Genomic DNA, 142,067 nt, shown 5'->3' with positions numbered 1-142,067 from the left:
GGTCTAGTTTCAACCCTCTGCATATTGCTGTCCAGTTCTCCCAGCACCATTTATTAGAGTGTCTTTTTTTCCATTGGATATTCTTTCCTGCTTTGTCAAAGATTAGTTGGCCATACTTTTGTGGGTCCAGTTCTGGGGTTTCTATTCTATTCCATTGGTCTATGTGTCTGTTTTTGTGCCAGTACCATGTTGTCTTGATGATTACAGCTTTGTAGTAGAGGCTAAAGTCTGGGATTGTGATGCCTCCTGCATTGGTCTTCTTCTTCAAAATTACTTTGGCTATTCGGGGCCTTTTGTGGTTCCATATGAATTTTTGAATTGCTTGTTCTAGCTTTGAGAAGAATGCTGGTGCAATTTTGATTGGGATTGCATTGAATGTGTAGATAGTTTTGGGTAGTATTGACATTTTGACAGTATTTATTCTTCCAACCCATGAGCACGGAATGTTTTTTCCATTTCTTTATATCTTTTTCAATTTCCTTCATAAGCTTTCTATAGTTTTCAGCATACAGATCTTTTACATCTTTGGTTTGGTTTATCCCTACGTATTTTATGCTTCTTGGTGCAATTGTGAATGGGATCAGTTTCTTTATTTGTCTTTCTATTGCTTCATTATCAATGTATAAGAATGCAACTGATTTCTGTACATTGATTTTGTATCCTGCGACTTTGCTGAATTCATGTATCAGTTCTAGCAGACTTTTGGTGGAGTCTGTCGGATTTTCCATGTATAATATCATGTCATCTGCAAAAAGTGAAAGTTTAGCTTCATCTTTGCCAATTTTGATGCCTTTGATTTCCTTTGGTTGTCTGATTGCTGATGCTAGAACTTCCAACACTATGTTAAACAACAGCGGTGAGAATGGACATCCCTGTCTTGTTCCTGATCTCGGGGAAAAAGCTCTCAGTTTTTCCCCATTGAGGATGATGTTAGCTGTGGGCTTTTCATAAATGGCTTTTATGATGTTTAAGTATGTTCCTTCTATCCTGACTTTCTCGAGGGTTTTATTAAGAAAGGATGCTGAATTTTGTCAAATGCTTCTTCTGCATTGATTGACAGGATCATATGGTTCTTATCTTTTCTTTTATTAATGTGATGTATCACGTTGATTGATTTGCAAATGTTGAACCAGCCGTGCATCCCAGGAATGAATCCCACTTGATCATGGTGTATAATTCTTTTTATATGCTGATGAATTCAATTTGTTAGTATCTTATTGAGAATTTTTGCATCCATATTCATCAGGGATATTGGCCTGTAGTTCTCTCTTTTTTTTTTTTTTTTGGCTGGGTCTATGTCTGGTTTAGAAATCAAAGTAATTCTAGCTTCATAGAATGAGTCTGGAAGTTTTCCTTCCCTTTCTATTTTTTGGAATAGCTTAAGAAGGATAGGTATTATCTCTGGTTTAAACATCTGGTAGAACTCCCCTGGGAAGCCATCTGGTCCTGGACTCTTATTTGTTGGGAGATTTTTGATAACTGATTCAATTTCTTCGCTGGTTATGGGTCCGTTCAAGCTTTCTATTTCCTCCTGATTGAGTTTTAGAAATGTGTGGGTGTTTAGGAATTTGTCCATTTCTTCCAGGTTGTCCAGTTTGTTAGCATATAATTTTTCATAGTATTCCCTGATAATTGCTTGTATTTCTGAGGGATTGGTTGTAATAATTCCATTTTCATTCATGATTTTATCTATTTGGGTCATCTCCCTTTTCTTTTTGAGAAGCCTGGCTAGAAGTTTATCAATTTTGTTTATTTTTTCAAAAAACCAACTCTTGGTTTCATTGATCTGCTCTACAGTTTTTTTAGATTCTATATTGTTTATTTCTGCTCTGATCTTTATTATTTCTCTTCTTCTGCAGGGTTTGGGGTGTCTTTGCTGTTCTGCTTCTATTTCCTTTAAGTGTGCTGTTAGATTTTGTAGTTGGGATTTTTCTTGTTTCTTGAGATAGGCCTGGATTGCAATGTATTTTCCTCTCAGGACTGCCTTCGCTGCATCCCAAAGCATTTGGATTGTTGTATTTTCATTTTCGTTTGTTTCCATATATTTTTAAATTTCTTCTCTAATAGCCTGGTTGACCCATTCATTCTGCAGTAGGGTGTTCTTTAACCTCCATGCTTTTAGAGGTTTTCCAGACTTTTTCCTGTGGTTGATTTCAAGCTTCATAGCATTGTCGTCTGAAAGTATGCATGGTATGATCTCAATTCTTTTATACTTATGAAGGGCTGTTTTGTGACCCAGTATGTGATCTATCTTGGAGAATGTTCCATGTGCACTCGAGAAGAAAGTATATTCTGTTGCTTTGGGATGCAGAGTTCTAAATATATCTGTCAAGTCCATCTGGTCCAATGTATCATTCAGGGCCCTTGTTTCTTTATTGACCATGTGTCTAGATGATCTATCCGTTGTTGTAAGTGGGGTATTAAAGTCCCCTGCAATTACCACATTCTTATCAATAAGGTTGCTTATGTTTGTGAATAATTGTTTTATATATTTGGGGGTTCCCATATTCGGCGCATAGATATTTATAATTGTTAGCTCTTCCTGATGGATAGACCCTGTAATTATTATATAATGCCCTTCTTCATTTCTTGTTACAGCCTTTAATTTAAAGTCTAGTTTGTCTGATATAAGTATGGCTACTCCAGCTTTCTTTTGACTTCCAGTAGCATGATAGATAGTTCCTCATCCCCTCACTTTCAATCTGAAGGCGTCCTCAGGTCTAAAATGAGTCTCTTGTAGACAGCAAATAGATGGGTCTTGTTTTTTTATCCATTCTGATACCCTATGTCTTTTGGTTGGCGCATTTAGTCCATTTACGTTCGGTGTTATTATAGAAAGATATGGGTTTAGAATCATTGTGATGTCTATAGGTTTCATGCTTGTAGCCATGTCCCTGGTACTTTGCCACAGGATCCCCCTTAGGATCTCTTGTAGGGCTGGTTTAATGGTGAAGAATTCCTTCAGTTTTTGTTTGTTTGGGAAGACCTTTATCTCTCCTTCTATTCTAAATGACACATTTTCTGGATAAAGGATTCTCAGCTGCATATTTTTCTGTTCATCACATTGAAGATTTCCTGCCATTCCTTTCTGGCCTGCCAAGTTTCAGTAAGAGATCCGTCACGAGTCTTATCGGTCTCCCTTTATATGTTAGAGCATGTTTATCCCTAGCTGCTTTCAGAATTTTCTCTTTATCCGTGTATTTTGCCAGTTTCACTATGATATGTCATGCAGAAGATCGATTCAAGTTACGTCTGAAGGGAGTTCTCTATGCCTCTTGGATTTAATGCTTTTTTCCTTCCCCAGATCAGGGAAGTTCTCAGCTATTATTTCTTCAAGTACACCTTCAGCACCTTTCCCTCTTTCTTCCTCCTCTGGAATACCAATTATGCGTAGATTATTTCTCTTTAGTGCATCACTTAGTTCTCTAATTTTCCCCTCATACTCCTGGATTTTTTTTATCTCTTTTTTTCTCAGCTTCTTCTTTTTCCATAATTTTATCTTCTAGTTTACCTGTTCTCTCCTCTGCCTCTTCAATCTGAGCTGTGGTCACCTCCATTTTATTTTGCAGCTCATTAATAGCATTTTTAGCTCCTCCTGGCTGTTCCTTAGTCCCTTGATCTCTGTAGCAATAGATTCTCTGCTGTCCGCTATACTGTTTTCAAGCCCAGTGATTAATTTTATGACTATTATTCTAAGTTCACTTTCTGTTATATTGTTTAAATCGTTTTTGATCAGTTTGGTGGCTGTTGCTATTTCCTGGAGATTATTTTGAGGGGAATTCTTCCGTGTTGTCATTTTGGATAGTTCCTGGAGTGGTGTGGAACTGCAGGGCACTTCCACTGTGCTGTCTTGAATAACTTGCGTTGATGGGCGGGGCCGCAGTCAAACCTGATGTCTGCCCCCAGCCCACCATTGGGGCCGCAGTCAGACTGGTGTGTACCTTCTCTTCCCCTCTCCTAGGGGCGGGATTCACTGTGGGGTGGCGTGGCCCGTCTGGGCTACTTGCACACTGCCAGGCTTGTGGTGCTGGGGATCTGGTGTATTAGCTGGGGTGGATCAGCAAAGTGCACAGGGGCAGGAGAGGCAAGCTCAGCTCACTTTTCCTTCAGTGATCCGCTTCGGGAGGGGCCCTGTGGCACCGGGAGGGAGTCAGACCCACTGCCAGAGGGATGGATCCACAGAAGCACAGTGTTGGGTGTTTGCGCAGTGCAAGCAAGTTCCCTGGCAGGAACTGGTTCCCTTTGGGATTTTGGCTGGGGGATGGGCGAGGGAGATGGCGCTGGCGAGCACCTTTGTTCCCCGCCAAGCTGAGCTCTGTCGTCCGGGGCTCAACAACTCTCCCTCCCGTTGTCCTCCAACCCGCCTGCTCTCCTAGCAGAGCTGTTAACTTATAACCTTCCAGATGTTAAGTCCCACTTGCTGTTTGAACATACTCTGTCCGGCCCCTCCACTTTTGCAAGCCAGACTCAGGGGCTCTGCTTTGACGGCAGGCTGCCCCTCCACCCCGGCTCCCTCCCGCCAGTCCGTGTAGCGCGCACCGCCTCACCGACCTTCCTACCTTCTTCTGTGGGCCTCTTGACTACGCTTGGCTCCAGAGAATCCATTCTGCTCTAAAAAAATTTTTAATAAAAATATTTTTAATAAAAATTGAAAATAAAACTGAATTTTTTCTTTCTGTATTCAAGAAAAAAGAAGTGAAAAAGAGAAAAAAACAAAAAAGAAAATTTAATAGATGGATCTGCTAACAGATTGAAATACGACTGAAATTACTTCACTTTCCCCTAGAAGTCAGACTATGAAGTACTTTATAGTCCATAAACTAAGCAGGCAGTGAGACTTGTGTTCTTGAAGAGCAAGATTGGCCCAGTTGGGCGGGGCTTAAGTGTAACGGCTCCGTTCTCCACTAGATGGCGCTGCTTAGCTTACTGGGATGGGCATGCGCGTGAGCGGTGAAAATGGCGTCACCCAGCTACCCAGTCTCTAGTATCGGAACTCTGTTCTCCCTGATCAGCAATCGTGCACCCGTCCTATCTTCAGCTTTCATCCACTCCCTGCTTTTTCACTATCCGTGACCAAGCCCCAGGCAGCACCTCCCTCACGAGTTTTGTCTCTGATACGGCGGGTTTTCCTGACCCCTTACTTCTGAAGGACTGCGGCTTTGACCCATCCCGCCCCTCTGTGGGAGGGTCTCACCAAGCAATGGCCGAATGCCAGCTGCCCCCAGGAATGATTGCTGGACTCTGCTGCTGCCGGTGCCCCGAGACTGTGGCCAGGTGCCAGCCCGCCCCAGAAAAAGTTTGTAAGATAGTGTAGCAGTAGCATTTCAGGGATTATGGAAAATCACAACACACATCTGGCACCAGGCTTCACTCTTAATGACCTTGTTCCAGCACCAGCGAATGTGGCCGTTCTCTGGGTTCTGCTGGGACCAGAGGGCCTCAACAGTCTCTACCAAATGTCCTTCCAGCAGTGGAACCTCTTCTCCCCGTGTGGCCCAAGAACCTCCTGGACCCCACTCTGCTCCTGGGAATTCGCCCTTCCCACCAGAGCACCGCCAGGTATGGAGCTACGGAGTTGCAGACTTTGTGCTCCCCTTGTTTACAGTCTTAATGGAATTTAAACCCTCTCCTTTCTCCTTTCTCCCTTTTTAGTTTAGTCCCTATGGCTGTCTCCTATTCTCCACTTTCTCTCCAGCTGCTTTTGGGGAGGGGTGCTTTTCCCATATTCTCCACCCCCCCCATCTCTGTCCTGTTTCTGTCCTCTCTCCGTCCACAAAAGTGGCTCCCTGCCCACCGCAGCTTCTTGCTCCCCAAGTTCACCTCTCTGCACCACGTACCTGCTGAATTCTGTGGTTCAGATTGTGCAGATGGTTGTGTTAATCCTCACATCAGTTTTCTAGGTGTGCAGGATGGTTTAGTGTTGGTCTGGCTGTATTTCATGGACACGAGACACACAAAAAACTCCCATGCTATTCTGCCATCTTGGCTCCCCCCTTGATTTTCTTTATTTTTTTTTTAATATTTATTTATTTATTTTGACAGAGAGAAAGAGAGGGAGAGAGAGAATCCCAAGCAGGCTCTGTGCTTTCAGTGCAGAACCCAATGCGGGGCTGATCTCACAAACCATGAGAACATGATCTGAACCAAAATCAACAGCCTATCGCTTAACTGACTGAGCCACCCAGATGCCCTGAGATTTTCTATTTCTTCTTGAGCCAGTTTTGGTATCTGTGTTTTAGAAACTGGTCCATGTCATCTAGATCTAATTTGTTGGCATATAACAGTTCATAGTATTCTTTTGTAATCCTTTTTATTTCTGCAAAGTAGGTAGTAATATTCTCATTTTCATTTCTGATTTTAGTTATTTTAAGAAGCTTCTCATTCTCTTTTTTTGTGATTCTAGCTAAAGATTGTCAATTTTATTGATCTTTTCAAAAAACCAATTTAGTTTTCATTGATTCTCTCTTTTGTTTTCCTATTCTTTATTTTATTTATCTCCACTCTGATATTTATTATTTCCTTCCTTCTGCTAGGTTTCAGGTTAATGTGCTCTTCTTTTTCTAGCTCCTTAAGGAGTGAAGTGGGTTATTTATTTAAGATATATATATATATATATATATATATATATATATATATATATATTTAGTTTTATTTATTTATTTTGAAAGAGAGAGTGAGAAAGAGCACATGCATGCATGAACAGGGGAGGGGCAGAAAGAAAGGGAGAGAGAATCCCAATCAGGTTCCACACTCAGTGTGGAGCTCAACATGGGAGCTGATTCCCACAAACCATGAGATCACGACCTGAATCAAAATCAAGATCCAGATGCTTAACTGACTGAGCCACCCAGGCACCCCAAGATAATTCCCTTTTTCTTTTTAATGTAGGCATTTACTGCTATAAATTTCCCTCTGAGCACTCTGAAATTCACTGCTATAAATTTCCCTTTTACTGCACCCAATAGTTTTGATATCTTGTGTTTCATTTTCACTCACCTCTAAGTATTTTCTAATTTCCTTTGTGATTTTTGATTTGGCCCATGGTTGTTTTAGAGAGTATTGTTTAATTTCCACGTATTTCTTACTTTTCTAGTTTTTGTTCTGTTATTGATTTCTACTTTTTTCCATTGCGTCTGGAGAGAATATTTTGAACCATTTCAATTTTTAAAAATTTATTGAGACTTTCTTGTAGCCTAACATATGATTTATGTTTTATGTACCCTTGAGAAGACTATTTTCTTGTTGTTGGGTACAATGTCCAATATGTCTGCTAGGTCTAGTTTGCTTACAGTGTTGTTCAATTGTCTAAATATTTAAAATACAAAAACATTTATAAATCAAGTTTTGAAAAGTTAAATTTGTCCTCCTACCTCAAAAAATATATATAGAAGGTTAAGATTTAGAATTTTCTAAGACTCCTTGGAATCCACTCTGGAGTATGGTGGCCCTGCTCTATGGGTAAGGGCCTGGAAGAAGAGTAGGTCTAAGGACAGTACTGGCCACTGTTGAGGTCAGGCCTCATTTAGATAATCTAGCAGACTATTAATGCTACCCCCCACACCCCCTCCAGGGCTTAAGCCATCATATTAAGTCCTGAATCTTGGGTGAGTGCACTGAAGTCAATAAACTCAGTTGCTTCTAGGGATATGTTAGGACCAATGGGGTTCTCTGGTCATGTGCCCATTGTCCTACTTCCTTCACCATAAAATGGGTACCTTAGTCCAAGGCGATGTAACATGGGATCCCATGAGCAGGCATTCTGTAAGCCCTCAGATGGCAGTGTTGGCATAAGTGCTGTGGGCAGAAAAGAAAATCCCCATATATAAAGAAGAGGAAGAATAAATAACTTCCCCCTCCATGATGGAGGGGTTCGATGTAGTTAGCTGCTTGTTCTTTTCAAGAGATGGTACCACATTGACTGCTCAGGTTCAGTCTATGTTGTTGTACAGTCAGGCAGTCAGCAGTAGCAGTAACTAGATCAGCCTTAGTGAAAAGGAGGTTATGCTGTTGGGCCAACATATGGCCTTACTCCTTCCACTATGGCTGTTCCATTCATGGGATCATTTTGCAAGCACTGAGATAGCCAAAGACAGAGACTAGCTTACCTGCACTTGATGAATCATTGTTTTCACTGGGTTTCACACTGCTCCTCTGAAGAGATACTCTCAGGTAGGCATTGATTGAGAGTCAAAGTTCCACACACTCATGCCCACCCATATGGATCATCTACCTGTCTCTTTCCCAGAGCCGCTAATCTCCATTCTTTCTCCCTTCAAGCCATTTGTCACTATGCAGACACCCCCGTATATCTTTAAGTCATTTCTCCCTCCCCAAACTATTGTGTTCTCAAAGCTGTACTCACTGAGAGGATTCCCCACCACCTACACTTTCTTTGGGTACACTCCTAACGGGGGATGTGCTGCAGCAGGCAGTCCTTCCTGCTTTATACCAACATACCAAGCTAACCCATCTATGAATCAGATCCGAGTTATTTCTCCTTCCTTTATCTGATTGTAGGGAACCCCTCCCCAAGGTTCAAGGTGAAGTGTTGCTGCAGGAATCTTGAATGTTTGGGTCTCCTGTTCATGTATTGTTGCTGCGGGAATCTTGGATGTTTGGGTCTCCTGTTCATGTGAATTATCTGTGCCTTCCACGCCCACGTGAGCCCAATCCTGATTATGCCATTTCCGTGAGACAATGGATTACCGCTATATCTATCCATCTTTTGAGGTGGTAGATATGATGATAAACACCTTATGATGGGTGTTTCACAGTCACTTGATATGCTATGGTTATGTGCTCAGTCTCTACTAAGATTCACCTCAGGACCTCTTTTCCAAGCAGAAAGAGTTTTTTTGTTTATTTTGGTTTGTTTTGTTTTTCTGCAGAAGGCCTGGCTTTGCTCCAAACCCTATAGGTCAGAATCATAGGTTTCCTATCAGGGCTTGCCAGAGACTCCTCATTGTGTATTTATCTACTCTGTTTATCTCTAGTGCCTTGGATAGGCTGGGTCATAGGGCCCAAATGTCAGTGCTGTTCACATCCTAGAGCCAACAGAGCCCTCTCTTATTCTGGGCCTCACTCAAAATTGATAACCTGCTGAGTTACCCGATGAATGAATGGAAGCAATACCAAATGAAGTATATATTGTCTCCAAAATCCAGAGACCCATCACGTGCTGTGTCTCTTTCTTAAAGATACGGGGGAAAGAGGTACAAAAAATTGATATTATGAAAGGATGAACTGGCATGGCCAGACTATTCACTGATATGACAGGCTTCCAAATTTTGGTAGGGTTCACCTCCTACCCTCTGGCACATTTCCCTAGAACTTCCTACTTCTTGTTTACTGAAACGGATTAACATGATGTTTTATCAATGCAGTGGACCAGCACGATATTCTGTGAAATGCTAAAATTATCAAAATCCCTGAGGACTGTCTCGTGACAGAGAACAGGAGTGTTTAATATAGCTCTGGGTCAAGACAATGAATGCGTACATCTGACTTTTTCATGTAAATATTATCCTCATTTGCTCTTCTTTATTGATGGAGATTGAAAATACTGTATTTGCCAAAACATTAGTCACATACTAAGTATTAGGTCTGTTGTAGCAGACCTATAACACCTGGCCCAGCAGCTGTAATTAGAGCTACCACTTGGCTTAATTTTTGGTTGTACATCACGTGATGCCACAGTCTGTCTGGTTTTTGCAGGGGTCATAAAAGTGGATTGAATGGGGGATGTGATGGGGATTACCACCCAGCATCCTTTAAATTTTTGAGAGTGACACTCAGCAAATGCATAAGGATTCATTATTTCTACTGATTTGCCATCTTGGTTGTTGGGGGGGCACTGAATTAGGAGCTTTCACTTGCCCTTCCTATATAATGACCCAAATGCTACAGGTCAGGAAGACAACGCAAGGACTAGTTGCTGCTAAGAAACTCTGCCTCAATATACTCAGGGACAGTGAAATAACCAGAGGGTGGTGTATGGAGCCTTTGGAAGCAGTGTGAAACAAATATGAGCAAAGAATCAATTGACCACCTGGGGTCCTAAATCCCCACTCTAACCAGGAGCCAGGATGCCAGGCCAGGATGAGGGTGACCAAGTGGAGGCACCTAAAGTGCAGATTTCAAGGAAACACTCTTTTTTTTTTCCAATATATGAAATTTATTGTCAAATTGGTTTCCATACAACACCCAGTGCTCATCCCAAAAGGTGCCCTCCTCACTACCCACCACCCACCCTCCCGTCCCTCCCATCCCCCATCAACCCTCAGTTTGTTCTCAGTTTTTAACAGTCTCTTATGCTTTGGCTCTCTCCCACTCTAACCTAACCTCCTTTTTTTTTTTTCCTTCCCCTCCCCCATGGGTTTCTGTCAAGTTTCTCAGGATCCACATAAGAGTGAAAACATATGGTATCTGTCTTTCTCTGTATGGCTTATTTCACTTAGCATCACACTCTCCAGTTCCATCCACGTTGCTACAAAGGGCCATATTTCGTTCTTTCTCATTGCCACGTAGTACTCCATTGTGTATATAAACCACAATTTCTTTATCCATTCATCAGTTGATGGACATTTAGGCTCTTTCCATAATTTGGCTATTGTTGAGAGTGCTGCTATAAGCATTGGGGTACAAGTGCCCCTATGCATCAGTACTCCTGTATCCCTTGGGTAAATTCCTAGCAGTGCTATTGCTGGGTCATAGGGTAGGCCTATTTTTAATTTTTTGAGGAATCTCCACACTGCTTTCCAGAGTGGCTGCACCAATTTGCATTCCCACCAACAGTGCAAGAGGGAAGGAAACACTCTTTTTTTTTTTTTTAAATTTTTTTTTTTCAACGTTTATTTATTTTTGGGACAGAGAGAGACAGAGCATGAACGGGGGAGGGGCAGAGAGAGAGGGAGACACAGAATCGGAAACAGGCTCCAGGCTCCGAGCCATCAGCCCAGAGCCCGACGCGGGGCTCGAACTCACGGACCGCGGGATCGTGACCTGGCTGAAGTCGGACGCTTAACCGACTGCGCCACCCAGGCGCCCCAAGGAAACACTCTTAAATGCCAACCCCGCACTTGCACAACCCTGAGAATATGTACCTCCTTGGATGCTGTGCCCAGACATCTTACTTGCTTCACCTTAGTCTTGGCCCTCTGTGATGGCCTCACACCGAGTGTAGAGCTTTTGCGTGTAGTACTTCCCCTCCCTCTTTTAACCACCTGCCAACTCACCGCATGGGATACTCTTAGTAATTATGAAGCTTCAACATACCAGGGGGCGCAACTGCCCCACTTACTACCGGCAATGAGAAGTGTGCTGCCATCTGAGTTAATGACCCAGTTCCAGAATCTCATCCCAAGGGGACTCCTTTCTAGGGCCATTCCTGGCACCCATTACGTTCCTTTGGCTCCTCCCAGATAGCAGAGTTTAGGACAAAGATGTGGACACAGGAAGTTTATTTGCCAGATGATCCAAGAGAGCAGGGATAAAGGCGTTTGAAGAGAAAGACAGCAAATGCAAAGAGTATTTTTGAGCTGGTGTTTCTGCGAGCAACCAGGGTTTAATCACTCTGGGGACCCTCTAACAAATCATGACGTATATACCTCAGGCGTGTCCCCCCAGAGGAAGTGTGGCCGTCTTTTAACTCTTACACGGCTGTCTCCCAAGTGTGGAGGGCAGCTCTCCGACAGGTCCAAGCTGGGTGTTGCTTCCATGCAGGCTGAGCACGTTCTTCTGGCGCAGGGGAAATGCCTGAGGCAAAAGGGTGGTGAGAACAAGGGAGGTATCTGAGGCTGAAATCAGAGATGGGCCCAGAGAAGGTAGCCAGAGAGCACTTCTGATTTCCACCACAGCACTCAGGTGATAATTTGAGCATTTATGATACCACTATACTCTGTGGATTGTCTACTTCGCCCCTTCTCCCAAGCAAGGAGTAAATATCCTTGTGCTCCACAAATATGTGAGCACTCTCACCCTGGAATCCCATTCTGAGGGGCTTTCTGGGGGCCACATTCCATACCACTCAGGGAATCAGATGGCCCTCTCAAATTAGGTGATTTTAGGAGAGTTAGTAAAGAAACTTTTGCAAAGGTACGGGCAGGGATACCACGAAGAAGAGTGAAGCGTCCCAGGGCAAGTGACAGCGGGGACACGATTATTTCCCTCAGCCCAGAATGGGGAGGAGAAGGAGACTTACCAGAACCCGGGGACGGAGCGTGCTGTGTGAGAGAGCTCCTAATAGGAGCTGTGACCTTAGATAGTAATACCTGTGACCTTAGAAGTAAAAGGTGGTCCGCTTTTCGTTATCATCATGCATGAGCAATTCCAAACAACACCAGTGATAAGATACAGCCGTGCTCCACCATGACGGCCTGGCAGCCTTGCATGTATCCACATAGGCCGTGCAGCCATGGCTTGAGCCGCTAATCTGAGCCTTGAAAGAGTGTAACGCTGTGTACCAGGGAAAGGCCTGGGTTAGGTTTGGTTCTCAGTAAATGAGTCGTGAGTCGCCCCCCAGCCCCGTGGGGACCTCCTCTCCCAGGACTCAGGGCTTTGCCTTCTCTGTGTTCTCTGTTCCTTCTCCTCTGTTCGCCTCAGCTCAAGCCAGGCTGGGCATTCCTCGCTTGCTCCTGACTCCCTTCCAGACCCACCTCCCTTATCCTTGTCCTCTTGCTTGCAAAACCTTAGCTGCGGTTTTAACTTCTCTTTTGCTTTCTTTTTAATTTTTTTAAATGTTTATTCATTTTTTGAGAGACAGAGACAGAGTGCGAGCAGGGGAGGGGCAGAGAGCAAGGCAGACACAGAATCCGAAGCAGGCTCCAGGCTCCGAGCTGTCAGCACAGAGCCAGATGCGGGGCTCGAACTCACAAACTGAGAGATCATGACCTGAGCCGAAGTCGGCCACTTAACCAACTGGCACCCTGCTTTTAACCTTTCTACTGGAGTCTTTCTGGTGCTCTCATTCTAGCAGTGTCCCTATCTGCTGGTAAGTCTTCTTTGGCAGTCCTGGGCGGGGACCCCTGCCTGAACACACAAGCTGTCTGCTAATCTTAGCTGCCATCTGAGGGTGGGAGTCTATATATCTGTCTTCCTTTATTAAAAGCATGCAGTTTCCCACCTCCCAGGGTATCCTGTCATATTTCTTGTCTCAAGTCAAAATCACACCCTTCGAAACAACCTCTTTCAATTTGACTTCCTTCCTGACCTCACGGCATTCTATCAGCATGATCTTGGTTGGTAGGCTCTAATCCAAACTGCTGAAGGATTGAACCTATTACTGGAGCCAAAAGCTAACGCTCAGGGAGCTATGGCAGGGCTTGTGCCTGGAACACCTTGGAAAGGTCTCCAGCAGGTCTGCTCTGGGAAAGAGCTTGAGGGGCAGGAACCAACAGTGTCCAAGCAGGGAGACAAACTGTCCCGGTGTGCCTGGAGCCAGAGGTTTTGCAGGACACAGGACTTTTAGTGCTAAACTGAAAAAGCCCTGATCACTCTAGTCTGGGACACCTCAAGAGGCCAGAAGGGGGGTCGTTTCAGTTTCTATGTAGCACCAAGTCTCCTCCATTGATTTTGCTCAACAGATGCAAGTGTGAGCAGGGGTTTTGCCCGAGCCCAAGTGCTCTGTCCCTATCCAGGTAAGTGGTGACAAGAGACGGGCCCAGGCAAGCCCATGCTGGCCCTCAGCATCCCACCTGAGCACGTGGGGTAGGGAGACTCATATACAGGGAGAATGGAAAAAGTGCCATGTTGGTTTTAGCTATAGTGGCAAGGCCCCACCAAGACAAAAGAAACCCTAGTAAATAATGATATAGCCCATTATCAGGTCAGTTTGCTGTTGCCCAATGACGCCCGTGTAGGAGGTCCAGAAGAAGGTACAAAACAGACCTTGTGTTTTCTTTTGTAAAAGTGAGGTTTGTTTTTTTTTTTTAAAGTTTATTTATTTAGTTTTGAGAGAGACAGAGAATGAGCAGGGGAGGGGCAGAGCCGAATACAGGGCTCAAACTCATGAACTGTGAGATCATGACCAAGAGTCAGATGTTTAACCAACTAGGCCCTGCAGGCGCTCCCAAAACAGACCTTTTCCTCAGGTGGATACAGTGGGGAAAGGATCTGGAAATGCATCCTGGAGTGGACCCGCCACCACTCAATGCGCCTACGGCCCCTCCCACCTCCCCCCCTACATATCCTCATCTCCGTGACCTTCGCCGCTCCTCTGTTTCAAACCGCAGCCTTCTTCTGGGCTTCCAGATGCACAAAGGGGCACTGAGACTCTTGGGTGATGGCTTCCCATCCTGATAGCCTCCCCAGTCTCACAGATGTCTTGATGTCACCCTTTTATGACTGGGGGGGTGCATCTCCCACTGCATCTCCCACTGAAGGGGTGGACTGAAGCATCGGTGTGATTCGTGTGTGCAGGCTGGAGGCCAGTTCAGATGAAAGTTAAAGCCTCCTTAAACGGTGAGGCCTGACAGAAAGCCAATGACAAAGCCACTCTTCTGTGCCGACCAAAGAGGCCCTCTGGGTGCCCACCAGGGGAAGGGGGCTCACTCAAGGACCTGCACGCAACATAGCATGGAGCTCTGGGGTCGAACGGTTTCCGGTCCTGGCTGTGTCCCTTACCGATCTGTGGCCTGGATAAATTGCTTGATGTCTCAGGGCTGTTTGGAAAGGCACAGGATAATGTCTACAGGCCTGTGGCACATGGCCTAGCAGTGTGATAAAAACGTATTAGGCATGCATCAGTGCATTACCCATGCCTTCTTCTTTTCCTTTTTTTCTTAATGTTTGTTTATTTTTAAAGGAGAGAGAGACAGAGTGTGAGCGGGTGAGGGGTGGGCGAGGAGACACAGAATCTGAACCGGGCTCCAGGCTCTGAGCTGTCAGCACAGAGCCTGACACGGGGCTCGAACTCATGAACCGTGAGATCATGACCTGAGCTGAAGTCCGACCCTTAACCGACTGAGCCACCCGGGTGCCTCTACGTCTCCTTATTTTCTAAATTTAATCTTTGACATCTGGGGCCTTGCTGCCCCTAAAGGAACTGCCCCTCCCTGGGTGAGCTAATTCCTAGAGACAGCAAATAACTCACATATATGAGTATACATTTCAGACAGATTGGGCACATTCAGGTGGTGTGGCCGTAGTGTGAGAGCACTTTTCAGTGCAAACCAGCCACTCTGGAGCCCCCACCCCCCCAACCCCCTCCTCTTCGGGCTCTTGCACTTTGGGAAACTACTCACCTCAGGGCCAGGTGCCAGACAACTAGGGACAGACAGCCCCTATGTCCCAGAGCCTGCTAAAAGTATTCAAACTAGCCAATCCTGAGCCTGCCTACCCTGCCTCACCCACCCTTCCCATGGAAATGACCACAAGTCTCCTGCCCACCGCTTCCCCTCTTCCCTCCACCTCCCCACGGATGCGGTGCTTACCTATGTGGCCCTGAGAGGCATGGCATGGCTCCTGTTTCTGGGAATCTGCAGGTACAGGTACACTTCACTTGATTGCACTCCACTTTATTATGCTTTGCAAATATTGCTTCTTTTTTTTTTTTTTTTTTTTTTCACATTAAAGGTTTGTGACAACTCTGCATCGAGCAAGCGTAGGGGCACCATTTTCCCAGTGGCATTCACTCACTTTGTGTCTCTGTGTCACATTTTGGTAATCCTTGCAATACTTGGAACTTTTTCCTTGTTATTGTTATATCTCCTATGGTGACCTGTGATCAGAGATCTTTGAGGTTACCGTTGTAATTGTTGAGGCTCCACAAACCACACCCATATGAGATGGCAAACTTAATTGATACATATCTCATGTGTCTCTGCTGCTCCTCAGACCAGCCATTTCTCTGTGTCTCTCCCTCTCCGGCCTCCCTGTTTCTTGGGACACAGCAATATCACAATTGGGCCAATTAATGACCTGCAATGGCGTCTATGTGTTCAAGTGAAACCAAGAGTCACACATCTCTCATTTTAAATCAGAAGTTAGAAGGGACTAAGCTAGTAAGGAAGACATGTTGAAGGCAGAGATAAGCCAGAAGCTTGGCCTCTCGCGCCAAACAGTTAGCCAAGTTGCGAATGCAAAGGAAAAGCTCTTGAAGGAAATTAAAAGCACCACTCCAGTGAACACATGAGTGATAAGAAAGCAAAACGACCTTATTGCTGATACGGAGAAAGCTTTAGTGATCTGAAAGAAAGATAGGGGCGCCTGGGTGGCTCAGTCGGTTGAGCGGCTGACTTCAGCTCAGGTCATGATCTCGCGGTCCGTGAGTTCGAGCCCCGCGTCGGGCTCTGTGCTGACAGCTCAGAGCCTGGAGCCTGTTTCGGATTCTGTGTCTCCCTCTCTCTGATCCTCCCCCGTTCATGCTCTGTCTCTCTCTGTCTCAAAAATAAATAAACGTTAAAAAAAAAAATTTAAAAAAAAAAAAAAAAAAGAAAGATAAACCAGCCACATTTCCTTAAGCCAAAGCCTAATCCAGAGCAAGGCCCTAACCCTCTTCAATTCTACATAGGCTGAGAGGTGAGGAGGCTGCCGAAGAAAATTGGGAAGTTAGCAGATATTGGCTCATGAGGTTTAAGGAGAGAAACCGATGGATTTGAAGGTCCCTGGGTCAACCCCCGCCTAGAAATCTCTGTCCAGAAATTCCCCACCCTTCATCCATTCCCCACCCTTCATCTGTCAGTTGAGGTTTTATGTTATAAGTAACTTCCACAGTACTTGATTAGGCTATCAGGGTGTTCACAGATTGATGGAGAAGTTGAAAAGCCAGGGTCAGAGTGTTCACACACCTAAAGGAAGCTGGTAGACAGAAACACAGCCAAGTCACCTTCAGGAACAGTGCGATCTGGACACCACTTGGCACCCTTGTCCCTGGATTCTCGCTGTTTCCACCACCGTGTTGCTATGTCCTTCTGACACTGATTGAGGATCGCAAGTCACTTTGGGGGACGATGAGTATACTTGCTGTTCACTGTGATGATGGTGTTATGGGTTATATGCATGTGCCAAAACCTCAAATTGCACATCTGAAATAGTTGTGGCTTATTGCGTGCAATCATACCTCAGTAGTGCTATTTAAATAATACAGTCTGGAGAGTTTGTGCCTGGAGCTGGGGGCCTACAGGGAGGGAAGTGGAGAATATAAGGGAGAATGGAGGGCAAACATAGCCCAGCTTCGTGTTTGGTACCGGCTGCACTGGCCCAGAGGCAGACTGCAACTTTTCTTCCTGGGCCTCTCGCTAGGCTGCAGTTATCAACAGCAAGTTACGTGATGTTAGTTTTTGCTACAGCCACCTTTCCCCCTTCCCTCTGCAGCCAGTCCCTGCTCTCAGCTCCTTTTCTTTTTCTTTTTCTAAAGATTTTATTTAAATTCCAGTTGGTTAACATACACTGTGATATTAGTTTCAGGTGTACAATATAGCGATTCAGCACTTCCATACATCAGCCAGTGCCCATCCCAACAAATGCACGCCTTGATCCCCATCACCTATTTCACCCCTCCCCCAAAAACCTCCCCTCTGGTAACTGTTTGTTCTCTATGGTTAAGAGTCTGTTTCTTGGTTTGCCTCTCTCTCTCCCTCCCCTATGATTATTTGCTTTGTTTCTTTTTAAAATTAAATTAAATTTTAATTTAATGTTTATTTTTGAGAGAGAGGGAGAGAGAGAGAGCAGGGGAGGGGCAAACAGAGAGGGAGACATAGAATCTGAAGTAGTCTCCAGGCTCTGAGCTGTCCGCCCAGAGCCCAACAGGGGGCTTGAATTCATGAACCTCGAGATCATGACTTGAGCCAAAGTCAGACGCTTAACCGACTTAAGCCACCCAGGTGCCTTTGTTTTGTTTCTTAAATTCCACATCTGAGTGAAATCATGTGGTATTTGTCTTTCTCTGTCTTATTTCACTTAGCATAATATTCTCTAGCTCCACCCATAATCGTTGCAAATGGCAAAGTTTCATTCCTTTTTATGGCTGAGTAATATTCCATTGTCTGCATCTACCACATCTTCTTTATCCATTCATCAGTCAATGGACACTTGGGCTCTTTCCATAGTTTGACTATTGTTTATAATGCCTTTATAAACATTGGGATGCATGTATTCCTTTGAATTAGTATTTTTGTTTAGTTTATTTTTGCTTTTGTTTCTCTTGCCTCAGGAGACATATCTAGAAAAAAGTTGCTATGGCCAATGTCAGAGAAATTATTGCCTGTGCTTTCTTTAAGGATTTTTGTCTTTTCAGATCTAATATTTAGGTCTTTAATCCATTTCAAGTTTATTTTTGTGTATGGTGAAAAAGAATGGTGTAGTTTCATTCTTTTGCATGTGGCTGTCCAGTTTTCCCAACTCCATTTTGTTGAAGAGATGGTCTTTTTCCCATTGGATAGTCTTTATTTCTTTGTTGAAGATTAATTAACCATATAATTGTAGGTTTCTTTCTGGGCTTCCTATTCTGTTTTATTGATGTATGTGTCTATTTTTGTGCCAGTACCATACTGTTTTAATCACTATAACTTTGAAATATAAGTTGAAGTCTGAAATTGTGATGCCTGTAGGTTTACTTTTCTTTTTCAGCATTGCTTTGGCTATTCTGGATCTTTTGTGGTTTCATAAAAATTTTAGGATTGTTTGTTTAGCTGTGTGAAAAATGCTGCTGGTATTTTGATAGGGATTGCATTGAATGTGTAGATTGCTTTGGGTTATATGGACATTTTAACAATATTTGTTCTTGCAATCCTTGAGCATGGAATATCTTTTCATTTCTTTGTGTCATTTTTAATTTCTTTCATTAGTGTTTTATAGTTTTCAGTGTACAGGTCTTTTACCTCTTGGGGCAGATCTATTCCTAGGTATCTTATTGGCTTTGGTGCAATTGTAAATGGGATTGATTCCTGAATTTCACTTTCTGCTGCTTCATTATTGGTGTATATAAATGCAACAGATTTCTATATGTTGATTTTATATCCTGTGACTTTACTGAATTTGTGTATCAGCTCTAGCAATTTTTTGGTGGAATCCTTTGGGTTTTCTATATATAGTATCATGTCATCTGTGAATAAGGAAAGTTTGACTTCTTCCTTGCTAATTAGGATGCCTTTTATTTCTTTTCTGGTCTGATTGCTGAGGCTCGGACTTCCAGTACTATGTTCAATAACAATGATGAGAGTGGACATCCCTGTCTTCTTCCCGACAGTAGAGGGAAACATCTCAGTTTTTCCCCATTGAGGATGATATTATCTGTATGTTTTCCATATATGGCCTTTCTTGTGTTGAGTTATGTCCCCTCTATTCCTACTTTGTTGAGCGTTTTTATCATGAATGCATGTTGTACTTTGTTAAATGCTTTTTCTGCATCTACTGAGAGGATCATATGCTTCTTATCCTCTCTTTTATTAATGTGGTGTATAATGTGGTGTATCACATTGATTGACTTGTGAATATTGAACCAAGCAATAAATCCCACTTGATCGTGGTAAATTATTTTTTTAATGTATTGTTGGATTTGGTTTGGCAGTATTTTGTGTAGGATTTCTGCATTCATGTTCATCAGAACATGGCCTTTTTTGTGTTGTGTCTTTATCTGGTTTTGATATCAGTGTAATGCTGGCTCCATACAATAACTTTGGAAATTTTCCTTCCTTTTCTATTTAGTTTGAGGAGAACAGGTATTAACTCTACTTTAAATGTTTGATAGAATTTACCTGTGAAGCCATCCAGCCGTGGACTTTTGTTTGTTGGAAGATTTTGATTACTCATTCAGTTGCGTTGCTGGTCATCAGCCTGTTCAAATTTTCTATTTCTTCCTCCTCAGCTTTGGTAATGTATCTATTTCTAGGAACCTATTCATTTCTTCTGGGTTGTCCAGTTTATTGGCATATAATTTTTCTTATATTCTCTTATAATTGTATTTCTGTGGTGTTAGTTGTTAATTCTTCTCTCTCATTAATGATTTTGTTTATTTGGGTCCTTTCTCTCCTCATTTTGAAGAGTCTGGCTAGGAGGTTATCAATCTTAGTTTTTCAAAGAACCAGCTCCTAGTTCCATCCATCTGTTCTACTATTTTGTGGTTTTTCTTTTGTTTTGTTTGTTTTTTGTTTGTTGTTGTTGTTTTTAGTTTCTATGTCATTTATTCCTGGTATAATCTATATTATTTCCTTCCTTCTGCTGGTTTTAGGCTTAATTTTTGCTCTTTTTTTTTTTTTATCTCCTTTAGGTATAATTTTAGGCATTTTTTTTTTTTTTTGAGAGTTTTCTTACTTCTTGAGGAGGACCGGTATTGCTATATACTCCCTTCTCATGACTGCTTTTGCAGCATCCCAATGGTTTTGGACCATTGTGTTTTCATTTTCCTTTGTTTACATGTACTTTTAAATTTCTTCTTGGAGTTCCTGGTTGACCCATTCACTGTTTAATAGTAGTATGTTATTTAACCTCTATGTATTTTGTCTTTCCAGATTTCTTCTTGTGATTGACTTCTAGTTTCATAGCGTTGTGGTCAGAAAAGGTGCATGGTATGACTTCAATCTTCTGAATTTGTTGAGGCCTGTTTTGTGGCCTAATATGTGATCTATTCTGGAGAATGATCCACGTACACTTGAAAAGAATATGTATTCTGTTGTATTAGGATGGAATGTTCTGAATTTATCTGTTGAGTCCATCTGATTCAGTGTGTTATTCAAAGCTCCTGTTCCCTTGTTGATTTTCTCTCAACTCCTTTTCTAACCATCTTGCCTGATTGCACCCTTGGAGGAACTCACCAAGCCTCAGTCTGAGAGGGGGGCCCTCCATGATGACACCCACCCTTTAGGAGTGGCATTGAGACAAATCTCAATGGCTAGAACTTGTTTGAGGACACCATTGCTCAAATGAATTCCCCAGAAGCGGGTACTGAGATGTGAATTTGTAAGCAAATCATTTAATAAGCTCCCAGGGAACACTTGTAAGGGGATTGATTGGGAAGCAGAACAGGGAAGGGGAAATCCAAGCCAGTGCAGCCTCAGACAAAAGGCCTCACCTATCTCTTGAGTGCCACCCAATCCCACAGGGAGAGTCCAGAGTGTAAGTGACACTCACATGTCCCAAGCTGGGGCCAGGGAGCTGGGCTCTCATGCTGCCCTGCCCATCACCCAGTGGGAGAGGAGGAAGATTTTGGCTCCCAGGCCAAGCCCAGCATTCTTGGCCTCAGCCGTTTTCTCAGAAGAGGTGAGGGTGCCTGTGGAATGTGAACAGGGGCACAGAAATGATGAAAAGGGGTCTGTGTGGAGCAGCAACACTATCCACTATAAGCCAGTATCTCCTCAAATCCTAGCAAGCCCGAGGCTTGGTCTACAGAGACTGTGGCAGCCTCATTTGAAGGAAGGTTGGAGCTTGGAACCCTGTCTTCACTATTACATTATTCTTTCACTTGGTTGCATACTTTCAGTCCATCGAGCACACCAGGCCACCCTAAGACATAGCTGGCAAATTTCTGTTGCTCTTCACATCAGAGACTTTAAGAAAGATCATTCTTCAAGAAGTGCTACATCTTCCATTTTAATTTGGCTGGTGAGTTCATCACACTACTATTATGTTCTGCTGGGAAACTTAGTGGGTATCAGCCTATGGGGCCGGCAAGTGAGAAGAACAGGGGTGACGGTACGGGAGATCAGCAGTTAGGAGGAGAGTCAGCTGACTGGTTCCACAGGCAGGAGCACGTGCTGACCAAACAGAATGGAATGTGGGGACTGGAAACGTGTGGGATGTGTGGCCACTGGAGATCATTCAGTCCATGGCCTCATTTCCCAGATGGGGACACTGAGGCCTAGAAATGAGACACCCCTTGCTTCTTCCACTTATATTTACTGAGCACATCTCTGTGCCAGGGTTTGCACCAGAGCCAGGAATGGAATACTTGGATGCGGGAGACTCCAACCTTGTTGTCATGTTCACTTTTTTTGGAAAGAATTCTAGATCCCCAGGGAGTGGCCAATACGGCACAGAAAGGTCCCAGGTACCCTTCACCCAGTTTCCCCCAATAGTAAAAACATAAGTAAAACTACCATGTAATATTAAAACCAAGAAGTTGATATTGGTACAATCCCACAGAGCTTTGTGTGTATGTGTGTGTGCGTACTTCTGTGTATTGTTGTCACATGTATAGATTTGTGTGCTCATCACCATGATCCAGGTACAGAGCTGTTCAGTCGCCACAAAGGAGCTCCCTGTGCCTCCCTTCCGTCGTTGTGCCCTACCTTCCATTCCTAACCCTTGGCCACTGCTTTCCCTTCCAGACGTCGCCTTTGGGGGGGTCAGCCTAGGAGGGAGGGAGATGCAGATTACAAATCCTGGCAATATGTGGAATATTAGGCATAAATATATGTCGACAGAAATGCCTAGATAAATGTAGAAATGAAATCATTCCAGGTGCAGCTAATGTAACATTCCTGAGAGTGTCTAAATCGAGGAAGTCCATTGAAACGGGACTGGAAATGGGATGCCTGCAGCCACTGAAAAGAACGAGGTGGTGCGTGCAGGTGGCTCTGTGATCATCCATTGTGTGCAAGTCCACAAACATAACACCACGAATGCTCTCACCCCTGGAAACTGAGACCAGGGGCTGAGGAGGGAGGGGGGCTCCTTTTCCCTTGTCTACTCTCTTGTGCTGTTCCAGTTTTCATTATGTGCATGCATGCATGCCTCGTTTATTTATTTTTTTTCCTTCATGCCTGGCTTTTGTTAAAAGGAAGTTAAATCCCATTTGGACCCTCCTTAAGCAAGGTTGAACAGAAGTTCCGTATTGTCATATCCTTGCTTTCTCCTCTCCCCGGGGTTTGCAAAAGCTCCCCCTCAGGATTTAGCAATCTGAAAAGGGGGTCTGTAGCCTCTAGTTTCCATGGCAGCCATTGCTCCTGGTGACACAACATATAGGCCTGGCCTGTGTGCAGGGGGCTTGGACACCCCCTCCCCACTGGGACAGCAGCATCCTCACACCAATCTGGGTCCCAAGTGTTCAAAAGATGCCTCTAGTAGCACTAGTGTGTGAGTGAGTCAGCAGTGTTATTTTAGGAGGACTCTGTATTCTGTGCTCTGTGCTGCACGGTGTACCTTCTCTGAAGACAAATGTTTCTCATCTAAAAGCACCTTTACGGGAACCTGGGTGGCTTAGTTGGTGAAGCGTCCGACTTCGGCTCAGGTCATGATCTCGCAGTTCATGGGTTCGAGCCCCGCGTCAGGCTCTGTGCTGACAGCTCAGAGCCTGGAGCCTGCTTCCGATTCTGTGTCTCCCTCTCCCTGTCCCTCCCGACTCACACTCTGTCTCTGTCTCTCTCTCAAAAATAAACATTAAAAAAAAAAAAAAAAAGAGTTTACCAGGTAAAGAAATGAGGAGGAGAGCTATCATATGTTTGGTGCTTAAACCAAGGGCCTGACTCTATCTAGAGCCTTCCCGAACTATCCTATGCTGCCACGACCCCAACCCTTCCACATCTCCAGGATTTAAGGAGCAGGTTCAGGTGAACTCTGAGTCTGGAGAGAGGCAATGCCCTCTTGTCATTGGCTAGGACGTGTTTGGTCAACACGGAGCCTGTAATATGCCAATATACCCCGAATCACCAGACGCTCCATTGCTTCTCTTGTGGAACCAGCATTCTGGGCACAGGCTGGGCCATTGCCTTAGAGTAAGGCCTTGCCATTCACGCTGTGGTTCCTATGGATGCAAATTAAAGGGTTAAAGGAACACAAGAGAAGGGACAAAAGGAAGGACAAGGCAAGGTAGAGAAATGAGGCAGGGGGGAAGCGGGGGGCAGAGGGGAAGTCAAGGCAAGTCAGCTTTGGTGAAGATCACAGGCCACAACTCACGGTGGGAACCAGGGATAGGCATTCTCCAAAGTCTAACATCTGAGCCCACGCTTCCTTCCTCTGGCCTTCCCAAAGCCTGGTGGCTCTTAACAAAACCTCTGAACGACAAAAGGCAAGAATAATATTTTTATTTCTTCCGATAAAAAGTCTGAGTTTACAGCTGCTAGCCTTATTCCAAGAACCAATTCTTAGGGAACCGGGTTAAGATACACATCTGCAGAGTTCCTGGATTAGCTGAAGATTCTTTTCTCATGTAAGCTGCAAGTACCCCATCCTGTCTCCCTCCTCCTTCTCAATGCTGAGACGAACTTCAGTTTTGCAGGCACCTCCTCAGTGTTAAGGCTACTGGAAAGAATGCTGTGTTAGGGGACCAGGGATCTAGTCCCAGCCACATCAACTCCCGAGTTACCTCTAGGAAGCCACACCCACTCCTCGGGCTGGGCCTCACCTTCCCCTTCTAGAAAGGAAACGTTGTACTAGATCTTTCATAGAAAAAAAATCTGTATGCATTTTTTTTTTTTTACTGAGGTCAGTTAAAACATGACCCAAGGAGCTAAAAATTAATGTGAAGTGTTTGGAAGCCACTGGAATACGTCATCTCCAAGGCTGTATGCAGACATAATTTCTGTAAGTCTCTAGACTTCTCCAAGCTCATAAAGCGGGGAGGAAGGAGGGGGAAGGGGTCCACACAAAAACCCCTGCCCGCCCATTGCCTTCTTTTACCGATGGGAGTGTGCCTCACACTTGTCACCTGAGCTGAACAGTGGGGGCAGCAGCTGTTGGCTCTGGCCGCATGTGTTTCTGAAGGCGGCTGGGAGGGGGTGGTGGGGGTGGCCAAGGAGAAGAGGCCCTCACCCAGCCTTGGAACCCTGCCCCACTCTCTCTAGAAAACAGACTCCTCCAGGAGGAGAAGCAACGGGGGACAGGAGCCAGCATGATCCAGTGCCACCTGCAGGGAAGTGTATTCGTGGTGGCATCTCAGCAGAGTCCGACAACCTCACGGCGGCAGGGCTGAGCAGCCCCTTTTTAACAGGCAAAGAAAACAAGGAATAGGGAAAAGAGCATGTTGGCCTCAGACATCAAGGGGTGGACCCAAAGCGCCCATTGTGTGGGTGGTAGGGTGAGCTGGAGCATCAGGACCAAGACCCCTGGGGCGGCAGTTGAGGTCACGTGCACTCAGCTCTTTCTGCTTCAAGAAGACCAACAAGGGTTCTTTTTCAGGAACTTGGTTGAAAATAATCAAAATGGTCTTCTGAATGAGTGAAAACGAATTGAGTGTCTGTTCTGGGCCAGGCGTTTGATCTAATCCTCCCAAGCACGGAGAACGGTGGGCAGAGCGGACAGAGCCCCACTACCGAGAGCTCAGCCTTCGGGGGTCTCTTTCCACCCACACACTCCTGTGCACCAGAATTGCTCTCAACTGCCAGGCAGCAAAACGAGTCCTTCCCTTCGGCAGGAAATCCTACCTCAGTGGGATCCTCGGAGAAGAGCACTGGGCTAGGAGAGTGACTACAGACCTCTAGGTGCCTCGGTTTCCCCCTCTATGCCAAGAAATGTTCCCTTGGTGAGCCTTAAGGCCTCTTCAGGGCCTGAGGGCTTTGACCCTTTTATGGGTGGGCCCCCAAAGTATCCCCGGAGCAGGACCCAGAAGGAATTCCTTTCTGGGGTTGTCACCTAGAAGGTGCCCTACACAGACCCTGTCTCTGTGGTCCTTCCTGCTTGGCTTTGACCAGACCAAAGGGACACACGGTGCTGGAACTCGCCGGCTAGAGGCTGTCCCCATGAACTCTTGCCTGCTGGTTATATAGCTGGATTATATTGAGTTGTGTGGGGATATAAGGAATAAATAGGGAATAAAAGCTCTGTGAGGGCAGGAACTGTGTCTCCCTTGATCACCAGTTTATCTCTTAAAGGAATGGGTGAATGAAATAAACAATGAATGGAGATGGTTTCCGCCTGTCTAGAGCTGATGGGCTAGTGGGGAAGAGAAGAGGTACACACACACACACAAAGGGAAATTATGACCCAAGGACTAAATTACCATACAAAGCAATGGTATGAGATGTTGCAAGACAGCACGTGTTCAGGCCAAGTTTGTGGTGCAGCCAGTAAGGGCTGCAGGAACACAGGACACTCAGGGCTAGGGACAGCAGTCAGGGTCTCCAGGAGGCCAAAGTTGGGCCGGGCCTTGACAGATGAGCCTGGTTTGCAGTTTGCGGGGCGGAGAGCTCCCAGGGGCTTGCCCAGAAGAGAGGCAGTTCCTGTAAGGGCTCCGCGTTGCAAGCGAGCAAGGCACACTCAGCACCCAGCCGAGGATACATCTCTGCCAAGAGGGAAGGAAGCCCGGGCGGGACTGGCGGGGCTCAGAGCATCCTGGTCCGGGCTCTGCCCCTTAGTTTGTCTGTCTGCAAACAGAGGCTGAGAGTGTCTATGCCACTGGGGTCTTATTGGGACTTCCTGGGAAATGTTTGCACAAGCATGTTGCAGTCTGAGACGTGGACTGCTAATGCTAATGCCCCCCACGATCCCGGGGGTCCCTGCAAAAGGTGCCGGTCCAGGGGCAGTATTTGCTCTTTCCACGTTTTCCTCAAACTGCGGGACAGCAAGTCAGGGGCCCAACAGACCGACAGGGACCAAATCAGCAACCCCTGGTGGAGCTGCTCCTGCGGGCCGAGCCCTGCAGGGGATAAAGAGAAGGAAGACCTGTCCCAGCCTTCCAGGTTCTACAAAGGAGCTAAGAAAAGCTGGTGAAATCATACCCTCTGAAATACCCTCTGAAATTGTATATATCAGTCAAAATCATAACAGAACTTTCTGGAATGGTGTTAGGTGACCTTAACTGCCCTGTTTTTCCATGGAAAGATCAAGGGGAGGAGTTGGGAAGGATACACCATATATATTTCACGTCACAGTGGAATGAACCCTACTTACAGCAGCAGGAAATGAACTTCTGCATATATTTTTTTTGACCCCGGGGTGGCAATCTGAGGGACAGGCTTCCAGGAGGAGCATTATCCTCAGCAAATGGTCTTGTAAACAGAGCCTTGTGAGCCTTTCTCCCAGATGTGAGTTGCATAATGAGGTCAACTTGTTTTGGCTTTAAAATACGCATTTCCGTACCCACTCTTACACTATGTCCTGATTTAGGGAGGACAGGAAAAAAAAGGTCTCCATTGAGCAGATGAGAGACCGAGTCCTGGAGAGGAGGTGGCTCTTCCAGGCCATGCAGAGAGTTAGCAGGCTGGGTGGAGGGGCCACTTCTCCTTACTAATGCCTGGAGCTGGGTGACCCTCAGTTCCTGCTGACCCTCCTTAGAACCAGAGTGGGGCACTGGGAACGGTCGGCTGGAGTGGGGAGATTCCTCTACGGGGTACTCACAGCCCAGGTACTGTGCTAGTCTCTAGATTCATTTGCTAATAAAACAGACAAGTCCTCACCCTCCTGGAGCTTACATTCTAGTCAGGGGGAAGGCAGACAAAAAACAAACATAAGGAAGTATATTTTTGTATAGTATGTTAGAAAATAATACATGCTGTGGAAAGAAGAGAGCAGAGCGATGAGAATTAGCAGTTTGGGGTAAGGTGACACCCAATTTTAAAATAGGGTGCTCTGGGTAGACTTCCACTGAGAAGGTGTGAGGGAAGCAAAAGCTTGAAGGATGTGAGGCAGTTAGCCAGGTAGATGTCTGGGAGAAGAGTGTTCCAGGTAGAGGGAATTGTCAGTGCAAAGGCCCTGGGGCAGAAGTGTGCCTGGTATGATCAAGAAATACTGAGGGGGTGTCTGGGTGGCTCAGTCAGGTAAGTACCTGACTCTTGATTTCAGCTCAGGTTATGATCTCAGGTTTGTGAGATAGAACCTTGTATCAGGCTCTGTGCTGAACATGGAGCCTGCTTGGGATTCTCTCTACCCCCACCTCCTCAAAATCTCTCAAAATAAATAAATAAACATTACAAAAAAAGAAAGAAATACTGAGGAGGCCAGTGTAGCTGGAGTTGAGTGAGTGAGGGGGAGAGCCCAAGATGAGGGCTCCAGGTCATGAGGCCATGTCATGGAGGGACTACGGGGGGGCCTTGCAGGACGAGAAACCACGCGAAGTCTTTAAACAAGGGAGTGGTTTCATCTAACTTACATTTGAACAGAATCTCCAGGGCGGCTGAGTAGAAAACAGGGGTGGAACAGGGAGGTGAATGAGGCTGTTAGAGTCGTCCAGGTGAGTGGTCATGGTGGCTTTGGCTGGGGTGATGGCCACAGAGAGGCAGTCAGATTCTGGATCTATTTCCAATGTAGAAGCAATTTGCTTGTGGGTTGGATGTCAGGTGTGTGGAAGAAAAGAGTAGATGAATACTCCGTTGTTTATCGTCAGAAAAGCTAGGTAAAATGGAGAGGGGATCATTCACTGAGATCATTCACACCAGGTGACTCAGAGTTAAGGACACCGCGAGTCCAATTTGGGAGGCATTCGGTCTGAGATGCACGTTGACATCTAAGTGGAGACACGGAGCAGGCACTTAAAAACCATACAGCTAGATGCGCTTAGCAGGAAGCTAACCTATAGAGAAAAGAAAAGAGGTCTGAGGACTGAGCCCAACTTTCAAAGTCAGATGAAAGGACAGTATGTACCAATAAGGCAGGAGGCCGAGAAGGAGACAGTGAGTTAGAAAGGACACCAGGAGAGGACGAGATCCTGGAAGTCAAATGAAGAGCGAGGTTCAAAAAGGAAAGGGCGCCCTCACCTTCACTGAAGGCTGCAAAGGACTGAGAATAACCCCTGGGCATAGCCATGGGGAGCTTATTGGTAATCTCATTAAGAAAGGCTTCTTTTGGGATAGAAGTCTGATTGGAGTGGGTTCCCACCCTCTCCAAAAAAAAAGGAAATGGGAAAGTAGAGACTGAGTATAGGCAACTCGTTCAGGAAGTTTTGCTATTAAGGAGAAATTGGGCAATAGCCGGAGACCTCGAGGGGGTAAGGAGATTCGGGCTCCAGGACACAGGTGGCAGACTAGCCACCCAGAGGAGCACAGGCCAGTGACCCACGGTCTCCCCTGCCCTCTGTCCACATCTCAGCGGCCTTCCCTGACTTTCCCTGGCAGAGGAAATGCCATAGCAGTGTCTCCCTCCTCCAGCAAGCAGGGAAGTATCTATGGGCTACAGACTCGAGACTCAAAATCAGGCCCAAAAATCAGCCATCTGCCATAGGGATAGAATGAAAACATGTCATGCCTTCGAAAAAAAAAAAAAAAAAAAAAAAGTAGGGAGAAAAAGGTACTTTATTCCCCCCAAAAAACCCAAAAAAACAAAAAAAAAACCACCAGTTGGGAACATGACTATAAAAAAGAAGCTCATGTCCCTTCTATGGTAAAATACGTGCCAATTCATCTGAGAAAAAAGAAAAAGATAAGAAAAAGAGCATTTTACAACTTTTCCTTCCATGATGACGTTTCACTTCTTCAGTAATCAGACAAAGGCAAACAAAACCTGTAAGGTATCATTTTTTTGCCTGATTGACAAGTATTTTATTTTATTTTTAAGTTTATTTATTTTTGAGAGACAGAAAGAGACAGAGCATGAGTGGAGGAGGGGCAGAAAGAGACAGAGACACAGAATCTGAAACTGACTCCAGGCTCTGAGCTGTCAGCACAGATCCCCACGCGGGGCTCAAACTCATGAACCCTGAGATCATGACCTGAGCCAAAGTCAGACGCTTAACCGACTGAGCCACCCAAGCGCCCCAGTGGTTGACGAGTATTTTAAAGAATAATCCCTATTATTCACAAGTATCTGGTGAAGTAGGCATTCTCTTAAAACATGGGTGGGAGGGGTGTCTGGGTGGCTCAGTCAACTAAGCATCCGACTTCAGCTCAGGTCATGATCTTGAGGTCTGTGAGCTCGAGCCGTGCTGACAGCTCAGAGCCTGGAACCTGCTTCCGATTCTGTGTCTCCCTCTCTCTCTGCCCCTCTCTCCTGCCCCTCCCCCACCCACAGTCTGTCTCTCTCTCAAAAATAAACATTAAAAAAAATTTTTTAATAATAAAAAAATAAAACATAGGTGGGAGAGAAAACTGGCCCAAGGTTTGGGGGAAGCAATTTGGCTCTTTGGCTTTATCAAAAGGCTTTGTAAAGTTTATTCCTTTTACCCTCAGCAATCCCTTTTTGGGGAATGGAGAGAAACCACTGAAAACTTGGGCAAAGATTAATCACAAGATTTCTCAGAAACTTGTTTACAGTGATGGAATATATATGGAGAAATCAAATGTCTAGACATTGAACACTAGCTTACAATATTTGGACACTTTCATATCTGCCAATAATGAGAAATGCTTAGAATATGTTGGTAAGTGAAAAAAAAAGCTATAGAAATATGACAAATGAATGATTCCATGCTATCTTAGGGATTGTATATTCCCTCTTCAACTAGGTCTAGTTTAAAAACGTTATCCTGGGGCACCTGGGTGGCGCAGTCGGTTAAGCGTCCGACTTCAGCCAGGTCACGATCTCGCGGTCCGTGAGTTCGAGCCCCGCGTCGGGCTCTGGGCTGATGGCTCAGAGCCTGGAGCCTGTTTCCGATTCTGTGTCTCCCTCTCTCTCTGCCCCTCCCCCGTTCATGCTCTGTCTCTCTCTGTCCCCAAAATAAATAAACGTTGAAAAAAAAATTTAAAAAAAAATAAAATAAAAAATAAATAAATAAAAACGTTATCCTATTTATTGAATTGTAATACCCATGTCATTCTCCCTATGTCTAGCTGGGTTTTCTTCACACCGGCTGAAACTGGTTTCCCTTCTGTCCATTTTTTATTTCTTTATTTCTTTTTTCTAATGGGTGTTTTTCTTTCTTTTCCCTCTTCAAGGAATCTACATAGGCTTAAAGTCTATGATTTTCACAACTTACAGAATGAATTCTCCCTGTTATTGGTTTGATTGGCTGTCTTCTTAGCATTCATTCTTTTGGGGACTTTTGGAATCCTAGCTTGTTGGCTCATCTTGAATGGTGTGTGTGTGTGTGTGTGTGTGTGTGTGTGTGTGTGTGTGTTCATGCTCAGTCTTCCTCTAGACGTTTCACTGTTGCTTCCATCCAGCTTTCTACCTTCCCCTCCTCCCCAATTCAATACTGGTTTTACGTTGGTGGCCCAGAGCTCCCATCCATGGAGATGCGAGGACACTGGGAGTGCAGTCACCAAACAGGCATTGGCCTGTCCAGGTCTGGGTGAGGAGACAATGTCAACTCCTCTTTTTCTCCCAAGTACAAAATAAGTGAATCCCCGGCAATGGTTGGTCACAGCTGTTTTCAGCCCTGATCCATCAGTCGGGAGACTCGCATCCTACCCCAGGAGCAGAGTTCTTAGAAGCCTCTGCTCCCAGAGGCGAGCGAGACGAGAGATTCCATTTTACAGCCATTGTGTGTTTCTGTTTCATCTCTGGCCGACAGGGATATTTATCCTATTTTTGAGAGCAGCCTGTCTTTTACATTTTTTAAAGTATTTTATCTGTCATTGCTTTGTGTGTGGTATAGACGAGGGGTCCTCCAGGGGCGGACTTCGGGCCACCTTAACCAGAAGCCCCAAGTTGCATCTTCTGACTTTTCTGACCCCAGCTTGCGGGTGTGAAGGAAGTCACATTAGCTTTCATGCCCACCTTTTTCTCACTGTGGATCTTGGCCTCCCTTCTCGACTTCCAACTTCCCCCGGGGGTTTCTCCCGTGGGCCTTTGCTGTCGCTTGTGCTCACAAGCCAGCCTGCTCAAATCCCTGCCACCCTGGTGCTCCCGGAGCTGTCCACCACCAGCCAGCCATTTGAGGACATCTCCTCCACTACTCAGCCACTGATGTCCTCTGAAACTTCAAGACTCCCTGAGCCCACACCGTACCCGGGCCACCTGCATTCCCTGCAAAAGCAGGAAGAGCATCTCTGCTTTTCGAGAGCTCAGACCAGAGGTCAAGGGTAGAACAGACCCATGCTTTCCTCCTCCTCTTCCCAGGTGCCACCCCAAGCCTTTCCCACAAGGTTGTCGGCTCAGAAAAGAGGCTGCGCTAAAATAAAATATCAAACAAAATATTTGAGCCAACTCGCTAAAGTAAATAATAAAATAAAACAAAAGCATATATTTGTGCTCTCAGAATTGCAATTCAGGGAAACAGAGGTAAGCAGTGACCCAAAGGGTACCCTCCCAGGGAACACAAGTCAAGGGCTTTTCAAGACAAAAGGGAATGCTTGTATAGGTTGTTTACAAAGAATTTCTGTTGGTGGCAGAAAACCAGTGTTGGCTGGATCTAATTGGTTGCTAGGGCTATGGCTAAGCAAAGTCTCTTTGTGTAGCAAGTTGCAGGTGTTCAGGCTGGATCCTTAGAATATTTGTGGTTTGGCCCGGTTCAGAAGTTCACCGTCTACCTGGTGAAGTGTGCAGGCCCACCTCCTTAATGGCCTCCCAGCTCCATTGTAAAACCCCATGGGGTAAAACCCCATGTCCTAAGCCATCCCATTCCATTTCACCTTTCAAAAGGCAAACCAGCTCATACAAATGGGTTCCTCAGAAACTATCCCACTCTGAATCCCATGTTGGGCTATCTTCTGAATGTGACTAGAAAGGAACCCTTCATTGTAGCAGAGACTTTACCTGGGTGGGTGGGTTTACAGTGATTTTTTTAAATCTGTGTGTGTGTGCTCGCTTTTATGTATTTTTTTCTATAATTAATGTTTATCATTTTGGTGATCATGCAAAAACGTAACCAGGGAAAAAAGTCTATCCTCCCCAAATGTTTGTGAAAAGGAAGGCATGTTTAAAAATACATTTCACAATGTTTATTATCATCCCTTTAAAAATTTGCATTTTGCCCAGATACTAGGATATAAGTTAGACTTTTATGTGTCAGAACGTTGGCAAGTATCGGATCACATTGCTCCATTGCGTTATATTTTTTACTGGCACCCCACATCCCGGGGTAGGGTCCTAGCTCTTTAGCTTGCCTCGTACAAGACCCTTCATGATCTGACTCCTGCTCCTGGCTCTGGGTCTGTTTTCAGGCTCATCCTTCCCCATGTCGCTGTTTAGTTATACCTGCACTGCCTCTGGCTTCCTGAACACAGTATGCATTTCCGTCTTCGTGCCTCTGTGTTCGATCTTCCAGCTGCTCGGAATGTCCTTTTTGTTCTCCAGCTGGCAAACTCCTATTCATACTTTAAAACCCATCTCAGGTCAGTCACTTCCACTGGGGAGTCCTCCTGATACTCTCTTCTTGGCACTTCTGTATCTGCCTTTACTGTGCTGGATTCTTTTACTCATCTCTGTAGACCCAGACGGTGCATGGCACATGGTATTTCATAAATACTTGTCAAATTGAGGCAGGTTTATTCATTCCACAAATACACCTGGAGTGCCCACCATGTGTTGGGCACTGTGCTAGTTTCCTGGGATTCAAAATTAATGAGCCAAAGTTAACCCAGTCGGTTAAGCATCTGACTTCGGCTCAGGTCATGATCTCACGGTTTGTGGGTTCGAGCCCCGTGTCAGGCTCCGTGCTGACAGCTCAGAGCCCGGAGCCTGCTTTGGATTCTGTGTCTCCTTCTCTCTCGGTCCCTCCCCCGTTCATGCTCTGTCTCTGTCTCACAAATAAATAAACATTAAAAAAATTCAAAATTAATGAGCCAGAGTCCTTGCCTTTAGGAGCTCACAGTGCAGTGAGAGTAGACAGAGAATCATCCACGGGTAACCACAGTGACGCCAGGACAGGGGCAGTTCTGTCTCACCTCTTCTTAGTCCTCCTTTTCTTCCCTAACTGGTTACCACCTGAAAGCATAATTCATACTAACTGCTTTGCCTATTTCTTCAAAAGAATTTTCCATTTCCTACACATAGTTTCTAAAGTCACTTAATGGAAGTTTCTATTTCTCTCTTCACTCTAGAACAGAAGAACACTATTTGAATACTCAGAATAGCCCCCCATTTGCTGCTTCCCAAGCAAGTGATCCCCCTGTGACTGGGGGTGTGCAAAGTCAGGGCTGACGACCACCAAGTGTGGTTGGGGAAGGACGGAAGAGAGACTTAAGCTAAAAAAAGGTTGGTTAAGCTCTACGACCTTGAAGGTCTTTCTGATCCTGAGTCGAAGGAAAGCACATGAAGCCTAAACCAAGATCATGGTGATGAAATTATGAAATTTGGAAGTTTGGGGTTCATGAAAGAATGGCTAAGAAAGAATTCTTGAGATGTTTTTGGTGCAAAAAGGTGATTTTATTATGGCACGGGGACAGGACCTGTGGGCAGAAGGAGCCGTGCTGGGATTGTGAGGAGTGACTGATTATATACTTTTTAATTGGGGGGGGTTAGAGAGAGCATAAGTCTCTAAGGAATTTGGAAGCAGGGCTTTCAGGATCTTGAGAAGCTAGCTGCTGTTAAGTAACTAAAGTTACTTTTAGTCTTTAATAATATCAAACATAAATATTAAGGCACTAAGGCAGCCATGAGTTCCTGGAGGAAGGTCACGTTCTGTATGTTTCAGGTGTCTATCAATGGGCTGCAAACTGTAAGGAGATTTAACTTAAACTACACGTTCCTTGGGGCACCTAGGTGGCTCAGTTGGTTAAGTGTCTGCCTCTTGATTTCCCCCTCATGATCTCCTAGTTCGTGAGTTCTAGCCGAGCGTCCACTGCCAACGCGGAGCCTGATGGGGATTCTCCCTCCCCTTTCTCTCTCTGCCCCTCTCCTGCTCTCTGTCTCTCACAATAAATAAACTAAACAATTATTATTGCCCTCATTTTGGAAATTAACCAGAGACCTCTAAAATCACCAGTCGGGGGTCCTAATCTGCCACAGATGTTCAGCCTCAGCTAATCTCTTGCCAGGCAGGACAAAAAGTAAAAAGCACTTCAAATTTTAGTTGCAGCATGGCTTTGTGTTTGTATAATCTCTCTTAGGTTTTTAGCAAATAGAGCTCACAGACCTCCCTCCCTCCCCAGGTCCCTTGAACTGGCAACCTCTTCACAGTACTGTTCCAATATGTTTTTACTCAGTACTTTGGGACTGAGCTTTGCTCCCTGGGTAGTTAAATACAGTCTCCACGGGCGCCTGGGGGGCTCAGAAGGTTCAGCTTCCGACCTCGGCTCAGGTCCACGATCTCACAGCTTGAGAGTTGGAGCCCTGTGTTGGGCTCTGTGCTGACTGCTCAGAGCCTGGAGCCTGGTTCGGATTCTGTGTCTCTGTCTCTCTGCCCCTCTTCCCCTCCCCTCCCTCAAAAATAAATAAACATTAAAATAAAAACACAGTCTCCGGAGTTAGCCTACCATGGTTGAATGCCTGCCTGCCACGCCATCTGGACATGTTATTTCACATCTCAGAGCCCCACTTTCCTCTTCAGTGGCTTAATGATGATAATGACCACCAGACAGGACTGTGTTATATATTTACCTGAATGCTGTGTATATAGTCCTTAGCACACTGCATGGCTCAGAGTGAGTACTTCAACATTTCTGTTGGTAATCAATGCTATTGGGTTCAATGAAGTCTCAGTTGGCTCATTAGGTGTTGAGCAGAGCCTACTCTGACTTATTGGTGATTTATTATTATTATTATTGCATGGTGCATTTCTAGATCTCCTACCTACTGATCTCCTTGAGGGAGGGGAAATGCAAGATATCGGGCCAGATGGAAGACAGCCAACATCTTTCCAGATAAATCCTTGCCCCACCCTCGCAATAGGCTCCTTGTTGGAATTTCTCAGGAGCAAGTTGGCCAGTGGCCAGCACGTGGGTGACCGAGGGGCTGTGGGTGTGAGCAGGACTTTAGAAGACTCAGGAAGAGGAGGAGCTGGAGAGAAGTGAACTGTGGGTTCCTCGATGCAGGCTGCCATACAGACCACAGCCTCTGTGGGACCTGTGGTCTAGAAAACAGGAGAAAGGATGAGCACACCGGGAGACCCAGCCCAACCAGACCTTGAAAGTTGCAGAGGGTAAGTGGCTCATTTGTCTAGCTTTCCATGCCAGCAACAAGGGAAAGGCAAGGGTTCTTTTGCCTTTGGAGATGGGGTGAGCTACAAAGGATGACCGTCTGCCCGGGACAGAAGTGAGGAGACCCGAGCCTGGTCTTGCCTGGTCACTAGCAAGCTGTGCAATCTTGGGCAAGTCACCAGACCTCTCTGGGCCTGTTTTCACATCTGTAAAATCAGGCATCGACATCGTCAGACTAACGACGATATCTGGCATTTGTACAGTGTTTGCCAGTTGCACTTTCCCAAATGGCACCTCGTGTGATCCCCGTGGGAGCTCCTGTTGGAAGAATGCTTGTCACATTTTACAGATGAGGAAACTAGAGTGCATGGGGCCAGTTATTATTCAGTTAGGGCCAAGCAAGCCCGGACCCAAAATCCTGGTCTCCTGAGGAAAATTCTGGCCTCTGGTGAGCATACTGTTCCCCTGGAGCTGTGAAATCTGGATTCCTCGCTCGTTGTCGAGGACTTCTGTCTCCTTCTTTTCTCCCCCATGTCCTCCCTCCTTCCTTCCTGCCAGCTGTTCCAGCCTCTTCTCCACCAGCCTCCCAGAATTTCTTCTCATTCTGCAGGCCTGAAACACTCATATTTCTGAGAAGGGGGTGGTGAACATCAGAAACCCATCCCCACCCTCCCTGGGTTAGCACCTGCATGCAATGCAGCCTGTTTTCCAGAATTCTCTCTGCTTTGTGGAATGCCTTCCTCTAGGTCCCGAGGGGTGAAGTAAGTGGGGCTTTAACCTTCGGGGCAGCAGTTCTCCCAGTGTGAGCCTAGACCACTCACTGTGGGTCGCAAACTTCCAGGGTGCTTGGTTACATGTGCGGATTCCCAGCCCCTCCGCACCAAAGTTGGTGAGTCAGAATGGGCATCTTAGCAAAGCCTTCCCTGTTTCTGACAGGCATGTATCACAGTTTGGGAATCACTACTCCTCCCATACTGCACTACTGGCCAGCAGAGGGCACTTCATAGATTACTTAACAGTGAACTATCCTTGTATTTCTGGGAAAAGTCCTTCGTGATAAAGGTGGATTATTTTTAAAAAAATTTTTTTAATGTTAATTTTTTTGAGAGAGAGATTGACAGAGTGTGAGAAGGGGAGGGGCAGAGAGAGAGAGAGGAAGATATAGAAACTGAATCAGGCTCCAGGCTCTGAGCTGTCAGCACAGAGCCTGAAATGGGGCTCGAACCTACGAACTGTGAGGTCATGACCTGAGCTGAAGTTGGATGCTCAATGGACTGAGCCACCCAGGCGCCCCTATTATTTTTTAAGTAAACCCCAGGGTTTAGCTTGGTTGTATTTTAGTTGGAGTTTTGCATCTCTCCAAGTTACATTTGTCTAGAATTTTCTATCTATCCATCTATCTTGCTTGCTTGCTTGCTTGCTTTTTTGTATGCTATCTTCATCGGGATTGGGTAATGGTGGCTTTGTAAAGTAAACTGGGAGTCTTACCATTATTTTTTACCGTCTGAGATGACTTGGCATTGGACTTATTCTTTGAAGATTGGATAGGACTCAGCTGTAACAACAAGCTGGGCCTGATATTATTGTAAAGGGTTAACATGTCACTGCCTTTCTCCTTTCTTGAATGATTTTTGGTCTGTTCAGGTTGTTACTTCTTCTTGAAACCGATTCATTTCCTTGAATTCACCAAAAATCTACACACAATACTCTTCCATTTCTGTAGCACCTCCATTTTTATTGCCCTTCTCAATATTAATGTATTTCTTTCACTTTTTTTTCTTTAATCGTGTTTTTCTATTCAGGCTTTTCCAAGACCCAACTTCCTTTTTCACTGAGTTGAAGCGTAATTGACAAAAAACTAAGCACATAGTTAAAGCGAACAGTTTGATGAGCTTTTAGCATAGGGATACATCTGTGAAATCATTGCCCTAATCAAAATAAATTTATTATTTTGACTTTATTCAGTTTTCTAGTTCCTGAATTTCAGACTTTCTACTTAATAGTCAATCCTTCTATTTATTGTGTGTGTGTATTTTATTTTTTTCCCAGTTCCTTAAGTGAAAGTTAGCTTGTTTATTTTTAAATTTAATATATAAATACAGTTGATTCTCATTATTCATGGCAGTTGTGTCCTATAAAGTCATTGAAAACAATGAATTAGGGAATTCTGAGCCATTGCTTCTAGGGAAAATACAGGGTTAAGTCCTTGCTAACATCTGGGTGCAACGTTTTTGTCAAAAAAATCAATGTATAGCCTTGGGTTTGTTTTTTTTTTTTTTTAAGTTTACTCATTTATAATCTCTACACCCAATGTGGAGCTCAAACTCATGACCCCCAGATCAAGAGTCACACACTCCAGGGTGCCTGGGTAGCTCAGTCGGTTAAGTGTCTGACTTCAGCTCAGGTCATGATCTCATGGTTCGTGAGTTCGAGCCCCACATGGGACATGATTCGTGGGTTCAAGCCCCGTGTCAGGCTCTGTGCTGACAGCTCAGAGCCTGGAGTCTGCTTCAGATCCTCTGCCCCCCTCTCTCTCTGCCTCTCCCCTGCTCTCTCTCTCTCTCTCAAAAAATAAATAAATAAAACTTAGAAAAAAAAAAGTCATACACTCTACCAACTGAGCCAGCCAGGCACCCCTCAATATATAACGCTGTTTTATGTGTGCCTGTGGTTAAAGCCTCCTTTAAGAATATAAGTTGTTGAGGGGCGCCTGAGTGGCTCAGTCAGTTAAGCATCCAACTTCGGCTCAGGTCATGATCTCACGGTCTGTGAGTTTGAGCCCCACGTCCAGCTCAGTGCTGACAGCTCAGAGCCTGGAGCCTGCTTCAGATTCTGTGTCTTCCTTTCGCTCTGCCCCTCCCCCATTTGTGCTCACTCTCTCTCAAAAATAAATAAAATGTAAAAAAAAAAAAAAAAAAAAAGAATATAAGTTGTTGATTTGTTAACGTAGAACTCACAGTCCACAGTGCTAAAACTCATGTCTGAACAAAGCTTACCTAATACACATATTTTTTCCATAAGGCATATCACAGCCTTTTTGTGCTGAGGAGTGCTAGCCAGCATTTCAGCATCACTCTTGGGGCCATTTTAAAGAGCAAAATCCCTGGTACAACTCAGGGAATATATTCAATGACATTGTAATCATGTTACATGGTGACAGATGGTAGTTAACACTCGCTGTGAGCACAGCATAGCATGTAGAGATACATTATACACCTGAAAAGTGATGTAACATTGTGTGTCCCCTGTAAGAAAAAAAAAAAAAAATTAAGAATTTTTTTATGTTCATTTATTTTTGAGAGAGAGAGTGCGCATGCACAAGCAGAGTAGGGGCAGAGACAGAGAAAGGGAGACACAGAATCTGAAGCAGGCTTCAGGCTCCAAGCTGTCAGCACAGAGCCCCACTCTGGGCTCGAACCCACAAACCGTGAGATCATAACCTGAGCCGAAGTCAGACACTTAACTGACTGAGCCATCCAGGCGCCCCTAAAAAATTTTTTTAGTATTATTTTTTTTAATTTTTATTTATTTATTTTTGAGAGGGAGGGAGAGCACGAATAGGGGAGGGGCAGAGAGACAGAGGGAGACACAGAATCTGAAGCAGGTTCCAGGCTCTCAGCTGTCAGCCCAGAGCCCGATGCAGGGCTCAAACCCATGAACTTTGAGATCATTACTTGAGCCAAAGTCAGACACTTAATCGGCTGAGCCACCCAGGCATCCGAAAAAAAAATGTTTTTTTAATTTTTTTGTACATTTATTTATTTTTGAGAGATAGAGCACAAGTGGGTGAGGGGCAGAGAGAGAATGAGACACAGAATCCAAAGCAGGCTCCAGGCGCTGAGTGGTCAGCACAGAGCCCGACACGGGGCTTGAACTCACAAACTGGGAGATCATGACCTGAGCTAAAGTCAGATGCTCAACCGACTGAGCCACCCACGCGTCCCCCCCCCCAATTTTTTTTAAGAATGAAAAAAATGGGGCACCTGGGTGGCTTAGCGAGTTAAGCATCTGACTTCGGCTCAGGTCATGATCTCACAGTTTGTAAGTTCAAGTCTGGCATCAGGTGAACTTGAGCCCACGCTTCAGGTGAGCACGAACCCTGCTTCTGGTGAACACAATCCCCACGTTGGGTGAGCCCCACTTCTCTCTCTCTGTCTGTCTCTGTCTCTCTCTCTCTGCCCTTGCTCACTTGAGACCTCTCTCTCTCAAAAAAAAAAAAAAAACAAAACACACACACACACACACACACACACACAAAGCAAGATCACCAACAAAAAGCACAAAATTCAACCCTTGCAGCACTCAGTAGATCATGAGAAGGACACTTGTTCATAATATGAGAGCTGAAACAAGAAACAAGAAGGCACAGCATCACTTTGTTCAACTCCAGCTGGGAACGTGTACATTGGGCAGCTCAAGCTTATCACTGTTCTGCTCAAGTCCACAATGTCTGCAAAAATGCCACAAGCATTGATTTAGGGGTCACAGGTAAAGTGTAACAGATAGGCGAATTCACAAATACGGAATCTGCAGATAATGAGGATCAATTGTAGCTAAATCATTTAAGGTTATAAGGTTATATTGAACTCATGGGATACAGACAAAGCCATTCTCTCAGAGGGAAGTTGATAGCAACAGGATGTTATATATCCTCAGTCACAGTCTCAATTCTGGTTTGTCGGATTCTGATGCCACAGAAAGTGGTGTCCTCATTTATCACTAACCTCTGTTCAGGTCATTGTATAGCTAGCTCATCTGGGAGGGTGTCTGCTCACTGATACCCTTGGAACATCATAGAATATGCCCTGGACCCAGAGAGTCAAGACCCGAGGCCTGAGTCCTGGCATGGCGTGTACTAGAAATGTTCAAGCAAAGGGTGGAGGCTCTGGGGCATGATGGAAAACACGCCAGCCTTGGATTTGAGCGCTCACTTTCCCTCTCTCTCTCTCTCTCTCTCTCTCTCTCACTGGCTGAATAAATTTTGCTAAAGTACTCATCTGCTCGGAATCTATTTCCTCCTTATAAAATGTCATGACCCACCAGATGGTGACAGAGACCAAATGAAGTGGTGGGTGGGAGGTATTTGGAAAACACTAAAGAGCTGTGTAAATGTGAGGTGGGGGAGGATTGTCATCATGTTAATGGCATTCCCAGAGTGTACCACTCTCTGACCTTATGCCCACAATCTGGACTCCATCTCACTGGGACCCTATCATTCCGAAACCTACGGAGACACGAGCCCAGGCTGGCTGATGCCAGATGGAAGGGAGAGACAGGGACTCAGCAGTCCTGGGGAGGCTGATCCAGCCCATGGAAGGCCTGAGGCCCTCATTAGAAGAAGGCACAGGGCCTGGAACCACCCGGAGCCCTTGGCCACCCCAAGCCCATAAACCTGTCTCCTTTGTCTCAAGCACCATGAGTGCCGAGGAAGACGCCAAGTGGCTTCAGTGGGTGACACACCAGTTTGAGACCATTGCGGGAGAAGACCGGGAGATCAACCTGCAAGAATTCAAAACAGCCTTGAATGTGAAAGAGGCAAGTGTCCGCTCCAGAAGTAGGGCCCCGCGTTCATAAGGGAAGAGCCATCCGGCTCTCAGGGACACAGTACGTCACAAGGAGGGAAAGATCGCTCCCCGGGCGTCCTCGGGGCTCAAGGCCCCACCTCTAAGCAGGATCGGAGGACGTTTCTGTCTCTGCTACCGATGCCCGTCCGTCCCTTTGGTAGCCATGGCCTCCTGGGGTCTTCAAAACAACATGTGAAGTTGGGTATCAGCAGCTTGCCAAATCTTAAGAAATATTTTTGGCCTCATATTTTCCACCGGCCTCACGGGCAGAGTTGATGCTATCGTGTATGTAAGCCTCCTTCCAAGAAATAATGTTTTCCAATGGTTTGTATCCGTGAGACTCCCACACTGTCCCCGGTCCTCTCCCATTTGATAGGGTCTCTGCCCATCCCTGGAACAGTCTGCATGCCGGGCAGACTGGGGAGACATCCACAGAGAGACAGGGGGAGTGAGCCGACAAATGTCAACCTCTCCCCACCTGTTTTGTGGGCTTGCATCTGGTGGTGGCCTGTGTCCTTGATAGGGGCGGGCCAGGGACCATCTACATGTCCCCGTTTGGATCAGAGGGCCCCTCACTTGCTGGTAGCAGGGATGCTGCTAAGAGCTCTAAATGCCATGCCTCCTTCTATATAGTGAACATGGGGAAGGAAAAAAAAAGACCTGCCTGGCAGAACATTACACTCTCAACAGGAGGCTGCAAAATACCTTAAGATAAAGACCATTCAAGATGGTGGAGACTGATTAAGGTCTTACCCAGTGATCTAGGGAAGAAAGAGGAGAGCCAAGGCAGGGCTGACTGTCTACAACCAACTTTGGCCCCCACTTGGCGCTTGTAAACTCCTCACGGTCCCTTTAGGTGAGACCTGAACCCTACAAACCCCTCCCCCTGCCCCGAGGGGAGCGTCTGTGCTTGGTATATCTGGGGCTCTGACCCAGCGTGTCTTAATTTCTGTGTTGAGTGTCTATCACCAGGCCCGGCAGGCAGGAGCTGTGCGGGACATGGCTGCCGAATGAATGAATGAATGAATGAATGAATGAATGAATGAAGTGAGTGAATTGGCGCTTAAGAACAAGCCTGAAGTGTAGGCTACCGGCAGCTTAAACAGTTAGTACAGGAAAGACACACGTGTTCAAGCACCATCCTCCAAGACCTTCCTGGTTCACTCATCCCTCGTGTTCACCCCCAAGGGGATGAGACAGGACCTGGGAGGAGCCTGCAGGGGACCTTCTGTCTGACCCTTTTTGCGGGTTGAGGGGTCCGAACTGCAAGGCTGATGGGGGCGATGTCAGGTAGGAGACAGACAGTCCATACAAATGACCAGGCTGCCGTGCCGGCACAGGGCCTGAGGCCCAGACACAAGTCCATCCTCCCTGCAGGGATCTGAATAGTTCTTCCACCGGGAGTCCGAACTTGCTCTAGGCAGGCAGGATGGGCCATGGACACCGCCCCCTAGTGTGGCCAAGCGGACAGATCACACCCTGCGATCACACCCCACGCACCGGACGGAGTCCTGCCGGAATCCCACCACCCCAGGGCGCATGCGCGCGTGCACACCGCGCGACTTCAAAGCGCAGGCCCCGAGTCCACGCTGTGCCTTTTCCCGTCCTTCTCTGGCCACAGTCCTTCTTTGCCGAGAGATTCTTCGCCCTGTTTGACTCCGATGGAAGTGGCACCATCACGCTCCAGGAGCTGCTGGAGGCGCTGACCCTGCTCATCCACGGCAACCCCATGGACAAACTCAAATTCCTCTTCCAGGTGTACGACGTTGACGGTAAGGGCTCTTGGGGGGCGGGGGTGGCCTCAGTGGGAGGGGACAAAAGGAATCGACCCATCTCAGCGTCTCTGGGGCAGAACAGGATTGTTTTCTCCAGGCCAGGCTGATGGCTGTCTCCCTCGGCGTGACCCCGACCCGTCTCTCTGTCTGATCTCTGCCTCCCTTTTGTGGAAGGTGGCGAGAAGGGGCCATTCTAGCCCAGGAGACCAATGCCTTTGATTCAACTCACCAGAATCCAGAACTTTCTTTTGTTCTTTTCTATGTTTGAAAAAAGAATTGCTTTATTGCTTTTTCCATATTATAATAAGAACGTTAAGTCCACTGTGAACATTTTAGATGATACAGAATGGTTTTAAGAAGAAAGCAAAAATCACCCATAACATTTTTCTCTACTGCTTTCTAATTGATCTCTGTCACACACTCACACACACACACACACACACACACACACACACACACACATTTTTTAAATTAAAAAATGGGATTATACTATGCATACTGCCTTTTCTTACTAAACAATATAAACACTTGTTTATGCAAGACTGTATTGCTTTGTAACATCATTTTTACTGTAGCAGAATATATATAACATTAAATTTACCACTTTCACCATTTTAAAAATGTTTTTATTTATTTTTGAGAGAGAGAGAGAGAGAGAGACAGAGTGCAAGGAGGGAGGGGCAGAGAGAGAGAGAGACACAGAATCCAAAGCAGGCCCCAGGCTCCGAGCTGTCAGCACAGAGCCCAAAGGTGGGGCTCGAACCCATGATCTGTGAGATCATGACCTGAACCCAAGTCTGACGCTTAACTGACTGAGCCACCCAGGTGCCCCCACTTTCACCATTTTTTAAATGTCAGGTCCACAGCATTAAGTGCGTTCACCTTGTTGAACGATCATTACCACCACCCATCTTCACACCTTTTTCATCATCCCAAACTCTATACCCATTAAACACTCACGAGCTTCTATTCCTCCCTCCCCAGCTCCTGGCAACCACTTTTAGTGTCTGTCTGTAAGAACTTGACTATTCTAGGGTATTTCATAAGAGTGGAATCATAGAATACTTGTCCTTCTGTGACTGGCTTATGTCACTAGGCATAATGTCTTCAAGGTTCACCCATGTTGCACTATGTGACAGGACTTAATTCTTTTTTAAGGCTGGACAATATTTCATTGTATGGATAGACCGTGTTTTGTTTATACATCCATCAGCGGACCCTTGGGTTTCTTCCACCTCTCGACTATTGTGAATGATGCTCTTATGAATACGGGTATAGGTCTTTGAGACCCTGCTTTCCATCCTTTTGGGCGTAGACCCAGAAGTAGAATTGCTGCATGAGATGGTAGTTCTATTTTTAGTCTTTTGAGGAACGCTGTAGTCTTCCACAGAGGTTGTAACGCATGACATTCCCACCAGCCATGCACGAGGGCTCCAGTTTGTTCACATCTTGCCCACACTCGTTACTTTCTGTTGTTGTTGTTGTTGTTGTTTTTCTAATTGTAGCCACCCTGGCTACTAAGTGGTAACTTAGTGTGGTTACAGCATTACTTCCTGTGGCCACATCATATTCCACTGTACGTATATATTGATCCTGGGTCCCATGCAGCAGAGTCTAGGAGTTAAGATCTCTGACTCGGAGGTCAGGCTGCCTAAGTTCAAAATCAGCTCCATCGCTTATTAATAATCATGGTGGGGGCGCCTGGGTGGCTCAGTCGGTTAAGCATTCGACCTCGGCTCAGGTCATGATCTCACGGTTCGTGGGTTCAGACGCCACAACAGGTTCTCTACTGTCGGCAGGGAGCCTGCTTCAAGTCCTCTGTCCCCCTCTCTCTGCCCCTCCCCTGCTCGCGCTGATCTCTCTCTCTCAAACATAAATAAACATTAAAAAAATAATAATTATTATGGTGAGCCTTGGCCAAGATACTTAACTTCTTTGTGCTTCAGGTTTTTTTTTTAACCTATCACATGAGAATAATAGTTATAATAACAGTATATACTCATGAGGTTAATAGGATTAAATTAGTTAACTTGTGTAAACTCACAACAGTGCCCAGCACAGGATACACCCTTTATAGGTGTCAGCCACTATGTGTTACTGTTTACTCAAACTCCATTACCAAAATGGACAATTTGTCTCCCCCTTCCCGCCACTTTTTTTTTTAAATATTTATTTATTTATTTTTGAGAGAGAGAGAGAGAGAGAACACCAGCAGGGAAGGGGCAGAGAAAGAGGGGAAGAGAGAGAATCCCAAGCAGGCTCCATGCTGTCAGCGCAGAGATAGATGTGGGACACAACCTTAAACTGTGAGATCATGACCTGAGCCAAAATCAAGCATCAGATGCTCAACTGATTGAGCCTCCCCCATGAACATCCTGCTTTTAAATCTTTGGCAACTCTGAGGCGCCCGCTTGGGATTCTCTCTCTCTCTCTCTCTCTCTCTCTCTCTCTCTTTCTCTCTCTCTCTCTCTCTGCCCCTCCCCTGCTTGTCTTCTCTGTCTCTCTCGAAAATAAATAAATAAACTTGAAAAAAAAAATACACTTCAACCTTTGGCAACTCCGTGGCAGCAAGCATCTCTGAAGGCCTGGAATCATCAGAGGAAGGGACACTGCAGTGAGAAAGAGGCACCCAGTGAGACTGGGATGGTTGGGGAGGCCAGACTGTGCGGGCCTCGGTGGCCAAGGTTTGGAGTCTCAGTACAATTAGCAACGGGGAGTCATTGAAGACTGTTGAGCAGGGAAGTCACTGGGCTGGATTTGCATCCTGAAAAGCTCAACCTAGGTGCGGGCCTGCTGCTGGGCAGGGCCCTCTGGCCTATGGGGTTTCTCTAGCTCCCCGCTGCACCTGACTCAATCTAGCCAGGCCTCATTCCTGGAACCCATTCCCCAAATCGACCCCCTTCCCCTAGTATGTGGGCAGTTGGCCATACCCACTTCCTGAACATCTTCCTCAGACCCCACCCAGTCTCCATGGGACAGTCCTCACTGACTGCTTTCTGAGCATCAAGCTTTGCTCGCTCCTGAGATTTACCGATGACCTCAGATGGAGAGGTCGGTTTGTGACGGGAGGAGTGGCACACTCACGTTCTCCTAGCAGGCAGTGGTGGAGAGGAAGGCAGGGCAGGGCAGGTGAAAGGAGATTTGCAGTTTTTTGGCAGGAACTAGAGGGCATTCTCTTCCGGTGGCTTCTGCTTTCTCTGAGATCCAGCGAGGGACTGGATGGCCATGGAGGTGAGAAGTGGTCCTTGCAGACAGCAGGAGAGTGACTACACTAGAGAAGCAGGAGAGGGTTGCAGGGCAAGTTGAAGGCCTTGCTCTGGAATGGGGATAAAGCTTCCTGCCCTCTTGGGTGCTTTTCTTCGGGACTGTCCTATTAGCTGCCCTGGTGCAGGAAGGGAGAGAGCAGGTGGCTAGATTCCCTCAGAGATGGGATATTTTTAGGTCATTGGAATAGAAGGACAGCGGGACAAGGAAGAAGAACGTGTGTCTGAGAATAATTATGAAGGAGGACCCTAGATTTGAAATTAGCCAAGGAGAGAATAAAGTTGGATGGATGACAGGGTGTGAAGGGGACAGGGGAGGGACTGGAGCTCCAGATGCGGTTAGAAACCTGTTGCATGGTGGCTCTTGACTAGGAAAGCCGAGGACAGGAGTGTGACTGGAGAGGGGTACTTTAGACTCTGCCCTGGCATGTGATTTGAGACTTTGGCTTTGGGTCTTCCTGACGATCACAATACCAGTAAAGACTTTCCATTTATATGCAACTACTTTTTTCCAGATACTGCAGTGCTATATAATGATCTCTCATCCTTGAACCAGTTCTGAAAGGGAGGAATTATGATCCCCATTTTATAGATGAGCAAAGTAAGTTTCACTACTCAGAAGGACTTACAGCCCACCAGCAGTTAGTAAGGGGCAGAAATCCAAAGCTACCTCAAGTGTGTCTACATCCCAACTGGCCAAGAACTCATTAATCACAGGCCCCGCTGCTCATGAAGAATGGAAATACACACAGAAAAAAATATGCCTCTAATTCTCATCGCGGCGGAGAGATTTGGCTTCTTTTTCCCATCACACTCTCAGTCACCCATATTCATGTAAAGTCATGTGGCTGGACTTGAGTGCCCAGCTGTGGCCTCTCAGGACAACATGGAAGAGGAAGGTCTGCTTCAAGTGAGAGAGCAACAGGGAACTTTCCCTCACCACCACCCCACGTACAGTTTGCTTCCGGATAATTAATACTCTAAGCAGAGTAATCCTTACAAATTAAGCAAGCAAGTGCATCTTCTGTGCAGATGGCCTTGGAAGCTCAGTACTTAGGAGGCTGCAGATTCTCGAGAAAGACATGCACTGAGGCTAAGAGTTTATTTGTCCTGAACTGGGCAGTAGGGAGCCATAGAAGGTTTCTGAGAGGAGGGTGATACTGTGTATTTTTTGATTGCCTGGTCTATACCCCGAAAGGTTCGCAGAAAACTGGAGGTGGACGATTAGGGAACGTTCGCCACTCGATGCACTGGCTGTATATGGGAAGGGGAGTCTGCGGGTACAGAGTGGGGTCCCGGGCAGGCCCCCACTCGGCTTCATCCCCACTTGGGACAGGCAGCGGCTCCATCGACGCGGATGAGCTGCGCACCGTGCTGCAATCGTGCATGCGCGAGAGCGCCATCTCGCTGCCAGACGAGAAGCTGGACCAGCTGACGCTGGCGCTCTTCGAGTCGGCCGACAAGGACAACAACGGCGCCATCACCTTCGACGAGCTTCGGAACGAGCTGCAGCGCTTCCCCGGGGTCATGGAAAACCTGACCATCAGGTGCGGCCCTGTCTCCAGCGTGGGCACTGCCCGCGTAGGGGTTACACTTCAGGTGCGCAGAGGGGCCCGAGGCCCCGGGGATCCCTCAGCTCCGCCCCAGCCCGGCCAGCCCGGCTCAGTCCTGCTCCAGCCCCGCCCTAGGCCCACCCCAGCCCCGCCCCACCACGCCCTACCTACCTAGGCCCGCCCCATCGGTGGCCCGCTCCAGCCACGCCCCGTCACGCCCCGCCCTACCCTGCCTAAGCCCGCCCCACCGGTGGCCCGCTCTAGCCCCGCCCAACCCGCTCCAGCCCCTCCCTAGCCCCGCCCAGGCCCGTCCCACTGGTGACCCCCCCTTCAGCCACGCCACGCCACGCCCTACCCTGCCTAGGCCCGCCCCTCCGGTAGCCCGCTCTGGCCCCGCCCAGCCCCACTCCAGCCTCTCCCTAGCCCCGCTCCGGCCCCGCCCCGCCCCGCCCAGACCCGTCCTACCGGTGACCCGCTTCAGCCCCGCCCAGGCCCAGCCCCACCACGCCCTACCCCGCCCAGGCCCGTCCCACCCGTGACTCGCTCCAGCCCCGCCCAGCCCAGCCCCGCCCAGCCCCGCTCCACCCCAATCCAGCCCAGCCCCACCCCGCCCACCCTGCCTAGACCCGCCCCACCCGGGGCCCTCTCCAGTCCTGCCCGCCCCCGCCCCCGCCCCGCCCCAGCCCCACCATGGTCCAGTCCCACCACTCCTCACCCTGCCTAGTCCCGGCCCGCCCCACCCTCGCCCAACCCCGCCCCTCCAAGTCCGGCCTTTGCCCTCTTTTTCATAGGGGACAAAGGTCTTGTACTGCGGGGCAGCTATGGTCTTGCCTCCATTTTCTACAGTGTCTTTTCAGAATCAACTTCACAGTATTAAGCACCTACCGTGGGCTGGGCATTTATACAAATATACCAGTGCCTTTTATAGCAACGCCCCAAAGGAAGTTAGTTACCTCACCTGAAGTAACTTACCTGGGGTCACACAAATAATTAGCAAAGGCAGTCATTTATTCAGCTTGATGGAGCAGGCACCGTTAATTTATATGTAATTGATACCAATAAACAAATGCATAAACTAGGGAAGTACTAAATTGGTAAGGGCTGCGGAGGAAATAAAATAGACGTGGTGTAACAACACACCAAGTTTGACTCCGAGCTCTGAAAAGTGCCAGTTTTGTAATTCATTCTTTTCGTGTGTTAACTTACTGTGGGTTATTCACCACAACACGTCTCAGATTCTTCCATCCTTTTCGATTGACTTCCCCCCCTCCTCAATTGGCGAGTAAGGGAGGTATTGAAAATAGCCATGGTGGATGCGGCATCGGACAGATGGGAGTTCCATCTCGGCTTCACCTAACTGTGTGACTGTGAGCAAGTCGCTTGACCTCTCTGTTTCCTGGTGTCAAGGGAAGCCGGCCCACTTGCCACGAGGCTCCAGAGACTTGGCCGGTTACAAGGGTCGGGGGGTGGGGGGGGGGTCTCTAGGTTCCGACTTCGGTGGTGCCCGCCGCAGCCCGCCTGGCGGAGTCCCCCTGAGCCGAGCCCCTTTCCCACAGCGCCGCCCACTGGCTGACGCCCCCTGCCGCCCGGCCGCGCAGTCGCCGTCCTCGCCCTCTGACCTCCGCCTACTGGCACAACCACCGCAGCCACCTGCTCTGCCTGGCCGCCTACGCGGGCCTCCACGTGCTGCTCTTCACTCTGGCGGCCTGCGCCCACCGGGCCCTGGGCGCCAGCGTCATGGTGGCCAAGGGCTGCGGCCAGTGCCTCAACTTTGACTGCAGCTTCATCGTGGTAACACTCCGCCGTCCCAGGGCAGGGAAGCGGGCGGGAGGACTGATGATGTAGGTTCCTCATAGACCGACAGGTGGACACCTGGGGTGCCGCAGGGCAGGATGGCACCTCAGACGTCACCTGGAGCAATACGCGGTGGACATGAGGCCCAGAGAGGGGCAGTGACTTGTCCATAGTCACGCAGCACGTAAAACACAGCTGGCGTTTTTATTTTATTTAAAAAAAATTTTTAAGTTTGTTTTCGAGAGGGAGAGAGAGAGAGCGTGAGTGGGGTAGGGGACAGAGAGAGATGGAGACGCAGAATCCGAAGCAGGCTCTAGGCTCTGAGCTGTCAGCACAGAGACTGACACTCTAAGGGAGGGGGCGGGGGGAGGGGGGCGGGCAAACTCACAAACCGGCTGAGCCACCCAGGTGCCCAACACAGCTGGCATTTTTGTGCACTTACTTACTCTGTACAGTCACCGGGCTAAGCACTTTCCGTTTGATATTCACAATAGCCTTATGGTGGACCCTGGAGGAGGTGGGGCTGGCTCTTGTGCAGGGCTCCAAGCAGAGAGCACGCTGTAAGAGCCCTTGAATGCCAGGCTAATGAGTCAGAATATGATACTCTGGGCCAGGGAGTGAGGTCTCCAAGTGGTTTCGATTCTGCTCCTACAATTAAAACAAAAATCCCCTTCCAATAACCCAATTCATGCTCATTTACTTGTAATTATGTGCATACCCTATTATCATTAGCTATTAGACTTACGGCACACTAACTATATGGCAAGAGTTATCCTTAATGATCAGGGATGTACAGCTTTAGTTCAAATACTCTTCTTAATAATATCAGCTTCTTATGCGGGTTTTTTTTTTTTTTTCTTAATGTTTATTTTGAGAGAGAGAGAGCGTGAGCAGGGGAGGGGCAGAAAGAGAGGAAGAGAGAGAATCCCAAGCAGGCTCTATGCTGCCAGTGCAGAGCCCGACTCGGCACTCGAACCCAACTGAACAGTTGAGCTCATGACCTGAGCTGAAATCAAGAGTCGGATGCTCAACCGACTGAGCCACCCAGGTGCCCCGTGGGTTTTATTTTTATCCTCAGAACTGGCTATGTGTGGGAGTTGGAGACCCATGACTTATTTTCTTGGTCAGTTGCTCTTGCATCATTAACATTGCTTTCAATCAGCACTTCCTCTGCAGGGAATCTTTTTAAGCTACTTGTCCTTTTTGTGAGAGGTACTTTAGCTTTGTTAGAATCAGACAATGTAATCTACAAGTCCACATATCTGGGCACACTTACATTGAAAGCAAATGAGCAAGGAGGGAGCCCTTGTCAAAAGCCCCTTGGAAAAGCCAGTCTTTCTCCTCTAGGACACCTTGAGAACTAGACATAACATGTGCCTGTCTGACGTAAAGACTAAATGAGGGCACCATGTCAACACAGATATTAAATATTACCAAAAAGCTTATGTACTCCTCCTGTGTTTAGATCAAAGTAATACCAGCAGTCATTCTGCAACATTTTCTGTTCCTGCCCCAATTCTGGAGACGCTGCTTTGGACACCCCAGCTGTGGACCTAGGGGGACAGTGAAGGCTTGGGGACAGGGGAGATGGGGAAGCGGCCGGTGCAGGAAACACAGCTCAGAAAGAGGATGGGAGGTGGCTGCCGGGGAAAAGAGAACGGGGCCGAGAGAGAGAGAAAGAGAGAGAGAGAGCGCGCGCCAGCTGAGGCTCTCCGCCACTTTGCCCGGCCAGATGCTGATGCTCAGACGCTGCCTCACTTGGCTGCGGGCCACGTGGCTGGCTCAGGTCCTGCCGCTGGACCAGAACATCCAGTTCCACCAGCTCATGGGCTGGGTGGTGGTTGGGCTCTCCCTTGTGCACACCGTGGCCCACGTTGCGAACTTCGGTGAGTCGCCTGGGGGCCGGAAGCCCGGTGGGCCTCCCACAAACCACTCATTATCAGCCCTGTGTGCCCTGCATGCCCGGTGGATGGAGAAGGGGTCTCTGCCTGGGTGGGTGCCTGATGGGGAAAGGTGGGGACCCCAAGGGAAAGGTGGAGAGGGAACAGCTTGTCTTGTGCTCCTCTCCAGCGCTCCAGGCTCATTCCGGGGCCAGCCCTTTCCGGTTTTGGGAACTGCTGCTCACCACGAGGCCCGGCATTGGCTGGGTCCGTGGCTCCGCCTCCCCGACCGGAGTGGCGCTGCTGCTGTTGCTGCTCCTTATGTTTGCCTGCTCCAGCTCCTGCATCCGAAGGAGCGGCCGCTTTGAGGTGCCAGGCCCTTGCCCCTTTGCTCTCCCAGGCTGGCCTCCCAACTTCGTTTCATGCCGTGTCCCCTCTCACTTACTCCAGAGCCCAGGAAGTGCCCAGGCTGCTCTGCATGTCATGTGCCTGCGACTTGGGTTCTTCCCCTGGGCTGCAGTTCATGTCTGCAAAGCGAAAAATGTTTTGCTCTGGAAGATTCTGCCTGTTTGCTGGCATGCCCCCTGCCCTAATGGGATTAAGCTAGGAAGGGGAAGGGACACAGGCTCACTCAGCTTCCCCATCTATAAAATGGCCCTATAATTCTCTACCTATGAATTTATGTTAGGAATTAAATGGGATACTATATGTGAAGCCGCTAAGTATACACCTGGCACGTCGATGCTCCAACGGAGGAGCTAGTTCTGCGCAGGAGGTCACAGGTTTGGTTTGGAGTCCAAAACCAAACCACATCAGGTAGACAGAGAGAGAGCACCAGCAGCAATCCTTTGAAGTTGGAATCCGCATCTTCGCTTGACCCACAAGGAATCTGATGCTCAGACAAGTAATCTCCTAGCCCACGCTCCCACGGCCAGTAGTAGAACAGGCATTCCAGCTCGGTGCTCTGCTCTTTTCTTCTCCATGCTCAGGAAGTGTATGTCTTCACGTCCCCCTGAGAAAGGGTCAATGTGATGGGGACCGTGATGCTCATGAGCCCTTTGGGGGCACTCCACTCTGCCCAGAATATCCCCAGGCAGAGGTTTCGGATGTTTGGTGTGAGCTCCAGGAACGCTTATACGATCCCTGGGCCAAGGGCCCAGAATAAATAAGCCCCAAAGCTTCCCAGCCCCAGCCCCTGTCCCCAGGAGAGCAGTGCATGACCAAGGCTCTGGAGGCTTCCCTGTTCCACCCCCAGGACTTGAGCTCTGGAAGCTTACTGCCCCCTCCCTCCTCACCCTCGCAGGTGTTCTATTGGACTCATCTGTCCTACCTCCCCATGTGGATCCTGCTCATTGTGCACGGGCCCAGCTTCTGGAAGTGGCTGCTGGTCCCTGGCATCTTGTTCTTCCTGGAGAAGGCCATCGGGCTAGCGGTGTCCCGCATGGCAGCCCTGTGCATCGTGGAAGTCAATCTCCTTCCCTCCAAGGTGTGAAGGGGGCCTGAGGTGCCTAGGGGCGTTGCGGATGGTAGGGCGCAGCAGCCGGATACCCTGCTAGACCCGCAAGGAAGCAGAGAATAGCGTAGCTATGGCCCCTGCACAGCAGAGGAGACAAGCAAAGTGTGCGATCTGGTCTAGCCTTCAGGAGGGACATTTTAGGAAGCGGCATGACAGGTAGGCAGGATAGCATGAAAGATCAGTCTTAAGAGCCTGCAAACTGCCAGGCCCTGTGCCAGGTCACAGAGACGGCTCGGGCACTGTCCTGCTTTGCCCTTTAGTTATAGTGCAGGGCTGTATGGGTGAGAGCAGAGTGTCAGGAGGTAGGAAACTATCTTTGAGAGGTCAGAGAAAGCTTCAGAATGCGGAAGGAGATGCCTCATCAGGGTTTTGAAAGATGAGCAGGAGTTTGTTGCGTAGACAAGATAAGGAAGCGTACTCCTGGGAGAAGGAACAGGCTGAGCAAAGGCACCGAGTTGTGGTAGAGGTGCTGTCCTTGGGGACTATGGGTAATTTATCACAGCTACAGCCAAGGTGCCAGGGAGAGGGGTGGGCGGGGCCTGGTGGAACGCCTGATCGGGGGGAGGGGGGTGGGGGTAGTAAGCCAGTTTATTTTCCAGCTAGATTTCTGCAGTGGCTCTGTGGAAGACGGTCCAGTGAGGACCATTTGGGGGCTGTTGCACAATATGCAGACGAGAGCTCATGAGGGCCTTGACCCTAAACAGGGGCAGTGGCTGTGGAATGGGAAAGGGGTGGCATATCACAGAAAGACTCAAGAGGTAACCGGCTGCATTTGGGGGCGGGGAGAGGAAGGAGCCTAGGACATCTCCTGGGTGTCTGAGTGATTGGGCCATTTATGGAGAAAAGGAAGGCAGTTCTGGGTGGCTCAGCTCTGAACAGCCTCCGCCGTGATTAGCTGCAGATCCCGTGGTTTCCTAGCTGGTGGCCTTGAGCAAACTCCTTAACCCTTCTGAGCCTTAGTGTCTCATCTATAAAGCGGAGAAAGAATGGCATCCGTCTCAGAGAACTGCCGTGAGGACCAGAGATGACACTTTTAAGTGCCTCGCGCGGGTCTGGCATGCTGCGGTGCCCAATAAACAGAAGCTGTTGTCCAGGGGGATATTGTTCTCCTGGGGGAGATGCCCATTAGTGGTTGGATGCCAGCCAAATACTACAGCAGTTGCAAGAAACGGGCTACAGCAGTCAGGGGGCTTCACCGAGAAAGGCCACTGCCATTAGTGTTCACCCCATAAGAAGTGGGATCAAACCAGGATCAAACCCTACTGTCCCTTTCTCTGATCATCACCTACCCCCTGGCTGGCAGAGGTGCCGCAGGCCAAGCCCTGCTCACAGGCCGGAGGGTCTCACGTCCAGGGCTGGCCTGGTGTGTGACGGAGGAGGATGACCCGGCCTCTGCCCTCTCGCCCGGGGGCCCCTGGGCCTGCATGGATGACCCCGATCTTCCTCTCTTCCCAGGTCACCCATCTGCTCATCAAGCGGCCCCCTCTGTTCCACTATAGACCGGGCGACTATCTGTATCTGAACGTCCCCACCATTGCGCGTTACGAGTGGCACCCGTTCACCATCAGCAGCGCCCCGGAGCAGAAAGGTACACCAGCCCCGCTGCTCGCTCGGCAGGCATTTACCGAGTTCTGCCTGGTGCCAAGCGCGGGCTGGGAACTGGGAACCTGGACGTGAGCAAGGCCAGGGCCACAAAGTCAACCTCCAAAAGCTCCAGGAAGCTTACTAGACAGAGAAGGAAATGAGGGAGGAGACAGAGCAAAAGACAGCATGGAAAGCTGGGAACACAGGGCAATTTAATGTAGTCGGCGCTACATCGGGGGTGGGGCGGGGAGGGAAGAAGGGAAGGACAGGGCGGGAGGCAGGAGAGAGGGTCAGAGAAGAGGTGAAAGGCAGACAAAGTGGCTGGCAAAGCTGACTAGAGCCCGGGTGGGGCCGAGGGGGACTCTGAATGGGGACGGTTGGTGCCAGCACTTGGGAGCGCGCAGGGGTCTGAGGCAGAGGAGGAGTGAACTCAGAGGAGCCAGGGAGTTCTCAAGGGCGCTGTGGTGGGAAGCCAGGCTTCCCCCATCTCTGTGGAGCCCCAAGGCAGCAGAATCCCTCCAATCCTTCTTCCCCATCCCTGGACCACTCCCATCTCTCTCTGGGTCACCAGCACACCCATGGAACTGCTCAGCTGACCCTCCCTTCACCCAGTGGACCTCTGGCCTCCACCCATGTACGTGCCATCCTTCTGGTCCTGGACTGTTGTTGAGCCGGCACCCAGACCTGTGCCCTCTTCCTAGGCCAGAGATCGGCCTTTCCACCTTAAGTAGTAATTCTGGCAGCGAATGCCTTGCCTGACCCTTGCTCGGCTTCATGAGGGATGAAGGGTCCTGGTTGCCTGTTTCCTCTGACCCATCCCTATTAAGGACCCATTCCATTTAGGATGCCTCCCAGCGCCGGCCCAGCAGGACCCGTGGCCCAGCCCCCACAGTTCAGACCCAAGGCAAGGGTTCCTCGTGAGGCTACGTACCACCTGCCCCGGAGTCACCTGAGTGGTGGCTTGGACGTACAACGGGGCAAAGGTGGGGGCGGAGGCAGGAGGGGGAAGGTTCTTTTCTTCCTATTTTTCTTTCCTGTTCTGTTTCTCCAAAAGAGATCTGCTCTCAGAAAATTCAAACCATATAGGAATATGCACAGAAGAAAATTAAAATCCCTCAAACAATTCCATCCAGAGAAAGCCCTTGTCAGTCTTCTGGTGAACAGTCTTCCAGATCTGTCTTTATATACCCACGTGGTTCTATAGATGTGGAGATGGTTTTGCCTACACGGGGTCACATTCTTCACACTGTTTTGCGGCCCGCCTTTTCTCTGTGAGCAGTATGTCATAAAAGTCTTTGCATGTCAGTTCTTTAAAAAAAAAAAAAAAAAAAACTTTCCAAGGGGCGCCTGGGTGGGCCAATCGGTTGAGTGTCCGGTTTCAGCTCAGGTCATGATCTCACGGTCCGTGAGTTCAAGCCCTGCCTCGGGCTCAGAGCCTGGAGCCTGCTTTGGATTCTGTGTCTCCCTCTCTCTCTACTCCTCCCTGGCTCGTGCTCTGTTTCTCTGTCTCTCAAAAATGAATAAACATTAAAAAAAATTTCTAATAAATAAATAACCATTTTTGGGGCGCCTGGGTGGCGCAGTCGGTTAAGTGTCCGACTTCAGCCAGGTCACGATCTCGCAGTCCGTGAGTTGGAGCCCCGCGTCAGGCTCTGGGCTGATGGCTCAGAGCCTGGAGCCTGTTTCCGATTCTGTGTCTCCCTCTCTCTCTGCCCCTCCCCCGTTCATGCTCTGTCTCTCTCTGTCCCAAAAATAAATAAACGTTGAAAAAAAAATTAAAAAAAAAATAAATAAATAACCATTTTTAAAAATACAAAAAAAATTAATAAGAACTTCCCTTTGCATGGCTGCATAGTATTCCAGTATAGTGATACCAGTATGATTAAAATGACCACATACACTAGATGGATGTGCCATTGACTTGGCCGATTCTCGAATGGGGTTTCTTCAGGGCGTTTGCTTGGGACCTGCCTGTCTCTCAGGCCCTGAGCCTTCTGTGGTGGGCTGAGTGAGTCCGTATGAGGGCTGGTACATACTCCGAGTTGGTTTACGGAGCTGGCTCACAGAAATCAGGAGTGGACTCAGGTCGGCAGTAGTAACTGATTGCATTCTCCCAGCGTTTAGGGAGGCCCCCCCTACATGCACTCACTGTGTGGGGCGCCTCAGAGTGTGTTGTGTAAACAAGTCACAGCCCAGCCCCCCTGGCACTTGTAGGGTCAAGGGAGAGGAAGCCTCGGAGAATTAACTGAACCTTAGCATCTTCTTCGATTGTGAATGCCCACAGCCAGCCACAGAAGCATTAACAATACCTGTGACTCTTTCAAAATAAAAATCACAAGATTCTTTGAGATCGCATTGTCATGGTTGCCGGCACCTCGGGGTATCATTTATGCTCATCAACGACTTCAGGTTTCAGTGGCCACGCAATTCTGGCGGGACCTCATAGTTTCCTGTGTTGGCAAAGAAGCAGACGTATTCTTCAATCACACATTGGGGGGGGGGGTGCTTGTTTTTTGTTTTTTTGGTTTTTTTTGCAAACAAATACATGCTGTTTCATTTGTGATTTCCATGTGTGTGACTTTGTGTATTTAAAAAACCTTGCTCTGAGAAGGAGTCTCTCCGTTGTATCCACAGGACTGCCAAGAGAGTCCATGGTTTAAAATGTTTTTTAAGTTTATTTCTTTATTTTGAGAGAGACAGAGAAAGTGCAAGCAAGAGAGAGAGGGAGAGAGAGAGAGAATCCCAAGCAGTCTCTGCAGGGTCAGCACAGAGCCCGATATGGGGCTCAAACTCATGAACAGTGAGATCATGACCTGAGCTGAAATCAAATCGGACGCTTAACCCACTGAGCCACCCAGGCTCCCCCATGGTTTAAAGAAATTGTTTAAAGGATAAGAATGTCTGAGCAGGAGATCTCTCGGGGTGGGGGGGGGGGGCTCCTTGTTCAAATGTTGTGAATTCTCTCTGGTACCCTTCAGCAGAGGGGTGGCCACCCACACCACCTTTCTGCTGGTCACCCCTCAGCAGAGAAGCTACATCCCAGGTACTGGGCACAATGAAAGCCATTGTTCGTGCCACAGACTGAACACCTACTGTGTGCAGAGCTGTTGACAAGCACCTGGTTGAATGTGGGAGGGAGTGGTCGCCACCTTGGTGAGACCCTGGCCTGATGGAGGAGGCAGGAGCTTCTAGCGTGCTCAGGGCCGCTCTGACCCTGGTCTTGGCAGAGCAGACAGCTTAAGTTGACTTCATGGACGAAGACTACAATATCTGCACCAGAGAAATGAGATTTCCAAGTCCCAGGGCTGGGACTGCTAGTTTGGGCCCGCGGAAGGACATTCAGTCTGGAGCTTGAGCAGTAGATGCCCAGCCCCAGTCCCTCAGGTGAGACGGGCCTGCTCCCTGCTGGAGGCCAGCGCTGACCCCCTCTCCCCCTGCCCTGTCTCTTGCTCAGACACTATCTGGCTACACGTCCGGTCCCAAGGGCAGTGGACAAACAGGCTGTATGAGTCCTTCAAGGCATCAGACCCTGTGGACTCCAAACGGCTGTCAAGGAGTTTGAGGATGAGAAGGAGCCAGAGGAAGCCCCAGGTAGGTTGCTTCAGGGGAGGAAGGGTCCACTGTGGAGTCAAACCCAGTGGGGACCAAGTTGCTGATGTTCTCAATGGTGAACATCAATCATTGAGCAACGGCTGTATACACTGGCTGAACGGCAGCACAGGGGGCGAGGCAACTGTAGACAGTGTGATCCGACAGCCCACCCGCCCCAGGACCTCCCGAGTCCCAAGTCCTCCGTTAGAAGCCAGGTGGACAATGGAAAGAGAGGGGAGATTGAGATCGGAAAACCCCGCCTCCACGTCCCTGCTCCAGCACCTTGTGACTGTTCGGCCTTGTATGTCCCTTCGCTTACTCGAGCTTTAGCTTAGTCATCAATGGACTAACTGCAGGTGGTTCCCGTCCTTGGCCTCCCTTTCTCACGTGATGCTTTTTTTTTTTTTTCAACGTTTATTTATTTTTGGGACAGAGAGAGACAGAGCATGAACGGGGGAGGGGCAGAGAGAGAGGGAGACACAGAATCGGAAACAGGCTCCAGGCTCTGAGCCATCAGCCCAGAGCCCGACACGGGGCTCGAACTCACGGACCGCGAGATCGTGACCTGGCTGAAGTCGGACGCTCAACCGACTGCGCCACCCAGGCGCCCCATGTGATGCTTTTTAAGGGCCAATGATGGAATGAATGCAGGGAAAGCCCTGAGCTAACGGGACCGCACGGTCCACGTGGACCATTCACCATCAGCGTCAGCAGCATCAGCGGCAGCACTGTTATCTTTTGAGCCCTGATGAACCCACGAGGCTGACAAGTTGCCAGTGTCTGGAACGAATACTGACTCGGGGAGGTTTTGGAGGAGGGCAGCGAGACGACAGTGAGAACAGACAAAAGAGGCTAAGGTGCCCGAACCCACACCTAGTAGGCTGTACGGCTCAGCTGGGAGACATGTTAATGTGGGGAAGCCCCTGCTGAAGGTCAAAGGAAAAGCAGCCCCGGGCCTGGCTCAGCCCTGTCGTGCCCCTGTGGAATTTAAACTCCGAGGGGAGAAAAACCAGGTGGAATCCTGCCAGGCCAGATCACCAACCCCTCTAGAAAGATGCCCAGAGCAAAGCTTTGGGAGATGAAGGGGTCAGTAGAAACAAGCAGAACGTTCTCTGTTCTTAATCAGGGGAACCTTTCTGAAGGAGGAAGCTGGCTTTGAAAACCGGGAGAGTCATGTACACCAGGAATCTGTGGGTAGATACGTTAAAGACTGTGTTTCTTTAGGACCTTAAGGTACCACCGCCATAGAATAGATTGGCATAATCTTTCTGGCAGGCAGTCTGGCCACATGTGTCAACATTTTAAATATGTGTACCCACAGGCCCAGCCATTCCATTTTTAGGGATTTGTCCTAAAAAGCTAATTGGGTAGCTGCACAGGAAGTACATTAATCACCTTGTTCCTTCATTCATTTAGCAAATATTTACTGAGCACAGCACCTCCTGTTTTCCAAGTACTATTCTAGATGCTGGAGATAAATCCGTAAGCAACAGTGATGCAGTACCTGCTTCCCTTCCAGAGGGAGAGGTAGACAATAAACAAACAAAATACAGACATAATGTGTCAGGTGATAATACGTGCCATGAAGAAAAATAAATCACGGTGAAGGGATAGAGATGGGAAAGATGTTATCTTCTGTATGGTGGTTGTTAATTAACACTAATGAGAAAATGGGGATAATCAAAATTGTCCAACACTAGGGATGTAGCTAAATAAATTACTGATCACCCTTTTCACGGAATAGGAAGTTCCTTAAAAAAGATTATGTAGGGGCGCCTGGGTGGCGCAGTCGGTTAAGCGTCCGACTTCAGCCAGGTCACGATCTCGCGGTCCGTGAGTTCGAGCCCCGCGTCGGGCTCTGGGCTGATGGCTCAGAGCCTGGATGCTGTTTCCGATTCTGTGTCTCCCTCTCTCTCTGCCCCTCCCCCGTTCATGCTCTGTCTCTCTCTGTCCCAAAAATAAATAAACTTTGAAAAAAAAATTAAAAAAAAAAAGATTATGTAAATGTATATGCATTAGCATGGAAAGCTAGTCAAGATGTAGTGAGTGGAAAAGGCAGGTTACAAAGCAATATGTTTCATTTATGTAAAAGAGAGAGAGAGTAAAAGTCTGGAAGGACATAGAAAAAAGTGTTTAGAGAAGTGATTCCACTTTATTCAGGGTACTTTTTCACCTTAATCTTTATAGTTCTGTAACATGTGAATCTTTAAAAACTAACATGTATTGATTTCATGATTTAAATTTTTTAAAATGTTTATTTATTTTGAGAGAGAGAGAGAAAGAGCTTGAGCAGGGGAGGGGCAGAGAGAGAGGGCAAGAGAATCCCAAGCAGGCTCCACACTGTCAGCACAGAGCCTGACGTGGGACTCGAACTCACGAACCCACGAGATCATGACCTGAGCCGAAATCAAGAGTTGGATGCTCAACCACCTAAGCCACCCAGGCACCCTAGTTTCATGATTTATTTTTATTTTTTTTTTTTTAATTTTTTTTTTCAACGTTTATTTATTTTTGGGACAGAGAGAGACAGAGCATGAACAGGGGAGGGGCAGAGAGAGAGGGAGACACAGAACTGGAAACAGGCTCCAGGCTCTGAGCCATCAGCCCAGAGCCTGACGCGGGGCTCGAACTCACGGACCGCGAGATCGTGACCCGGCTGAAGTCGGACGCTTAACCGACTGCGCCACCCAGGCGCCCCCCTAGTTTCATGATTTAAATAATAAAGCCATTTCCACTTCGAAACCAAACAGAGTTTTCAGTGCCAGCCCGTCCAGTCCGGAGCCGCGGTGCAGGGAGCTGTGGCCTCCAGCAAGGATGTCACCGTGGAGCTGACATCCTACAGGCCCAGGGGGACTCCACAGCATGGGGACCCAGGCCCGGTGCCCACAGGGACAGAGGAATCGGCTCAGGCACAGCGGAGAACCACGTCTGAGTGGGGTCTGGTAAGGCTCAGGAAGCTGGGGCTGGAGGCGGGAGAGCCGGCCTTTGTGTCCCCAGGGGTGGTGGATCCATGGGACTCAGTAGAGAGGTCCTTAAGGGCAGCCACACACACGAAGCCGTGCATATTATGTGGTGCTCCTGCAGCCAGGCATGTGCACACTGCCTTCCTAACTTCTGCCGTGTTCGCTCCTCACTGGGAATATTTCCTACCTGGTCTCTCTCCTCACACCCCAACATGACTTTAAACTTACTTGTATTAAAAAAAAAATTTTTTTTTAATGTTTGTTTAGTTTTGAGGGAGAGAGAGACTGAGTGTGATCAGGGGAGGGGCAGAGAGAGGGAGACACAGAATCCGAAGCAGGCTCCAGGCTCTGAGCTGTCAGCACAGAACCCGACGCGGGGCTCACACCCACAAGTGGCGAGATCATGACCTGAGCTGAAGTAGGACGCTTAACCAACTGAGCCACCCAGGTGTCCCTATAAACTTACTTGCATTTAAAAGGACGCTGTAGATTGCTATCTTGAATGGTAAACTAGTATCGTGTGCCATAATCAGAAGGTAACTCTCAAAGTAAAATCAAGGAGCGCCTGGGTGGCTCAGTTGGTTGAGCGTCCGACTTCATCTCAGGTATGATCTCACAGTTCGTGGGTTTGAGCCCCACGACGGCCTCTGTGCTGACAGCTCAGAGCCTGGAGCCTGCTTCGGATTCTGTGTCTCCCTCTCTCTGCCCCTTCCCCACCCACACTCTGTGTCTCTCTCAAAAAAACAAAAACATTAAGGAAAAAAAAATTTAGGAAAAAAAAAGTAAAATCAATAAAAGCCAATCTTAATCAATTCTGGCCAGATGTTCCTGCCTGCTGACGCTCTGAGCCTGAAGCCACACTCTGCTGCTCCTTCTCCTTCTCTCTCTCTCTCTCTCTCTCTCTCTCTCTCTCTCTCATGCTCTTTCTCTTTCTTGCTTCAGTACCAGAAAAAGAAAGAGGTGGGCTTGGTAAGCGCAGCACGTTAAAGATTACTAACCGCGATGTGGGCTTTCTCCTTGCAATTGGAAGGTTTAAAGACCACGGAAAGGAGAGTAGCTCTCGTCCAGGGTACCTCCTACACAAGGAGTTCAAGTCTGACACCGTGGGGGACACAGCATTCAGTGGCCCCCGGACAAAGAAGCAGCATGCTGTAGTGTGACGGGCACTGGACGGTCAGCAGGAGACCCAGGCTCTCCCCTGAGCTTGTTCCCACTCTTAGCCTGGCCTCCTTTTCTGTCAAGTGAGGGATTGCTCTGGGTAATTGTGAAGGTCACTCCTAACTCTGCCCTCCAGCAGCAGACAGGGAACTATCACAGGCCCCTATAGCCTGTTTTGGGGTGGGGGGGGCGGGGGTTCTATTTCCTTCACCTTGTGGGAGGAAGTGCGCCGACCTCCCGAATCCGGTCTGTCACGTGCCCAGGCTTGGAGGAATGAGGCAGAGCAGACAGAAGAGGCCTCCTCCCTGCTCCCAGTGGCTCCCATCAGCAAGCCCAGGACGGGGTCCCAAGGGCAGAGTGGAGCCATGAGCCAGGCCAGCCACTGGCTTTTCTGCCTGGCGAAGCCGGGCAGAACTTCAAGAAGGAGCAGCTACTTTAGATGAGCTGGACTCTGGAAGATGCATAGGAATTTGCCAGCTGGGGAAGAGGAAAGGGTGTTGTTCTCAGCTGAGGGAAAAGAATGGTCAAGGCCAGGGGGTGTGTTTGGAGACGTGAAAGGTATAGTAGTGGCTGGAGATAGGGGGAGGGAGTGTTCTCCAGTCACCCACTGGAGCTGATTTGTATTGGATCACAAGAGCCAACTGTTAGATTTTCAGCAGCTTTGAGAGATGGTTCTTAGACACAGTCATTATGGTGGCCGCCGTGATGGCAGTGTTTCTACCAGAAATCTCCAGACGCTACCAGTCAGGAGCGTGTTGTTGTTTTCTTTTCCTGAAGAGCCGGTTTACCGGCACACTCCATGCTCCCTGCCATGCTTGGGGCAGAAAAAGCAATTCCCCTTTTGTGAAGGTGCCCAGACTGGCAGAGGCCAGGATGCCTCTGAGGATTGCCTGACCCCTCCACTCCCAGAGACCCACAACTCTCTGCTCATCACAGGTCTCCGAGATGTCCTCTGAGAACCATCTGTTCTGCAACATCAAGGTAGGAGGCTCCAGCAGGTGGACATGACTGAGAATCCCTGCCGCAACCAGAGAATATGAAGCCTCTGCCTGCAGGGAGGGCTTGCCGTGGCCCCGGGTACCCCAGTCCCTCAAGTCCCCAGGGCCTGACTTCCTGGTATCCAGAGAAGGGGATCGAACCCGTCCCCTTGCAGGTGCACACAGGGATGCTGGCTGGGTCCCACTCTCACCAGTTCTGCCTTCTAATATTCCAGGGCTCTCTCAGTGCCTCCCAATTGGGCTCTCCCAATATTCCTTTGGGCTCCAGGCAGTGCAGTGGGAGCCACTTAGATCTGGGCTCCAGCCCAGGAGGTGACTGCCTGCATATAAAAGGGAGATGCTGAAGCCTTGGGGTTCAGCTCTCCCCCATGCCTCCAGCCCTCCCCTCGAATGCCCTCCTGTTTGTTCACAGTGCTACATCGACGGCCCTTACGGAACCCCCACCCGCAGGATCTTTGCCTCTGAGCATGCGGTGCTCATCGGAGCAGGCATCGGCATCACCCCCTTCGCTTCCATCCTGCAGAGCATCATGTACAGGTGGGCGGGTGGGCTGCATCCCGGGACAGAGTCCAGAGACACTCTCCTCTCTCCTCTCTTCCCTCCCCCTTGCGCTTCCCTCCTCTCCTTTCACCCTTTTCTCTCTTTCCTCCCCTGCTCCCCTTCCCTCTCTCTTTTGGCTCTCATCCCTCTGCTTCCTCACAGGCTGGGCCCTGCCACCCCACCCTTTTCCCCTGCCCCCTGCACTGTTCTTTGGGGTCCTGAGAAGTCTCATACTCACCCCAAATTCAAAATCCCTCATCACCTCCCCCCAGGCACCAGAAGAGGAAGCACATCTGCCCCAGCTGCCAGCACTCCTGGATGGACGACGTCCAGGATGAGGACATGAAGCTCCACAAGGTGAGCGCCACCTCCTCCAGGCAGGCTCCTGGGCCCTGTCTCCTGGAAACCTCCCTGAAGCACAGTGGGCTCTCTGCTGCAGATGAGGGGAAGGGACAGATGGCTCTCTCCCCGGCTTGGATCCACTGGTCCCTATGGTGCCTCCCGAGCGTCCAGGCCTTCCCCTGTCACTTCTGAGAGGCATTGCGGGCCCTGAAGATGGAATCCCACTAAAGACCTGGGAGCCCGAGAGTCAGGCACCTGGGATCCAGTTACAGCCGTGATGTGTTTACCATTGCCTGGTGGTGGTTTTAAAAATGAAAACGTTTGCCTTTTGAAAATTCATTATTTTCTATAGACCACTGAAAAGAGTTTCTAAAAAATAATTAACTAATGTTCTGTTGGCTTCTTCCTAAGCTTCCTATTTCAGAACCCTGCTTGCTGTTAACAAATAGATCATTACAGAAAACCCCGAGCTGGCAGTCAGGAACCTGGGTCCTGATCCCACGCTGCCCTGTGACCTGGGCAAGGTTCCTATCTCTGCAAGCCTCAGTTTCCCCCTCCATTAAATGGGGGTGATAATGTGTGCCCTGCTGACCCCCAGGTGGTCATCCCGCGGTGGGGACCACAGGTGTGAGCGTGCTGTGAGCAAGGCAGCACCAGCTCTGAGCAGAAGGGCCCCTCCCCCTAGGTGGACTTCATCTGGATCAATCGAGACCAGCGGTCTTTCGAGTGGTTTGTGAGCCTGCTGACCAAACTGGAGCTGGAGCAGGCCGAGGAGACACAAGAGGGTAGGAGAAGGACGGGGCTGAGGAGCGTGGCAGCAGGGTGGCGGTTCAGGCTCAGGGTCTTTTTAAGAGGGTGTCTAGATTATTCCATTTCTATGCAAAATGGGGGAGAATGGGGGAGGATGACTCCCCCCCCCCCCCGACTAAAATGTAACATTTGTGAAACCAAAAAAAGAGGAGAAAAATGTATTCATAATCCCATCAGGCTATGCAAACGGTCTTTTAAAAAAGGACCTCCTGGGGCGCCTGGGTGTCTCAGTCCTTAAGCGTCCGACTTTGGCTCAGGTCATGATCTCATGGTTCAGGGGTTCAAGCTCAGAGCCTGGAGCCTGCTTCAGATTCTGTGTCTCCCTCTTCCTGCCCCTCCCCCACTCGCATTCTGTCTATCTGTCTCTCTCTCTCAAAAATAAACATTAAAAAAATATATTTAGAAAAATTTAAAAAGGACCCCCTAATATATTTTCTTACATTTCTTAAAGATGTATATTTGTATGTTTGTTTGTTTATTTTGAGAAAGAGAGAGCATGAACGGGGTAGGGGCAGAGAGAGAGGGAGAGAAAGAGAATCCCAAGCAGGCTCCGCACTGTCAGTGCAAAGCCTGACGGTTTCGTTTTCCTTATGGAATAACTAACATGAGGAGGAATACCTTTAGATATGTTTCTAACTTTAGAGAACTGGCAGGTTTTTCTTACACTGGTTGAGGTCAGTGGAACCAGATTTTATTTGGCTGTTTAATTATCCTAAAGCTGCCATGAGCGAATTCAAATTCCTATGAAAACCAGTTTATAAGTTCAAGTACTCAGATGCAGTTTTCTATAAGAAATGTTTAAACAGACAAAGCTTACTACAACAAATATTCAAAGCCATAAAGCACAAGCCAACAGTGTTTGCCATGGAATCGGCAAACTTCAGAATGTTACAGTAAAGCTCTTCGCTCTTTCTTGTAAATAACAATTATAGCAAATATTTATAGAGCCTCGACTTTGCTCTAAATGCTTTTATGTATATTAATTCATTAGAAACTCACTTTTATGATGACGAGCTAGGGGGAAAGTTTAGATTTCATTTAAGTTTCCTGGTTACTGGTATATAAATATTTGCCGTTTGCTTCTTCGTAATCTGTATAAACAAAGGGTAACAGCCAACCTGGTGCTTTGCGTTCTCGAAGCCCCTTGAGTCAACAACTTTATTACCTCACATTTCTTCCAAGGCTTCTCATTAACGGCAGCTGAAGCCCGCGACTTCTGATTTCGTCTTTAATTATTTACCAAGGTTTGAGTCCAAGAATTTGTGGTTCATCGTGTTCAGTTTCTGTAGCTTCGGCTTCGAACATTCTGTTTGGGTTTAATTTTTATTCTATCCTGTAATCGCGGTAGAAACCTGACCATGGTATTGCCTTGCTTACGTTTCTCATGTGAAAAACAAAAAACAAAAAAAAACATGGATACAACTAGCGCCTACCCCATAGGGCTGCTGGGAAGGTAAAAAAGGGAAACTCGGGCCAAGCTGGCTATGTGCATACGTGACATCCCTCATGACCTTGTAACCTGAGACCACTTAATCAGACTGCGCGTTTGTACCTTACCAGATACGGGAGACAAAGAAGTAGCAAGTACATAAAAAACCACGCCCCGTGGCGTTCGGGGCTCAGGTACAAACCCAAGTGAGCTGTGCCGGCACGAGTAAAGTTACCTCCTGGAAAGAAAAGCCTCAGCGTCACCACTAACAGTAGCAGCATTTAATGGCTGTATAATGAATGATCCAGTTAACGGTTTGCCATGCTTCGGCTACTAGACACTATATTTATTCCTGATGCTCCATATATATATATATATATATGTATATGTGTGTGTATATATATACACATACATATATGTATACATATATGCATATATACATATATATGTATATATGTATATGTACACATGTATGTATATGTACATATATATGTATATATATGTACATATGTATACATATGTACATATGTATATGTGTATATATATGTACATATGTATATATGTATATACATGTATATATACATATATATGTACATATATACATATATATGTATATACATATGTATATATGTACATATGTATATGTATATATACATATATATACATATATATGTATATATACATATATATGTATATATATACATGTATATACATATGTATATATGTATATATATGTATATATATATATATATGTATGTATGTGTATATGTGTGTGTGTGTGTGTGTGTGTGTATATATATATATATAAAGCTGCAATTAATATGTATGTGCACATAGTTCCAGTCTTTCCTTAAGAGAGTGTCCCAGAAATGGACTGTCTCCCACACGACTGTTTGGAGAGGATGAAAACCATGTCAGGTCATTCTCCAGAGCCCCTTCTTCTCCCTCCCACCATGGTGTCGCTCCCCCTTACCCCTCGCAGGGGGATGGGGAGTCTCAGGGAGGGGGGAAGAAGGGTTGGGGCTCTCTCAGATGAGCGTCCCCTATGGTACATCTTCTTCCCTCCCACACCACCCAGCCCTACTCAACTGGAGTGATATGTGAAATAAAATGTGGAATCTCTCCTAGGGCCATTTGCATTTTAACAGTGACTGAGACCTTGAGCCAAAGGAAAAGCAGGCTAATGGTATATCTCGCAAGACAGTAGAGAGCCAGCTGGCATGGCATGAATCCTTTAGTCTTGGGAGAGAAGGATGAAGTGATCATCAGCTTGTGGACCCAGCGTCCTAAATCGGGGCCTGTCATTAGCTTGGACTAACGCACAGGTGGAAGGCATCATTCACCAGCCTTTTCCCCATCGTGGCACTCTTGGGAAATGAGAACATTTGTACGCCATGTCGGGGGAAACGGAGGAAGGTGCTTGAGCCCAGAAGTGCCCACCAGGGAGCTCCAGTTGCCCTGAGAGCTCAAGGGATCGGTGTCTCAGCAAACCTGTCCTGTTGCAGGCACTGAGCTGTGGGCACTCACCAGTGTCCAGGCAGGTCCAGGCCAAACTCTGCCCTGTCCCTCCTGTCCTCTGGCTCCCCTTTCTGGGGTGCTGTTCTCATCCCATCATGCCCTGCTCCAACACCCACTCCCTTCCCCCTTTTGCTGGCTGGGAATTCAAGGCCCTTCACGTTCTGGTCTCAGTGGGTGTCCAGTCCCATTTCGCGTTTGCTCCCATTCAAGGATCCTGTGTTCCAGGCAGGCAGTCACATCATGCCCCACAAACACCACATCTGTTCGGGCCTCTCATCCTCGGCTCACCTGGTCCCCCTTCTTAGGATGCCCTCTATTCATCCCCTCCCCCCACCTTGGAATCTTGGTCCTCTCTCAAGACCTATCCCAGCAACCCCCCTCCCCCCCCCCCCCCCCCGCCGGCCCAACCCTCTCAGGAAGCGGCTCAGTCTGCCCCATCCATTTCCTGTAGACCAGTAGCATTTGCCACTCATATAACCCTTGACCTTTTGTTCTCAGTTACATTTCCAGGTGTGCCTGGCCTGTGTCCCCAAGCAGACTGAGCAGACACCAGGAGGCAGGAAAGGGCATGAGCTCAGAGCCCAAGGACTGCTGTGCTGTGCTGTCCTGGGATTCATTTCCCCATCTACTCCTGGGGTGGCTGTGGGGCGCACATCAGAGAGTGGACGGACAGTCACTCGTGTATGCCATGCACAGAGTAGGCTCCACTCCAGCAGTGGACCACCTTTCCTTTCTAAAGCGCTGGTCCCATGACCTCCAAGGTCATGGGCGAGCGCAGTGGGCTGAAGGTTGAGTTCAGAGCACTCTTGGTCTCTATCCAAGCCCCAGGACTAGGGGCTGGCGTCCTACCCTGTCCTCATCACGGGCGCGAGCTCCTCAGTGCCACCTTCTCCCCCCGCCACACAGGCCCCTTCCTGGAGCTGCATATGTACATGACCTCTGCACTGGGCAAGAATGACATGAAGGCCATTGGCCTGCAGATGGCCCTTGACCTCCTGGCCAAGAAGGAGAAGAAGGACTCCATCACGGGCCTCCAGACACGCACCCAGCCTGGGCGGCCTGACTGGAGGAAGGTAAAGGCCAGCGAGGGCCCCACAGCCTGCAGGGCCCAGTGGGGCTGAGAGCCTAAGACAGTGGCTGGGAGATTAGGGCCGGGAAGCTAGGGACCAAGCATGAGGCCAGCATTCAGAGTCCAACCGGGATCCCAGAGCCAGAAAGGAAGGCAGGGGACCTACGTTCTGGTGCCATCACTAGCTTACCTCGTCATATTATTGGCCTCACTTACCTCATCTGTTCAGAGACGTTAGCCTATATGACCTCCTAGGCCTCCCCCAGCCCTAACTCCCTATGAAGGGAGGCTCAGAAGGCCTGAGAAGACAAGGAAGGGTCTTGGGGAAGTAGCACCATGTCTTATTGTTTCTGGTACAAATGGAAAAGACTGAGACCCAAAGGCACAGAAATTTATGATCTTTCTATTTGATTTCTCAGATTGGTTTTCAGATCATTTTTCTTGCTGAGTACTTCCCAATCAGGTGCAGAGTTTGCATGAGGTGCCAGAAGGGACTGCTTTTCAAAGTGCTGGAGGCAATTGTCCCCAGTGAGGGAGCAGGACGCTGCCGGTGCTTGGCCACCAAAGAGGACTTTCAGCAGTGGCCTCCTTAAGCAGAATGTGGGGTGGGGAAGGGTCCTCACTGGGGGAAAAGCTGGACTTTAGGAAAGAGACATTTCAATGGAGGCATGTGACCAGGGGAGGACTAGTGTGAGGTCTGAGCAGTCGGGGTTCAGCATGCTCTGGGGTTGTCCTCCAGCCCTGCAGTCTCCCCGCAGGCACGCTCTGGGAGTGGAAGAACTGGGTCGTTCCGGCCCAGCCCCTTCCTGGGGTCTGGGTCAGGCTGGGGGGTGAGCAAATGGCCCCCAAATTAATGGCTGCACGTTGGACTCTGCTCTGAAGCCACGTGGCTGTGCCTTGGATTTCCTCGTGGGGACAGAAGGCCATCCCGCCTCACCATTATGTTGTCAGCACCAGGTGGGTGGGTACCTGAGCAGGTCCACAGGCCTACTCCCCCTCCCTCTCTCCTAACCCCCTGTGGGCTCCAGGTGTTCCAGAAAGTGGCTGCTGAGAAGAAGGGCAAGGTGCAGGTCTTCTTCTGTGGCTCCCCAGCTCTGGCCAAGGTGCTCAAGGGCCATTGTGAGCACTTCAGCTTCAGATTCTTCCAAGAGAACTTCTAGCCTCACCTCTGCCAAACCCACCCCGCCAGCCGATTTGATCACATTGCTTCTGTGCCCCACAGGGGCCAGCCTCAGAGGGCCTGCCTAGTCCTGCTCCACACCCGGCACAGGAGGGCCCAGGGGCAGATGGACTTCCTTCAGGACCCAGGGGACTGGGCAGTGGCCTGCGCGGGCGCCGCTGTGCATTCTGGGATTGCTGAGAAACTGATCAGACCCAAGGCGCTGCGGAGTGGGGTGCAGCGGGCGCTTGCCAGGCGACTGCTCCTCCCAAAGTCCTCGGAGGAAGCCTTCCCCTACAACAGTGGTCCCAGACCTGCCTAATCCGCACAGTCATTCAGGATTGTATCCCAACATTTTCTTATGAAAATTTTCAAACATCAGACAGCTAAACGGATCGTACAGTGAATGGGGTTACCCACTTGCTGGATTCCTCCGTTAACATGCCGCTGTATTTGCTTTACTGCATATTATCCGTCTGCCCCGTTCTGTCTCCACCCATCAATGCATCTTGTCTTTCGGATGCGCTTCAAAGCACGCTTTGCTGCTCAGAGGAGCTTTCTTTCCACGCAGACTCCTGGGCCCCACTCCCAGAAATTCTGACTGCGAAGTTCTGGGGATGAGACCTGAAAGGCATATTTTATTACAAATCCATTCATTCCCTTAGGAAGAGATAAGCAGCTTATTTCCACTTCTCTCTAGGTCACTGTCTCCCCATCTGTGTCCCTTTGCCATCCCCTGCCTTTCTCTCCCTGCCTCTCTCTACCTCTCCCCTGTGTGTGTCCCTCCGTGCCCCTCCCTTGTTCCACATGTCAGTTTCTCCCTTCTCTCCATGCATGGAGTCATTAGAGAAATAGGAAGGTGACAGTCTGGGGGGGGGGGGGCAGGGGACATGGCAAGGCTGTGTGCCTGGACACTGGGTAGGTGGCTCCCAGAAGCTCAGTTCAGACATGGCCCAGTGGTGTAGCCCTGGGAACCCCTCTGAGTCGGATTCTTCATCTGAAAAATGGCGCCCCCGGTCACAGTTGTTGTGAGAGTAAGAGGAGACATCACCATCCGTACCGTCCGTACTCAGGACACGTGTCTTCCCTCCCTGCCCGTCTCTTTATCTCGGCATCTTCTCGTGGCCCCTTCTGTCACTGTGTGGCCAGAGTACCTGGCAGAAACAGCAAATGCCAAAGTTCTCCTAGAAGACACTTTGTGGAAGGGAGGCCCTGGGCTGAGGGCAAGGGAGGGTGGGCTGGCCTCACCTCCTCGGATCTGAGCTGTTTTCCGCCTGCCACGCACAGCAAGCCCCTGTGAACCCCACAGTTCCTGGGAGTCCTCCGTGTTGTGGCCTGCCCTTCTAGTTCTCTCTCTTCCATGAGAGCCTAAAACCCTCCTCCCCAAAGCTGCCTTCCAGGGGTCCGGCACGTTCCCATGGAAAGTGCTTTTCTTTCGTGTGGGTCAGAAGACCCCGAGGGAGAACAGGTAAAGGAGCTGGGTGACACCCGTGACGATGACACCCCTTATAAAAGGTCTGGGCATCCAGGGAGGGAGCTGGGACACAGGTGAGGGCGGGGGGGGGGTGTGCAGCAGCTGAGCGGAGAGGACGATGGAGGCATCACATGGGTGACAAGGAAACAAAGCAGGTGGGAAAAGTTCTCTTCGCAAAGCAACCACGAGAGAAGGGGATGGTGGCTGAAGGAGTTGAAGGGCCCACTGGGGGAGAGGGCAGTATGCTCCGGACTGAGGCAGACAGGAGGTGAGGGGCATGACCCCGGAAGCAGGAGGCAGGAGGCACAAGAGGAAGAGGAGGAGAGGAGGAGGGACCAAGCACCTGCAGGGAAGGAAGGCAACCGCATTGGGAGGGAAGGTGGGGAGGAGGGGAGCCTCACTGAGCCCCTCTCTGGCTGGGAGCCCGCACAGCTGGGAGACCTGGTGTTGGGGGCCCCTCCACATGTGGCCAGGTTTAATTTCCAACACGCTTGGGGTACACACGCAGCTCACACGGAGAAACTCGGATCTGGAGGAGTTGTGTTATTTCACTGAGGTCGCACAGTCTTGGAACCCATTTCCCCCTGCTGGTTTAGGGTTTCCCCCCCAAGTTTCATCAAACTTGCGAAAGCTTGGGGGGAAACAGGTACTATCTGGAGTTAGAAGTTAACTAAGAGGGTGTCCTGACTTAGGGCTGGGGGATGCAATAAGAATGGACCAAAGTCATTTGGAAAATTGGCAGAGCAGAGTCTGTTTAGCATGGGACTTTCCCTTCTCCACTCCTCCATACAAACAGCCAACTGTCCTTTTAGAATTTTCTCTCACGCGGAGGGTGGGGAGCAGGTGGAAGAACTTGCATATAGATTCTAAAATCCAGTAAGGAACTTGAATATAGATTCTAAAATCCAGTAATGACCTACCACGTGGAGTCCTCTAAGACTTTCTCTGCAGACATACTCCCGTTACCCACTGGAGGGCGCTGCAGAATCAGAGATCGCGGAGGTTTTGTTTGCTGGGAAGGAGACCGGTTCCGGAGTGGCAGTGAATCAAAGGCCGGGGGAGACCGCGCCCCACCCCGAAGCTCGGGCTCCAGTCTTCAGACCCAGACTTGGGCAGTTCTGTGAAGTCAGGAGAATTCAGTTTCAGGATCAGAGTTCCTCTAGCTGCCAGCACCTAACCCCAACACTCGAATGCGTACACAGACCCTCCTTCCCCTGCCACACCCCCCACGTAGCGCTCCCTTCCTGGTCCTTGCTGTCCAGGTTCTGGGCTTCCCACTTTTCCATCTGTAAGTGGAGAGAACCTGTAGGCCCTGAGGCTCTGCCACCTTCTATCACTGTAGGTGGCAGGATGGATGGGTAGCGTGTCCATCTGGATGTTGCCGGACGTCCAGATGGGGGCCATCCTGCTATCAACAAGAAATGAATGTGTCCATATGGCTGGCTGACTGTTCTCCATAGACACATCTGGGTCTCAGAGGGCTAAGGCAGACACACACAAAGAGAACAGAGGGAACACAGGCGAACTGCGGTAAAGGGCGGATTATATATAGGTATGTGCTGTCCTCCTCCCTCAACCTGTGAGCTCCCCAAGGTCAGGCCTGTGGCCCCAGAATCTAGCACAGAGGGAGGGGCAAAAGGCCTACCCTGCATGTCAGCTCCCACAAGGCCAAGGGCTTACTGAACTGGAATTATCCTTGGGAAGAAGGGTCCTCTGCATATAACTGTCATTTGTAGTCTGGGAAACAAAAGCCCGCTGAATGAATCACTTTGTCAGGCTCCACGAGGCCACTCTGCACTGAGGACAGCTCTGACAGAGACGGCAGGCGTTCGTGAAGCGATTAGACAGGCCCACCCGGATGAGAGGCACAAGTGCAGTCTATTAATACACCGAGAGCCAACAGGCGCTCACGGGAGGGGACGGTGACACGGGCAATATTGAGAGGTGTCACCAGCCTTGCACACAAAGTCAAGATTAGGGAGGGATTAGAGACACGAGGAGAGACTGGCTCTGGGCAAACACCTTGGAGACGTGCAGTGAAAGGGCCTCTGCCCGCCACAGTCAGGACATTGGTTTCCACATTTGCCTCTGTCCCAGTCGGCTGTGTGACCTTGGATAAGCCCTGTGACCTCTCTGAGCTGTCACTTCCTCGTCTATAAAATGGACGCAGTAAGGATGAATATATTTTTAAAAATTATTTTGAGAGAGAGAGAGCTGGAGCAGGGGAGAAGGGCAGAGGGAGAGAGAGAATCTCAAGCAGGCTTCAGACTCAGCGCTGAGCCCGACATGGGGCTAAGCCCATGACCCTGGGGTCATGATTTTGACCTGAGCCGAAATCAAGAGTCAGACGCTCAGCTGCCTGAGCCACCTAGGCACCCCAGAATGAATGTGAATATTTTTATTTATTTTTTTTTAATTTTTTTTTCAACGTTTTTATTTATTTTTGGGACAGAGAGAGACAGAGCATGAACGGGGGAGGGGCAGAGAGAGAGAGAGAGGGAGACACAGAATCGGAAACAGGCTCCAGGCTCTGAGCCATCAGCCCAGAGCCGGACGCGGGGCACGAACTCACGGACCGCGAGATCGTGACCTGGTTGAAGTCGGACGCTTAACCGACTGCGCCACCCAGGCGCCCCAAATGTGAATATTTTTAAATACTGGTGTATACATAAAATATATTTCTTTAAAAGATGCACATATATATGTGCATATATGTACATATATACATATATATATGTATTTGTATCTGCTTTGGGGAGTAGGAATGAGGAACAGGAAGGATTTTCTTTTTTTTATGATTTTTTTTACTTTTTATCTTTTTTTTTTTTACTTTTTATCTTTTTTTTTTTTACGTTTTATCTTTTTTAAAAAACTTTTACCGGGGCGCCTGGGTGGCGCAGTCGGTTAAGCGTCCGACTTCAGCCAGGTCACGATCTCGCGGTCCGTGAGTTCGAGCCCCGCGTCGGGCTCTGGGCTGATGGCTCAGAGCCTGGAGCCTGTTTCCGATTCTGTGTCTCCCTCTCTCTCTGCCCCTCCCCCGTTCATGCTCTGTCTCTCTCTGTCCCAAAAATAAATAAACGTTGAAAAAAAAAATTAAAAAAAAAAAAAAAACTTTTACCATCCATAAAGTTTGAAGTTTCTATGATAAATGTCTGTAGGTTTTATTTTTTTTTATTTTTTTTAACGTTTTATTTATTTTTGAGACAGGGAGACACAGAGCATGAACAGGGGAGGGTCAGAGAGAGGGAGACACAGAATCTGAAACAGGCTCCAGGCTCTGAGCGGTCAGCACAGAGCCCGACGCAGGGCTCGAACTCACGGACTGTGAGATCATGACCTGAGCCGAAGTCGGCTGCTCAACCGACTGAGCCACCCAGGCGCCCCTTCTATGTTTATTTTTGAGAGACAGAGACAGAACGCAAGTGAAGGAGGGGCAGAGAGAGGGGGACATAGGATCTGAAGAGGGCTCTGTGCTGACAGCAGAGAGCCCCATGCGGGGCTTGAACTCACTGTGAGATCATGACCTGAACTGAAGTCGGATGCTTAACCAACAGAGCCACCCAAGTGCCCCTAACCGGTTTACTTTTTAATCTATGACCTGAGGTTAAGGCCTATATAATTTTTTTTTTTTTTTCCAAGTGTAAACAAAATGGAGAGATTGTCTGGAGTATCGTTAAGATCCCAAAGACCATTAGCTCCCGAATGAAAGTGTCTGGGACATGTCTGGGCAGTGGGACTGGCCCCTCCAGTGGGGGGCGCTCCAGGCCTCTTCTGAAAAGTTAGGCTGCCACAATATGCTAACCTGGGCACCCTCGCCAGGCCCCTTCCGGGCCTGCGGGTGGTCCGCAAAGACTGCGGAGGCCTGGGGCACTCAGGAGAAGTTGCCTGCATGGGGCTGGGCCCAGCAATAGCCCAGCCTCTCGGGCCAGATGTCTGGGGTGGGGATAGGGCACACTGTTTCTGCTAAACAAATACTCATAGTAACCAGCCTTCCTGACAGATTGATGCATCTTTTTATGATCTGTCTTTACAATATGACGACTCCCTCCTTTGAAAAATAAGATTAATTCAGACGAGACATTTATTTTATGGGGAAATCCTTCCCAGGGGGAAAAATACTCAAGCTGAATGGCAGAGATGGCTGGAAGGAGACTTGACTCTCAAGGAAACTTCCAGCCTCCCAACCGTAGCCATGCGGCAAATGGCCCCAAACAGGCTCCCTGATCGTGCCCGCGGACATTTGGGGCCATACTCGAACCATCCCAGTTGCGTGCGTGCAGCCTGCTGGAGAAAACAAAATAAAGAGAAATAGGCAGTGAGTTTCTGTGTGGCAGAGGAGCAAAGGGCACATTTTTTGGTAAAAGAAAGAAGCTATTTCCTCCCCCCATTGGAGCATCCTCCCCCACCTTTAGACTGAGGCTCCGGAAGAGCTCATCACCCGCCCATCTGTGAAGACTGCCTTGCTGGTCCCTCTTGTCACAGAATAAATAGTCTCCTCCATATGCTTGCACGGGACTTACTTCCACTAGACCATGTACCGCAGGTGTTGTGCTTACCTGTGTACTAGCCCGCGAACCCCTTGGGGGCAGGAATAGAATCTGTTCGTCTGTCTTTCTGGAGCTTGGCACATGGCAGGTGACCAGTGAAGGTGTTGGTAAGCTGACAGGACCCACTTGAACCCCCATCTCTCCTTCCTACCTTCTTTGCTGCTCCCCTTTGAGGGTGAGAAAACCCTAACATTCCCGCAAGCGTGTCAGGAGACCTTGCATGTGAATAGAGTAGGTGGCTGCCTTCAAGGTGGGGCTTCAGCAGTCCAGAAAGGCCCCTCCCTCCCCCACCTCCCTTACCTCCCACACTGGCTTTTCTCCCACGGGCAGAGGTCAGGTGTAATAAAGACATCCTAGCGGGAGAGGTGCCGTTGTCTCGGGTGCAGTCGGTGACAGGAGGAGGCGGGGCTCCTGGCCCCTCGCACCTGTGACTCCTCCTCCTCCTCTTCCTCATTCTTCCTCTGACTCAAAAAAGATGAATGACTTAGAAAGAACAAATGAATCAGAAATAGGGAGAGCAAAAAAAAGAGAGTAATTTTGCCAAGTTATTATTCAAAAGGAGCTCTCTGGGACCCAGAGCGAGAGCAGCCCCATCAATCACCCCGCAAAGCTGCGTGGGCAGATGGGGGAAGAGGCCGGGCTGTCTGTAGATGGCTCTGCGTGAGTGAGCAGGTGCATGAGTGTGCAGCCAGGCCAGGAGCCTGGAGCCCTCTGCCAGCTATCACAGAGGGAGGGGGGAGGACAGAGGGACACAGAAAGGGGTCAGCTAGCCCCAAGGCCTGGGACAAGGTCCACTGACTTGCTTTTCTCGGCAGACCAGAACCCTTTAGGCTGCACTCTAGGCTGGACCAGCTCTGGGGAAAGGTCCCCTCAGAGCAGAGAGAAGAGAGATGTGGGGGGCAGGCCTCTGGCCTGGAGCCCGCTCTCCTCAGCTGCTGGCCCCAGGCCTTTGCTACCCTTCACTGCCTCCTCCCACAGGAAGCGGGACCTAAGTCACTCTCATCTCTGCATCCCACGGCTGAACCCACTGAATGCTCCTTGAGTGAGTGAACAAATGAATGAATGAATGAATGAATGAATGAACAAATGAGAAAATTGTTACAGCACATTGTTTGCTTCTCTTTGTGATTTTTGTTACTTTGCCATGGTTTTTCTGCATAGGTTATCCCTGATTTAAATTGTAATTATAATCTACTCGGGAGCCAAACCTAAATCTGATTTCTCTCTTTGTGAAAGTGCTGCATATAAGTGGCCTTGAAAAATAAGCGTGGATGAAAAGAGGGCAGGAGGCAGGGGCAGACCTCTTGAATGGCATCAGAGCCTCAGTCCGTTTCCCAGGTCCCACTGGGCCATCATCCGGGAGGTTGTTGGCCCCCGAGCTCCCCATTAGAGCACATCATGGTGCCGTTAAACAGACGAGTGTGTTGAATTCCTACCATTCTGGGTGCTGGAGTTCAACAGTGGACAGAAGGGTCAAGGTCTCTGCTCTCGGTTTCCTCATCTGTAAAATGGGCACAATAATAATAATGGTACCTATTAGATAGGACAATGGTAAGGATTAAATGAGGTAATGTGTGAGAGCTGCTTAAAACAGTCCTCTGCATGTAGTACATTTCAATAACTGTTGGTTGTTTGAGCTGCTGTAACAAAACAGCATGGACTGGGGGCTTATAAACCACATGATTTATTTCTTGCAGTTCTGGAGGCTAGGGGTCCAAGGACAGGGTGCCAGCACTGTTGGGTTCTAGGGAGGACACTCTTCCGGCACTGCTGTCAGGAAGCACCTGTAGTCCTTGTCTTTAGGTCCTTTATGACCGGCCACCTTTGGAGGGCTAATAAACACCCTCCCATCCCAGGGAGGGCCACCAGGCTCCCAGGGGTCAGCAAACACCACCGCCCCACCCCTCCCGTCCTGGGGGGTGCCCTGGACAGGCCGTGTGGATGCTGATGCGGCAGACAGCGTCCCTCCCTGCGTCCTGTCCCACACCCAGCAGTCCTGGGCTGTAGGAGGCAGGACAAGATCAGATCATAGCTCCTCTAGCTCATTAGCGGTTCATTGTGAATTCCAGGAATAATGTATGTTCTTTTCTCCCCTGATTGCTTCTGAAACCTCCTGCCTGTTTATCAAATCTGAGCCACACTTTGCAGCCTCTGCCCTTCGGCTCTGTGCTCCTCTTCTCCAGAAGACGAACACAGCAAAATTCTCCTGGGGGTTTCAATTCAGTGTTGAGGACAAGAAGGCCGGTTTCAAATAGCCTGTCCCCATGTCCCCAGATGAGCAGGGAGATGGGGTGGGCTTTAGGAGGCAAGAGGGCCTCAAAAAGAACCTGGCAAGGGGCGCCTGGGTGCCTCAGTCAGTTAAGTGTCCGACTCTTGATTTCAGCTCGGGCCCTAATCTCACAGTTCGTGAGTTCGAGCCTTGCCTTGGGCTCTGTGCTGACAATGCAAAGCCTGCTTGGGATCCTCTCTCCCTCTCTCTGTCCCTCCCTCACTTGTGCTCTATCTCTCTCTCTCCCTCTCAAAAATAAATAAACAAACAAACAAACAAAAAAGAACCTGGCTGTCCACCCAGGCCAGACTGAGGCTAATCTCCCAGGAAGGAAAACCCCCTCCTCGTGCCCTCTTCCCCCAACAAAACCCTATCAAATCATCTGAGGCCTGCTGGCTCACCATTTGAAAATCATTCATTCATTCATTCATTCATTCATTCATTCATTCATTCTAGAAGCATTTGTTGAATGCCGGCCTTGTGCCAGGTGACAAGGACAGCAAGTGTGGTCCCAATACAATGAAGCAGATACCAGGGGAGGTCCTCATAAAGTGCTGTGATGGCCAGAGGAGGGAACCAAGGTCAGGGTGGGGTGAGATGAACCCAGGCCTTGGTCTTGAAGGAGGAGTGGGAAACAGGGGTGGAGGGAAGTGGATATTCATGCATACAGGTCCAAGTACGTGCACAGGCTTCCCCGTGGGACTGTGTGTCTCGGGGTGGTGGAGGGCGGTGGGGGGGGAGGGGTTGGGGGGGGTAGCTGACAGAGCAGGAGTGCAGCAGTGGAGCTGGGTCCACAAGGCCGAGCCGTGAGGAGCCACTCGAAGATTTAGAGCAAGGGCATGCCAGGGTCATGTTAGAAAGATCACTGTCCACATGCGGAAATGAAATGGAGGCAGGAGAGCAAATGCAGGGAGACCAGTTGGGGGAAGAGAACCCGGAGCAAGGTGGAGGCGGGGATAGATTGGGAAGCAGGTAAGAGGTGGGTGAAGGGGTGAGGGGTGAAGGGTAAAGGGTGGAGGCCAAGCCTTCCCACACCAATGGCATTCAAGGCGAGACACAAAACCCACTCAAACCAGCCCTAGTAAAAGGGAAGTTGATGGTCAGGATGGAACCAGAGAGGATGGACCCAAGTCAGGAGTGAGAGGCCTCAGCTCTCTGCTCCCTTCAGGACCCATCTGGTATCAGGACCTCTTGCACAGGGGCTGTTGTCTCTGTGTCCCTTACTTTAGATGAGAGAGAGAGAGAGAGAGAGAGGGAGAAAGAGAGAGAGAGAAAGTATCTGAGTGGCTGGGCTCGCCTCCTTGCCGCCAGCCAGGGGATCCGCTGCCTTTGACTCAAGGCCCATGCGTGGTCCCCACAGCCGTGGGCAGCGGTGGGAGGGGCCTGTGTGGGATGGGGAGGGGCCTGCGTGGGGTGGGGAGGGGCCTGCTGGGGGTGGAGAGGGACCTGCGTGTCACAGGACTACCCGTTAAGAGCTGTGAGCAGAATGTGTTCTCCAGGAGGGGTGTGCGCAGGGAGGGCCATGAGGGTGCCTCATGCGATGATGGCCTTTACCTGGACCTCTGTTCGATATTTGTGCATTGAGATCCCACCAAAGCCTTTTCATTCTCTCAGGGGCGTAGGCTGTTTCATGTGCCTGTCATCTCCAGCTGGTCTGAACATTCCCTGAGGCTGGAGCCTTTCATCCCCCTTCACGAGTCCTGAAGAGCGCTCGCCAAAGAGCTCAGTAAACAGCAGTAAATGAGTAAAGCCTTTTTGCTTCTTCTGGGGTTGTATCTAATGCCACTTTTAACTTGTTTCTCTATTTACTTAAGATTTGACCACAGAGTGTTTACCTTGTCGGTGGCTGCCGACCCCCAAGAGCCACAGGGGGGAACAAGACAGCCTGACTCCAATGTTCTTTCCCCCTTTTCTTTTGCAGACTAAACCCCGACTTTGTTCTGGGCAACCCCAGGTGATAAATGACAACCAGATTAACTAGTCATGAAAAATCTGAGGTAGCCGCGCGCTGCCCCAGGGTCTCCCCAGTGATGATGGTAAGCAAGAATCTGCTGGGGGTTCCGGGAAAGCTTGTGCCCTTCTGGTAGAGGGAACAGGAATGGCTGGTCACCTCTGTCTCCACTGAGATTCCTGGACATCCCAAGCCACCTGTTGACCACGAGGCAGAAGCCAATACAAGGGGGGACTGGAGGAGAAAGGTGCCCGGGGTATTCAAGGCAAAGTCAAGCCCCTGCCCTCACAGGAGCTACCTTCTTGCTCCGGAACAGGAAGTTCGCTTTTCTCTGCTCTCTCCCCAGCTCCTACAACAGTGCCTGGCATGGGGTCACCTCTCAGTAGTTCTTTGTGGATTGGGGGAATGTCTTTATCGCTCAGGGCACGGTTCGTTGGGCGCTGTATTCCTCACAGCTAAGCAGGCTCCTAACCGATTCACTCCATGCCTATAAAAATTAATAACAGTGAATACTGAAGTTATCAATGGAGTAAGCTGGGTGGACCCACAAGTTCAGGTGCCACCCTACAATTTGGAAAGACGTGGCGGGGTAAGCCGCCTGGCCCCTGACCCTGTCAGCCCTTTCGTGCCTAGAGCAGGGACCATGTGCCCCTCTCCCTACAACTTGCACTTGGGCCCCTGTTTCCTCAAGGGAAGGGCAGAATCGCTCATTTTCTTAGGAGTTGACGTTTCTTGGGGCTAGCCATCACCTTCTGGCCCTGACTCCCGGAGCCGGAGTCGGGGAGGCAAACATGACCCAGATCTTCCCAGGTAGGAGAGGTCAAAACCCCACCAAACACAGAGGGGAAGGAAGGGATTTTAAAGTCATTTCCTGCCCTGGCTCCAGTCTCACGTTAGCCCTAAAGTGAGCCATTAACTGTTAATTACCTGTTAATTAACCTGTTAATTACCAACCAATTTGCTCTGGTGGCTGCTGCTTCCACAGGTTTAAGTCTTCCCCTCCTCTTCAGCCACACGGAGCCCCCTCCCTCAGCTTCACTTCCCGCCCCCACATGCCATCCTGGGAGGAGACCTGTGCACCCCCCTGAGCCTCCTCCAGGGGGTGCTGAAGAGTCCCCAAGAGACTGCAGTGGCAAGCGCGAGCATGTGCAATTCCGCAGCGAAGGATGCTGCCGTTCACAAGTTATATTTTTACCAAATGGGAGTAAAGCTCATGAAATAACCAGCTTTTTCTGAGGCTCCCACAGGCCTAGCTTGGCAAGATCCCCTTTCCGCCCCCCTTATCTTTTTTTTTTTTTTTAATTTTTATTTATTTTTGAGAGAGAGATAGAGAGAGACAGAGCATGAACAGGGGAGGGGCAGAGAGAGAGGGACATACAGAATCCGAAGCCGGCTCCAGGCTCTGAGCTGTCAGCACAGAGCCCAACTCGGGGCTCAAACTCACAGACTGCGAGATCATGACCAGAGCCGAAGTGGGACACTTAACCAACTGAGCCACCCAGGCTCCCCAGCCCCCTTCTTTTTATACCCAGCCAACACCAGACTGTAAGTTTCTCAACTCCTCCTCCCCAGGGTCCTAATTTCCCCACCATGCTGCTATCAATGCCTTACCCTTCATTCTCTGAGACATCTTCTCAGGTCATCTGCTCTTTCCTTCAAACCCAGCTCAAAACTCCTTTTCTCTAGGAGGTATTCCTGCCTCACCCTCCCAACGCCATCATCAACAGTCCGTGCATCCCGCTTCTAAGCACACCCTTGAGTGTGGATTAATAACAGTCTCAAATCTTCATCCTTGCCCGTGTGCAACCTCCTTGCCCAAACCAAGCTCCCAAGGGCGGTCGGTGCCTGTGTACCTCTCATAATGAGCGTCCATGGTTTGTCACATAGCGATAACTCCAAGATCCCGCTAACTGCTTCTTTATCTATTGCTGTATATAATACACAGAATTTTAATGGCTTAAGACAACTGTTTTATTGTCTCTCGTGAGACTGTGGGGTGATTGGGATCTGCTTGGCAGTTCCGCTGCCCACGATGTCGGCTGGGACCGCAGTCATGTGGGGGCTGGACTGGGCTAGAGTATCTGGGTTGGGTCACTCACATGGCTGGTGCCTCAGAGCCGTGGCTGGAGGGCTGGGCTCCGTGGCACACGGGAGTGGCTGGGCCTTTCTCCCACTGTCCGTCTGTCTCTCCCTCTCTCTTAGGGTTTCTCCTTCTCCACGTGTTCTTTCTATATGGTCTCCCCAGCCCAGAGAGACTAAATTTCTTACACATTGGCTCCAGATCTCCCCAAAGCACAAAATTGTGACCTTCCATGGCTTTTTAAGGCTTAGGCCCAGAACTGCCTCTGCGTCACTTCTGCCACATTTTATTGCTTAAAGCAAATCACAGACCAGCCCACATGGGACGTGGAAGGAGGCCACACCGAGCAAGACTTTGGGGAGGACGGTCTTTGATACGCCCCCCCTCCCCCCCCCCCCGGCAGCATTTGATAGAGGCTGGGGTCTGGTTTTCTAAAGTGCTGAGATTTCTACAAAGACTCTGGTCTCTCTCCCCCACACTGTTTTCATCAAGAAACACCCACCCACACCCACACCCACACCCACTCCCCTCCTGGAACACTGCCACCCCAACCTGTAAAAATGACCAAACCTCTAAGACGGTGAAGTATATCACCTGTGTTATGAAGGAGGAATTACACACCATCCTTTTTTAGCTGCCTATTTATAAGGTGTCTTAAATATATTATCTGGTTCGATCCTGATTTCTGGCCCTATTTTAGAGCTGAAGAAACAGGCTAAGCCACGTGCCCACAGTGGCGAGCTAGGTCTGCCTAACCCCCAGACTCTTCCGTCATAGCAGAAGGAATGATTAGAGAAAGATGTAATGTTTCTGGTTTCAAGAAACTAGGCCCTGAAAGACCAACGTGCCCAGACTCCCGCGACCAGAATCCTGATTCCCCCATGGAAGAAGGGAAGAGACGAAAAAGAAAGTACTGGGCCTGGCACATAGGAAGCATCAGTAAATCCGAGCCCCACCCCACCTCCCCAAGCGGTATTTCTTCCACAGCTCACCGTCACGGGCCGCAAGAACACAGCGTGCACTCTGAGATGGGCATAGTCGCGGGCACGACGGATTCCCTGTCTGCTCCGGCGGGAGGCTGGTGGGCGAACTAGAAGGGCACTGTCACTCCACCTCGGCCTTCCCCACTCACGTGACCCACGAGTCATTTGCTTTTTGAGCAACCCGTTCCTGGAAAGCAGAGGAGAGCAACAGATTGATGCATTGACTGTGTGGGGCTAAGTGATTTATTTTTAATGTGACTAAACAAGACACACACCTGCCTGTGGAAACGTAATCACATTGAATCATCAGAGACTCAGATGGCCGTTTAGGCAAGGAAAAGACACAGAGGGAGCTGAAGAGAGAAGAGAGGGAAAAGCAGGGCGCCTGGGTGGCTCAGTCGGTTGAGCGTCTGACTTCGGCTCAGGTCATGATCTCACGGTTCGTGGGTTCGAGCCCCGTGTTGGGCTCTGTGCTGCCAGCTCGGAGCCTGGAGCCTGCTTCCGATTCTGTGTCTCCCTCCTTCTCTCTCCGCCCCTCCCCTGCTCGCACTCTGTTTCTGGAAAAATTAATAAACCTTAAAAAAAAAGGTACAGAGAGGGAAGAAGATATTAAAGAAGAGAGGGGAGAGGAGGTCAGGGCCGGCTCCCTAAAAATTACAATTTCGACAGCATCAGCGAAGCCCCTCCTAGCGGGCCAAGCGCCCCCACCTAGCTTCACTGGTGCCCAAAATTTCATAGTTAGACTTTTCACGTCTGTGGTCTAGTCAAGCACAGTATGTCCCCCACTAGAGTGTACGTGTAGCAGGAGAAGTGCATTAAACAATTCTTATCTCGGTGAGAAAGAATTTATGAGATCTTTTACGAAAGCAGGTTCCCCCCAACCCCCCACCCCGAGGAGATGGGTATTAAAGTCTATGTAAGTTACCAGTGAGGGGACAAAAGGGCACAGAGAGGAAATGGGGGGGGGGGCGGGGTGCTGGAGGCTTTCTTTTATAGCTTTTCTTAATTATTTTTTAAAGTTTGTTTATTTATTTTGAGAGAAAGAAAACACATAAGCGGGGGAGAGGCAGAGAAAAAGAGAGACAGAATCCCAACCAGGCTCTGAGCCATGGCCATCAGCACAACGTGGGGCTTGAACCCACGAACTGTGAGATCATGACCTGAGCCAAGATCAAGAGTCGGAGGCTTAACCGACTGAGCCACCCAGGGACCTATATAGCTTTTCTTCGTTATAACAGCTGCCTGTACTGAGGCTTTGCTGCCTCCAGGTGCTATGGTCACAATCCGATGCTCATGTAACTTCATTCAGTCTTTGCAATGGCCCTGGGAGTTGTCCCCACTCTCCAGGTGAGGGGACTGCAGCCCAGCCTGGCTTATTGTCCCTCTTGGCCCTCCACAGGTAAGCTCTGGATACAGCAGTTTCTCGAGGGAAACTGCGCCTGGCGCTTAGCAGGCACTCAGGTACATGTCGCCACAGACAAGTGGCAGAGATGGGACATGCAGGCGGGCAGTGTAACTCCATTTCTCTCTCATACAAAAGTCTAGGCTGGTAGGAAGTCCTGCGAAGAAGGGCGGCTCCATGAGGGGATCCAGGGGTGGGTTCTTTCTACGTGTCACCCCACGATCTGCACAGGGAAGGAAGTATGCCAATAGCTTCCTTTAATTTAAGGGCACGACCCGAAGTTTCACACAATACCTCTCACTGGGCAGGACTTCGTCGCACATCTCCACGTAGCAGCAATGGAGGTTGGGAGGTACATTCTCGAGCTGTGCCAGCTAAAACTCTGGAGGTCCAGTGCTAAATAGAGAAAGAAAGACAATGGCTATTGGAGGACGATGAACGGTTTCTGCCACAAACAGGAATTATCAAGATTCAAAGTGCATATATCACTTGATCCAGTCGTTGAGTTCTAGAACTCTATTCTAAGGATACCTTCGCATAAGTCCATACAGATCATGCGTCAGGGCAGAACTGATGGTTTTAAAATATGTTCACAAATCCTTTGCACTCCTTCCTTCAAAAGTGCTGGACTTAGTGACTGGATTCCGATGAACAGAATGTGGCAGAAGGGACAACATGTGACTCGTTTGTTGTTTTACAAGGAGAACACCAAACATACTTTATTAGCATAAGAACACAGATGGAACAAGGCGCAGCAATCAGGAACCTAGGTTAGCCATCAAAGGGTTAGGGTTGCATACAAATATAGCTTTTCTTTCGTGTAGCCTTGGCAATAGCCATCAGGATGTAAAAGAACTTTCTGTGGCAGCAGGTAAGGTAACCAAGGCGCACTCACCAGTGGTACAGAGCACGTGAACAAAAAGACACACGAATGGATTCGACTGGTGCGACGTGTCTAGGACAGAACTGCAAATGTAGTTCAATACTAAGAAGCAAACACTGGAACTTGGTATTACTTGCCAGATAGCCCCCTCGAGTAGTATGGCACGCTATTCTAGGTGACAAAAACGTGCTAAATAATTTACAAATATAATGGTTGCACAGTACCTTTAAAAAAAATTTTTTTTAATGTTTATTTTTGAGAAAGAGAAAGAGACAGGGGTTGAGCAGGGGAGGGGCAGAGAGAAAGGGAGACACAGAATCTGAAACAGGCTCCAGGGTCCGAGCTGTCAGCACAGAGCCCGATGTGGGGCTTGAACCCATGAGCTGTGAGATCATGACCTGAACCAAAGTCAGACACTCAACTCACTGAGCCACCCAGGTGCCCCTGTACAGTACCTTTTAAATCTACAATGTAAGTTTCAGATTTTCCATTAGAAATTAACTGCACTGAAATTCTATAAATTGTACTTAAGCAATTCAGCTATAAGAGTTTACAGCAAAGAGATAAATCCAAATTGTTCATTACAGTTTAACAATAATCGCAACATCAGCAACCACTGTAGTTATTGTTGATCTGACCTGGTCGGGCATCTTCTAGTCTCATTTTCTTCATGGTTCACAAACTCATCATGGGCCCAGGAAAAGATGCAACTTTTTTTTTTTTTTCAACGTTTATTTATTTTTGGGACAGAGAGAGACAGAGCATGAACGGGGGAGGGGCAGAGAGAGAGGGAGACACAGAATCGGAAACAGGCTCCAGGCTCTGAGCCATCAACCCAGAGCCCAACGTGGGGCTCGAAATCAGATCGTGACCTGGCTGAAGTCGGACGCTTAACCGACTGCGCCACCCAGGCGCCCCAAGATGCAACTTTAATCAATGGTTAGACTACATGTATTAACCTAAAAAATCAGGGGCTCCTGGGTGGCTCAGTCCGTTAAGCATCTGACTTCGGCTCAGGTCATGATCTCACTGTTCATGGGTTCGAGCCCCGCATCAGGCTCTGTGCTGACAGCTCGGACCCTGGACCCTGCTTCGGATTCGGTGTCTCCCTGTCTCTCTGCCCCCCTACCCCGAGCTCACCCTCCATCTCTCTCTCTCAAAAATAAAATAAAAATATTAAGAAATTTAAAAAATCACATACAGGACTACATTGCAGCTTCCCCCAGTGTGTTTTAAGTCAAAGCACTCATTTTTTTAAAAAGTTAATACCTAGGGCCTTTAAATAAAATTCTATTGCCAAGTTTAGAAGCCTGAAAATTTAGAACAACTACTTAGAAAACCTGGTTTACTTAACAGTACCTTTTGCAGAAGAGACAGGGGACTGACTATAAACTATACCAATACGTAAGTGAAATGTATTATATGCCCTTGTGGCCAGAAAACTGCATTTTTTTTTCCTCAAAGGAAGGCCGTCTTTATTTTTTGGACTTCCAAAGCTTGATTTATAGTCACTACAAACATCATTACTTTTGGAAGCTCACAGAAAAAGTCTGAAAAAAAAAAAATAACGATTTTAAACATTAGTCACACTGTTGAAACACTCATCCAATATTAATAATTTGTTCTTTAGTAATAAATAGAATTCTTCACGGCAAATGCCCCGGAGTTGCCTCACTCAATTACTACAGTTTGCAAAAACCAAACTGTTAGCTCAATGGACAAAATGTGTTTGTAGCCTTCCTGAACACCTGTAGCCCTGTCCTCTGTTGTCTCCATAGGCACTACGTTTATCTGAGTAAGTAACAGCAGATTGCCTCTGATGGATACTAAGCCTGCATCCTGTACTGAAAAAACCTAACACTGATGCATACAGTACTTGCTATAGGTGTATTGTCTGATGCACATAAAAGCAGATTTAGTTAACGCCCTTTGAGGGCAGGAGAGTTTCCTTTGCCTTCACTGGTTCTCATTCTAACCAGCGAACTCTACCTTTTTGCCTATAACGATACTCTTTCAAAAAAAGTCCTGCAACGCTGATGGTAAAGGGAAACCATCAATTCCATCATATTAGTGCGTCTGCAGATTACGGCATGGCAGATATACTGCAGGCTAAAAGGGAAAGTCCTGCTTGGTGAGATAGTAAGCGATGGTTCAAAAAAAAAAAAAAAACCATGCCAGCACTGGGACCTTTATAATGATCCGAAAGTCCCGTGACAGCGGAGGAGTGAAACACACATGGTCGTGGGCGTCAGAACGAACGTTGTGGTTCCACTGTTCAGTCTGGGCACACAGGGATCTGTTGTAGCGCCGGGAGCTCATAGAGAAGAGGGAGACCTTTTGCTCAGAGTCCCTGAGCGAGAATGTGCCTTCAGGTTTCCCTTCAAGGAGGCTTATGCTTCCTAACGGTCCATCACTCCCCAGCAACAGGGATTCCCTGTAATCTGAAGCAAATCAGGCACGAAGCAGGGGATGTAATCAATCTGTGTATGGACTTTCCAAGCTCCCTGTCTGCTAACCTGTGAGCATAGGCTGTCTCCAGACACCTGCTGTTGCTTCTGCCTACTTGACTTCAGACACAGGGTGGTAGTATCCCCTGCTGAGTCACATCAGCTTATGGAATTGCAGGATTGTCCCCACTTACTTCAGTCATTCCAGGTTAACGTCGGTCCCACTTTAAAACGGATCGACCTGTGTGGTCCGCTTCAAATGTACATATGTGTGCGTTGGGGGGGGGGGGGGTCAACCCCCTCTCCAATACTTTGCTGCTTTCTTTTTTATGTTTATTTATTGAGAGAGACAGAGTGTGAGTGGGGGAGGGAGGGGGGCAGAGAGAGAGGGAGACACAGAATCCGAAGCTGGCTCCAGGCTCTGAGCTGTCAGCACAGAGCCCGACGCGGGGCTCGAACTCATGAACCATGAGATCATGACCTGAGCCGAAGTCGGATGCTTAACCGACTGAGCCACCCAGGCGCCCTGCTTTCTTTTTCAAAGCTGATCTCCTCCATCTTTCGTAGAAACCGAGGATCTATCAAATGTATCAAAAAACGTTGAGTGTAGGCTCACAGGGGCTATATGCCGTGTAATTAATAAGTGCCGTTTGGGGGCTAAATCTGAGCTAGCAGGAAAAGGGCATTTCTCAAGCACTAATTCAGAAAGGTGTATTTTTCCTTTATTAGAAGAGGGATTTTGACCGCTTGTTGTAAGTCCTCATGAGAAAACACAGGCCCACAGTTTCCCGCAACCTCTGTGTCAGAGAGCGACTTCCTACAGTTCTGTTGGACCCTCTGTCCGTCTTGTGCACAGAGCTTACGCCATACCTCTCTTCTTTGGAGTCCAATTCGAGTTCTCCCAAACCTTTTATCAGTATCCGATGAACTGTGTCTTGGGAGAACAAGAAAGTTTTTTTCTTCCAGTCCACGGAACATGCCCAGAGTAGGAATCTCTTGTTGCGAGTCGTGTTTCTCCCGAGGGGCTGCTTTGTTGCCGAGGAGCTGAGTCACCTATCCTGATGTTTCTCTCTTTAGCAGACAAATAACTGTTGGAGTTCACGTCCACGTGTTCACTGTGGCTTCCTCCGTCATGACCGAAGAGATTCTGGCACCTGTGTTTGAAATTATCCCCCGTCGGCCCCGCTTAAACCGTTGATGATGAGATCTATCGGCGGGGGCGGGGCGGCCTCAATCAGGGGCACCTGTGACCCTAGAGGGGTCCAGACGGCGCAGGCGCGGTCGAGAGGTCGCTGAGAGTCCGCCGGCTCCCTGGCTGATGTGGTCCAGTCCCCTCCAATGGAAGGCAGTCTAGCTTCCCCCGGACTGCCCGTCCCCAGCCAGCTCCCCGTCCCCCCTCCGCCAGCCCCCACTGGAATGGAAAAATACCTCCTACTGACCACGTGTGACCTTTGAACTTAGGTTTAACAGGCATTGCTGCGTCTGCTTTGCTCCCTCTTGAATAACTCCTTCTGGGGGAAACCAGCCACCATGTTGTGAGAGTGCCCAGTGGAGAGGCCCACATGGGGAGAAACGAAGGCTCGCCGCCATCAACTGAGACTCACTTGCCAGCCCTGTGAGCGAGGGGACCCTCCAGCCCCTGCCCCCCACAACCCAGTGACTGCAGCCTCGTGAAAAATGCGGAGGCAGACGCCACCTGTCCGCGCGGCTCCCAGATCAATTCCTGGCCAAAACCGTGAGTGATAATAAATACGTATTATGGTTTTAAGCCACCGAGTTTTGGGGTGATGTGCTAGGCAGCGACAGATAACTGATCATAATAGCCGTCACTTCCTTGTTTGTGATACCAAAACAAACCTTTGAAACCCCAGAACTGTCCATAAGGAGAGGTTAACCTGCAGAAATCTGCAGGTTGGAACATGCAGCTGTTAGGACGAGGCAGGGCTCCGTGTAGACCTGTGTGTTCTGTGATTGACGGTTCCCCCAAACACATCACACGCAAATAGCAAGTTGCAGAACACTTATGGTATGGCCTCGATTACATCAAAGCATCGCAAAAGTTATACGTAGGTACATGTACACGTAGGCATATAGGTAAGAAGGCCGTATTTGGATATACTGGGCAGACGTGTGTATTCACATATGTGGAAATGCAGGAACTTCCCCCAGCTACGGGGATGAGATGTGCATACCAAACTCTGGCAGTGATTCCACCTGGGAGGAGGAAAGGGGGATTGTGGGGGAGGTGGAGCCACGGCAGGGTGCTGACGCTTTGCTTTGTAATCTCAATCATGTATGGTCTCAACGTCTTACCTGAAAATGCATTGTGTATCCCCTGTGTGATAGAACAAGGAAAATCATGAAAAGAGAAAGAGGCAGGCAGACAGGACATGGAAGGAAGCGGAGGAGAGGGAGAGGCATTTCACAACTCACTGAGTCTTCACTACAGGCACCTGACCTGAGAACAGGAAGGAAGCCTCTCTGTGGCCTTGCCCTTGCTGGGCGCCGTCCCGCAGTGGTGCTCAGGGTGGTCTGTTGAGGAGAAGGAGGATGGTAATTACCTGATTTGATCCCTCCTTGTCCCTGGACCCCGTGCTCCCCTTGTGGGGTTTGAGGTACAGAGGGGGTGCAGGGGTGGGGTGGGGTGTCTACACCCAAAGGGCAGGGTGCAGGCCACGCAGAGTGGCTGAGCGACATTAGGGGAGAAGGTGGAAAGGGGTGCGGTGGTGAGCCTGGAGCAGGGTGGGGTGTGGGGCGTTCTCAGTCCCCAGGGCGTGCTGCACTGCTTGCCCTGCGGGGACAGCAGCTGCCCCAGAGTCCCCAGGCTCAGGAAGTCCACAAAGATTCTGCATAAAGGCCTGGGGAAGACTCAGTTGGGCCCTTCCTTGGGCACAAACCAGAGACTGGAGGAGGGGGCACAGAGAGGCTTGAGCCGGTTTGCAACCCTACAAGGTGCAAGGGAGGGAGCTGGCCTCCAGTTCTGGGATCTAGCCTCTTGGCCGCCGTGCTTGTCCCCACCCTGCTTAGGCCTCTGCAAGAGAAGGGGACATGGAGGGGGCTCTGGACCTGGCGTGGGACAGGGGACTGCAGACCTGAGGCATCTGCGGATGTCAGACACGCGCCAAGTACGGAGTTCCTCCTCCGCCTTCCTCCCTGCAGGCTGGGCCCCCATCTCAGCAGCCTCACTGAACCAACTTCCCCGGGCACCTGAGATGAAACGAAGAGAACGCTGGGCTATGGTTTACTACTCCCTCCCCTGCGTAAACCCTTCAAAAGCTCCAGTTAGCCTTAAGGAGCTCACAATCAGAGCTTTCTCCATCACAGGACTTACTGCCCTGTAGGGTAATGTTGGGGTCTTCACGTTTGTGTCCCCTCCCCCTGACCCCCCACCAATTCATGTTTTGGAGCCCTAACCATGTGGCTATAATCGGAATTAAGAAGTTAATTAACATTAAGTGAGGCCATAGGGTGGCCTCCGATCCAATAGGACTAGCGTCCTTATAAGAAGAGACACCAGGGGCACCTGGGTGGCTCAGTCAGTTAAGCATCCAACTCTTGATTTCAGCTCAGGTCAGGATCGCATGGTGGTGGGATCGAGCCCCGCATCGGGCTCTGTGCTGAGTGTGGAGCCTGCTTGGGATTTTCTCTCTCCCTATCTCTGTCCCTCCCCTGCTCCCTCACTCTCTCTCAAAATAAATCTATAAGCAAAACATGAAAAATAAAGAAGAGACACCAGACGGCTTTTTTCTTTTACGTGTACCAAGGAAAGGCCATATGAGAACACGGCGAGAAGGTGGCCATTTTGTGCTCAAATAAATACATCAATATTTGAAATTAGCCTTTTGTGCATATAGAACAGATAGTACCCAATAAAAATGCAGAGTTCGTTCTGGCCTATGCAATTAATTAATCATTCCTTCACATTATTCAGCTTGTCAACATTTATTGAGCTCCTCCTATGTGCCAGACAGGTAACGCTCAATACAAGTTAGCCTCCTTCATGCTAAAATGAACTTGGTATCCACCTACCTTTGCTGGAACCCTAAAGGAAACCAATTATCCTGCCCTTTCCCCAGGTGTCTGATTGAACTCGGCGCGTCCATCATAGCCATAGAAATATCACTAACAGGCAATGCCAGCAGGATTAGATCTGCAAAGTGTTTAAAGTTTAGCAAGAAAGCTTTCTGCAAATGTCAACACTACTGTTTGTTCCCTGCAAACCAGCATTCTAATCAGCACGGCTGCCGTTTCCAGCTCATTGAGCAATGACATAAAACAGTCCGGACACAATCAGTTCTCTAGAAGAAAAACACTGGAAGGCAGAGGGAGGTAATAACAATCAGAACTGCCTACTATGTGCAAGGTTTGGTACTTGCTGCTTAAGTCCCGGCACTCCTCATTCTGTTTTTTTTTTTTTTTTTTTTTTTTTAACATTTTATTTATTTTTGAGAGAAAGAGAGAGAGAGCACAAGCAAAGGAGGTGCAGAGAAAGAGGGGGACAGAGGATCTGAAGTAGACTCCGGCTGACACCAGCGAGCCTGATATGGGGCTCAAACTCACGAACCGTAAGATCAGGACCCGAGCCAAAAGTCAGACGCTCAACCGACTGAGCCACGCAGACGCCCCCGCACCCCTGATACTCTCAATAATACCGACAGATGGAGTAACTGAGGCTCACAGATGTCACCCAGCTCCAGCCAAGGCCAGTTGGGGAGCTTTCCTGCAAGTTCATGTCAGGGTGGGAGTGATTTCAGAGGCGAGTCGTAAGAAAAGAGAATAGCTAGGCTCCTCTCACCTGGATGTCCTGGGACCCCAATCTTTCCCCTCTTCAATCCCCCTCAGAGGCCAGGTGTAGGGATATAATAATTTTGGAAATTTTGATCTGAAAAGGAAAACATTTTGTTTTCTTTCTTTTTTTTAAGAGGGAGTTGTTAGGGTGTTTATATATTGGGTTCTTGGCATAGCACCCAGTAGACTTGATGGGATTTCAAAATGGAGTCACTAATGGAAATTCTACACCGGGGACTTTCCAAAGAAATTGCTAATGGAAGCAACCTGTGCTCGGGGACTGGCCTGTCCTCCAGGCAGTCACAGCTGTGCACAGAAGGCATTAGGGCCTGACTGAAATGTTATGGTAGGGGTCACCTCCCAGACTTGGCTTTGTACAGGAAGCATAGCCAAGGAGGAGCCGAACCAAAAGTATAAAAGCAGATGCGAAGGCACAGTACTCCAGCTGGCCATCAGTCTGTCCCTGGGTGTAGATCTGAAGACATTTAGCCTTGGACACAGGCGGGCAGGTGGGTGTAAGAGCCTAATCGTGACTCCTGGGCAGGAGTGGATAGCCTGGGAGGAGCGAGCTCCTAATTCCGATCTCCAAACATCCCTGAGACTGCAACAGCCCTCCATTCTCAACCCCTGCGGTTCACTAGCATTACCTGGTGAGCTTTTAAATAAATACGAAAGCTCAGGGCTCCCCCAGATGGATTAAATCACAATCTTTAGGGGAGGGACCCAGGTGTGGTACACATGAAAGCGTTTCATGTGATTCTATCATGAACTTGCAGCCTAAGTTCAAAACCTCTAATACAGCCCAGGCAGCCAGTGATCACAAGAATCAACTGAAACATTCTTTCAAATAATTTCGCCAAGTCTCTCCCCTGGAGATCTCCAGTCAGTGTATTATCATCATTATAACCACCACTTCTGACATGTCATATTTTTACTTGTGTGTATGTTCCTGTTTCATACCCATCACTAGATTGTAAGCTCTGCAGGGAGGAGACTTGGTCTTATTTTGTTGGGGTGTTTTCAGTATGGAACCAAGGGCAGACAGATCATCATGGGGGCTCCATGGATGCTCCGTGGACATTTCTTGAATGAGTGAACATGTTCTTTTGCATTTTGTCACTTCTACCTTGTGACCCAAGTCAAGGATGAGGTGGAGATGCTGCAATAGAAATATATATATATTTTTTTCACCTTTATTTCACTTTCCTTTATAGATCAAAAGTCCTGCTGTTAGAAACATAAAGATGTATTTGATATGGAACTTGATTTCATTCTATAATCAAGTTTGGGTTATTTGGAGATCTGAAAGACCTAGAGAAAACCAGTCATATTCAGGAAAAAAAAAATACTTTCAGAAGTTTCCAAGAGAAAATCCCCTAACCCCACCCGATTTTTTTTTTTCCTGAAAATTTCTGCTTCCTTGTGGAATTTATTTACCATGTAACTACTGTTAGCCGTGGGACGAGACAGTTACAGTTCAGAGTGATAACATGTGCCTTCTGTTGTAGGATGTGCCATTCATTTAGGGCCCACCAACAAGCTTGCTTCGGATAAAACTAGGACACGCTGTGGATTGTAAGACCCGTTCTAATTTCAGACGTACAAATGTAGAGAGGGAAACGTGCATTTTAGAATTAGTAAAATACGCGAAGTGGTGAGAGGTACATTCAGATCCAAAGGGCTAGCCCCGTGGAGGGTTCTGGAGTGTGGCTGGGCGCAGAGAGCTGGGGGCTGAGCGGGGAGGCTGGAGAGGGCCGCAAGGGTCAGGTCGTGACCACCTGCGTAGGTGGGCGACTTTAGTCTCAGGTTACACATGTAGCACCGACCCCCATCCCACCTCAACACTGCCCTGTTGTGCAATAAATTCTATGGTCGCCCTATGGCTAAGCCATCTGGAGATGGATGTACACTCTTTATCCTAACGGCAAGGAGAGCCATTCAGAGGTTTTCAGGGAGTGGAGTAAATAACACGATCAGATTGGTAAATGTGCATGCGTTATGTGTGCTGGGGCTTTTGGGATTTGCCAGATGAGAATATTTCTTGAAGAGCTACTATGTTCATGCAAGTCAACGTTCTTAAAAGGCAGAAAAGTGGAAATTCTCCCTTCCATCCCTGCCCTCTTCCCACCCCCCCACCCCCTCCCTAGAGGCAAACCATCTGATCAATTTCTTGTGTGCTCTTTCAGAAGTAGTTCACGCACATACAAACAGCTCTTTTTTTCGTCCTTCATACCTACTGTCTCCCAGCCGATCCATTTCTGTAATTTGTACTCCTCTGGCTATTTTTCACTGCGTTTTTAACAGAATTTATGGTCCCTTTTACTCCTTCAGATTTTAGACTTTATTTTAAGAATGAAGTTTGGATGGCTGTCTTTTTTTCTGAGCACTCCGGCTCGGGATCCATTTCCTCCTACTGTTTCATGACCTCTTCCGGGATCTCTAAGGTCTGTGTTTTTCTTCACGGAGGCGATTGCTTCCCTACGTTCTCTTCATTTTGCGGTTAGCGTTTTCATCTGCTCTGTGGCAACATTTTTTGGTGTATCTTCTTTGCCTGCTGTTTGTTTCTCCCCCCACCCCTCCTTTTTTTCTTGTCATTGTTTTGTATAGATTACTTGTCACTGAAGCAGGTGATTTTTTTTTTTTTCTCCTTTCCCATTGCGCCTCCTCTGTGACAGTGGATAAGGTTGTCTTCCAGGTGGGCTAAATTTTCCTTATGACCCGGGGGGCACTATAAGGGCACTTAGCCTTGAATTCTTTTCACTAATGGCGAGGCTCTTCCCAGCATGCAAAGTCGCTCCTCCCCTGTTGCCACAGAGACAAACCACTTCCTACAAGTATGGTTAGTCCCGGTCCAGCAGAACCCATGTCACCAGCACGTGCACCTGCTTCCAGCTGTTGCAAACGAGGGCTCTCTGCGTCGCTCGTCCAGGTGCGCCCCTTACCTTCTTTGCAAGCTGGCAGTTTGGTGTGCTCTCTCCGCTTCCTCCTACGAGCGCCTCTGCTGAAGATCCATCGTTTGGGGGTCACTCTTCCGCCTGTTTTGTGTCTTAGGTTCTACTTTTACTAAAAACGGAGTTAGTGCTTTGCTTTCAGTTCCTTTTTGGTTTTGGATTATTTCCAGTAACAGAAGGGGGCATTGTTACCTTTACACCATCTTGGAGACAGAAGTCCAACGATCACGTTGGCTGTGGCACGTGGGGAATAGACCCACGGCAGAAAGACTGGAGGTGGGTGGACCAGGGAGGAGATCATCTCGACATTGGGGAGCTGGTGTTGGAGAGGAAGAGAAGTGCAGTGTGGATGACTTTCACTGGCTGACTGCATGTTTGAGTGGGTGTGGGGGACCATTTCAGGGCTGGCTACCAGAAGCCGCTTGTGATGTAGCAGGGAGCTAGCTTCCTCTTCCGCGGCTTCCCGCCCAGTTCCAGGCCACATCTGGTCAGGCTGGGCCCTCTGGGAAGACCTTAGAGGAATCCTAATGGGGCAGTGAGCAGCCCATCACTTCCCTGGAAGGTCCCCTGCAGATATCTGGATGAAACTCGGGACTGCTAGACCCATCTGGGAAGACCTAAGGCAGTCAGAGTTCCTTGTCATACCCCCACATTTCTGTCCTATTAACCAAGTGTCCTGGATGACGAGACTTGAAAATAGGTTTGCAAAATTAAAAAAAAAAAAAAAAAAAAGGGCAAAAAATACTCCTGACATCCCAGGATTTGCTGCCAAGTCTTGGTGGCGGTGGATGTGACACACACTGGAGGTCCTACAGTCCACCCCCCTGCCTTCAGAAAGGCATTCTAGGGTATCTAAGCCGCACAAACTGAACAGAGAGCTTTGGCTTTCCCTAGGGTTCTGCGGGGGCGGATCTGATTTTTATTTTTAATCAGACTGTGATTAAGTCCTGGGCATTTTCTTTGGGTTTGTGTTTTGTTTTTTTTCTCCCCCCCCCCACCCCCCTCCCCCCACCAATGTTCAGTCAGCATTGAGAACTGAGGGCTACCTAGTCTCAGAGATGGTCAGAGCTTGAAATTAGGAATCTGCTGCTCCTACGCCTGTTCATTCCCATCCAGGAATACAGCTGTCTGCCTGTGTCCAAGATGAAATGTCACTGATTCTACTCCTGGGGGACGGTTGATGGCTGCTGCCACAATCACCCAGGTTGAGTACCTTTTGTGTCTGTTTGGTTTTGTTGTTGTTTTTTTAATGCTTTTACCTTGGCCCCTCCTAGGATATGATTCTTGACCCAGCTCACTCGGGTTACAGCAGGGCTGGCCTCAAGCTGTCTTGCACACAGCTCTGATATCCTGGAACAGCCTTTCCAACTTAACGTAAGCTGTTCCCTATTAGTGATTTCTCTGGAAAGTCTCCAGCAATTCCCAAGCTAGTTATTAGGGCTCTTAAGGATTTACTTTAGCAAGAATGATCCTGGGATGTTGACTTTCTGCCCCTAAAAAGCCCAGGCTCTGTTCTACGATGGAATGTTACACAATGGTTTTAAATGGTGCTTATGTAAGACAGGGTGTCTGGGGAATTTTTTTTAAATGGGGGGACAGTGTTTATCACATGGTGAAAAAAAGCAAAATACAAAATTGTGTATTTTCAAGTATGTTAAAAATATGTGTGTGATAGACCGAAAGGGTGACTTTTCGCCCCACCCATCCCCCCCACCCCACACCCACCCCAATTTCCTTTCCGAGCAATTAAAGCAATATGCTTTTTTGTCAAGTTAATGAAGGATATCTTGTCATCTAACCTTGACGGAGAGGAGGTAAATGGTCTCTCGAGCTAATCAGGTCAGGCGGTTTGCTCACAGGAAATAGCGTTACGAGTATAGTAATAGGAAGAATATTAATTTCTTACGTGTGTCAAATATTACTTGTATGGTTGTGGGTATTTTTGTTCCTGGAAGAATTAGTCTTGAGCTCGTGAGACATGTTGTATTATAGGTACATTGTTGGGTGAAGCGGCTATGATTTGGAGGAAGGACCCTCCACCCGCCCCCCTCTGTCCCTGCACTTCAGAGAACAGGGCTCCTCCCTCATCCCCTGCACCCCCCTGCAGAGGCCCCCTTGTCCAGACAGGAGCAGCTGTGGCAGCAGTGGAGACGAGCCGTGGTCATTCAGAGCCAGGAGCCCGGAGCGTGGGAGGTACAGGAGTGGATTTAAGAGTCTCTGGTTTGTTTCAGGGAGAGAGGTTGTTCCAGAAGGGGATGAGCTGGATTTCTGAGCAGGAAGAGGTGTGGCATCAGAGGGGCAACAGGAAAGAGAGGAGAGAGAAAGACATCCAAGCAGGAGGGCTCCTGGGCTGGGGGGGGGGGGGGCGGGGCTGGCGCGGAATGTCACGAGATACCTACACCACCTTCCCACCCCCTCCAAATAGGACTCCCATTCTGTAAGACTTGGAGACGGTCTTCTGCTGTCATCCAGTACAGAACTGAAATGTTCCTTAAGGTCCCAGGACTGCTGCCGAGAAAGGTTGCTCAACCTTCTCCCTGGTGGCATGGGCCAAAGCAACATGGTGCATGGCCAGCAACCCCCTACTAGGGATACCTGGAGGTCCTAAGTGAATCTCCAGACGCCCCCTCCCCAGAAGACCCCAGAAAGAAGCCTCTCACAGGAGTTACAAATATATATGCGTAGAAAGACTAGAAAGACATAGGCTAAAAGGTCAACCGTGGTTCCTCCCGGATACCTAGGTTAGGGGTATCATAGTTTCCTGCTTTATGTTTTTCTGAGACTGTCAACTTTTTAATAATAAGAGGCATGTGCTATTTTTATAATCAGGAGGCACAAAAATTCCATGGCCACTTGCCCAGGGAGGTCTCAAATCTGGAGGTTTCAGAGAAAGAGGCAGATTTGCCGGGGTGGGGGTGTGGCAGTTGCGGATACGTGGGACTGGTAGCAACCCCGAGGGGCCATCCAGTCCACACACCCCCCCACCCCCGCCTCTGAGACGAAGTACCTGAACAAGACGCAATATCTGAACTCCTTCCCTACACCAGAAACCACCCCTTGCCCTCCTCACCCTTCCACCCCCAGCAGAACCCCGAAAGACGCTCAGCTTCATGCCAAGTGTCCCTGTTGCTCCTGTGGTGGCCCCAGCATTGTGCAGAACAGAAACCAGGGCACCGATAGCTAGATGGAAAATAGGGCAAGATCCTCCTGCAAGGGCTCTGCTCCGAGGTGGCCCTTAGAAAACCCAGGCACCCACGGGGAGAGAGAAGTCAAGCTGAGCCCCAGGTGAGCAGGAGGGAAGAGAGAAGGAGGCCCGCTGGGCTGCAGAGAAGCAACCGGCTCCCTTTCTTCCAGCCCCCTTCCTTTCTTTTCTCTCTGACAGCAGGTGGTACCACAACAGGCATATTGGGTACAAAACAACAAAAGCTGAAACTTCCAGGAGCTTAGAGGCTGGTCAGGGAGTAAGGTCCAGCTGGGAGAGTTAATTTCTTAGCCCAAGAGCTTGATTTCCAGAAGTTGTCCCTGTGCCAGATGGGAGGGGGGTTTGTTGGGGCGAGAAAGAAACAAACACGGTGATGTGCCAGCCCTTGAAGAATAAGGGCACCCCCCCTTTTTTTTTTTTTACACTTCTTTATTTATTTTTGAGAGACAGAGACAGAGCACAAGTGGGGGAGGGCAGAGAGAGAGACGGAGACACAGAATCTGAAGCAGGCTCCAGGCTCTGAGCTGTCAGCACAGAGCCCGATGCGGGGTTGGAACTCACAAACTGTGAGATCATGACGTGAGCCGAAGTCAGACCCTTAACCTACCGAGCCACCCAGGTGCCCCAGGCTTCCCCTTTTAGATGGGGTTGGAAGAAGAGGTCTGCACTGAGGCTTAGGTCACACTGCATGTAGAAAGTTCTAGAGTGCCAGAGATGGAGGAGGGGTGGCTATGCTTTGGAGCAATACTACCCAATACCAACCCTTCCTCCCACCCCTCCTCCGCCCGCCAAAAGATGTCCATGTCCTTATCCCTGGACATAGTCACAATTTACATGGCAAAGGGGTCTTTGCCAATGTGATTAAAGATTTTGAGATGGGGAGATTATCCTGGATTATCTGGATGGGCCCAGTGTAATCACAGGGATCCTTCTAAGAGGAATCAGGAGGCTCAAATAGAGAGGAAGGATGTGAGGATAGAAACAGCCAGGGAGGAGAGGACTCTATGATGCTGGCTTGGGGGGAGGGGCCAGAAATCAAGGGCGGGGGGGGCTAGAAGCTGGAAGAGGCAAAGAGATAGGTTCTCCCCCAGAGCCTCCGGGAGGAACGTAGCCCCGCGACCCACTTCAGACTGCCAACCTCAGACGGTAAATTCAACTGGTTTTAAGCCACCAGATTTGTGGTAATTTCTTACGGCAGCAGTAGAAAACAAATACAGCCCCTTCCTGCCCTCCTCCTGGTCCTTATGAAGCAATCATCTGAGCTACCTCTAGGAACAAGAAATGTGAACAGTGAAAAATGAGGACAACATATTTGTAACACATAAAGTTGACCGAAAACTGACTTCTGTAAGTTCTAAGAGTTTGATGGGGAAAAAGACCCCAAACCAGGTTTTTCAAACGAGCAGAGAAAATGACCACCATGTGCTCAGGAAAAGGAAGGTGGATGGTCTGGTGCTAAAGTGGGAAGATCCTCTCAGATGTGGTACGGAGTGAAAAAGAACAAGGTAAAGAAAGAACATCTCAGGGGTATCATGTGACCCTACTCCTGTCACAAACAAAATACAGTCCTACGCGTATGTGTTCCTTTTTGCTGAAGGCATCACAAGAAAATGTTAGCAAAGATTGCCTTTGGGGGGAGAGAGAGAGAAGGTAATAGTACTTAACTTTAAAAATGTTCCTGCTGTTTGAATTTCCTAAATTTATACTTAGGTTTTCCGCCCCCAGTTTTATGGAGATGTAATTGACAGGTAACATTATATAAGTTTTAGGCATACAACATGACGATCTGATACATGTGTATTTTGTGAAATGATACCACAATAAGTTTAGTGTCCACAAAGTCTAACCTGACCAGGGAGCTTAATGGCTCACTTTGGGTTTTCTTCTTGGAATCTCTCCATATTAAAAAGAAAAAGAGGGGTGCCTGCGTGGCTCAGTTGGTTAAGTATCCAACGCTTGGTTTCAGTTCAGGTTGTGATCTCGTGGTTTGTGGGATCGAGCCCCATGTTGGGCTCTGCTCTGATGGTGTGGAGCCTGCTTGGGATTCTCTGTCTCCCTCTCTCTGACCCTCTCCTGCTGCTCTCTCTTGCTCACTTTCTGTCTCTCAAAATAAATAAATAAATATTTTAAAAAAGCAAAAGAGGGGCGCCTGGGTGGCGCAGTCGGTTACGCATCCGACTTCAGCCAGGTCATGATCTCGCGGTCCGTGGGTTCGAGCCCCGCGTCAGGCTCTGGGCTGATGGCTCAGAGCCTGGAGCCTGTTTCCGATTCTGTGTCTCCCTCTCTCTCTGCCCCTCCCCCGTTCATGCTCTGTCTCTCTCTGTCCCAAAAATAAATAAACGTTGAAAAAAAAAAATTAAAAAAAAGCAAAAGAAAAAGCTTTAAGCAGCATAATAGAAGGCGAGCCTCATATGGAGAAATCAGGCAGAGAATCTATCATGGTACGCATGTATTATTTTCTTGCAAACATGAAACCTGGACTGTTCTGTAAAGTTTACTACTCAGGCTTCTCCTCGGGAGCCAGAGCCAAAGGCAGTTTGAACCCCCCACCCCCAACCCGTCCCCTGTGCTTCTGACATGTGTGATGCAGGTTACAGAGACCCTAAAATCTAACCATGGCCATGTAATCAGCCTGGTGATGAGGTCTATAGGAAAAACAGATTTGCACACAGGGCGCAGTATTGACACTCACCAACCCCTCAGCCTCTGACAATCGGGGGCCTTCTCTGGGCCTTTGTCTCTTCCTCTATAAAAAGGAGGAAGGTGAAGATGTTTGTTTTCAAGGTTACCATGAGGTTTAAATAAGATCATGCTCGGGAGGTGTCCGTGGAAACTGGCCCAGGCAGGAACACGACAAAACAGAGTCTTCTCCCTTTCCCTTTTGTTCCGAGCCTGCCGAGGGCAGAAGGAGGCCCCTGTTCAGCAGGAGAGAGGTAAGCGCGAGTCTTTGTCTAGAAAAGTACAGAGACCTCATAGAGAAAACCAAAGTCGCGGAGCCACACGTCTGTTTCCACATCCGTGTGTTTGCCACCAGCTTACCGTCTCTGCCAAGTCACAGGAGGTTAATAAAGTTGGTGAGCTTTTTACAGCCCAGCAGGCCCATTTTGCCTTCTCCTCGATACACGTTTTCATGTCACCGCAGGAGCTGAAATCCTAGGTGTCACTAACCCACATGCCCGGCACCCGTGACCGTGACCCGGGCGGGGGAAGAACAAGCACGCTTTGTTCCCAGAGCCCCTGGCCTCGAGAGGCTCGTTTTCTGATGAATTCAAACAAGAAACGGGGCGATTCAGCTTTTAACTGCTCCCATGGTCATCGGGCCTCACCGCACCGAGCCTGAGGGGATCCCAGGATCTGGAGACCCAGAGGACCTTCAGAGTCCTCTGCCCTACTGGCCGCCTCACAGGGCCTCACAGATGCTGACTCTTTTCCCCAGGAGGCAGTCCCTTTTTCTTTTCTCTCTCATCCATCCGTCCGTGTGTTCAATCCACGCGGTTCTGGGGAGATCTTTAAGCACCAGGCACCGTCCCGGGCTCTGCTCAGGCAGCAGTTACAATACAGACCCTGCCCTCGTGGCAAGGCCATTCTGGCGGCTGCAGGAGCGCTGAGGTGGTTGTGCAGAATAGGGGGTGTGGCCTTGGCTGAATCAGAAGCCATCGGTCACCCCGTGCTTCCCGAGCACCTAACATGAGCTGGGAAGTGGGGCTGGAAAGAGGTAGATGGATTCCCCAGAGATTTATAGTTGGGGCTTGGTTATATCTGGGGGAGGAAGGGTCAAGGCTGACCGGGTTTCAGAGCAGTTTTGGAGCGGGTGGTTTGGGGGGTGGGGGTGAGAATGAGTCAGGTTTTAGGGATGTTGGGTTTCAGGCCCCAGCAGGTCCAGCAGGCAGTTGGACTCGTGGTCTCATGGCACAGGGTGAGACCTGGACGGGCGGTGTGGATTCAGGAGCCAACAACTGGGTGGGTAGGGGACGTGGAAGAGGGAGAGAGAAGGCCCAAGACAGCACTGTGAGGACCCTCATACCTCAAGGATGGGAAATGAGAAGGATCCCCAGTTTCTAAGAGGAGTGGTCACAGAAGCTAAGGACATAGGGAGAACCAATGTCATGGTGGCCTGTGTCCATACGCTACTTCTGAGGGCAGTTTCCTTCAGGAAATCACCCTTCCTCTCCTGTCATTCTTTCATGTGTTTTGAGTGAGGAGGGTCCGTCCTTGGGCAATTGTGTCTCCCAGCCCCTACCACATGGCTCGGTTTAGGGAGGGCCATATAAGCTCTCAAGGCCAATGGAAAGCAAGGAGACATGGACTGAGTGAGGGGAGGAAAGGGCGGCTGTTCTTAGAGGAATACTTCTCCCAGAAGAGAGACCCCACACACATACCGCACCCATCCGGCCTTGGAAAGAGTAAAGTAAGGATGTGAATCAGGCACCAATGCAGCCATTCATAATTGTGAGGAGGAAGCCTGGGGTGGCTGGAGATTGTCTAAGGCCTGAGGAGGAAGTCTAACTTGCAGATAGCAGGACAGAGAGCAGCCAATTCTCCGATGACACTGTTTGAGCCACTAGATCAAGCTTCACCTGAAGCCAGCTACCTCTAGGCTTTTCAGTTATGCAAGTCAGTAACTTCCCTTAACTGCCCAACCCCATTTGAGCAAAGGTTTTGTTTGCTTTGCTGCTTGCAACCCAGAGTCCTAATTAATGCACAAGCTGAAGGGGAGGTCTCCTCGGGCCAGTGGGTAGAACATACGACAGGAGGAAAAGTGTCAGGATTTCGGAAAGTTTGACACTTCTGTGTCCCTGAATCATTGTCACCTGCAGAGCCACACTTGCAATCTCTTTACGGGTTTTTGTTGTTGTTGTTGTTGTTGTTGTTTCTCCTGTTGTATCACTTCCCTGACTGTACAGTTAACATTCTAAAGTTGCTTACTCACTTAGAAATGAGATGTTGCTGGAAAATAGGTTAGACTCCCTTTCTCCTTATGTTGCCTGTTCAGATGCCGAAGCGCCGTCCTCATAAACCAGGGTCAGCGGCAGGTAACAACACGCCCTGAGTCGCTCTCCACTCAGATCCATCTTCCACACTGCAGCGGAGTGGGCTCTCTGAAACGCACGTTCCTGCTGATAAAACGCTAGTACTTCCCATGGCCTGCAGGGAGAAATCGCAAACCCGCTGGCATGGTGCATGTGATCCCATACGTGCTCTAGATCCTGGGTCACTCTCCTGCGTCCCGTACCATCCCGAGCCCCGTGCTGTACCAGCTGTTGGTGATCCAACTATCTGAGCGTGCCATGCCCCTCCACGCCTCTGTTCCACTTCCCACTCTGCCTGGAGAGGTAATTAATAACAACAGCTAATGTTTATCGGGCACTTTCGTGCGCCAGGCGCTGTGCTAAGCGCTGCACGTGAATTGTCTCATTTAATCCTTACAAATCCCCCATGAATAGTGCCATCCCTCCTCCTCCCCCCCCCCCCCCCGGTGTTGCCCTGGTCAGTGCCCCAGCAGGTGGGGGAAGATGCTGGAAAGCAGATATGGATCCCGGCTGGAAGTCAACCACCGTAGTTAGACAAAAATATGATAGTTCAGAGGCCAGGAGTTTGAACATAAATTGGGGACATCTAGGTGAGGAACGGAGGAGGTGGCCACGAGGGTGGGAAACTCCACTTTAGCTGATGTTGAGGCTCCCCCTCAACTCAAGCAAGGGTCTCCGGGGCCTTACGGAATATGCACTGTTCAGGCTAGGTACTCCAGTCTCCATTCCACTCTGGATGCCACAGGTAATAGCTATGCCCAAATTTCCTAGACCCCGAAGACTAGAAGCTCCATGGTGTCCCTGCCAGGCATCTGTGTGTATGAGGGATTCTTTGCATCTTTGACAGTGTTGGAAGCCTGTGTGATGGGGCTGACCACTCCCCCTCTAAGGTCCCCCAGCACACCCTCCCCACCTCCCAAGCCTGACCCTTTTCTGGTTGGGAGACACTCCCAATTCTCTCCTCCAGCTGTTTCCCCCATCCCCACTCCCTCCAAGCCCCGCATCCCTCAGACAATGCAGCATAATTCCCCTGAAAACGTGTTTTCACAAAACAAAAGCCAGGAAGGGGAGGGATGTCTTCAGGGTGCTTGGCAACAGCAGCCTATGGCTGGCTCCCCCTGCAGCACAGAGGCCTCTGGGAACAGAACTCACAGACAGTGGGCCCCCTCCCATGCTGGGGGCACATCTGCTGCAGAAGGAGCCAAGGAAGCACACGTGAGCCCCTCCCCTCCCACCTCCGGTTGCGATTGCATAGTCATTTGATGAATGACCGTCTCCGGTGTTCGCCAGTTGACCATAAATAGGCTGCACGAGGGCAAGGTTTTGTGCCTCTTTTCTTCACTTTGGCCCTAGCACAGGCCTAGCACACAGTAGGGCTCAGTTAGTGTTCCGGAAGGGAGAGAGAGAGGGAAGAGAGAGAGAAAGGAGGGAGGGAGGGAGGCAGGAGAGCAGGTAACATACAGCCTGAGAGAGAGCCCTTGATTTCCGCTTTATCCCCTCCTCTTTTCCTGGAGCCCCGCCTACCGGCTTCCTATTCCCACACCTGGCAGGGAGAAGCGCGCTGCCTGCTGGGAACACGTTGGTAAACTGCTCTCTGCAGTGTGTGGGGTGGGGGCGACTAGATAGGGGGCCCCCTAATCAGAAGCTGTGCAGCTTCGCGGGAAGCACACAGACTTCAGAGTCCGGCAGAGCTGAGGACGAATTACAGCCTTGTGACCATGGGCAAATTATTTATTCTCATCTGCAAACTGGGGGTGCTTCTTTGTAGGACAGGAGCTGCTAGTAAGTAAATGTGCCTGGCGAATGGCAGGTGCTCAAGAAACGGTGCCATTGTCATTTACGTGCCATTTTGAGCTTCATTCATTCAACCCACCACACTAATGAGCACCCCCCAGGCCCTCACCTCACTGGGCTTCCTCTCAGAAAGCCCCACAGGCCCCTTACTTTCTGCTGGGCAAACACAGAGCACCCCCTGTGCTAAGGGGCCAGGGATCTGAGGATGAAGAGGATAGAATCCTGTACATTGAGGGGGGGGGTCACATCTCCCCTCAAGACATTCTGGTCCCCCGGTCTTTCCTTCTCCTTCTCCAATCCCCTTGGGCTCCAGTGTCCCCTGGACTCAGTCACTGTCTCTCTGGAAGAAGCCACTGCCAGGCATCCTGAGCCCGGGTGCTCCTGCTGTCCTTCCCCTGTCCTCTTGACAGTAGATGCTCACCACGAGTGCAGGCCCAGAAGGAGCGGGGAGGTCAAACTCTTCCCTCGGCTCCTCTCCCTGACTGTGAAAATTCCAGATCTTTGCTGCTGGCTCTTCTGTGACTCCTCTTTTATATCTCAGCTTCTCCCAGCTGGAAGAAGACCGGTAGGAGGAAGCAAAATGCAGCCTCACCGAGGACGCCTCCTTTCTAGAAGGGCTTCCCAGGCTCAGAGAGGGAAGAAAGAAGTTTGGTACCATTCAGGTATTGGTGATGCTGGGCCTCATCGCTGCCTCATCCTCCTCCTTCCCACCGGCCCATCCCCCCACCCCTCTCTTGGGGATATTTGAATTTCAAAAAGGAGCATGGGGATCTGACAGAGGACTTGTATACAGAATATATAAAGAACTCCTACAAATCAATAAGGAAAAAAAAAACAAACAGTGAATATATAAGCAAAAGACTTAGAGCAGCGGCTTCACACAGGAGGGTGTCCAGATAGCCAATACCCATGAAAAGATGCTCGGCTTCGTTGGCCATCACGGAAACTGAAATCAGAATTATACCACCATGGAAATTAAAAAGACAGGTCATGTCAAGTTTTGGTGAGGGTGCGGGGTAACTGGAGCCCTCATGAGCTACAGGTGAAAGAGTAAGGTGGCACAGCCCCTTTGGAAAACAGTTCAGAAATATCACTAAAGATGGACGTACTCAGACCGACCCCCAAAACCCTGAGCCTAATTTCTAAAACACCGAAAGTCCTGTACAATCGTGTTCGCAGTAGAGCTATTTGTAATAGTCGCGAACTGGAAAGGACCCAAACTCTGGGCGGTGAATAAATGAATACAATATGGTAATTTAGACACAGGAAATGTGTGTGGCAGTGACAATGAATGAACTTTAGCCACCTGCAGCACCATGAATCGCACAAACGTAACACTGAGTAAAAGACGACACCTGAGTGTGCACACCAGGTGACCACATTAGGTTAAGGGCCAAAGACCAGCAAACCTTAAATCTACCGATGGTGGGGGCGCCTGGGTGGCTCAGTCGGTTAAGCATCCGACTTCGGCTCAGGTCATGATCTCACGGTCCGTGAGTTCGAGCCCCGCATCAGGCTCTGTGCTGACTGCTCAGAGCCTGGAGCCTGTTTCAGATTCTGTGTCTTCCTCTCTCTCTGACCCTCCCCCATTCATGCTCTGTCTCTCTCTGTCTCAAAAAATAAATAAATGTTTAAAAAAAAAATCTACCGATGGTGTTAGAAGTCAGGACGGTGGTTACCCTCAGGACGGAGACAGGCACGAAGGGATTCGGGCGAGGGTGCTAAAATTCTGCTTCCTGATCTGGGCAACGGTGACGGGCCGGGTTCACTTTGCAAGGATTTGAGTTGTCCATAATTCAAAGAGCTTTGCACCTTTCTGTATGCATGTAGCACTTCAACAAAAAGGAAGGTTACTAGACAAAGAGGCGGGGTGGGAAAGAAGGTTGCAAGGGCACCGTTCAGGCTGAAGGCTCAGCCGCAGACTCAGATGGACGCGAGTGGTGATAACAGCGGGCCACTGGTTAGGGAGCCCCTGGGATCCGCAGCGGTGGGAGGGAGGGAAGGCAGGGGAGGCAGAGGCAGAGGTCACAGTGCAGTACGGGGCCACTGACAGCCTCAGCTGACCTCTCAGGGAAGTCCTGGAGCTAGATCAGCCCCTCAGAGTTGTCTTGACTTGGGCCACAACGGCCAAATCCTTACCTTCTGGCACCGGTCACTCCCTGAATGTGGGCTGCGGTGGGGGGAAGCGGGGGGAGCTGGCATACAGCCCCCTCTGCAGCTAGGGCCATCCTGCAGGAGTTGACCGCTGAAGGCCACCTGCCACAGCCCTTCCAGCAAGCCCCCCACCGAAGAGGCATGTGGGCCGCCACCAGAGGCAGCCTGCCACCTGAGTGGAAAAGATCTTTCGGCCTGGAAAGGTTTTTCTGAGACCCCTCAGCCCAGCACTGGTCATCTGGTTAAACTCTCCCCGGGGCACGCCTCACTCACAGACCTGCCTCGCATTGCAGCCCGCGGCCATCTCCGCCACACGGAACCAGAGGCACGGATGCACCATGGTGCTTTTGTAGTTTCCTTCCCACACCTCCGCAAAATGCTCCCCTCATCTGGATGCCCTCACCTCGGACTCACTCGGTGAAATCCGGCCGGCCTTTAAGACTCAGGAGGCACCTCTTCCAGGAAGCTCTCCCTGATCCTATACCTTTCCTAGGAAGGGTGGCCCTTCCTCTTCCGAGCCTCCTCCGAGCACCCTAGCCCCCATCTTTTGTAAAACTCTCATAGGGGCGCCTGGGTGGCTCAGTCAGTTAAGCATCCGACTTCAGCTCAGGTCACGACCTCACGGTCCATGAGTTCGAGCCCCGCGTTGGGCTCTGGGCTGATGGTTCAGAGCCTGGAGCCTGCTTCCGATTCTGTGTCTCCTTCTCTCTCTGCCCCTCCCCCGTTCATGCTCTGTCTCTCTCTGTCTCAAAAAAAAATAAAAACGTTAAAAAAAATTTTTTTTTAAAAATTAAAAAAAACCTCTCATTGCACTATTTGTTTATCTGACCATGTCTCTGACTGGTAAAGCCAATTTGATGGGGAGATGCCTTATTGATCCACTGCACAAATGGATGGCTGCCATTTGAGTTCCTCCAGGGAGCCTGGCACTGTGCTGTGCACTGGAGCCTGAATTCACATAATTCTAACGACCCTGCGAGGTGAGAGGGGAGCACCTGCCCGCCATCATGCCATCACACCATCACTAAGCATCAGAGTTAATACACACACATGGGAGTCGGCGCGAAGCCTCCAAGTCCTCCGGAAATGGTGGATAGGGAAGGAGGGCAGGGAAGGGAGGGAGGGAAAGGAAGAGGAGGGCAGGGAGAAGGAAAGAGAGAAGAGAGGAAGGGAGCGAGCTAAAGAGGAGGACAGGAAGGCAGGCAGGCAGGCAGGAGGGCTCCTCTGTTCAGCCCCTATGGGCAGCCCATTCCACCTGCTGGCTCGCTGCTGGCGGCTGGTGAAGGGACTTGCTGGGTTGGGGGGGCAGCTCTCTCCCCTCCCCAAGCCCTGCCCATCACTCGTTCCCAGAAGCCCCTCATCCTGGCCTGGGGGAAATGCAGTTGCAAATCACTGCCTGTCTGTGGAGGAAGGTCCCTGGGCCAGGGCTGAGCAGGGGCACGGTCAGTTCGCAGTTTTAATCCTGACGTGTGCCTCTTTTCTTTCCACCCCCAGTGCTCCCTTTGAAGAACTGCCTCAGGGTTCACGTTGCAGCATCAAACAGGGACAGAAGGTGCATCTCGCCTTAGCAGTGGGAGCGTCTACAGCTTAAGTCGCTGGAGGTGCGTGGCACACGGAGTGCTCCACTGAGTGAGTGCTCCACGGAGCCCAGAGCATGAGGGGCGGGGGCTTCGCCCTTGGACTGGGAGCAGCAGGTGGACACACAGACCATGAGACAGACACACAGATACGGTCGTGCGTGCAGATGTGCCTGAGAGCATCCGGAAGCTCACGGACACAGGTGCGTGCGAGCCCCAGCGTGCGTCCAGAGAGCAGCGTCACGTGCACGTACGCACATGCACGCATACACGTGACACGCACGTAAACAGACGCACACCGTCACACGCAGACGCACAGAGACACACCCAGAGGTTCCTGGCAAAGAACGTAATCTTGTCCTCAGCGTCTTGCCCCCGAGGGTCTACTGATTCCCTCCCCGAATGTCTCACCTAACTGTCCCTCTTCCCCACCTCCCACGGCCCTGGCTCCCTTTACCCCCCACTTGGACCCCTGGACGACAGCCACAGGGTCCCCACCTCTCTTCCGGCCCTAGACACAAGAGCAGGGGCTGTGTGGGTATCGGGCAGATCTGATGCCATCACTCCCCTGCTTAAAACCCGTCTGCCGCCTCCCCATTCCCCCCAGATGCAGTTCAAATCCTCTGGCCTCCCAGAAAAGGCCCTTTGCAATCTGGCTTCAGCTCGGGGCATGAGTTGGCACGGAGCCCCACGCACCTGGCGCTCCAGCCGAGGGACTCCTGCAGGAAGCCGCCCTGCACCACACTTGCGCCCATACCGCGCGCCGCGGGGAAGCTCCCTCCTCCCGGCTTCCGTCGTGGTTCCTTTCCTAAGCTACCACTCGGCCATCCCTCGAGGCCCAGTTCAGCCGCATCTCTCCACTTCACCCCGGTATTCAAGGCACGGCCGCCGTCCTGCCCCACCGCTTTCACAGGCGTTTGGTTGGCCCTCACCGGTGTCGCTGTCACCGGTGTGGACACCAGCCTCTCCCGCGGAGCTCCCAGCATGGCTGATACGAAGCCCAAAACGTACTGTGGGTGCGGGCCAGGGAATGAATTGGCCTGTATGGCCACACGAGGTGATCTCTCCCGGCTAGGTGATCCCTCGGGCATGCACGTGACTTCTCTGAGCTCTGCCTCCGCGCGGGTGAAGGGGCATCTTGCTGCAGTTACTGGTGGGGGCTGTCACCGGGATGCATGTAAAGAGCTGGGCTGAGTGGCTAACGCATGGTGGGAACTCCATCAATAATAGCCAAGCTTGCTGTTGCCAGCGTCTATTTTTATTTCCACTGAGGTCTTCCCACCACTGTTTTCTGATTCTCGTCCCCCTCACTGCCTACTCAGTTTAGTGCCGGGCTTCCAGGACTGACTCACTGATGGTTCGCTGTGGGATTGATCGACTACACGGCTCTCTGAAGGCTTGTTTGCCGTCCGAGGATTCTGAGCTGAGCACCGCGCCTTCTCCCTCCCAGCCTCCCCCGAGACTGGAAGGCGAGAGCCACAGAGAGTCCGGTCCCCCTCCCTTCTCCCCGAGCTCAACAGCTGCTCTGTTCCGAGTCCCGTGAACCGAGCCAAGTTGGGACCTGGGGGGACGGGAACAGCTGGGCCTTTTTGCCCCAAAGCGCAGAGTCATTGCCACCAGCCCCCCAGCAGCTGCGCACCCCCCCCCCCACTCCAGGATGCTGCACATGTGGCTGGGGTTCCCATAGCAACCTCTGTGGGGACCTGCGGCCTCCACCACTTCACTCCTCCTCCTCCTGGACTTGTGTGAGAGGTCGGGGCGAAGACGAGGGGAGAGGGCCGTCGGGCACTTTCACAGGCAAACACCTCCAGTCCGGCGATGAACGCGCTGTTACTATCATTTTACTGGCAAGGAAACCGAGGCCCAAAGGCATCGGCTTCTAGCCCCAGTTCGCCCACCAGCCAACAAGAGCACTGATCTGCAGCCACATCCGTTTGCACTGATGCGGCCAGCGGCAGTCAACACCGGTCAGGGGCTCTGGCCACGAGCAACTGAAACTGACCAGCCCCCACTACGGTGAACAAGGAAGCGTGGACGGAAGGACGGTGGTGCAGCTCCAGAAAGAAACAAGTGAGACACATGACTGATAAGGACAGGAACAGGGCGGCTTTGAGGACCCGGGGTGGGGCAGGAACGAATGGACAGTCATTTCATCGGAATGAATAAACTGTTTTGAAATCTTCCTGTCTCTCCGCGTAGGACTCGGGTTCAGGCCTGGGGCCAGTGCCACCTGTTGGCCGGGAGAGGGCAGACGCTGTGATCGACAGTCCTACCAAGCCCGTATCTCATGGGGTCGGGAGTGGTCTCCAAATTAAACTCGGGATGCGGCTTCCAGAAGAAAGGGGAACGAATGCCAGGCAGGCCAAAGCCCAAGTTCCCCTGACCATCCCGTGGTGATGGGCACACAGGGTGGGAGACTTCCTACGGGGAATGAAGAAGGGGATAGAAGATGCATAGAGGGGGCGCTTCTGAGAAAAGCTAGGGCCAGCAGCAGTGAGGAGACGGGCACCCAGAAGAAAGAAGGTGTAAGCTGACCTGTCTGCTTTCATGGGAACAAAATGCACCTATGTCCACCCTGTTAACTGATCATCCTTCAGCACCCCAACACACACACCTTCCTTTTCTCATTAGCTTCTTACCCAATATTTAATTCCCAGGATCGTGGACAACTGTCTAGCATCAGCCTTGGTTGACAGAAAAAGTCCGGTCACCTTCTAATATTCTATATAATTTACTTATTATAGTCATTGTTTATGGCCTGCCTCTCCTGTCCTTTCTAGAATATAAGCTCCAGGAGGGCAGGGATTCTCTCCTGTTTGTTCACTGCTGTATCCCTCATGCCTGAGGGAGTGCCTGGCACATAGTAGATGCTCAATAAATGTTTGTTCAATGAGTGAGGAAGTACCAAGCACTCCGATAGGCATTTGGGATACAACAGTGAACTAAAGGAAGGCCCTGACCTCATGGAGCTATAGTCTAGTGAGACCCAAACCACAGCAAAAATAGATAGCAAAAGAACAGAATGAAAATACTGAAAATTGTAATATATGCTTTAAAGGAAACAAGTATTTTTAAAAAGAGGAATAAGGAAGCGGGAAATGAAGATATGGCAGTCATAGGACAGAAGTCCTCTCTTCAGCAACATCTATTTAAAGGGAGAGCTAAAGGATAGGAAGGGGCTGACCACGAGAGGTGTGAAGGCAATTCTTCCCAGAAGTGTAAAGAGCATGTGCGAAGGCCCTGAGGCTGGGAAAGAACTCAGTGTGTTTGGGAAATGGAATGACGAGACCAGTGTGGCTAGAGTTTAGTAGCCAAGGGCCAGAGGATACAGGTTGAGAATGGAGAGCGTGCCAGGCACCAGGCCCCCGGGGGCCTCGTCAGCCATGGTGCTTGGATTGCATCGCGGGAAAGGTGGGAAGCTGTTAAGGCATTTTTCGCATGAGTGCTTGACCCTGTTTATGATTCAAGCTGATCACTCTGTTCTGGCTGCCAGGTGGAGAATACACTAAATCAGGGCACGGTGGACCAGTCACTAGGCACTTGTGGCAGTCCAGATTGAGCACAGGTGGTCCAAGGCAGGGGACAGTGGGCCACTCTCAGGTCACCTCTCAGTTAAATCAGCTTGGATGATATCACCCTCTGGGGGCCGTAAAGGTACCCCCCAGCCCCAGTCTGCTACTCCCAGTCCATGGGTGATGGATGGACCCACTGATGATCTGGCTGGGCCCTGTGCCTAAGTGACGGGTGACAGATGGGGTTGGAACAGAATGCTCTGAGCCATGTGGCCAATGCACTGCTCTGAGGAGGACTTGGGAGCCAGGAGTTAATTTAAAGAAAGGAGTGGGGGAGCTCAAGATCGCTTCCTCCACTGCTCAATTAGCGGAGAGGGCTGTAGGGAGCTGGAGTTTTAAAGATCCCCTTAATCATCTTCTGTCTGCCTGGCAGTGTGCAGGAGTGTGGCAGGGATAATTGCACCTACCCATTAACAAATGCAATTAAGGCTCTGGGGCCTCCAGCACCCCCTTCTCCAATTAAACAGCAGATGAGGGGCCCATGGGGGTGGCCTTTGAGATGAATCACTTGAAGCTGAAAACTTGGAGGCTGGAAGTCTGGACAGAGAGGCGATTACAGTCGATAAAATCGTGATGGGAAAGGAGAGACTCTTATCTACTCCCAGCCTGCTCCAGCTTGAGGCCCTCCGGGCATTTGGATGGCCATTCTTTAGGGCAAATTAGAATTTCTGCTTTACACAGAGGACAGCCAATATTTGGAACCCACCAACTAGCGCCTCAAGCCAGCCGCTTCCTCTCTGCCAAGCACACACTCACAGAGTGTCTAGATGCAAGAGAATTCCTAGGTAATTCTAGATGCAAGAGAATTCCTAGGTAATTCATGCTGTGAGAAACTAGGCTGTCTAGTGTATGGGGAGGGAGGGGGTGGGGGGTGGGGCATGCTCCTAGCCTGTGAAGAGGGGGGGGTGTGGAGGGAAGGGAACTTCCTTGGGCAGCTCCAGTAGGCCAAGCTGTGCTCCCTCCTTCCCTGTGGGCCATGCTCTTTCTTTCTTTTTCTTTTTTAAAATATTTATTTAATTATTTTGAGAGCGGGGGAGGGGCAGCGAGAAAGGGAGAGAGAGAGAGAATCCCAAGCAGGCCCCAGACTTGGGGATCGATCTCACGAACGGCACAATCATGACCTGAGCCAAAATCAAGAGTTGGACGGTTAACCCACTGGGCCACCCAGGTGGCCCAGGCCATCTCCTTTCTTTCTTTTTAAATTATTTTTAACTTTTTTTTCAAACATTTATTCATTTTTGAGAGACATAGAGCGTGTGGGGGGGAGGGGCAGAGAGAGAGGGAGACACAGGATCTGAAGCAGGCTCCAGGCTCCGAACTGTCAGCACAGAGCCTGCCGCGGGGCTCAAACACATGAACCACGAGATCGTGACCTGAGCCGAAGTCGCAGGTTTAACCGACTGAGCCACCCAGGCGCTCCTCCTTTCTTTTAATCCAAATCCCAACAGCTTCAGAGGAGGGACATGAGCTCTGTTACAGATGATGGAACAGAAGCTTGGGGAATTCAAATGCTTTGTCTAAGATCACAGACCTAGCTGGGGTAGAGCCGGGATTTGAACCCTGGCCTGTCTGACATCCAGCTCTTCCCTCGCCTCTTTGAGATCACGGCTGCCAAGATCTTGCCCTTGTGCGCCATGGGGATGGGCTCCGGCAGACATTTCAAATGCTATTCCCAACTCTCTCCCACCTCCTCCCTGCCCCTGGCTGGATCCCAAAACTTCTGAAAGGAGCCTCTGTGGTTCCTGACACGGCCTGAGGTAGGACTTGACAGGCTGCTGAGTACTGAGGTGCCGACCAACGCTCATCTCCGGCTGAGAACAGAAATCCCTCCTACCTTCCCTGCCTCTCCCTAGTCTCTTGATGTGTCTCACCCATTACAAATGCTGTGAATCATTATGCGTGTGCTGATTGTCACTTTCACTTAGCGTCCCCACCAAAGGCTCAAAGGCTCGGGTGCTGAAGTGCATAATTGGAGAGACGCACCATTTGTTTGCAAAGAGGAGACCGGCTCCACCTAAACATCACAGAGCGCAGGTCCCCCTGCAGAGGCCCTGACAGGGGCCCAGAGACACAGCCACATACTGCACCTGCCCAGGGACGCGGCCACCCCAGGCGAGTATTGAAGGTAACTCTGCTTCCCCCCGAGGGAGCCCAGGGGCTGAGTAATGTTTCCTAGCCCCCACGTCCCCCCATCTTATTGCCCTGAGAATCTTGCTTTAGGTTTATGGTTTGGTTCTGTTTGTCTCTGGGGCTTTGCTGAGGAGTTGGCTCTGCAGAGCCAAGTTGTGGATTAAAATTGTACTAACAGGGGAGCCACCTGCCAGTCACCCCTTCCTTTGAGGCTCTCGTGAACTAACAGCAGAACACCTGCTGCTTCCTGTGGCCTAGATTCTTCCTGAGTTTGGAACTCTCCCACGTCTGCCTTATCTACTCTCAACTCCGTAAAAGCCCCGGTGAGATGGGAAGACAAGGGAGCAGGGGTGACCAGCTGTGGCTTGGCCCAGATGGGAAGCCCACTGCCTGCCTGCCACAGCAACCAGGGCTGACTTCTACAGTTCCCTCACCGCCCCCCCCTCCCCCACCCCAGGACTCTGCTGGGAGTTGAGAATGGCGGTCGAGTTCTCTCTCCTCGCCTCCCGCAAACAGTTACCAAATGTCCGCTGTGAGTCTGGCCAAGTTCCAGGGGCTGGGGACCAAGTGATAAATAAGCCCGTTCCCTGTAGGTAGGAGAGACACTCAAGTGAGGAACACATAACAACAAACACAACGCAACGAGTTTCTCCGTAGAAGCAGGGGCAATGGCCTTCCTCTGGGAGCACGGAGGAGGGGATAATTGACTCTGTAGGAGGAAGCAGGAATTTACACTCAGTCCTAAGGGTAGCTGGGGCCCGCTTGGCACCAGCTTTCCAGGAAAAGGGAAAGCCTGAACCAAGGCACAAAAGACATAACAGATGTGGCAGGTTTGGGGCCACCTGGACCCTGTGGCCTCCACAGCCCTTGAATCATCAGAGTTCCCCAGAGCCAGCCCCAAAGTGGAGGAATGGCACACGCCTCCCAGATGGCAGCTCCTGAGCCAGTAGGAGCATCAGAGGGCTCCGGTGCCTTCTCCTCCCGCTCTGGGTACATTGGAGTAGGGGCAGGGAGGCTGCAGACACCTGCTCAGGGGGCCGGACTCCAGATTCGGGGAGAGCCCTCAGCCCACACACCTTGTGTGTCAATGGGCCTAGTCTGGCCGAGACTTCCCCGAGCCGGGGTGAACACACGCATGCGCACACGCCCCTCTCCCCGCCCCCTCCCGCACAGGGCTGCGGGCCTGGCTCCCTGGATCCTCTCGGAGCCGCCTGCTCGCCTCCCCTTCCGTGAGCAGGTCCCCCTTCACACCAAGCTGAGCATCACCAGCCGCTCGATGCCAAACAGATGGCGGGAAAGAGTGCTTGCATTGAGGGGGTGGGGGGTGCTGGTGGGCTGCAAGGTCACCGCTGACACGCGAGGGCTGGGCTGCAGGGCAGTGAAACATTAATGAATGGCTTCGCCTCGTGCTGATGCTCAGTCGGGGCCCTTTCCGGCCCAGCCACCCGGGCTCAGCTGAGGTGCGGTTCGGTTTGGAGCTGGGCAGCCGAACTCGTTCATCGGGTTACTGTCCCCGCACCCACCAGCACCGTTTCCTTCTCTGCCTCTTCTTTTCACTTCCTGAGCCGCACACCTTCCTCACTCTTAACTTCCCCTCTACTTTCCTTTGCCGCTGGCTGGGAAGGAGGATGGATGGGAGGGTTTGGTCCGGGGAGAGAAAACAGTGGCGACCTGACATCCGGAAGCCGGCCTGACACGCGGAGCCAAGCCGGGCTAAGCTCCTATTAGATCAACACGGTTTCACAGAACGCCAACCTCGGACAAGTTTGCACTGAGACCAAGATGAAATGAGACGAAGCAAGGCCACGCCATCATTTTGTTTAAGCACAGACAAAACGAGATCACTCTGCCACCCAGCAGTCAGTCACCCTCTTGGCCATGACGAGTGACTACCTCTTGACGATTTCAACTTTGTCCTCATTCCAGTCTCCCCTCCCCCTAGAGGAGCTCTATTGAGATATTCATAGCGTTGCCCCACTTGCTGTCATTGCCCCCCCCATCCAATCTAGAGCAACCCCCACTTCCTGAGATCCACCCCTCCCCCTGGCCCCGTCCAAGTCACCCATCAAAGCCAAGTGCATTCACTTGCTTAACTAGGGATGTGCTCCTGGTGCTCTTTGGCTGAAGAACATGGACAGAATTGGAGGTCTCACTGAGACTCAGCTGATACTCTCACCACCTTGGCCCAGGACCCTCCCTCAACTCAATGACTGTGCATACATCTTTTAGGGCGTGGGCACTGGGTCCTGGCATTTTTGTTAAAGCTCCCTAGGTGATTAGAATATACATCCTGGGCTCTGAGGGACTTTGGGAGGCTGTGGAGGGGCCAGTAGGGCAATGCCTGTAAAGCACTGAGCTCGGGCCACGTGGCGCTCAGTTCCTGTGAACTGGTTCGCTTCTACGCCTCGTTCACTTTGCTGTCCCTCCCAGTAAACATCCGTTGGATGAGCATTGATGTCCCGGATGGGAGGTTGCGAATCACATCCTCCGTAATACATGTCGGATCACAACGCCTTTTTTCTCCCCAAATCATCTTTCCCTCTGACTCGGTGCTCTCCCAGTCACCAGGGGTGGAGTCTGGAGTCAGAGGCTCTGACTCGTCCCAGTGCCCTGTCCCCCCACTCCACGTAGGATCTCTTGGCACCCCTTCTTTTCCTATCTCACTGACACCCCCAGTTCAGACCCCAAAGACCCCATGGTGGCTCGTGCTCTCAGTCTGCCCTCTGGTCTTCTTCTCTATGCCGTTTATAACATCCAGGACAGCTCTTTCCGGGGCTTGGCCTGACCGTGACACCCCCCCCCCCCAGCTCAGACACCATCCATGGATCCTCATCACCTCCTAATGGAGTTATCTTGACATTCAAGGCCTCCCATAAGCCCGCCCTACCTCACACCTGGATCACACTCAAGTGTTCTGCTCATTAGCCCCACGGACACTCTCCATGCCTTCCAGTCACTGTGCTTTGCTTACGCTGACCCTGCTGCTTGCAACACCCTGCCCACCCTTATGTCTGTGTCATTCCCACGTATCATTCAAATCCCAGCTCACAGGCTACTTCCTCCATCCTTGCTCACCCCAACGAAAAGGGACTACTACCCCCTTTATGATCTCTTAAAACCATCTTCCCTTTGGGACTCACTCGTGACCCTCTGTCAAACCCAGATCTGAATTGTGATTGTTTTTATTCACCCTGCGTCCATCCGTGGTAGGAGGCACTTCAGACCAGAGGGTGGGGCCCCGGGCTTTGCCATCAGGAAACCCCGGAATTACAATGTGACTATCTCCTGCTGCTAGTTCGGTGACCCTGGGCAAGTTTCTTAACTTCCCCGAGCCTCAGCTTCTTCACACGCATAATGGGGGGAAGCTCGTAGGGTTATGGCAAAGATTAAATGAGATAGCCATACATGTCGAATGCCTCACACAGAACCTGGCAGAAACCATGCTTATAATAACAACTCTTCTAATTACTAGGACGGATTCTAGAGCAGAGTGTCTCCTCTCTGGTGTGCACCCAGGTCACCCGGGGATCTTGCTAAAATCCAACTGTGATTCAGGAGGTCTGGGTGAGACCCGAGATTCTGCATTTCCAATAAGCCCCCGGGGGTGCCCATGCTGCTGGTCCAAGGGGCACGCTTGGAGTAGCAAAGTCCTAGAGGCCCGGGCTCGTGTGTTGCGTAGCAATATCTCTTCCGCGGAACCTATTATGGTTTCCTGCACAGAGTAGGGGCATCGTCATGTTTTAAAATGAATGCATCCTCGTGGTGGTGTAGGAATGATACTGCACTCTCAGTGCCTTCCTTACTCAGAAGATTACACACACATCCACCCCACACCAGCTAATCTAACCTTGCGTAGGACTGAGATTTCCCAGGGGCCCCACTGCTGTGTTTCAGAAATCAGTGCTCCCGAGATGGAACCGGCTGTGCTCTAACCTTATAGCCCTGATTAATTCCCTCCCTTTGTTTGCCTCATTATCGTGATTAGGTTCTGCCCGTAGCATAGCAACGGCTAATTGTAGGCTGGTTGCAGAGTGCATAATTCCCGCTATTAAAATTTTATCGAGGCTTAATTGTGCTTCTTTTTGCAGCAGCAAAGCTTCAAAGTTTCAGAAAAGAGGGGATGTGGTTAGTGGGAGCCGATGATTTTTTAATCTCAGCAAGCTCTGTAAAGCCCTGCTCTGCAATAGCATTGACCTTGAGACGGTTTCCCGTGGCCAGAAAGAAGCCCATCATTTATTTATTAACCCTCCAGAAGGTCTGCAAACAATCCCCTGTGGCCAGGCAGAAAGCATATTATGGGTCAAATGCCATTACAAAAAACCCCAAAGGGCAGGCCTACCAAACACTTTGGCAGTGAGGGCATTTGGGCCGGAGAGCTGCAGTTTGCCCGCAGAAGTGGTTCGGTGTATGACTCGCAGAAGCCCCACAGCACTCAGTACCCCTCCAAAACCAGTGGGCTTCGAAAGTGGTTTTCTAAGAACTGGAGTGCCAGATTGCCCTCCCAACCCCGCGCTTAGTGGTGGGTAGAAAGAGACGAGCCCATTAGCAGGTACTTTGTACAAGTGATCACGTAAGCGATCACTAGCATCCCCTGGGGAGCTTGTTAAAGGTGCACACTTCCAGGCTCCAGCCCAGACCTGCTGATTCACGTGGGGATGGGGGCGAGCCGGGAACCAGTCCTCAGGTGGTACCGATGCTGAGCCACTTTGGGACTCACTAACCTGCTGCCACGAGGGACTCTGGAAAATATAAAAAAGGCAGCAGAGGGGCACCTGGGTGGCTCAGTTAAGCAACCAACTTCTGGAGGGTTTTGTAATCAGGCTTTGACCGGAGACATTACGAAGGCGTTGGATCCTGGGTCCTGAATGCAAACGTGGTTGAATCCAGATGAATCGACTACCGTTATTAAGTCAAGCAAGGGCTTTTAAGAGGAGGTGGGATTTTTGGCACTGCTTAAACAAAAAGGCAAGGCATTGTTTTTGTTGAGCTGTCCTCAAGCGGGGCAAGCCTTCGGGCCCAGCACAATAACGGAATTACGGAATTACGGTGAGTGAGTGGAAAATAACAATGAGCACATTTTACAGAGAGGAGATAAATTGTGGGGGCGGGGGGAGGAGGTATGGTGAAAGAGAGAAAATTCAGAATTAGTTTCAAGCAGGGGTTGCAACTCAAAAACTTTCAGAGGCCTGCCACATAAAAGGAAGGAGTGAGGCAGATAAGTCGAATTGGAATCCGTTGTGGGGGGCCTGGTGAGCTGGGGAGCCGTGGCCCTCCTGAAAAGGGAAGCCCCAACAGCCTGTTGTTGCCATGGAGGAAGGGGAGGCCAGAAACTCCTTGCTTTTTCCCATTTCCAAGGGAAGCTGCGAATCTGAATTCTCACGCGAAAGTTCCCAGTTTTTTAAGAAATCGAAGCAGAGTTGACAAACAATAGTATATTAGTTTCAAGTTTATGACCTAGCGATTCAACACTTAGATACATTACAGAAGGCTTACCACGGTAAGTGTACTTACCATCTGTCACCATATGATGTTATCACATTATTGTCTGTGTTCCCTATGCTGTCCTTTTCGTCCCCGGGACAAGTTTCTTTTCTAACTGGAAGGCTGTACATCTTAGTCCCCCTCACCTGTGTTGCCCCCCACCCGCCAACCACTGGTGTGTTCGCAGTATTTGAGTCTGTTTGTGTTGGTTTGTTTGAAATTTCCCTACTTTAAAAAAAATGAGCTCCAATCAAAACGTGTCTGTAGGTGGGGCACCTGGGTGGCTCAGCTGGTTAGGTTTCTGACTTTGGCTCAGGTCACGATCTCATGGTTCGTGAGTTTGAGCCTCTCGTGGGGCTCTATGCTGACAGCTCAGAACCTGGAGCCTGCTTCGGATTCTGTGTCTCCTTCTCTCGGTCTCTGCCCACCCCCCTGTGCTCTCTCTCTCTCTCTCTCAGGAATGAATAAACATTAAAAAATACTTAATAAAAAAAAAACTCAGTTAAACAATTAAGAAAAAAAAAACATGTCTGTAGCCTATCAGTTTATAACCCTAACGAGTTCAGGTCCTAATCCCTAGATTCTAAGTCACTGAGCTGCTTTTGTGGAAACGTGGCACATTTTTTGCCTTTTTGGGGGGTGAGGGTTCGTTGTAAGAAGAAAAGAGGAAGAAAGGAAAGAAGGATGGAATCGTGGAAGACACTGTGAAAAGAAGGAATCTACTATCTAGAAGGGACCCGGGGGTTAATGTAGTCCTATCCTCTATGTAAAGAATATATTCTTTCCACAACGTTCCTGGTGTGGTAGACTATTAACCTGGTCGCACAGCGACTCTGGGTTTGGCTAGTAGGTCATTAACAAGCATAATGCAAGCAAAGGCTTGATAAGTCCTTGTAGATGGGAATGTTATCCTTGGGATCCAGCTGCCATGTAAAAAGACCTGTGGAAAGACCATAGAGAAAAGAGCCCCCGGTTTTCACCTGTGACTGCCAACATGCCAGCCAAGCACAACCACATGAGACCCCAAGAGAAACCAGCAGAAGAATCATCCAGCGGAGCCTCATTATTTCACAAGAAAAAATAAAATGGTGGTTGTTAGGGAACGCCTGGGTGGCTCAGTCGGTTAAGCGTCTGACTTCAGCTCAGGTCATGATCTCACAGTTCGTGGGTTCAAGCCCCACGTCGGGCTCTGTGCTGACAGCTCAGAGCCTGGAGCCTGCTTTGGATTCTGTGTCTCCCTCTGTTTCTCTCTCAAAAATAAACATTTTTAAAAAAATGGTGGTTGTTTTAAGCCACTAAGTTTTAGAGTACTGTGTTAGTGAAGGGAAACACCTAGTAAGGAGCTGGCCTATGAATCTGATAGAATTCACTTGGTCTTTGTCTCTGGTTCCTAGCCCAGGAGCTCCTAAAACCCTTGGAATCTCTTGAATGATACCGTCTTTTATTTGCTAATGCAGTGACCGGTGACTGCTCCCCACCCCAGCTAGCTTCAGGCTGGAACCAGGAAGACCAAGGCTTGATTAGAGGAGTGGAACTTTGAGCCCCATCTCACCTCCAGGTAGGGGAGAGGGGCTGGAGATTGAGTTCCATCATGAATGGCCAGTGATTTCGATCAAAAAGCCCCTGAACCGTTTCAGGTGCTTCCGGGTTGGTAAACTCCTGGAAATGCTGAAAGAGAGGGTTTGGTAGCTCCACAGGCACCCCCCAGACCTTGCCCTGGGCACCTCTTCCATTCGGCTGTTCCTGAGTTCTAGAGCTTTTATGATAAACCAGTAAACACAAGTAAAATTCTGTGAGCGGTTCTAGCAAATTAGCAAAACTGACGAGGGGACAGTGCCGCCCCCAATTTATATAGCTGGTTGATTAGCAGTATGGACGGCCCAGGACTCATGACTGGCATCGGAAGTGGGGGGCAGGTTTGTGAGGCTGAGTCTTTAACCCGTGGGGTCTGATGCTAACTCTGGATAGACCGTGTCAGAACTGAATTGTTGGACACCCAGTTGAGGACCTGAGTATTGCAGAGACCCCGATTGGCTGGAGGTAACAGAACATCTGATAAACAGTGACTGGAGTAGGAGGTTTATCAACTCCTGTAACAAAAGTCAACCTTTGTGTCTCCGATAAGGACAATCTGCCCCGGGGAGTAGGGAAGTGTGACTCACTGGGCACATTCACATCCTGACCCAAACTGGGGTTTTAACTAGTTAAGGAGGAAGGAGGAATGGCTATATATTTTGCCGTGTCTGCCACAGCCAGCTTCTGCTAGGAAAAGAAACTTGTGTTTCTTCTCACAATTTTTTCCTTCCCTGCCAAATTTAGCCATAAAACCGCAGGCCCGGCACTGCCTACAGCCAGCACATACTTACCCCGCGCTCAGAGGAAGAAGTCTCTTGTCTCAGTTTAAAGGCTCGACATTTCATGTTCATCTGTCTGCTGCTTCCATATTCATTTCATAAGAAGCCGATTGATCTTGAACTTGATTCAGCCCATTGGTATCATCACTACTGATAAAAGGTCTCCAGGCAATCAACTTGAAATCTGAAGCAAAAGAGATGAGCAAACATTTTCAAATGAGCATACCTTCTGCAAACCTTCACTGACTTCCAGGGTATTTGGCACAAAGGAAGAGGCCATAGAAGGAGCTAAAGATAAAGCCTGTAGTTCACAGAGTTAGCCTGTGGCCGTTTCAGAAGTTAGAAGTGTCTTGATGGGAGGTGGGAGAGGAGCGATAAAAGAAAATGAGATTGAAATTAACTCATTTTCTTTCTTTTTAGCAACTTCTTGGAGGGAGGAAATGGAGATGAATGAGACATAAAATCACAGAGCTAGGATTTGGCCACGCTCGTAGAAATAAATTATCCAACCTTTCACCCAGTTGCAAATAATAATAGCTAACATTTATTGAGTGTTTGCTACATGCCTAATGTTCTAGAAAATCGTTTATTCTCTTTAATTTTACTTTTACCGTATCTCTAAAAGTCAGCATGATTTTATTTTATTTTTTTAATATTTATTTATTCTGAGAGAGAAAGAGAACACAAGTGGTGGAGGGGCAGAGGGAGAGAGAGAATCCCAAGCAAGCTCCACACTGTCAGTACAGAGCCCAAGGCAGGGCTCGATCTCACGACGGTGAGGTTATGACCTGAGCCAAAATCAGGACTCAGACGCTTAACCGACTGAGCCATCCAGGCGCCCCATGGAAACGTGGTTTTAACGTCTGTATCATCTGGTCTGCCCACCAAAGCAGCACACAGGCCAATCCCTCTGCCTCTGACTGTCCTTCCAATATCTGCTCTCCACAATTGTGCGTTCTCTGAGCCTTACTCTTCGCCAGGCTGATTATCTACAGCGTGACCCTTCCAAGATGCTGTGCCTCCTCCTCTGTGTGGACTGTTGTCAGACCATGACTTCAGGCTTCTGTAGACGCCGGGCTAGTCACGGACGCAAAAAGAGCAGGCCAACTCCAGTAAAATCTCGCGGCCGCCTCACTCCGCCATTGACCCGCTTTTCATAGAGACAGGGATACAAAGAAGTTTTTCTCTGCAAATTCAGTGATAAAAGGCAACCATCCCTCAGGCTCACCGTCAGAGATGACCGTGAGTGGCGAGCACTGTGCAAACGGGCAAGCAAATGCTTGGTCTGAAGGAAGCCGTTGCTGTTCGGATCCAGCCTGGAGTCGTCTCTGAGCCAGGCTGCCAGATCTCCGAAGCTTTCCAACGCTGCTGGAAATCTGGGTTTCTATTTGAAATTTTTTGATTTTTATCAGATCCCTTTTTGTGGGTTTCGTTTTTTACAGCATCGTGTAAGCCAAACAAAATGTGCCTACGGGCTGGATCCAGCCCCTGGGCTGCGGGTTTACAACTGCTGCCGTCGTCGTTCACCCGCCGGACCCCAAACCCCAGTGAGGTCTGGCCAGTCCTGAGGAACTGGGGTGGGGGGGACTTCCCCACCCCTCCCCTCCCCTCCCCTCCCTTCCCCTCCACACTACACTTCTAGGAATGCCGGCTACGTTTGCAATAGCTTTCCTCGCAGCTGTGTCCTTTTCTGTTTTAAGTTCCTATGGGATTTGTGGCCAAGTAACTTCAAGCCTTCATGTAAAGTGTCGTCCAGCCCGGCCTCTCCAGCCATCTTGTGCCATGATATTTTGAACCTCTCTGCGTGCCTTTGCACCCATCCCTGTTGGTCCCCATTCTGTCTTGGAGAGTTTTGCCCGTTTCTTCCTAACCCACTTTTGTGCACAGCTTTGAATAATGCCGCTTCCGTGAAATCACCCGTTGGGCCCGATACCCCGATGAACTCTGATCGGTTCAGAGGGCTTTAACGTTGGCTGGAAATATGGAATTCTAAGGCACCCCCAAATCTCACCAGTGCGCTAATAACACTCCTTGGCTTCAGGATGGAAGGCGACTAGCCTGCGTTGGGCACGTACTGTGAGCTCAAGCCGGCTAACTCGCTCATCCCCAAGTCCCACCCACTGCAGAGACCCCTCCTGCAGCTCTGCGCAGTGACAGAGGAGACACCCCAGGCTTCACCCCCATCACTACATCTGAATTCTCAGCTCTGGATTGGAATTCCTAAATCGATTCCAGATTGGACAGTGCATTTGGCTCTAGATCCCTGGTTCACCTCTGGATGTATGCCTACATCCTGCAACTCAAGGATCAGTGTGGTCCCCGCCTACTGCCCATCCTAGGCACCTGGCCCCTTGCTTGTGGTCTGAGACTGAACAATTGCTTGTCCAGGAGGACACACACTGTGCCAGGCACTCTCCTTGGCACCACAGCACCCACTATCTCGCTTAATGGTGGCGAATCTACTTACTTCCACTGCCATCTGGCCCACGTTTTCCAATCGATCCTGTTTGATCACCAAGGAATTTGTATCGTGTTGTTCCTGCTGCGTTGGGAGTAATTGCGAGCAAGGCGCTGAGCTGCCCAGCAGCTTGTACAAAGCCAGCAGTGAGCGGCTTATCAGATTCTCTCTCTTTGGGGGAGCTTTTTTGTGCCTCGCTGTTCTCCTCTACAAAATGGGGTTGTCGTGACGGATCTGCTAACAGATGTTAAGCGTTCACGGCAGAGCTAGGCAGGCAGTGGGCACTCACGTGACGTTAGCTCGAAGGAGTAACAATTGGAGAACTCATTGCGGGCACCTCCTTGGCTCATTCCCAGTAGCCAAAGAGGGGACGCTCCTTCTCCAAGGAAGTGCCACTACTCCCCTACCATCAATGAGCTCGGCAGCAGGGGCTCCGTCATTTTTCCAGTAAAGGGGAAGATTTAGCCTCTGGAAGACCCAGACCTGACTCCAGCCTCTGCCCATTGCTTGTTGGGTAACTTTGGGCCCAACCATCTGCCCTCTCGGAGTGCAAGTTCCCCGTCTGTAAAATGAGGGTGCTGGTACGGAGCTTATGGCACGAGGTGGGGGATCAGGTGAGACTTAGAGTAAAACACTTGGCACATGGAAGGCCCTGGATTTGGCGACATTGATGAAGACACTGAAGGTCATCGGATCTTCCCAGGGGGCAAGAGCAGTCTCTTGCCAGATTTGCAAATCTTTATCCTGCCAGATTTGCAAAAATTAAATTACAAATGTATTGCTTGGTTGTTGTAAAAAAAAAAAAAAATTCAAACAAACAATATAGGGATTTATAAAACAGAAAGTTGGAGTTCACTGCGCTCCTAGCCTACTCTCCAGAGAGAGCCACTGCTGACTGGTTTGTGTCCTTGCTGATGTTTTCCTACATTGCCCCTCCCCCACACATTATTTTTATATATATTTTTTAAGTTTATTTGTTTATTTTGAGAGGGGGACGGGGTGAGAGACAGGACGAGAGAGAATCCCAAGCAGGCTCCGTGCTGTCAGCACAGAGCCCAATGTGGGGTTCTAACTCAAGAACCATGAGATCGTGACCCGAGCCGAAATCAAGAGTCGGAGGCTAGGGGCGCCTGGGTGGCTCAGTCGGTTAAACGTCTGACTTCGGCTCAGGTCATGATCTCGCGGTCCGTGAGTTCGAGCCCCGCGTCGGGCTCTGTGCTGACAGCTCGGAGCCTGGAGCCTCCTTCCTATTCTGTGTCTCCCTCTCTCTCTGCCCCTCACCCACTTGTGCTGTCTCTCACTGTCTACCAAAAATAAATAAAATGTTAAAAAAAAAAAAAAAAAAAGATGACCCTCTTGACCTCGGTTTTGTTCACACCGGTCACCCCTGTCTATTCCAAAACCTTGGTATCATCAACCACCTGCAGAAACACCCAAGGTTCGTGAGCGGAGAAAGCTCTCAGCCGACTGTGTAGTCCCTTCATGGTGAAGGTAAACTTGATTAGAACAAACAGCCATGCTACAAACAGAAGCATTGATTTTAATCTTTTAAGAGCATAGACAAATTTGAATCACATACAGTATACTGGACTTTGGGAGGAAATATTTCATGACAACCTGCCAATATCTTTGTTTTCTCGTCTTTCAGCAAATGGCAATGGCGGTTGAAAGCTGCAGAAATGGACAGAGGTTGGCAGCGTTGTTTTGATCTCAGCCGATGTGCCTGGCTGGCCTTTTATGTGGAAAGGAAAAGATCAGAAATGGGAACTGTCTTCTGTGGTGGAGATGAATTTGGGGGCGCTGTGGCCCAGGTCCTTCCGGTGAGTGCAAGGGGGTTTCCCCAAACCGCCAGGGGCTTTTTCTTCCTTCTTCTAGCTCTTACGCTTTTATACGTATGGGTGTGTCCAGAAGAGCTGACCGTTAAAAGAAGTCTATGGAAACAGAAGCCGTGACCTGTCAGCCACTTGGAGGATATATGCAGGAGGCGTGCTCATGCCCCATGGTGGTTGGGAAGGAAGGCTGGCTGGCAGTTGTGAGCGGTGATCTGTGAATCTGTCCGTCTCCCACCCGGGCCCGTGGGTGTCTGGGGAGCGGGAACATCACGTTCTTCTCTGGCCGCAGCCAAGCACAGGTCCTGGGCACAGATCCCTCTACTCCGCTTGTGCTGTCTCGCTGCTGAGACCATCTCATCCAGCGTCATGATTTTAAATGTTGACAGTTCCCACGTTTATATCCTGAGCCTGGAACTCTCTCCTTTACCCTGGCATTTATATCCGTCTGCCTACCTGAATCTCCATCCGGGTGCCAAATTCTCATCTCCAGCTTAGAACGTTCAAGACTGAACTTCAGATCAGGGCGCCTGGGTGGCTCAGACAGTTAAGCGCCCAACTCAGCTCAGGTCATGATCTCACGGTTCGTGAGTTCGAGCCCCTCGTCGGGCTGTGTGCCAACAGTGTGGAGCCTGCTTGAGATTCTCCCTTTGTCTCTGCCCCTCCCCTGCTTGTACTCTCTCTTTATCTCTCAAAAATAAATAAATAAACTTAAAAAAAAAAAAAAAGACCTAACTTTGGATTGAACCCTCCCCCTAGTCTGAGCCACCTGCCACGTCTCTAATCTCATTGGTGGCAACTCTGACCTTCCAGGAACTCAGCCAACACCTGTGCAGTCACTCTTGATACCTCAAGTCCTCTGGGCTCTCTCTTCCAAATATATTAAGAATCTTCTAAGACTTTCACTGCTACCATCCTGGCCCTAGCGCACTGTGGCGGGTTGAATTATCCACCAAAGACATGTGGAAGCTGTGACTGTGGCCTCATTTGGAAAAGGGGTCTTTGTAGATGTCAGTAGCAATCTTCAGTTGAGGGGCACCTGGGTGGCTCAGTCGGTTGAGCCTCTGACTCTCTTGATTTCGGCTCAGGTCATGATCTCACAGTTGTGAGATGAAGCCCCATGCTGGGTGTGGAGCTCCCTTAAGATTCTCTCTCTCCCTCTCTCTCTGCCCTTCCCCAACTCACACGCTCTCTGTCTCTCAAAAAAAAAAAAAAAAAAAAAAATCTTGAGTTGAGATCATCCTGCATTCAGGGTGGGCCCTAGATCTGTTGACAGGTGTCCTTGTAAGAGACAGGCAGAGAGAGGTCAGAGACACAGGGACAGCAGGAGAAGGCCACGAGAAGACGAAGGTGGAGGTCGGAGTTTTGCAGTCCCGTGCCAGGAAATGCCTGGAGCCACCAGAAGCTGGCAAAAGCAAGGAGGAATTCTCTTCTGGAGCCTTCAGAGGGAGCACCGCCCTGCTGACCCCTTAGCTTTGGGACTCCTGGACTCCAGAAGCGTTGGAGCATTAGTTTTCGTCTGTCTCAAGCCACCTAGCGTGTGTTGGTTTGTTAAGGCAGGCCCTAGGAAGCGAGTACATCACTATCGTCTCGCACTTGGGTTGTTGTAAGAGCCTCTGACTGGTCTCCTGTTTCCATCCTTCCCTCCTATAGTCCTTCCTCAACACACCAGGGTAATCCTGTTAAATCATAAGCCAGATCTCTCCAATCTACTCAAAATTTCCAGTGATTCCAATTTCACTCAAAATAGAAGCTAAATTCTTTACAGTGGCCCCAAAGGCCCTATCTGTTCTGGCCCCTCCCCGCCCACCCCCTGCTGGACCCCCTCGCCTTCTCCTCTCCGTCTTGCCCACCCCAGTCCAGGCACCACCTCCTCTCTATTCCAAGCTATGCATTTGCCCCCTTCGAGCCCTGTCTGACCATTCCCTCCCGCTGGAAGGCTGTCCCCACCGCCCTCCGCCCGTATCCTCTGCTCTCTCCTTGGCCTCCTCCTAGTCTATTCCGAACTCACCATCTCAGACCCCGCCCTGACCACCTTGTTAAATGTGGACGCCCAGCATTCCTCACTCTGCTTACCCTGCTTTCTTGCCCCCATAGCCTCTATCATCTCTAGTGTGCTAGATTCTTCGTTTATCATGTTTTTTTTATCACTTATTATGGTTTCTCTCCCACTGGAATGGAAGCCAAAGGGCAGGGATTCTTGCCTGTTTTGTTCACTGTTGAGCGCTCAGCACCTTGAAGACAGTCTGGCATGTAGCAGGGGTCCCACCAACAACTTGTTTTGTGAAGGAATAAATAAATAGCTGTTAGTACACTTTTTCCGATTCTAATTATCATTTATTTTCCAAATATGTCATACGTTCACCTCTTTCAAAATTCAAAAGGCACAAGAAGACTTACAGCAAAAAGCCTTCCTCCAGCCCATGTCCGTCCAGCCCCTCTTTACTTCCTTACCCCAGTACAATTGATATTTCTTTTCTATCTTACTAGACTTTATACCTCTTTCTCTGTCTTTTTATCTCTATCGACCTATCACCTATCTCTGGTTTGTTTGTTTGTTTGTTTGTTTGTTTGTTTGTTTGTTTGTTTTTTAGAGAGAAAGAATTTTAAGTAGGCTTCACGTTCAACACAGAGCCCAGTGCGAGGTCTCGATCCCGTGACCCTGGGATCATGACCTGAGCCGAAATCAAGAGTTCTGTGCTTAACCAACTGAGTCATCCAGGCATCCCATCTATTTCTAATTTTTAACTCACTCAAAGGTATTCGAAACTCAAAGGTATTCCACGCCAGCGCATAAGAACTTTTTCCTTTTTATAGTGGCATAGCATGTAATGGTATGTAGAAAACTTTAAAAGGTTTAACCAGCCCTCAGTTAGTAGACATTTAGTTTGTTTGCCATTTCTTGATATTCCAGACAATGCCAGGATGTTGTATATAGATGATTTCCAGGCTTGTGAATATATCGCTGCAGCATAGTACATTTTGGAAATAAGTGAACTTTGATCGTGACATTTTTAATACAGGAACGCTGGGCCCAATCCTACGTTTATGAGGTTGGAGTCCTCCCCATTCCCCAGCTGGGCTTGCCATGCCCTCGTGTGCTCTGCTTCTCTGGTCTCATTCTGGGTGGGGCTGGTCTTCAGAGCCGGCTAAGAGTCATCTGACATGATGCAAAGTACTTAATCCCACTCAGTGCTCTGTCAGGGAGGGATTAGAATCCCTATTTACGTTGAAAACACTGAGGCTGGGGCGCCTGGGTGGCGCAGTCGGTTGAGCGTCCGACTTCAGCCAGGTCACGATCTCGCGGTCCGTGAGTTCGAGCCCCGCGTCGGGCTCTGGGCTGATGGCTCAGAGCCTGGAGCCTGTTTCCGATTCTGTGTCTCCCTCTCTCTCTGCCCCTCCCCCGTTCATGCTCTGTCTCTCCCCATCTCAAAAATAAATAAAACATTAAAAAAAATTAAAAAAAAAAAAAAAAAAAAAAAAAAAAAAAAAAGAAAACACTGAGGCTCAGAGCGGCTGGGTAATTCAGTCACCCAGGTGAGAACCAAAAGCAAGATTCTTTTCTAGAGAGTTCCTGGAGGGAGGTGCGGCGGGGGGAGGGGATGGGCTAAATGAGTGATGGGCATTAAGGAGGGCACTTGTTGGGATGAGCACTGGGTGTGATATGTAAGTGATGAATCACTAAATTCTACTCCTGAAACCAATCCTACACTATATGTTAACTAACTTCAATTTAAATAAAAGTAAGATCTTAAGGGGCGCCTGGGTGGCGCAGTCGGTTAAGCGTCCGACTTCAGCCAGGTCACGATCTCGCGGTCCGTGAGTTCGAGCCCCGCGTCGGGCTCTGGGCTGATGGCTCGGAGCCTGGAGCCTGCTTCCGATTCTGTGTCTCCCTCTCTCTCTGCCCCTCCCCCGTTCATGCTCTGTCTCTCTCTGTCCCAAAAATAAATAAACGTTGAAAAAAAAAAAAAAAAAGTAAGATCTTAAAAAAAAAAAAAAAAAGATTTTTTTCTAAAAGTTGGACTTATAATCAGTACAAGTACTTAACCTCTCTGGGCCTCCCATTCCTCAGTTATAACACGGAGATTACAATAGCGGCTATTTCATAAAGTTGTTTGGAGGGTGGGAGAGGGTGTTTTGCGGGTGTTTTTTTAAAGCAATAATTTTCAGTTTACTAGATAAGACAGATTTGCAACATAGGCTGCATGAATCCAAAATAAGCGAGCTACAGCAAATGATAAGGAAACTGGGCAGAAAAGAAAAAAGCATACATCGTGGGTGTGGGGGGAGATTCAAATTAAAAAAAAACGTTATTATAAAAGACTTTATTATAAAAAAGGCAGCAAGGACTAGAGTGGATCAGAAACCATTGGGCAAAGAGTGGGAGGCAGGTCCCCGGGAATATTTAGGGATGAACAGTGTTTTTTAAATTGTCATCAACGGCTACCCACATTAGCATAACTTTGGGTGCTTATTTTCAGTGTGCGGATTCCAAGTCCTCTTCGTAGATTTCCCCAGGAGTGGAGATTGCATGTAACTCTATCCAGATAGCACTACCCTGACTCCATCACAAACCTCTCTTCACCTTTCCTCCTCATGCCCCAGTCATGCTTTCTTCATCACCAGCATAGCTAGTGATCTATCCAGAAGAGATTCCTGGATTCCAAACCCAGATATCTGTCTGTGGTTCTGATTTGTTTTTGCTGGGGGAAAAAAAAAAAATAGTGACAGACGACCCATGAATACATCAAGGTGTAGCCTGGTGTCTTACAGGTACAGGGATCCATCCAGTCTCGACTGTGAAGGTCACCCCCAATGCCCATGTACCCCACCCCCCATAGTCGCTCTAATCTCTGATCCCCTGAATCTCAGGGCTAGTTCCTTTAACCCAGTACCTTTTACAATCTAAGTAGGTGGTGAAAATTTAAGTAAACAGTATTCATTGATGTTACGATCGTGGGTGGCATTTTCTATCACTAAATGATCCTGGTACACAGATATTATTCACTTAAATAATCAATCACTGTCAACAAATTACAGGATGCAGAGAATGAAATTAACAAAGTGAACTATGGATATAAAATTCATTTGAAATTCAATTTAGTGACAACATTAGCTTTCAATTAGTCTGCCCAACTGTTTGAACATCTTCCTTTTGCACAGATTTAAAAAAAACAAATGTAATTAACCTTTTTACTGTTCACTTGCTGTTGGGTGCAATAACATCATTATTACATGGCCCCTGTTATTGGAGCGTGAAATAATTAAATGATGGCTTGGGATGAGGGCATCAGGGCAGTGCTGGGGCTGTTTTCTGGAGTCTCTACTCATGACCGAGGGGTCGGGGAGAAGAGGGGTCCAGGAGGTAAAGATGGGAGTGCATCTGCTCTGAGGCTTCCCCAGTGAGCATCTGATATTGTTGGCACTGTCTCTGGATTCTCGGAGACACCTTCTCAGGACCCGTCTCACACTCCAGATTCCTTATTCCCTATTCCACATCCGAGTTTCCTGCCAGATTCCCCTGAACACTTGGCTCCTTCTCCCACACCTCATTTCCTTCCGTGGTTCTAGGACACCTTTTATCTAGTCTCTCCAGCTGGAGAGCTGGAGTCTCACCAGACTCCTACCTCCCCTCAACTACACGGGCAGGGAGTCGCCTCACCCCGTCCGGTCTTTTCCCAATGGCACCTGCCACTCTCTCTTGCTGTCTGTGCCCGTGGCTGCCACGAGCAGTCTGGGCCCTCGTCTCCACTCACTTTTTTTTTTCTTGTGCCCCTGCATTGCTACATCCTCTCCTCGACCCCACAGTCCGCCTTGTACACTTCTGCCAAGCTGTAACGGGCCACTCCCAGGCTCAAGACCCTGCCACGGCTCCCCTCCGCCCCTACAGTCCAGTCCAAGCCTCCCGGACACCTGTCCTGGCCGTCTTTCACCGCCTGCCCTGGCCTGGTAGGCACAACATCACCCACTTCCCCTGCCTCTTCTCCCTGCCCGGACCCAGGCTGCCCTTTAAAAATTGGCCACCTGCTTGCCTCCGAACATGCCCTGCAGTTTCCCGCCCTCACACCTTTGCTCATGCCAGCCGCCCCATCTGGGGAAAGAACACAAACAAATGAAAAATCCTTTCCATTTGTCTCCTAGTAAAATCCTTCTTCCCGAGGCCAGCCCAAACCCCACACTTGCTGTTCAGCCTTCCCTGCTGCACCCCAGACTCCAGAGATCTGTCTCTGTCAAACGGTTCACACGCCTATTGTCTGGAACATTCCTTCTGATCCTTAATAACATGCTTTGTGATTTTCCTCTGTGCTCTTGGCTGCACAGTACATTCTTTGAAAGCAGAGACATGCCTTGTGGTCTCCACTTCTTGCAGACTGTCTTGTCTAAGGGGTGAAGCTGTTTCTAAGCCTCTCGTCCTCTCTTCACAAGGAACCGCAGGGAAAAGAGCCGCATCCAGACATCCTCTCCTTTTTTAGCAGCTTGGGATCAGAATTCTCCAGGAATCTGTGGAGAAGTTCCATGAACTCCTGGGATTCTTCTCCAAGAATCCTGAAGGGCTGGCAAGGGGCTGACCTTGTCCCTTCTCGGGTCCAAGGGTACACAGAAACAGCTTCCCTCCTCTCTAAGCTATAGCTCCCCTCCCTTCACTTCTGAAAGCCAAGCCATTTCTCTGTCAGCGGGCGACCATTCCTGAGCTGCCATTTTGTGCCAAGGGCCCTACATGTTGGGTCTCCTTTAACTCCCACAGCAGCCCTGTGAAGAAAGGTTGTTCCCATTCCACAGATGGGAAGTCTGAGGCTGGGAGAAGTTAGTAATCACAGCTGGTAAGCAGAGCCAGGTGAGAAAGGACGCTGAGTCCCACACCCCCTTCCAGCCACCACCCCGACCCAGCAGTTCTGAAACCCCGTCTCCTCCGAGAAGCTTCCCCGGCAAGCGGGGCGGATCAAGAGGCTGCCCCGGTTAGTCCCTCGCTTGTTTCTTGACATCCTGTTTAAAATGACGGCATCAGGTGCTCCTCCTGACGTGTGGGGTTACGAAACGCGTGGGTCTGGTGATCACCGTGCCACGTTCCCCGTGAGCGGACCCAGTATCGGGGCTGGAGTCAGGTTGTCCGCCTCCAAGGGCATGAAGCACGAAATGACAGCTACCATTTCCTCCCACCCACATACTCTTCGAGAGAAAGCCAGCAAGGCAGGTTCTCCCCACCCCCCCCGTCCCCCCCCACCCCCCACCCCCTCAAGCTGTTTCTTGGACTGAAGTTTTTGGCTCGACATGTGCTGGTCTTTGCCTTCCTGTGCCTGTGTCCTCCTCCAGAAAACGAAGGCAACATTCCCTACTTCACTGCTTGGGCCGTGAATGAAATAAAAGTATGTTAAACATCCTGACACCGCATCTCACATACTGTGGGTTTCCGACAAATTAGGACTTCCTTCAGACTCCAATTACATAACCCAGGGCCTAACCGTTCGAGGGAGAATAAAGTCTGGATCATGACCACATCTCAGGTCGTGCTGGCCGGATCTCCCGTGAGCAGGACCCAGGCACCTATCTCAGCTCGTGGCCCGGGCTCCCTATGCCCTCACCCTTGTCTGCCCCAGCCTCGACAGAGTCCTTCCTGGGGAGGCAGAGAGAGAAACGGAGGAAGGAAGACAAGAATGGGCTCACCCCCAACAGCTCCAAGGACACAGAGTCCTCCCAATCCAGGGGATACCCCTGCCTCTCCCTCCAGCTCATCTCTCATACATACCTTCTCGTGCAAACACAGATAACTTGGCACTTTGCAAGATTGGAGCAGTAACCAGAGGGCTGGTGGGGTCAAGGGAGGGCCTTTTAAAAGACGGAGGTTTTACTGATGCAAATGATCGAATAGAAGGATTGGTGGGAGAAGGAGCCTTCCGTGGAGTCAGTTTTATCTGGACTCCTTCACCCCCCTTAAATTTTGGGTCAAGGCTCCCTTTCTCACGTCGGGGACTCCTTTATACTCCATAGACGGCATGGTCTAGTGGGAAGAGCCTTGGAACTTGGACTCAAACCCTGCTTCCTCCCCCCGAGGGGCCGGGCGGCCTCCCTAGGACTCCATTTCCTCATTCCAAAAATGGGAATAATCCTAATACTTCCCTGCTGAATTTGGTGTGAGGGTTAAAGGAACGGTGTTTGGCCTGGAGCAGCCATTAGTGAGAGCTCAGAAATGGCCATTGCTGTTGCTCACGTCCTTTTTACCAAAAAGTTTCTTCCGAGTCTTGCTGAGATGCACTGAATCCCTCTGCTAGGAGGCAACCGTTTCTTCGGCATCAGCCGCGGCCTGGAATCCCGGATCCAGAGATTCGACTCTGTGATTGTGTATGCACGGAGAGAGAGGGAAAGATAAATACAGATCTGGAGTTCCAATCTTGCTTTACACGTCTATCCAGCCGACCCCTCCTCACAAACTCTGTTTGTTCTCAGGTTTGAAACTTCAGCCGGAAGCAGTCAGAAAAGCATAGCTGGTGCCCCCCCCCCCCACCCCAGGCCCTTCTTTGCAGTGCCTCTGCTGGAAACTCCAGGATCACCAGGGATCCACTCTAGCTCTCCTCAAACCCTGGCTCATTCGCTGCAAAACAGGAGCGAGAAGCATGGAAGAACTTGCTAAGCTCTCTATTGGAGTGCGCGGGAACTGTCTAGAACAGGGATGCCAAACTCTGTTACACTTGGAATCATCGGGGAGGTCCCCGCCCTGAATTCTGATTGACGGGCATGAGGCAGGGCGTAGGGATTTCTGGAAGGTCTCCAGATGATTCCCAAGTGAAAACCACCAGAAAAGGAGGTTCTCAAGCTTCCCAAATGGGACTATCTGCCCTAACCTATGTCACGTCCAGACCAAGTGAGCCCCTAACGGGTCAGGAGACTGGTTGATTCATTTACTTATTCAAGTGTTACAACTTCTAATGGTGTCTCCAGGGCGCCTTCCCTGCCCTTAAGGGTGAGGGTCCTTCATATCACAACCCCAGTCCTTGTACTTAACCCTTCAGGGCCTTTGTCATGCTATGAATCTCTTGTTTTCCTTTCTTTTTTTTTTTTTTTTTTTTTTTTTTTAAATGTTTATTTATTTTTGAGACAGAGAGAGACAGAGCATGAACAGGGGAGGGGCAGAGAGAGAGGAAGACGTAGAATCCGAAGCAGGCTCCGGGCTCCGAGCTGTCAGCACAGAGCCCGATGCGGGGCTCGAACCCACGGACCGGGAGATCATGACCTGGGCTGAAGTCGGACGCTCAACCGACTGAGCCACCCAGGCACCCCAGAATCTCTTGTTTTTCTTCTCCACATCCTGTGAACTTGTCTTCCTTTCTTACTACCCAGTGGCTAATATGTTTTGTTTGGTTGGTTTTTCAATGTTTATTTATGAGAGAGAGAGAGCATGAGCAGGGGAGGGGCAGAGAGAGAGGAAGACGTAGAATCCGAAGCAGGCTCCAGGCTCCGAGCTGTCAGCACAGAGCCCGACGCGGGGCTCGAACTCACAACCCATGAGATCATGACCTGAGCTAGAGTCGGACGCTTAACCGACGGAGCCCCCCAGGGGCCCCTAGGGCCTGATATGTTTAAGCGAGGGAATCCACGAATGTATGTATGACTGAAAGCAGCAGTGACCGCTGGGAATCCACGAAAGCAGTGTATGAACGAGCAGTGACCGGTGGGAATCCAGGCTCACGCGGGATGCGGTGTAACAGAGAGCACGGGATCTGGAGAGGGAAGGTTTCTGCTCGGATCCCAGCTCTGCTGCTTACTAGCTGTGCTGCTTCAGGCCAGTTACTCAATCTCCCTGCACCCCACTTTCCCTACATGCAAAATGAGGACTGTAAAGTCCTAATAGTGTTATTGCAGGGAGTAAATGATAGCATCCATTTAATGTGCTTTGCCCAGTGCCTTGAACTAGTAAATGCCCAATAAATGTTAGGCTCTTATTAGAATGGCCGGGGGCCGGTATTTGAGCCTGTATGGTCACTCAGACGCCGTCCTCATTACCTACCTCCTCTTGAACCTGGGTTTCCCACCCTTTTAAGGAGGGGACAGCTGGGTGACCAGGAAGCCCTTCCCTGTGCCCTCCACGTGTCAGGCGGTGGGGCAGCTACCCCCACCCCCGGTGGAGTCCTCCGAGGGGAGCAGTTGCTCTGCCTTCTAAGCCCCCGACTCACCACCACCCACCCACCCCCACCCCCACACCCCCCCCCCCCCCCGTGATGCTTTCTGTTAATTGCTGGCCAGGTGGGGGCAGCTGCTGTGACTGGGCCACAGCTGCTGTGGCCTGTCAACCCCCTGTCAGATTCACCCTGAGGACAAATAGGGCTCCTGCTAATGAAAAGCTCACTGCAGCCTCTGGAGTGGCCCCACACCTGCTATCCCGGTTTTTCCTCTTGTTTTCTTGTTGCGCTTGGGCACGGCCAGGGCCAGGGCCGGCTGAGGTTCCTTCCCCAAAGATCCAGTTACACAGCACATTCTCTGGCTCCACCTTGAAGAACATCAAAGACTTGAGCAAAAGCAGCCTGCCTGGGGGAGAGGAGGCAGCTGCCTGCTTGGTGTGATTCCAGGGTCGCTGGAAAAATCCCTCAAGCCTCAACTAGTTTTCTGTTATAAGCCTGAACTCCACCATTAGACAGCCAAGCTTATGATTTGGGAGGTCTTAAAAGTGGGGTCCCCCGGCAGCAGCACCTGGGAGCTCATTCGAAACACAAGTTCAAAGGCCCCTCCCCAGGCCTCCTGCATTAGGATCTGGGGGGAAAGGGTATCTGTGTTTCACCCGCCCTGTTGGTGATTCCGAGGCACTGGTGACCCCACGGAAGGGATGATGGTACCCAGAAGGATAAAACACATCCGTATGATAGTTCTGATGTATTGCTCAGCTTGATGGGCGGGGAGGAGGTTGGGACGGGGACAGGAGGTAGGGAGGGAAGGTCCTACCTGGCTCCTACAGCCAAACAAACATGGGACAGACTCCCAGCTCTGCCTTCCAGCAGCGTGACCCTGGGCAAATTACCTAATGTCTTCAATTTTGTATTGTAAAATTCAGATTGTGCAACCAATTCAAAGGGCTATCCCAAAGGCCTGGACCAGGAAAGGAAGTCAGTGGAAGTGGATAGGAGGCCAAGAGAGAAGAGAGGAGCAGACAAGAGAATAAGGAGAAACCCTCAAACTCCAGCCTCAACACCGTCCTTCCCTGATGCAAGCATGCAGGGTGGGGCCGATTCTATGCTTCCTTCCCCCTGCTTTATTCTAATCTCTTTTGGGCGCATGACTTACAGGCCTCAAGGGTTCCTCTGGGGAGATGACTGGTGAAAATAGAGAAGCGGTGAGCTTTCCTGTAACTCTGGGTCCCTAGAGTTAAGAGGAGAGCCAGCCGTTGTTGCGGAGGCCACCGCGGAGATCTGCCTCTTGCCCAGACACTGCCAGGGTCTCCCAAGGAGGTTGAGAGCCTCCCAAGAGAGGCAAGTGAGCCCTGGAGAAGCAGATCGATGGCCCCACAGCAGCCCGCTTACCCTTTCCTTTCAAGCCTTTGAGGGGAGAGCACATGAAGATCTCAGTCTCACGAGGCAGGCTCACATGATGTGATTCTGGGGTAATGACACCCCGATCTTCCTACCTCCCCACCACCAGGAATCCCAGAGTCAACATTTCATCATCAATGTAAGGGTTTATCCCTACTAGAATTCACATCTCCATTGAGCTATGTTCTGGGCTTGGGCTACTCTGTCTGCCTGCATACCCCGGCTCTACCATTTGAAGAGCTACTCACTTTCAGCCTTTGTGAAACAGGGACCGTGGTTATTTATGTGTACAGTGATAATATATTTTTTATAATATATATACACACATACTTATGGTTTCAACGGTTCGAAATATGCAGTGCTGTTTGGATTCCTAATGAACACATTTCTTTAAGGTTACAAAAAGAATGGAGGACAGGGACTGACGTGGAGGGCTGAGATCAGGGATTAGCTAACAGGTCTCCAGCAGGACGCTCGCTTGGGTGTGGTCTGGCAGGTGCCAGCGGGACGCCACCCTGCCGGCACTGTGAAGGATTCCAAGGGCAACCCCAGCCTCGACGGAGTGCGTGACGGGGTGGAAATGTCTGCTCCGCCCTGGGCAGGGGGCCTCGTAGCATCCCCAAACCACAGGTGCCGTCTGTGCTCTAGTTGACTCCCCCCTGAAGGCCAAAGACAAGCTGTGACCCTTGTAATTACCTGAAGGAGAATTATAGAAGCCATTGCCTGAGAACTTCAAAGGCTCACATGGAAGGAGCGACTTGGCCTCCTAATTGAACGCTCTCCGGGTATCACTTTGGACCACCGGTGATGTCCCCAGTCACAACGCATTTCCCGTTGATCTTCATGATAAGCGTCCTTGATGTGGACTCGCAGGGAGAGAGAGCGAAGAATCTGTCTCTGTAGTGGCCCTAGTGACAGGTGTTTGGTGCACAGATCCGGAAGCTAGTTTCGGTGTCACGGAGTGGGAAGGATGGAGTGAGTACTAAGAGGTTAATGGGGACCCAGTGGAACCCAAGCACCGGAGGGGAAGCTGAACTCCAGCCTCCTGGCTGCTTGGGGGATCAATTCTGGCTGTTGTGTGTTTCCCAGCTGGAGGCCTGTGAGGCACAAGGGTATTTACATTATTAATCAGCTAGATCTTTCTTCTTCCTAATAATCTCCTCTCTCTCCACGTCATGGAAACACTTCGGAAAGTGGGCATGCCGGGCTGCAGGGCTGGCCCACTGGTCCCTGAGGACAGCAGGCGCCGTGTCTGGGGCCCACAGGACTCTCGGGGGCCATGAAAAGGTTTTCAGCTTGTTGTAAAATCCGCAGGAAAAAAACGCGTATCATACTAATGAACACGGAATAACGAATCCGGCTGGGATTTTGTCTGTCTTCATACCAACACAATCATAAAATATACTTTTTATGGTGGAAGGGGTCCATGAAGGCAAAAGTGCCTAGGGCTCAGGGAACCCGTCTCGCAGTCCTGAGCAGGGGGTACGGAAGAGACTTGAACGGGGACTGGAGAGACAAAGCCGTGGTCCTTCCTCAGACCTTTTAACTCTGTGACCTTGAGCAAATGATCCATTTTGTGGTTCAGAGTCCTGCAAGTACAGGGGACAATCCAGGGCTTCTCTTCCTCCCTGCCTCTCAGCCCATCTCTAAGGAGCTGTGAGCTGTGTAGAAACGTGGAAACAGGCACCAGGTAGTACGAGGTCAGAATGCCCATTACACGGACTGAAGGTGGAGACACGCATGCTCCAGGAACGGACGGATCCAGAGGACCGGTGAATTTTTTCCGGATGCCCGGACGGATCCAGAGGACCGGTGAATTTTTTCCGGACGCCCTTACATCCACCAGGCAGCCGCTACCTGTCCCGTTCTTGGGCAAAAATAAGTTAGGGAGAAGCTGGATGAGTTACCTGGGCCTTTGATGGGTTGCGGGGGCTGCAGGGAGACAGAAGCCTTCGGAGAACCACACAACTCTGGCCAGAGGGCTGATCTGGCTTCTAGAATAACCCAGGGGAGCTGGGAGATGGAGAGAGGAGAGGGAGGGCCTCCGGGGGCCAGAGGCGTGGCCAGCCTGCAGACCAGGGAGCGGTCCTGCTCCGTGCGGTTCTGAAGCCCCCACAACTTGAAGAGACCTTTCAAATCTAGGCTTCGGGAGAGTTAGGGGAGAGGAAAAAGGGGAGCATTTGATGAGGGTCTGCTATGCTGAGGTGTGATGTGCCCTGCTCCTTCCCTGCAAGGGAAGCCCATAAAATCAGCATTCCTCACCCCCGCTCTGGAGTTGAGTTGTATGCTTTGGTGATACCACTGAGTGCCAAACAAATCCGGGGTGTGTGTGTGTGTGTGTGTGTGTGTGTGTGAGTGAGGCACCCATCTGCCTCGCTGCCTTCTTGTTCTTTACTCTGTTCTCCTTCCCTCCTTGGTCCCCTCTATTTCCCTTTTCCTTTCTTCTCTCTTCCCCACTTCCCCTTTCTCCCCTCCCTCTCTCCCTCCCTCCCTGCTGGCCCCTGCTCCTCCCCCTCTCCCTCCCTCCCTGAGGTCCCCATCCCCCTCCCCCAGAAAGAGGGAAGCAAGCCCAGCAGAGGTCTGTGGGTACCCCAAGCAGAAGATCAGGAGGCCTCCCAGAGAGCAGGGAACCCCCCTTCTTTCTGATGAGTGGAGCTCTAAATGGCTCAGTCTGACTTGGAAGCTAACCCAGGTTTGGTCAGTGCCATTACTAATTTAAATGCCATTTCTTAAGCACCTTGGACAAATGGACTGGGCGTGGGGAAATGGAGGCTGGGCTTTCTCCTCAGGATGGGGAACAGGCGGCTCAGTGGGGAGGTCCCACCGCTGGACCTCACCCTGCCAGCAGGTCAGGTCTGCAGCCTGGGGGGGGGGGGGGGCGCTCAGCAAAGACAGCGCCTTCACCTGCAGGGACAAACTGAGACCCCAGCCTGGCC

General features: G+C 49.6%; 1 protein-coding gene, 1 long non-coding RNA gene and 2 pseudogenes across 8 annotated transcripts; 1 reads left to right on the top strand and 3 right to left on the bottom strand.

The window, feature by feature from the left end:
• The first annotated feature begins 35,562 nt into the window (after positions 1 to 35,562).
• NOX5 (NADPH oxidase 5) lies at positions 35,563 to 106,926 on the top strand. Of its 3 annotated transcripts, XR_006704574.1 has the most exons (19): positions 35,565 to 35,758; positions 41,168 to 41,291; positions 42,942 to 43,092; positions 47,695 to 47,905; positions 49,468 to 49,702; positions 51,438 to 51,591; positions 51,776 to 51,954; positions 52,889 to 53,071; positions 54,557 to 54,689; positions 58,140 to 58,276; positions 61,027 to 61,218; positions 63,334 to 63,378; positions 63,808 to 63,932; positions 64,208 to 64,292; positions 64,963 to 65,062; positions 68,941 to 69,107; positions 80,474 to 80,588; positions 89,376 to 90,033; positions 106,605 to 106,926. XR_006704574.1 is itself a non-coding variant. In XM_045449281.1 (17 exons), the coding sequence occupies exons 1-17, from the start codon at positions 35,709 to 35,711 to the stop codon at positions 70,261 to 70,263; spliced, it is 2,403 nt and encodes an 800-aa protein (XP_045305237.1). In that variant the 5' UTR covers positions 35,567 to 35,708; the 3' UTR covers positions 70,264 to 70,926. The 3 variants fall into 3 exon arrangements, 2 of the variants coding, with proteins under 2 accessions (XP_045305238.1, XP_045305237.1); XM_045449281.1 differs by lacking the exons at positions 80,474 to 80,588; positions 89,376 to 90,033; positions 106,605 to 106,926 and adding an exon at positions 70,132 to 70,926 and having other exon boundaries at positions 35,567 to 35,758; XM_045449282.1 differs by lacking the exons at positions 41,168 to 41,291; positions 80,474 to 80,588; positions 89,376 to 90,033; positions 106,605 to 106,926 and adding an exon at positions 70,132 to 70,926 and having other exon boundaries at positions 35,563 to 35,758.
• Positions 75,795 to 86,121, bottom strand: LOC123582807. Of its 5 annotated transcripts, none has more exons than XR_006704577.1 (3): positions 85,263 to 86,121; positions 83,576 to 83,753; positions 75,795 to 77,784 (listed from the first exon to the last, which is right to left on the bottom strand). It is a non-coding gene; the product is annotated as an uncharacterized LOC123582807 (long non-coding RNA). The 5 variants fall into 5 exon arrangements; XR_006704576.1 differs by lacking the exon at positions 85,263 to 86,121 and having other exon boundaries at positions 75,795 to 76,744; positions 77,720 to 77,784; positions 83,576 to 83,964; XR_006704579.1 differs by lacking the exons at positions 83,576 to 83,753; positions 85,263 to 86,121 and adding an exon at positions 80,107 to 80,454 and having other exon boundaries at positions 75,795 to 76,744; positions 77,720 to 77,784.
• Positions 87,767 to 88,624, bottom strand: LOC123583623 (annotated as a pseudogene).
• LOC123583622 lies at positions 88,796 to 113,179 on the bottom strand (annotated as a pseudogene).
• Between the last annotated feature and the right edge of the window lie 28,888 nt (positions 113,180 to 142,067).

This window comes from Leopardus geoffroyi, chromosome B3 (genome assembly GCF_018350155.1).
Source record: "Leopardus geoffroyi isolate Oge1 chromosome B3, O.geoffroyi_Oge1_pat1.0, whole genome shotgun sequence".
In the NCBI taxonomy this organism is placed as follows: Eukaryota; Metazoa; Chordata; class Mammalia; order Carnivora; family Felidae; genus Leopardus; species Leopardus geoffroyi.
Note: the sequence above shows the minus strand (reverse complement) of the source record. Positions and strands in the feature narration are given on the sequence as shown.

Excerpts from the sequence above, each read along its gene's own strand:
- NOX5 (XM_045449281.1), top strand. The coding sequence starts at position 35,709 with ATGAGCACACCGGGAGACCCAGCCCAACCAGACCTTGAAAGTTGCAGA. Across the intron at positions 49,703-51,437 it reads TTGACTGCAGCTTCATCGTG|ATGCTGATGCTCAGACGCTG; the intron begins GTAACACTCCGC and ends TTGCCCGGCCAG. Across the intron at positions 63,379-63,807 it reads ATCTGTTCTGCAACATCAAG|TGCTACATCGACGGCCCTTA; the intron begins GTAGGAGGCTCC and ends GTTTGTTCACAG.